Source organism: Micromys minutus (assembly GCF_963924665.1).
Source record: "Micromys minutus genome assembly, chromosome: 2".
NCBI classification, from domain to species: domain Eukaryota; kingdom Metazoa; phylum Chordata; class Mammalia; order Rodentia; family Muridae; genus Micromys; species Micromys minutus.
Window position 1 is genome coordinate 51,791,056 of NC_137971.1, and position 131,647 is coordinate 51,922,702.

Sequence of the window (131,647 nt, forward strand, 5' to 3'; positions counted from 1 at the left end):
TTTTATTTAGAGATTTGTCTGTATGGGTAGCTGCACAATTTTATATGCACTACATGTGCACAGGTGCCGTCAAAAGCCAGATGAACTGGAGTTGCAGGCAATCGTGAGTCACCTGTTGTGGACACTGGGGATCGAGCTGTCCTCTGTGAGAGTAATAATCACTCTTAACTGTTGAGTCACCTCTCCAGCGCCACACACAGAAAATGTTTGTGTTGTTCTTGTTTCTCAGCTGGCGAGAAGCTTCAACTAGAATCCAGGATAAAGTGTGCTTTTCTTTTTCATGTCCCCATAATTTTCTCTCTGTCCTGCCTTAGGAGGATAGTCCCATGTTTAAAGCCAGCCTGGGCTACATAGTAGGATCCTACCCTCCCTGCCTTTTCCAGGGTACAAGAATAGAAAGGGTATACATATTTAATGAAAAAGCCCACTAGGCTGTGACAGCATATGCCTTTAGTCCCAGCACTTGGGAGGCAGAAGCAGGCAGATCTTTATGAGTTTGAGGCCAGCCTGGTCTACAGAGTGAGTTCCATGACAGCCAGGGTTACACAGAGAAACTCTGTCTCAAAAACAAAAAAGGGGGAAGAAGAGAAGAAAGAGGAGCCCCACTCATATACACACTGTGGGCCTGGCTACATCCTCAAGCAGGGTTTCGGTAACAAGCTACCCATCTGCAGCAGCAACAGCTTAGCTGCCCTGAGAAGGGGGAGTCCTCCCACACTTTCCCAATAGGTACGGCTTCTCCCGAGGCCTTTCTCTCTTTGGTCTGACTTGAGTCTCATGTGCATTCTTGCTATCCATGAGATGGGCAAAGCCAAGGTCCCAGGCTTGCTCTTTGGCAGGAGCTGGAGTTAGTCTTCTCTAAATCGCAGGGACAAGAAGTGAGGAAGTGCTAAGTCCCACAGCCATCAGGATGCTGCCAGAAAGGCAAGTGGTGAGTGGGTCCTGGGAGGATCCTAGGCTCAGAGCAATCACACATGAGGATTCTAAGTAGCTTCACTCAGCAGGAAATCCCTTTTCTCCCAGGCACCTTGCCGGGGTGACACAGACTCTTTGTTGTTTGAAAACAAGGTCTCATACAGCTCAGACTTTATCTATACAGCCAAGAGTGACCTTGAATTCTTTTTTAAGATTTTTTTTTGTTTTCTATGCATGTGTGTTCAACAAATGCTGTTTTGCCTGCAAATATGTCTGTATGCCACTTCATGCCTGGCACCCAAGAAGGCCAGAAGTGGACCTTCTGGAATTAGAGTTACAGATGTTTGTGAGCCACCATGTGGGTGCTGGGAATTAAACCTGGGTCCTCTGAAGGGGCAGTCAGTGTCCTCAACTGTTGAGTCATCTCTCTAGCCCCAGCCCTTGAATTTTTGATCCTCCTCCCAAGTACTGAAGCAGTGTCGCTTGCCCCTGCAGGGACTTTTATCCTGACCCATTTCTTCCCATTCCTTGTAATCAGCTAGAATTAGGAAGCAAGGTGTTGAGTCATCTGTACAAAAGGAAGGCAAAGGTTGCCAAGGGGAACCATTCTAGGCAGAAGATTGCTGGTCAGGGAATGGGGAAACAACTCTTGGGGACATAACCTAGGAAGGACCACTTTCAGTTTCAGCACACTAGTCATGGATGGCTAATGAGAAGGCCTCCTAAGGGGTAGGTAACAGTTCGTGCAGCTTTATGAAGTCACCCCTGTCATCGGTCCTTTCCTGGTGGTGGGTGGTGCCAGTTGAGAGGAAGTGGGAGACTTCTAGAGGAAGTGGAGCCCTCTGCTGCCCCGGAAGCATTGCCTGTACTCTGCTGTGCTTTCCTTCAGTCACACAGATTTCCAGGAAGCTCACTGGAACCTCTGGAGGAGGGCAGGAAGTATAAATAGTAAACAACAGCTGTGGAGGTGGAGGCTGGGACCCCAGCTCCTAGATTCTTCCTCCCAAAGCTTGCTTGCCTTTGTGACCTTGGCTAAGGCCTCATTTCTCTGGGCTTCAGTTTTCTTGTCTATAAAATAGTGCCACACAGGAAAGACTCTTTGAGCATCTACTACATGGCAGGTCCTGTCCTGAAAGATCTATTTAAGACTAATCCAAGACTCCCAGACTACCTTCCAGCCAATCTCCTAGGCCTGACCAAGGACAACTGAAGGAGCCCAGGTTCTCTTGGCCCAACCACTGTCATTTCTGACAGGGGCCCTGGGGTAGTCATCACAGTATAAGAGCAACCCATCATCTTCTTCCTGACACCAGGAGGCCACTTACTAGGTGCTGATGGAGTTTTGGTGACCCACCTCTCCTTTTCATTTCCCTAACGTCAGGGTAGGGGACAGCCTTACTAACCTCACCAGACCCCACCCCTCTGTTGTGGTTTTAGGGGTGTTTCTTTCACTCATCCTTTCCTGGTGGTGCCAACTGTCCCATCTCATTGGGAAGGAATCCTCTAGCCAAAGTAGGAGCCTCCGTTTCTTTTACTCCCCCCTCCATCTGACCCAAAGCCTAAAAGCAGCCCCTTTTCTCCTTTTCCTAGTCACCCATGTACTGGTTCCAACACACTATTTCCTTCACCAGCCTCCCAGGTGGACCCCCACTTCTACTTTGCCCCACATCTTCCACTTTTAACACTCCTATACTTTCCGTCAAGAAGCCCAATGGAACCTACTACCATTTGGTCCAAGATCTCTGGCTCCTCAGTTCTGCAGTGGTTCCCCTCTACCCTGTCATGACTAACCCTTATACACTTTTTTCCACTGTCCCCTCAGGGACTTCCCATTTCTCAGTCCTAGATCTCACCAATGCCTTCTTTTCTATCTCCCTTGACACACAGTCACAAAACATTTTTGCTTTCATCTGGACTGACCCTGACACCTACTTCTCTACCCAACTCACTTGGACTGTCCTACCTCAGGGGTTCTGGAGGGGTTCAGCTCACACAAATTTGGTCAGGCCCTGGTCTCTAATCAATAACCAACACAGACCAAACTATGGTCATGCTAACAGTTTCCCATCTCCCCATGCCTATCGGAATTGTCCACTGCTGACCCCACCCCCAGACTGACAATTCCATCATGCCTAAGGGAAATAATCCAGCCAATGAGGCAGCTAGAGCTGTGGCCATTTGAGGGCCAGACCTGTGTCCCCACCACAGGACATTCTCACATTACAACCCACATCCCCATTGTCACCCCTGATACTCAACAAATTCTGTCCTATTTATACCAGCTCCTTTATCCTCATGGCCAAGCCTTGTCTCACTTTGTTAAGGCCCACCTGCACCCCACTCCTGAGGATTTGTATTTCGTAAGCACTATTGCTATTATATTACTTTCGTAAAATCTGTCAAATGTCAGACCCCCAACTCCAGATACTGCAGCCCCCTTTTCCTACCCACCAGGCCAGAGGCTCTCTCCTGGGACTGACTGGCAATCCACATGCCCACAGTCAAATGCATTAGGTACCTTCTGATCTTGATATATATCAGGATAGGTAGAGGCATTCCCCACCACCAACAAAAGGACTCAAGACAGTCTCTGATCTCCTCCAAGGGCATGAGAGATCATTTCTTGATTTGGAATCTCTGCCTCCCTCCAGCCAATGGTCCTGAATTCACATCCCATATTTCCCAAACCCTATCTAAAGCCCTCGACATCCCTTGGCATTTTCATATCCCATAACCACTTCCAGTTCTTGAGAAAGATGGAGCAAACTAACCGCTCCTTTAAAAATACCCTTGTCAAAATGTCACAAGAACTTCACCTCAATTGGGTGAAGCTCCTGCCATTGGCCCCCTTTAAGCTCCAGGCTCTCCCCAAGCACCACCTTTGCATCTTGCCATTTTAGCTCACGTACAGACAGACTCCCAGCCTTTTACCCCAGCCCTTACTACTCCATCACTCACTCACTCCGTTGTTTGTCATCTCTGCTCTCTCTTGTGGGACTTCACTACCCCAGCCACAAGCCAACTCCTATCTGTCCCCAGTCGACCTTGGAGATCAGGTGAGGTGCCTTCAAGGTAATTTTTTTTTGTTTCATTTTTATTGGATATATTTTATTTACATTTCAAATGTTATCTCTTTTCCCGGATTCCCCTCCATATCCCCTATCCCATCACTCCTCCCCTGTTTCCATGAGGGTAAGGTAATTCTTGTGACCCCCACAGCTGCTTAGCTTGAGGATCTTCCCCACTGGATTTTCTATCCCACCTCAAGCCCTTTCCTTTCCCACCTCAAGATAATTCCCCTTCTTACATATCAACCCCAACAGGACTCTGCTCCCCTAAGTTTCAGAGGTCAGCCACCTTGTCCCCAGTCCCCAAAGAATGAGTCTTACTCCATCAGCCATGCTCAACTCTACTGGAGTAGACATAAATTGTTCCTCCTTTCCCTCATGTTTACTTCTGTCCAGGGTAACTCTTACATATGGAGATTTGAGGGTCAAACTCTCACTTATAACAAACAATTTCTTCAAATAGGATCGGGAAACTGTTTCATAGCAGGGTGTCAGGAGCCAATTAATATTACTGTCACCCCTAAATCCATCCTCCTTTATTTAACAACTTTTGTCTGCTTCCTCTTTGACCAGACAGTTATTGTAGAGTTACCAGACGACAGTGTAGGCCATCTACACTGGTTTTGCCAATACCGTTAACATTTAAGCACCACCCTGATTCTATCTTTGAGATAAGACCCTCTGCCTCTATATCCAGGACCCATGAAGTCCGGATGGGAAACAAGAACTGCTGGTAAATTCTACAGTTGCTTCAACCCCAGATTCCCAGTAAGCACAATTAATATCCAGAGAAAATATAACCCAATCACCTGACCCTTGGGTATAGGGGAGTAGAACAGGTAACAAAACACTCCTCCAGGGTCATTGTCTCTTTGACATCCTGTCTCTTAAATAATACAAACCTGTCATTTCATCTCCTGCTTCAGACTTTGACCTCAGCCTACCTGCTTCTTAATGTCACCCAACCTGGCCACTTTGGAGATTGCTGGCTGTGTGTCCCAGGAGGAACTGCTACTTACAGCTTCTCCCATGACCCCGTCAAATAACATTACCTAGTCATTTACCAACTGCCCTGAACCCAGTGTTGCCATGACTCCCTCCCTACCTTTTTCATATCACCCTCTTTGGCAATGACAAATGGTTTTAAGGATTTGTGAGACATTCTGTAGGGGCATTAAAACCCTTAGATTGTAACAAAACTATAACCCTCAATACTTCCTTTCTGCCCCAGGGCCCTACTGCCTGTAGCACTTCCATTTTCTGTGTTACTCAAGTCTACCATCACCTACCTGCTAGCTGTTCAGGAGTTTGCATGTTAGTATTTCTCTTTCCCAAGTAGGGATGAGACACGGAGAAGAGCCCCTACCAATTTCAGTCAGAGACTCAATACCTGACTGACTTAAAAGAACAGTTCAAATCCTGCCCCACCTGGCTGTTACAGGAATAACCACGGGTGTCACCACAGGGACAATAGGATAGACCATGACCTTGTATCATCAGCTTTCTCCCACTTCATCCAGGAGGTGGCCCAAACCATACGATGGTACTCCAAATCTAACAGGGGATAGATCTTATAGCTGGAAAAGATGGCCTTTGCCTCTTCCTCCAAGATGAATGTTGTTTCTATGCCAAACCATTTGGTATAGTTAAAAAAAAGAAATCGAACAACTTCAAACAGACTTCCAGAAGGGTAAGGAACAACTCAATGCCTCCAACCAACCCCCTGGGCCTTTAAGAATCCCATATGGAAGTAGATATTGGCCTTCCTGGCCTCTCTCCCTCTTGTTTTTCTTTTACTAATCTAACCCTGCTTTAACAGTTTCTTCTCTGCATTTCTCCAATGACAAATTCAATAAAAATCTGTAATCAAACAATCAGTTATTGTTACATGCCTACCAACTGCTAGCCACAGAGCCTGAAGCTCCCAGCTATGAGTGCGCCCTGATGGTGCCAATCAACGGTGCCCCAAGAATGAGGATGCCCTCAGACAGCAGGAAGTAGCCTAAAGAGAAGAACACCTTCATTCCTGCCTCATCATCGCCCCTTTCTAGTTCCTCTTCTTTTATAACAAACAAAAGGGAAGAATGTTAGCAACCAGGCATCTCCACCACCATGGACCCCCGAAACAAGCATCTCCACCACCAGGGACCCCCGAAACAACAGAATGCATCCTCACTAACTGCCAAGATGCAACACATTCCTACTGATGCTACTAGTCATATATCCTCACCCTGTGCATGGGCCAGTCCCTCCTCTTCCCTCATTTTCCCTCCATCCTTGCCCAGTGGCAGCCTCTGTATACCCTCTTCCCAATAAATTTCCTATGTTAGATTGGTCACATGGTGTGACTTTATGACATCCATCACTTAGATCATAACAAAGAACATTTGCTGCCCTTCCAGAGGACCTGAGTTTAGTTCCTAGCATCCATGTAGGGCAGCTCACAACTGCCTTTAACTCCTGTTCTAGAGGACTAAATGCCCTCTTCTGGTTTCCATTGGCACTAAGCATACACATGGTGCTGAAGGACCCAAAAAGCTTTCACCAGCCTTACACCCACCTGTCTCAGATCAAGGCTAGACCAAGTTCCATTCTCTACCCACAGGAACATTCTTGAGTAGAAAATTCTCAGAATGTACTGACTGATGCTTGCTAGCCAATAGATCAATATGCTTAGCCAATAAGTTTGGACTGTGACCTTGCTAATGTAACCTGTGATCCTAAAAAGTATAAAAACTGCTTGTAATAGCTTTTCGAGGTCACCTTCTAGTCACTCACCTCAAAGGACTGATTGAGGGTCGACCCTGATGCACCAGAAAATAAGCCTCTTGCTTTTGCATTGATAGTGTCTCTGTGTCTTGGGGCATCTCGAAGTAAGTACCACTGACCAAGAGTCGAGTGGTCTTACAGTGCATAGACATATATATAGGCAAAAGACCCATACATACAAAGTAAAATTACAGTGCACAGACACACATACAGGCAAAAGACCCATACATACAAAATAAAAATAAGTGAAAAATTATTATTTACTTTGGGTTATTGAGACAGGGTCTTACTATGTGGCTCTGGCCATCCTGGAACTTGCTCTATAGACCAAGTTGGCCTCAAACTCACAGAGATCTGTCTGCCTCTGCCTCCCCAGTATTGGGATTGGAGGCATGTGCCACCACAGCCAACTTAAAAAAAATGTAACTGAGTCATGTTGGGTTTCAGGGTGGTACTCCTGTTTTTGGATGAGACTGGATCTCCTGCAGCCTAGATTGGCTTCTCCACTCCATGTGCTATGTAGATGACAATGACCTTGAGCTTTTCTTTTTCTAGAAAGTTTCTCTGAATAACCCTGACTGTCCCAGAATTCAGTTGACCTTGAACTCTTGATTCTCCTGACTGAATTTCCTGACTGCTAGGATTTCAGGTTCAGACCACCATTCCCAGCAACTTAATTAAGATACTGGCTGACTGTGGTGCTGGAGACTTACCCCTGGACCTTATACATGCCAGGCAAAGTCCCAACCAATGTCTGCACAAACACATATATTTTAAGACACTGGACAGGCAGGAGAGATGGCTCAGTGGTTAAGAGTTAAGGCTGTTCTCCCAAAGGTCCTGAGTTCAATTCCCAGCAGCCACATGGTGGCTCACAACCATGTGTAATGGGATCTGATGCCCTCTTCTGGTGTGTCTGAAGATAGCAACAGAGTACTCAAATAAATAAATAAACAAACAAATCTTTAAGACACTGGACATTTGAGCAAAGAAAGAAAGGAGAGGCACTGGGTGGCAATCAGAGGAGCGTAGGCCCAGGTCTGATCTAAGGGGCCAAACACACAAGCTCTAAGAGACATACATAGAAGCTCTGGAGACACAAACTGAGAAGGGCAACAGGACCCTGTAGAGCCACCTGGAATCCTGGCACTCAGGAGGCTGAGGCAAGAGGATGAGTGGCCGTAAGTTCAAGGATAGCCTAGGCTCCATGCAAGATCCTGTCTGGAAAAAGCAGAGCTGCTGCAGCTCTCCAGGCAAACAGTGGCTGTATGCATGGAGACCAAAGTTGCCTCCACCTTTCAGGTTGCCAAGTCAGGCCCAGCGAGGAGCGACACCTGGGAACACAGCCGTTCCTCCTCTCAGCCATCAGCTGGTCCTTAGGAATCATAAGCTACTGAGACACTGTGAAAGCTTTTTCTGGGAGAGGTCCTGTTGTTACTTGTTTCTTCTGTTGTTGGGTTTAGGATTTGTGATCTTTATTAAGACAGGGTCTATGTAGCTCTGACTGTCCTGGAACTCCCTATGTAGACCAGACTGCCTTAGAACTCACAGAGGCCTACCTCTGCCTCTTATGCACTAGATCTAAATGGTCACCGTGCCCAGCATGCTTTGTTTTGAAACAAGGTCTGACTCTTGAGCCTAAACTGGGCTGGGACTCACTGTGTAGCTCCAGCTGGTCTCAAACTAATGTCAATCTCTCTGTTTCTGCCTCCTGAGTTCTAGGATTAGAGATATGAGAGATAATGTCCCTCTACAGTCTTGTTCATCTACAGATGACGTAGGTACAGAGGCTGCTAGCAACGCTAAGTTTCAAGTACTTCCCAACTCCTAAGGCTCTGGTGAGGCCTGAGGCTAGCACACGCCTGCCAGTGCCTTGTGCTGCCCACAAGAGGCAGCTGGGCCAAGGCCTGGAATGACGATGCTTGACCTGTCTTCTGAGGTCCTTGACAGAGTCCTGAGTGGAATACACACCCACTCAATAAGTCAGGAACAAACCCTGGGGACTGGGTTCGCCCTGGGACACTGGAGACTCCTTGGGAGATGAAGGGTAGGAGTCTTCAAGTAGGCCAGGCCAGAACTGGTCTGTACATAGTAACTGTCTCAATATTCAGGTTGCATATTCTACCTTCTTTACTATTTAACAGGGCAAAGCCTTGATTTGAGTATGCTGCCACCGAGGTCAGCGCCTCTGTTATGGGCATGTGACATGAAAAATAGGACTAGCATCACCAGAGAAAAGATCAGGCTCTCTTCACACTCCTTTCTCTTCACACTCTTACTTAGTACTTATTCTGGTGCTGGTGGCTGAACAGAGGCCATAATCCAGGAACTCCAGCATTGTGCAAGCCTGTCCCCAGAGTTCTCCCATCCAAGTACTAACCAGACCCGACTCTGCTTAGCTTCCAAGGGTGGTATGACTGTAGACAGCATTACAATTCTGAGAAGAATGAAATAGAAAATTTATCTAGGGCTGTAGAGATGGCTCAGCAGTTAAGAGCACTGACTGTTCTTCCAGAGTTCCTGAGTTCAATTCCCAGCAACCACATGGCAGCTCACAATCATCTGTAATGGGATCTGATGCCCTCTTCTGGCATGTCTGAGGAAAGCTGCAGTGTACTCACATGCATAAAATAATAAGTAAATAATAAAAGATATATTTAAAGAAAACTTATCTAAAGTCACATTTAAATGCTTAGGTATAAAAATGAATGCAAATATTTTAATATACTTCTAATGCTTAATGATTAGCAATTTTCATTTAAACAAGGGTCCCTGAGTCCTAGTCATTTTCATTTCTGTTCCAGAATAAAAGGTTGGTTTTGTTTACTACTGCCTTCAAAGGTGACAGGGAAGAGGAGTGGCTCTCTGGAAGGTGACACTTGCTTTACTTATTTATAGTTTGGGGAGGAGTCTCACCTGTCTCCCTGTTAGTCCTACAGTCCTGGTTCAAGCCAGCTTCTAGCCTTAGCAAGCACCAGCCATGGGATCCAGCAAAAGTCAAGCTAAGTTGTTTCCTTCCTTGGGTCAACTGAGCCCTGCACAGAGCCTCAGGAACTCAGCTGTAGGTCACAGTCCACTTAAAGGGTCCTCCTCTCTTCAAAGATAGCTCTTACAACTGTGAAGATTTGGTGAGATTGTTTTGTTTTGTGTTTCGAGACTAAGTCTCAAATAGTCTGGTGCAGTTGTGGTGGTTTGAATACACTTAGCCCAGGCAGTTGCACTATTAGAATGTGTGACCTTATTGGAGGAAGTGTGTCACTGTGAGGGTGGGCTTTGAGACCCTCTTCCTAGCTGCCTGGAAGTCAGTCTTCTCTTTGCCACCTTTGGAACAAGATGTCAAACTCTCGGCTCCTCCATGCCTGAGTGGATGTGCCATGCCTCCTGTCATGATGATAATGGACTAAACCTCAATACTTGTAAGCCAGTGCCCTTTATGAGAGTTGTCTTAGTCATGGTGTCTCTTCATAGCAGTGAAACCCTAAGACAGTAGCTCTTCACTCTCTAAGTAGCTGAGGATGGGCCTGAAGTCCTGATCCTGAATCCCCTTCCAGAGTGTTGGGATTGGAAACATACATTGCCACATCCCACTTTTGGCTATGAGATTTTCAACATTTTAGCTGGGCAGTGATGATACTTTTAAAAAAATCGACATTTTATTTATTATTATTTTGTAGTGAACTTTGGTTACTTGTGGATTCTTTTTTCTTTCACCCTTCTTTTTTCTGCCCTTTCAATACCCTAACACTAGGTAGGAAATAAAAAGGGATAGGAGGGAAAGAAAGAGGAAAATATCCCTGAATACAGTCAGGGGTAGGAAAGAAGGGAACAATATAGATTACTTCCTGCCAATTAGGAGTATCAAGTTCCTTGAGGCAAGTTTGATCTTTGCCATCACAATATCTAATTTCTTTGTTGTTGTTGTCTCTTCCTGCATGACTAGCAACCCACACTCAGGCAGGTTACATACCCTCTGAAAAGTAACCAGAATTCCGAACATCACACACTTGTTAGAAACTATTTACAGCTGGCGAAACCACACCCTGCTAAAACATGAGACAAACCATAGCCAGCTGCTGTGAAGCAGTACCACGTCTCACACCTGGGATTAAATTGAAACTGTATCCCACAATATTTCTGTGTTTTTTTTTTTTTAATTAAAGAAACAAAAAGTGGGTTGGAGAGATGGCTTGGCAGTTAGGAGCACTGGCTGCTCTTGCAGAGGTCCTGAGTTCAAATCCCAGCAACTACATGGTGGCTCACAACCATCTGTAATGGAATCTGATGCCCTCTTCTGGTGTGTCTGAAGACAGCTACAGTGTACTCATATAAATAAAATAAATCTTAAAAATAAAAAAAAAAGAAATGAAAAATCTCACTACAATTTTTCTTGTGGAGAAACACACACACACACAAATATATGAACACACACACAAATACACATTTACATACATTAAGCAGTACATATATGGTCACAATTAAATAGAACCCCAGCTCTGCATAGCTTCTTCCTGGTTCTCTAAGATGTTTCCCAAGAGTTCTAAGAATACCCTTTTCTCCTTTCCATGAAACAAATGGAAAGGCAGCCTGGGCTAGACCTCAACCATGGTGGTTATAATTGTTATTGTTGTTATTATTATTATGTTCATGCATGTACACATACTGTATTGGATCCCTATCCAAACCCTACAAATACCCCTCCAGCTGCTCCCAGACACCTCTTCTCAGTCCTTAAAAGATAATCTAGGTCTACTCTAGTGTAGCTTAGTGGTTAGAGTGCTTGCCTAGCATTCATGAAGCCCTGAGTGGGATCCCCAGCACCCTATAAGCCTTAACTGGTAGTGATACACAATTGCAATCCCAGATTTGCAAGAGAATCAGGGAGTTCAAGGCCAGCCTGGGCTGCAGGAGACCCCATCTCACAAAACAACAACAAAGGGGGGGGGGTGAGAGATGGTGCATCAGTTAACATCCCTGCACAACAAGGGATCAATCATAACTACCATAACTTCAGGTCCAGGGGCTCCAATGCCACCTTCTGGCCTTTAGGGGCACTGAGCACTCACATAAGTCAAGCATTTTTATACATAATGTAGGGGTCAATGATTTGCCAAAGAATGATAACCTGGAGTCAAACAGTATGTAAACACAAAGAGTGTTTTATTCTGCAGAAGTCCAGCACACTGGGGCCTCCCATTACCAAGACAGATCATCAAGTAAGCTCACAGGCTCAATTTAAAGCACACTAGGGAATTCTGGGGTAGGTGACTTCTATGTTAATTTGCATAGAAGTTGGGTCCATCTCTACGGACATTCCATTACTGGGGAGTGGAGGGGGCTGGAAACTTGCTGGGGAGGTCTAGAAACTGTTGTTGAGGAAGTTCTGGAAACTGCTGCAGACCCATTGTCCTTGCCTCAGGGCAGCTTCTGAGGCCTAAACTTGCCTGGAATTGCCCAGTTCACAGAAACAGAGATTTAGGCCTAGTCTCCATAAACTGCCAATTTGAAACCTGTCACGGAATCAGCCTAGCCTTCTCAGTAAAACTGAAACAGTACATTAAAAAATCTCTTTTTCTTTTAAAGTAAACACCATTAAAAATGGACTGAGCATGGTAGACCAGCCTATAATCCCAGCACCTGGGAAGTGGGAGGAGAAGGAAGAGTTCCAAATAATCTTCAGCTACACAGTGAATTTGAGGCCAGCCTTGGCTGTCTGAGACCTTGTTACAATTCAGAAAGATAATGGAAGGGGAGGACTAAGAAGAGAAACTAACTCTTTGGCCAGTGAGAATTCTCACAGATAAAAAGCACTTGCTGAGAAAGTCTAATGCTCTGAGTTCACATAAAAGTGTGAATGGGCAGCACAAAGTTGTCCTCCAGTGGTGTGTACAGCCACACACACACACACACACACACACACACAATTTACACACCATAAAAATTGTTAATTAGATTTCTTGGCTCATGCCTGGACAAACCACACCAAACCAACACAGTTCCACGTGGAGAGGCTTAATAGAACAGGGAAGGGGCATGAGCCAGGGTCAAGAGAACAGAAGAAAAAAAGAGGAAGAGGAGGAGGGGTTTCAGTCTTTTATAGGGGTAGTGATGTCACTTGCTCCCAGGTGAAGGTGGGTTTTTGAACCAACATCTGGGAATGCTTTGGCTGTTTCCATGGCAATGGATGTGCCAGGTTCCTGTCATCTGTGGGTGGCACCATCGCTGGGGGTGGGTAGGAGCTGTCCTAATGCCAACAATAATGATGATTGTTTTGAGACAGGGTCTCAGTAAGTGTAGCTCTTGCTGTCCTGGAATTCAATATCTATAGAGACCAGGCTGCCCTCAAACTCAGAGATCCACCTGCCTTTGCCTCCCAGGTGTTGGGATTAAAAGTATGTACCACCATGACCAGCAAAGTAAGATATTTCTTTAAAAAGAACTCTTGGTCAAAATAATTTATTGAAGATATTCTGATTATACACCTACTACGTGCCAGCAGCCATGAGGCTAAGCACCAGTCGGGCTCCAGGTTTTTTTTTTTTTTTTTTAAGATTTATTTATTATATATAAGTACACTGTAACTGTCCCCAGACACATCAGAAGAGGGCATCAGATCCAGCCTGACCCTGTCTTAAAAAAACCTGAAGAGAGAGCTGGAGAGATGGCTCAGAGGTTAAGAGCACTGATTGGTCTTCCAGAGGTCCTGAGTTCAATTCTCAGCAACCACATGGTATGGCTCACAACCATTTGTACTGAGATCTGATGCCCTCTTCTGGTGTGTCTGAAGACAGCTAGTGTACCTACACACATGGAATAAACAAATAAATCTTAAAAAAAAAAAAGACAGTGTATCTTTACTGTCTGCTGTGGCTGGCCTTGAATGCAGAGATCTTCCTGTCTCTGCCTTCCTAGTGCTGGGATTGACCTCTGCACTACCACGCCCTGCCAATTTTATCCTAACATTTGGAATAGAGCTCCTCAACTGTCTAGGGTCCTAGACAATCAATGTACGGGGCTGATTCCCGCATTGCGGGGAGCTTAGAACTCTATAAACAACCCAAGGAGTCCATACTACCAGCACATTTAGAAATGGCTCTAGGGGCAGTCATCACCCTCAACTGAACCCACGGAGCCATTTCTGACAGAGTCCCGGACCAGGATCATCGGGTTCTCGGTCGTCACTGTCGCAAATGTGGATAATGGAAGTCACAAGATGGGGGCGGCGGGGTCCGAGCCATGTTACGGTCTCCGGATGATTCATCAGCTCGTTGTGAAACTAGGTTTGGACTCCTAGCTCAGAATCTCTTCGCGGGTATACTCCCTACCCAAACGAGATACAGCTCCAGAAAGTCAGCTTCTGGTACCGGACCTTGAAGGAGGAAGGCTTAGGGACTTCTCCCTTGTCAACCCTCAGCCTTCCCGAGAAGGGTTAACGCAGCAGGCCGCAAATTCACCGCTGCGCCGCTAGGGGGCGACGCCCTGCACTCCTGTGGTCACGTGACGACGAAGGCGGAACCAAACACCAGATTGGCCAATAGGAGGCGGGAGCGGGGTCCCGGGACTAGAAGAAACGGCGGCCGGGAGGGGGCTACGGGATCATGGGGCTTCTGACGATTCTGAAGAAGATGAAGCAGAAAGAGCGAGAGCTGCGGCTGCTCATGCTGTATCCTTCGAGTGTCAGAGTGGTCGCGAGGGTAGCGGGACCCGCCGGGTGGGCGGAGCCGGGCGCGGGGGCGCGGCCGCCGTGGGTACCCATTGCCGGTGGTGCGTCACGCACGCGGCGCTACCACTCTTCGGCGCGGGGTCGGGGCGGGCCGTACCACTCTCTGGAACGGGGGGTGGCGTCCAAAGGGCAGCCCGGTGGTCTCAAGACCGGGCTTAGACTGGGGACTCCAGTATTACTGCGAGGCGCGACGCAGTGGTGGTGACTCGGACGTCACGCTCGCTCGCGCTGGCCCGAGCGTGGGCCCTGCTCCTCCCCGGCGCAGACCCCCTCCCCTTTATCCACGGGTGTAGGCCTTGGTGGATCCCTTAGAGTCAGAATCTCAGGGTCCTGAGGACCCGCCCAGGCCTCTACGGGTAGGCGTGGACTCGTTGGCCACAGGTCCAACTGTCACTTAGGGTACCTGTCTTGCACTGTGCCAGGCCACAGAGTGGCAGAAGAGAAAAGGAAAATTAATGTGCACTTAGAACTTTACCACTCGCGTGTGTTTTGGACAATTCTGAGAAAGACACTTACTCATTAGATTCCCTACTTTGTTAGGGAATGCGGTAAAACGGGGAAACGAAAAAACCTTCGTGTCAGATATCCTGTGATGAAAGGGAAGAGAAAAGTGATAAAGCAAAAAATGTGTAGTGTGGGCAGAGAAGAATATAGTCCACAAATGGTCAGAGACCATGGCAAGATAGTAACTGTATCAGTAGAGAGCAATGGTCAAAGACTTAAGGGAAGTAGAATATCTGGGAAAACTTAAGCAGTGGACCTGCAAGTGCCAAGGCCTTGGGGGAGGATAAGACAGGCACAGTCAAGAAAAGTAGAGAAGAAAGGACTGGAGAGAGGGCGAGCCCATGGACTGGGACCATTTAGGCAGCTGTACTATGAAAGGCGCACAAACTAGTGGCTTAGACTGGGGTGGAAGTAGGAGGGTATTATGACAGTGGTGCTGGGTGGGAGAACAAGATGAGGGAGATAAAGCCAAGCATGAACTGGTTTCTGGCCAGAGTAATCAGAAGGATAAGGAGCCACTTGCATGTTCCTAGGAAGACACCATCCCTGACTGTTTGGGCAGATAGGTAGCAGCCATCAGCCTGGAAATGACACCTGAGTGAAGTCACATGAGGCGTACAGAGATGGGATCTGGGAGAGGACCAAGGAAAGGTAGTGTCAAGGTGGAGCAGAAGATGGGCCACCTGGCAGTAGAGAGCAGTGAGGAAGTCTTTGAGGCCTACCTGACAAGATGAGGCTCTGGGAGGCATGAGAGCAAGTAAAGATGGTGGTTAAGAGCCATAGAACCGGGGTTCAGTGCCCAGGGCCCACTTGGTGCCTCACAGCCTTGTGGAACTTCAGCCCTGGGATCCTGATGTCCTCATCTTGATTCAGTGGGCATGTAGGCAAAAATTCAAAATATTTTAAACAAGCAAAAAAACATGTATGGTATCATACACTTACCTCTAATCCCAGCATTCAGATGGCAGAGGCAGGTGAGTATATGGGCTTGAGTACAGCCTGGTCTACAGAGCAAGTTCCAGGCTAGCCAAGGCTATATGGACCTTGTCTCAAAAAACAAACAAAATGCAGGAAAGGTCTAACATGGTGTTAGGTGCCTGTAATTCTGGCACTCGGAAGGCAGAGTCTAGAGAACCTCCCCAGGTTTGAGGCCAGCATGCTTTACATGGAATTCCAGCAAAAACAAAATAGTAAAAGCAAAAAGATGGAGGTTGGTACAGCTGAGTGTAAACATCTGTTGCTAGGCTGCACTGTAGAGGAAGCTGGCTGACTCAGCAGATGATGGGGGAGTGGGTGGAAACAGGGTTCTGTCTGCAGCACGTGAGGTGGGAGTTTGATAATCAGAGGAGGAAGCATGGAAGAGAGGATGGTGTTGGACAGGAGAACAGGGTAATCAGCTGGCTTTCCAAGATGAGAGTTGGGCTGGGAAAGGTGAGAGGTACTGGATCATGCCTCTCAAAGGTGGGAGTCACTGGCCAGAGTCCTGTGAGCAGGAAGAGGTCCCTTCTCAGCTCAGCTCAGCCTTTGGCTGCCTCACATTCTCACCTGCTGTTGGTTTGTTCTCTGCAACAGAGGCTGCGGATCATTCCAGAAACACATGAAGGTAGTTGCCACCTCTAGATATTTACACTTTCCTTGGTCCTTCAAAAGACTGAGCCTGTTTTGGGCCCCAAGACCCCACAGAATCATATCTGGTACCTAAGCTGAAAGCCATTCCTCCAGGAATGGCCTTCACTGGTTTCAAGTACCCAACTTTCTCTTCTGCTTTATTTAGTCTTTACTATTTTTTTTAAATGATTTTTTAAAAGATTTATTTATTATATATAAGTACACTGTAGCTGTCTTCAGACACACCAGAAGAGAGCATCAGATTCCATTACAGATGGTTGTGAGCCACCATGTGGTTGCTGGGATTTGAACTCAGGACCTCTGGAAGAGCAGTCAGTGCTCTTAACCACTGAGCCATCTCTCTAGCCCCAGTCTTTACTATTTTTAATACTTACTTATGCATGTGAGAACTTTGCCTGTATGTATGTCTGTGCACCATGTGGGTGCTGTGAACTGAACCCAGGTCTTCTGTAAAAGCAGCAAGCACTCTTTACTGCTGAGCCCCATTATTTAGTCATTTTGCTAGTGTTTAGGTTTCATAAGGATGATGTCCTTGTCCACCAACAGCTGAGTGGGCCTGGCACCCAATATTTGATGGGTAAATGAAGTTACTTTGAGTTGGCTGATATGACAGAATTCTATTTTCATACTTTCACATTTATTTCAAGCCAATTATGGTTCAGGCATGTGCTCAACTTGCTTCAACATACAGTAGGAAAATACTAGTCCCTCGGAGGGAGGTAGTGTGATGACATGTCCTCCAGTAGAGCTCAGGGACATCTCCTTAACCTATATGCCCCAGTGGCTTGGACAATGCTGGCAAAACAACCATCCTCAAGAAGTTTAATGGAGAAGATGTGGACACCATCTCCCCAACCCTGGGCTTCAACATAAAGACCCTGGAACACCGGGGGTGAGTAGGGTCACTGAGGGCCATTGTAAGGCTGGGAGGAGGCTGGGCGGGCAGGACCAACCTGACCTTCATTGCCCTTTCCTTCCCAGATTCAAGCTGAACATCTGGGATGTGGGTGGCCAGAAGTCTCTGCGCTCCTACTGGAGGAACTACTTTGAGAGCACAGATGGCCTCATCTGGGTGGTGGACAGCGCTGACCGCCAGCGCATGCAGGACTGCCAGAGGGAGCTGCAGAGCCTACTGGTGGAGGAGGTGTGCCCTGGGCTTCCACCTGCAGCCAGGCCAGACACCTGCCACAAGTGCCATGATTTACTGGGACACTTGGGGAGGGAGGGCATTCATTCACTCACTGGGCCCTGGGCTGAGACCTGGATGCATATTTCTGCTTTCACTGATTCACCTCCCTGAGTTCTTCCATTGCTGATGGGGCTACCTCAAGGCTAGGGCACCAGCAAAGCTCAGGGAGGCAGTGACGCTTGCACAGGAATCTAACCTTGTGTTGCTTCAGGAAGACACATAACCTCCCTAAGCCTTAACTTACATATTCCTAAAGGAATAATGAGGCTAATCTTGCCAGTTGTTGTCTGGATCAAAAGACTTGTTGGCAACAGAGTTTTACTCTGTATCTCAATTTGGCCTTAACTGGCTGGCACTGTCCTTGAACTCCTGATCCACCTGCTTCTACTTCCCAAATTGATGTGGGTGCCACATATCATTATAGGTGTATGCCACCACATTCCTTCATTATTGGCTTTGCTACTCATTTGTTTGGGCAGGTTTTTGGTTTGTTTGTTGTTTTGTTTTTTTGTTTTGAATTTGTTTCTTTGTTTGGCAGCAGGGTTGGGGTAGGTGTTTGAGATCAAGTTTCCTTATGTAGTCCAGGCTGGCTCCTGAGTGCCAGGTTTACAGTTGGGCACCACTAAGCCATGCTGAGACATTACCACTTTCTTAAGCTGCTAGTTTTGTTTAGACACTGTCATTTCTCCCTTAGTGTGCTCTGTCTGTCCCGGAACTTGGATCATGTTGTCACATTTCAGTTAGTTGAAGGCCAGGGCATTTTTGAGAGGGTAAGAGGGAGTTGCTAATGGCTGTATGGGAACTACAGGGATGCATGGGACTGTAGGCTCACACAGACACAATCCACTGATATGACTTGAGCCCCTTCTAAAGTCTAGAGAAGTCTAGAGAAGTCACTGTTGTCAGAGGCTGAGTCAAGGCCCAGCAGGGATAGGGTCAGAAGGTAGATTTCTCTTTGCACAAGGCAAGGTTCCAAAGACAAGCACACCAAGGGGAATAAGTAGAGAGACACACCACCAGGGCAGTCTGCGGAAGTAAAACCTAAGGATTCTGTGAGCTGGGAGGGCGGGGCAGTTGGTTATATCCCAGAATCCCAGGGCAGCCACCAGCAAGCCTATGCTTTCTGCACATGGCCAGAGCTACAGAGGGCTTGGGGATCATGTGGGCAACACCTCTTCCTGAGGCTTAGAAGAGAGAGGTGCCCACTGTGCGGTAGCTAGCATCTGTAGCCCTGTCCTCTGCCTACCCCATGTGGGCCTCCCCCACGACCCAGAGCTCTGTTCCTGATCCCGTGTGCCTACCACTAACCTCATGGCTTGTGTAGAAAGGATCAAGCTGTAAGTTAAGCCCCCCCCAACCCCCAACCCATCTTCTCTTTCCCCAGCGCCTGGCTGGAGCAACCCTCCTCATCTTTGCCAACAAGCAGGACCTGCCTGGAGCACTGTCCTGTAATGCTATTCAGGAGGTGAGTCAGGCCCTGCTGCAGGCCCAGTGAGTGAAGCTGAAGGGTTTTTATTACATTATTATTTCTAATTTTACTGGGGTTTTGTTTTTTTTTTTTTTTTTTTTTTGGTTTTTTGAAACTGGGTTTTAGCAGCCCTAGCAGGCTTTAGACTTACTAGGAAGCTGAGGAAAATCCTTGAACTACTCATCCTCCTGCCTCCACCTCTCAAGTTCTTGGGCTCACAGGTGTGCACCACCAGGTCCATTTCTGCAGTGCTGGTGATCGCTCCCATAGCTGTGCATACTAGGCAAGCACTTCTACCTGAGCTACCCCCAAAGTCCAGTCTTATTGCTTAATTTATTTTTTGAGACAGCTTCTATAGCCTAGGCTGTCCTAGAATACACTGTGTAGCCCAGGCTGGTCTCAAACTGAACAGCAGTCCTCCTGCCTGGAAGTTCAAGCATGCACCTCCGTGCCTGGCTCATAGTTGGTATTAAAAGACATTATTAGCTCCTGCCTTGTGGCAAGGCCTGGGCGGGGCACTGAAGCTTGATGATTAATAACATAGAGTGCCCCACAATCTGAGAGGAGGCCAACCTGTCACTAGATCATTCACAGGATTCCAATGGCCAGAATGCAGGGAGTTTTCCTGTGTTCCCTGTGTGGGTTCACAGGTTTCATTCTTTACCCCGCCAAGGATTGTGTGTCATGCTAACCCAGCCTTAGAGCCATGGCACATCTTAACTGTCACTCTAGCAGGCTTAGAATCTTGACGTTTGTTTAAGACAGGTTTTATCCCCCCTCCCCCAGTGTACTACTGTATTGTAGATGTGACCAGCTGTATGGTCTGGAAGGTTGTAGAGTCTCTGAATGGGATTCCCTCCTTGGCAAAATGAACCACACCATCTCTGGATCAGGATGCCTTAGCAAGAGATGAAATTATTCCTGTGTTCCCTGCAAAATGCCTGGCTCCTATCACACACTCGGCAGCCCAAGCTGGTTTTATGTCACTGACAGTGGCATCAGTGTGTAGCTTCAGAGCCACCCACTGGGTGACTAGGAAAGGACAAGCTGAGGCCAGCTGGTTCCCTGGTCCTTTCTGTCCCCAGGCCCTGGAGCTGGACTCCATCCGCAGCCACCACTGGCGCATCCAGGGCTGCAGTGCCGTCACAGGGGAGGATCTGCTGCCTGGCATCGACTGGCTCCTTGATGACATTTCCAGTCGTGTTTTTACTGCCGACTGAGCTTCTTCAGTGTCCCCAGCTCACTGTCCAGGTCCCTGTCCTCATCAGACACCAGCCGATGGGATGAGCACCAGCTGGCCAGACTAACACTCCCAACCCCACCATGACCTGCTGCTACTGCTGCCCATTGCTGCTCCCCCTGGGTGAGGGCTGTCACCCTGTCTCCCAAAGTGGCCTGCAGCTGCCATGCCAAAAGGAAAGGCTGGGCTGGGAGGTACTTACCTGCTGCTGCCAGGGCCCTGGCTGTTGTCTCGCCTCTGTCCAGCAGTGAGAATAAAGCACTCCTCACCCAGTTCCTGGCTGAGCCATTTGTGAGTCACTGACTTTAGCGCTCACCTGGAATGCTGAGTCCAGAGGGGACAGACGAGAGCAGAAGACTAACTGGTTTAATCCTCCCTCGTCAGAGGTGTGGGTCCATCTGCAAGTAATGAGGCAGGCTTCCTCAAGGAGGGGACATTAAAAGAGGGAGTCAAGGAGGAAGAGAAAGGTTTCTGAGGGGCTGCCAATACCCTAGAGGAACATCTGCCTTCTTCAGTATGAATTACAAAAAAACAAGAACAAACAAACCAAAAACCCCATGGCTTCTCCCAGCTTCAGCCTGGACTAATGAATAGTTTAAATTCAGTTCCTAGCTTACCAGGAAAGCTCACACAGTGGGCAACCTGCACAGCTGTAGGAGGCTGGATCAGACAGACTGATAAGAGAGAGGGAAGGGTGTGCAGAGGGCGGAGGCCAGACAAGGATGACTACAACTAGCAGGCCATTCTAGGGCCCCAGCTTCCCAGTCAGGCTGTCTCCAGGGCCCAGTGTGGACCTACCTTGTTCCAAACTTGAGCATCCCTTCCACAGGGAAGCATGGCCCACCTGGGACCTGCATCCTGGCTCTTCCTGTGTGAGTCTAGACCTTGCCATCCTCTGTCACTGCTCATGCTTGAAGCTGAAATGCCCAGGGCAGAAATGGGTTGGCTGGGGGCCCTGCCAATCTTTCACAAGTCCCTGATGCCACCTAGCCCTGGGACACAGTTACCCAAAGGAATGTGTTATCACACTACACACTGGGCTTGAGTCTCACCCATGCCATCTCCATAGCAGCAGAGGCCTGAACAAAGCCTGGCTGTCCTCAGGAAGGAGGGAACACAAGCATCAGGACAGAAATAACCCTCTAGACTGTTCCATCCCCTGGAAGTGCTGAAGGATTATAGGTCCTTCCCTGTCCAGGTGTGTTAGTTTGTATATTCTTGGCCCAGGGGGTGGCACTATTAAGAGGTGTGGCCTTGTTGGAGAAGGTGTGTCACTGTGGGGATGGGCTTAAATACCCTCAACCTAGCAGCCTTTAGTTGTAGAACTCTCAGCTCCTCCTGCACCATGCCTGCCTGGATGCTGCCATGCTCCTGCCTTGATTGATAATTCTGGACTGAACCTTGTACCAGTAAGCCAGACCCAATTAAATGTTGTCCTTATAAGAGTTGTCTTGGTCATGGTGTCTGTTCACAGCAGTAAAACAGTAACTAAGACACCAGGCTCAGCTCTCCCAAGACACCCCTTTCCCCTCTGCCCGATTGTCCCCACCAAAAAATTGTTTTTTAAATGGAGCTCCCTGTATAATGCAGGTTGGCCTATAACTCATGATCTGTCTCAGTCTCTCCACCACTCCAAGCACAGCATTTTTTATGCTGATTAAATTGCATCAAAGGCCTCTAGGAACACACTGTTGTCTCAGGGTCCAGGGAAAGTCACTCAGTGATGGCAGCCAGAGCATGAAGAAGGAATTGGTCATAAGACAACCAGAAACCAGCAAACAGCCTTGTTTGGATCAGTGATGTTTTCTTTTAGATTAGCATGATGCTCACTGCCCTTAGAGCAACCTCTGGAAACTTCATTTGTTCCTGTCAAGAATCCCAGAAGAGGCTTAAGATGGAAGTAAGGGCAACGAGCCATACTGGCTACCTGAGGTCTGCATGCTCTAACCTCACCATGAATAAAACCCAGGCCCCAGAGACACCTGTGGTGCTGCTACGCCCTTGTTAATGCTGATAGAACTGCCTGATTCATCTGGGTTCTGTCTGTCTGGGAAAGATAATGTCAGCCCCTGCTACAGATAGGAATCAACTGGTGTCCGGGACATCATGAGCATTGAATGTCAACTATGATTGATTTGAAACAATGGGCGCTTATGCATTCAGACACTGGTACAATGGAGTCATCCCAGTGCCATTGCTTCTGGTAGTGTGTGTGTGTGTTATTAGCATCCAAATAATATTGTGCTTAGGCTCAACTCCAGGAACTTAGGCATACTAGACTCCTCCATCACCAAACCAATAAAAAGAATTAAAAGAGAGAGAGAAAGGGGCTGGAGAGATGGCTCAGTGGTTAAGAGCACTGACTGCTCTTCCAGAGGTTCTGGGTTCAATTCCAGCAACCACATGGTGGCTCACAACCATCTGTAATGGGATTGGATGCCCTCTTCTGGTGTGTCTGAAGACAGCTACAGTGTGATCATATAAATAAAATAAATCTAAGAGAAACAACAGGAAGATATCGGGCCCTGAGTTCTTGAGATCAAATTTGGGCTGTGAGGCTTGATAACAATAACCTTCACCTTCTGAGCCATCTCTCATTTCATTTTGTTGTTGTTGTTGGTGGTGTGTGTATGTATTTATGGTATTTCAGGGTTTTTGTTTGTTTTGAGACAAGGTTTCATCACCTCACGAGGTAATCTTGGCTGGCCTGGAACTCTGTGTAGACCAGGCTGGCCTCCTTGAATGCAGAGATCAGCCTGCCTCTGCCTCACAAGCGCTGAGATGAAAGGCTACCACAGCTTACCTCTTTCCAATTTTCTTTTCAGATTTTTATTTGTGTGCATGTGTATGATGTGGAGACCAGAAGAGGGTTTTGGTTACAGGCAGTGTGAGCTTCCAGACATAGGGGCTGGATTCTGAACTCTGTCCTCTAGAGGAGTAGCAAGCACTCTTTAACCACTGGGTCTTGTCTCCGGCCCCTTGACAATTCCTTCTGCTCCCAAGATGAGTGGCTTAGTGGAACTTATTCTGTTAACACCAGTTAGTTGTCTCCAATCAACTGCTAAGCCAAGAGGGACCATTCACACCCCCAATCCCTCCAAATTCCGATACCACCAGCCACAGGTCAGCCTGAGGTGGGTAGACTGGAGTGTTTGCCTCTGTGTGTGTTGGGGGTGGGGGGAACGGTGCTGGCACTGCACCGCCTAGGTATCCTGAGCACCAGAGATGGTCTTCACAGGGGACCTCAGCTTTGTGTTTAACCAAGTCCCTGGGCTTTCCTCACCTTCATTCCATAGCACTGTGGTGATTTGGATAAGAATGGCTCCTGTATTTGAATGCTTAGTCAGGAGTGAGTACCATTACTTAAAAAGGGATAGGAGGCGTGGCCTTGTTGGAGCAAGTATGTCTCTAGGGTTGGGCTTTAAGGTTTCAAAGGCTCCTGCCAGGCCCAGTGTCCCTCTCCTTGCTGCCTGTGGGTCCAGATGTAGAACTCTCATTTACCAGCACAGTGCCTGCCGTTGTATGTCTGCCATGGTGATAATAGACTAAACCTCTAAAACTGTATGAAGTTTCAGTTACATGATGTCTTAGGGTTTTACTGCTGTGAAGAGACACCATGACAACTCTTACAAGGACAGCATTTAGTTGGACCTGTCTTATAGGTTCAGAGGTTCAGTTCAGTATCATCAAGGCTGGAACATGGCAGCATCCAGGCAGGCATGGTGCGGGAGGAGCTGAGAATTCTACATCTTTATCTGAAGGCTGCTGGTGGAAGAATGACTTCCAGGCAGCTAGAATGAGGGTCTCAAAGCCCACACCCACAGTGACACACCCACTCCAACAGGGCCACACCTTCTAATAGTGCCACTCCCTCGGCCAAGCATACACAAACCATAACAAGTGGTTCGGGGTTTGTTTGTTTGTTTGTTTGTTTGTTTGTGTTTTCCCCTTCAATACAGAGATCCACCTGCTGGGACTAAAGCGTGAAGTAACACCACAGCCAACATCTCCTCAGGTTTTTTATTTTTATTTTTTAATCCACTCTTTCCTATTTGAAGATGGGATTTTTGGTAGTGGGAGACTGTGCTAGAATCTATGTTTAACTGTTGATACATCTTCCTCAGCAATTTGACCTAGTGTTAGGTTTTCACCATACCTGTGTTCTGCCAGCATGCCTCTCGATCTGATTTGTTACAGAAGATACAGTGACAAGTACCCCTTTGCATAGATGAAGAACTAGGTGCATGCAGTCATGGGAGAAAAATGTGATGTTTACCTGTGATCTCAGCATTTGGGAGGTGGAAAACGGAGCATCAGAAATTCAAGGCTAGCCTCAACCACATTGAGTCTGAGGCCAACCTGGGGTACATAAGATCATCTCAATGTCCCACCTCCTCAACTCTGAAGAAGTTAAGGGGAATTCAAATAGCTGTGAGTGTGATTTCAGAAACTGTCACTAGCCAGCTTTTTCAGCATCAGAAAATGTCAGTTCCCAGCTATCCTGGCACAGGGATTCAGGGACCTTCACTCGTCTCTGCCAGGCACAATAAAAATTGCATTTTGAACACAATGAAAGTTGCATGGGTTAGGCCCAATGCCAATCACCTTAAGTTCCAGATACTCAGGAGACTTAGGTAGGAGGATATTTTAAGCCCTGAAGTTGGTCAACACAGCAGAGACCATAGCTCAAAATAATTCATAAATAAGAGACTGGATGAATGTAAAGAAGAGAAATAAAAGAGAAGTTACGAGGTCTGTAAGGAGGGTATACATTGGGGTGAGCTGGGCTTAATCACATGCCAGGATACCAGCTGGTAAATCCTCTTCTAAACAACCAATCCTTAGTCTCTACCTAGAACTCCGCTTTACCAATGACCTAGAACTTGTCAGACACTCCCTTAGCCACGCCCCCAAGCCAAGAAGGGCTGTGTCACTTGCGACTAGGTCCCTGGGCTGAAGAAGGGCGAAGGCCGGATCCTGGCGGTGGCAGCAGGCTGAACACGCGGAGCGGGGGCGACGTGCAGTAGGAGAAGCAGGCGGCCAGCTCCGCTGTCATGTCTCGCCAGGCAAAGGATGACTTCCTACGACACTACACAGTCTCGGACCCTAGGACCCACCCCAAAGGTTACACCGAGTACAAAGTAACCGCTCAGGTGAGGTGGGACCCAGAAGGGAACATTACCCTTTTAAGCAGCTCGGGACCGTGCTGTACCTTAAAGGCAAAGAGCTTCAGGGAGGTCGCGCGGTTTGGCCTACACAAATGGATTTCCCCTTTAAGAGGAGTCCGAGGCGGAAGACTTACGGCGCCTTACCGCCTGGGGCGGGGCTAAGGGTCATTTTTAAAGTCTGGGGACTACTGCTCTGAGCCCGGCCAGGTACACCCCATCCTGTTGGTGGTGTTGTCTAGATGTGGTCTAGGAATTTCTCAAAGCAAGAGAACTCCGGATTAACCCAAATATCCCTTTTCTAATCGCTTAGAATAACTTTTGGTAATTTTCCCTGCTTGATACGTAAAAGCCCTCCTAAACCTTTTTATTTATTTATCTTTTCTTTCTATCCTTTTTTTTTTTTTTTTTGAGACAACCCTGGCTGTCGAGAACTATGTAAATTAGACTGTCCCGAAGTCACCGGAGACCCGCCTGCACCTGCCGCCCAAGTGCTGGAATTAAAGGCGTGCACCACCATGCCAGACTATAAAAAGCTCTTTTAAAAATTGTACATATATAATTTATTTTTATATGTTTATTTAATATATATATGTATACATGTATATATGATATTTGTGTGGTTTTAAAAACCCACACAATTAAAAAAGATTGGTCTTCACAGATAAGGAAGTCAATAAGCTGAAATTGATGTTTGTAACAATAAAACTTAAAATGAGCTCATAGAAATATCAACACAAAAGAATGCTTTTAGAATTTTACCCAAGGGCCGGTAACTATGGAGGCCTACAGAGGGAGAAATTGGGTTGCTGTCTAAAGATTGACTATATATTTTCTTATAATTTTTTTCAACTAGGCAGCTGTTTGATTAGTGAACTTGTTAGCTGTTAAAAGGAAGCAAACACATAAAAGTCGCTCCCAAAGCAAACTAAGTCAGAATCTTAGATACTTCAAGAACATGCTTATGCCCAATGGCTTGCTTTTTTCCATGCCAAAAAATATAATTGTCTCTAGGAAGATGGCCTGAGGGTAGAAAGGATGAAAAAACACTCATGACCCTTATGTCTTCCTGTTAGCTTCTTAGACCTAGTCACATGCCTTACACATGCTTTTTTTTTTTTTAGTGCTAGGGTTGAACTCAGGGCCTTTCACATACTAGAAGTGCTTCTCTCTCAATCTCTCTCTCTCTCTCTCTCTCTCTCTCTCTCTCTCTCTCTCTCTCACACGCACACACACACACACACACACACCACAAAACCCTACGAAATGGTCCTTTTATTTTATAGATGTATTTACTTAAAATTTTTTCTTTCTTTTTTTGAGACATGTTTTTTCTGTTGTAGCCCTGGTTGTCCTGTAACTCACAGAGCTCCATCTGCCTCCGCCTCCCCAGTGCAGCCTCCCTAGGTATTAAAGATGTGTGCCACCCCCACCTGGCTTATTTACTTAAAAATTTAAAACGTAGTTGGTTGAAAACAAAACAAAACCCAAAACAAAACAAACAAACAAACAAACAAACAAACAAAAACCAAAAAAACCCCGAAAAGAACGTGTGGGTGTTTTTTAATCTGCCCGAGTATGTGTACTATCCATGCAATACCCAAGGATGCCAGAAGAGGGTGGTAGAGCCCTATGGATTGGAATTATAGGTCATCCTGCCTTCCTGTTGGTTGCTGGGAGTAGACCTTCTGTTCTCCAGATGCTCTTAACCTCTGAGCCATCAATCCAGCTCCAGATTTATTTACTTTTATTTTATATGTATGAATGTTTTGCCTGTATTTATGTATATGCACCAAATACAAGCCTGGTGAGCTCAAAGGTCAGAAGAGGTATTGGATCACCTGGAACTGGACTTAGAAATTATTTCTCTGCCACCTGAGTGCTGAGAAGCAAACCCAAGTCCTTGGCTACAGCAGCGAGTACTTTAAACTGCTGAATCATCTCCCAAGTCCCCTTATTTCTTACTTATGTATATGTTTGTGTGAATGTGTATCACAACTGTGCTTGTTTGCCTGTGGAGGTCAGAGAAAGGAGCATCAGATCCGATCCCTACAGCTGAAGTTACAAAAGGTTGTGGGCCATACAATGTGGGTGCTGTTCTGGGCACTGAACTGTAGTCTTTGGAAGATTGGGACATGCTCTTAACTACTGAGCCACCTTTCCAGTCCCCATCCTTAGATTTAAATCTGACTTGCTGAGATCTAGAGGGAAAAAAGAGAAAGGGTGTTTTGAAGACTGTTAATGATTCCAAACGGCACAACCTTACTGTAAACCTTCTATAAACATAATAGTGAAACTAAGTATTACTTCTGTCTCAAGCCAATTCTGTTCTTCCAGAGTGCCCAACTCAGTGCTGACTGCTTCTGTTTTCTTGGGTATGAGACCTCATAGCTCCTCTCTTAAGGAAGAACTGAATCTTGGGACAGACTCTCATTTTTTTAAAAAGATTTATTTATTTATTATGTATAAGTACACTGTAGCTCTCTTCAGACACACCAGAAGAGAGCATCAGATCCCATTACAGATGATTGTAAGCCACCATGTGGTTGCTGGAAATTGAACTCAGGACCTCTGGAAGAGCAGTCAGGGCTCTTAACTGCTGAGCCATCTCTCCAGCCCCCAGATTCAATTTTTAAAACAATTTAAAAATTTTTTTGTACATTGGTGTTTTTCCTGCATTTATGTCAGTGTGAGGTTGTTGGATCCTCTGAACTATAGTTACAGCTGTAAGCAACTTTGTGGGTGCTGGGAATTGAACTCTGGTCTCTGGAAGAACAGCCAGTGCTCTTAACTGCTGAGCCATCGCTCCAGCCCCTAGACTCTCACTTCTTGAGAAGTGTAGTTTTTTGCTTTCTGAATACCAGGACTTGGCCCTAGGAAGGAATTGGGATAAAAGTTGAGAGCCGGGCCGGAGAGATGGCTCAGCTCACAAAACACAAAACATCTACTGGCATGTAGGTGTACATGCAGACAGCACTCCTAGATTTACACATATTAAAAAAATTAAAAGGTTTAAAATACTAATAACCATAGTAATGTTGTGTGCAGGGCTATCTAGACAGATACTCAGTATCTTCACATTGACCAGATTAAAATACGGGTGTGCAGGGAGCCGAGGATGTAGCTCAACAGGAGAATGCTAGCCAAACCTCAAGAAATCCTGAGTACAGTCCTTTGTAGCAAAAATAAACAAATAGTTTGGCTGTGCATACTGTTGCCCTAGCAGTTGGGAGGCAGAGGTGGAAGGATTTGGAGTACCAGGCCATCCTCTGCTACATAGTCAGTTTGAGGCCATCCTGGGCTACATGAAACCCTGTGTGGAGAAATCCAAAAGAAAACTTGCTCAAAACCTGAAATCCAGGACCCACTTACTCCAGCGTTCCTTCTGAGTGATAGTAGGAGGCCCAGGTGGAGCTGAGTGGGTGCCGCCTGTGGGGATTGAGGTGGAGGGAGCCAGTCCCGAGAAGGATTTCTAAGGGTGGAGTACAGCAATATTTACCGGAACCGTTAAGCAGTAACTTTCTGATTTCCCCTCGAACTGCATGTCAGGCTCTAGTCTCACCTGGCTCTTGCCTTTCCTTCCTCAGTTCATCTCAAAGAAGGACCCAGAGGATATCAAAGAGGTACGACTCCTGGGAAAGAGGGGGCTGTTCCCATAAACATATTCAGCATCAGTCAGGGAATAGCTGGTAACTTCAAGGACCTGCCTTTTGCCCTGGCCTGTGCTGGGGAGGGTGTGTGCAGTCCTTCTCAGACTCTGGGATGACTCTGAGCACGGGAAGGCCACGTTCCATCCGTGCTGCTCCAGGTCAGTTCTTGCCTGCCTCGTAGGTAGTAGTCTGGAAACGATACAGTGACTTCCGTAAGCTCCATGGCGACTTGGCCTACACTCACCGCAACCTCTTCCGTCGCCTAGAGGAGTTTCCAACGTTCCCTCGTGCCCAGGTGTTTGGTGAGTACTGACTCTGAACCTCTGCCCCGGTGTGCAGGTAGATTTAGGCAAAGGGGAACTGGTCTGGTGGGGGCTGTGGGGTGTGACCCTGTACCCTGAACAGACATCTTTGGAAAACTGGGTGGGAAATACGGGGAAACCGAGACTCAAAGCCACCTATCCCCTATTGTGTGTTGGGCTATGAACAGTCCCAGCAAGATGAGGCTCATCAAGTTGAAAGGCCTTTGTCTGAGCCTTAGTCTGTTCTCTCTTGCAATAATAAGGATGCATTTGTTACTATAGAAAAGACGCTTATTTTGTCATGGCTCCGGCCCAAGGTCCAGAGGCCATATCTGTTGATGGCTGTTACTGGCAGGGCCCCAAGGTGGCAAGGTTGAGAGAGTCAAGGAGGACATGAGTGACAGAACCAAGTTAGTTTTTCAGTACTTATAGGCAGAACCAGGAAATGTGGGCCCAAACCCCCCCCCCCCATGACACTGCTGCTTTCCTGCCTCCGGGTCTGTAGGTCGGTTTGAAGCCTCTGTGATTGAGGAACGGCGCAAGGGTGCGGAGGACTTGCTGCGCTTCACAGTGCCCATCCCTGCACTCAACAACAGCCCCCAACTCAAGGACTTTTTCCGGGTAAGTCTGTCTCCCCCTCCCCAGTACAGCTCCCCTAGACAGTTTCCCTCCCTACCAGCTACATTCCTGATCCCCCTCTCCTGCTGGACTCTGTCTCCTGCAGGGCGGTGAGGTGACACGACCTTCTGAAGTGTCCAGAGACCTGCGAACCCTGCCACCCCCTCTCATCCCCACGCCACCTCCTGATGAGGCCCGACTACTCCAGCCACTGCCTTCGGAAAGGAGGGGCCAGGAGGAGTTGGAGGTGCCAGGTATATCAGGGTCCGGGAAGGAGTGAGTTTGCCTCAGGAATCTGAGAGGAAAGCATCAGGGTGGGCGGATCTGGGGACACCCTGAACAGGTCATTTCCTTTTCTGAGCTTCACTTTGTTCATCTATCAGATAGAGGCTGGCAACCTAATAGTGGTCCTGTCAATACCATGGCTGCTTGCAAGAGTTAATCAGTGGAGATTGTTTTGAAAGCTGAGAAATGATAAGTGCAGGCATCAGTGTCCCTCTGCTCTCTCCCCAGTGGAGCCCCTCCCATCCAGCCCTGCCCAGGAGGCCTTGGATCTTCTCTTCAGCTGTGACAGCACAGAGGAACCTTCCAGCTCCCCAGCTCCAGGTCCCCTCTCTGAGGCTGAACTTGCCCTTTTTGACCCTTACTCCAAAGAGGGTAAGGAACAGGTATGGGGTAGAGGAAGTGAGGGGTATAAAGGGAGAAACTCCACGGCCGTGAGATCTCTGTGAGGTGCCCTGGAGGATGGAGCTGAGCCCTCCTCTCTGAGCAAACTCTGGGTAGCACATCACCATAGGGTCCTATTCATGGACCTGCTGCGGCTGGCCTTGGTGGCCCCACACCCTGAGTCCTAGCACTTGAGAGGCAGAAGCAGGAAGACTAGAAGTTCGAGGTCAGAGACCAGCAAGATGGCTCTGCCCTGTGAGCCTGACAACCTGTTTCCATCCCCGATTCTACCCATTGATGATTAAGCAAACCCAAATCCTGTCCTCCAGCCATGGCCCACTCGTGGCTGTTCCCATACATGCAACAATTCTAATCAACTAAGCCTTTACAAACCTGAGCCCAAGCCATGGAAACAGTTCCCAGCCGCTGCCTTCTACTCAAGTGAATTCGGGATTGTCCAGCCTCTGTTCCCTTCCAGTTGGGACGGTTTGGTGTTCTGGCGACACCTGGAGTGGGCAACAGGCCCTGGGAAAGAGAGTGCCAGTCTGCTCTGACTTCTCTGTTTCATTACAGAGAGTGCAGGCCCCAGCCCTACCCACACAAGTGAGCTGGCAGCCATGGAGGTGCAGTCCAAAAGGTTGGACCAGGAACCCTGGGAGCCAGGAGGACAGGGCGGGGAAGAGGGTGAAGATGGAGAGCCTGCCCCAGCTTACCTCGGCCAGGCCACAGAGCTCATCACTCAAGCCCTGAGAAATGAAAAGGCTGGCGCATATGCTGCTGCTCTCCAAGGCTACCAAGAAGGGGTGCACATCCTGCTTCAGGGCGTCTCAGGTGGGTAGGACAGGAAGGAGGAGGGAAAGTGAAAAGCAAAAGCCAGGGGAGGTGGAGGTGGCGCAGGCCCAGTCGGTAAAGGCGCGGCGTGTAAGCATCAAGAACTGAACTGGAGTGCCCAGAGCCCCCACATAATGTTGTGCAACAGCAGATTCAGGAAATCAAGTGTTCCAGTGACAAGATGGGAGGCAGGGACAGGAGAACCCCCAGAAACTCTGGTTGCTGAGCCTGGCATAGGTTACAGAGAACCTCATCTCAGACACAGTGAAGGGGAAGACCTACACCTAAGGCTGTCCACTGACCCTCACAGGCTCATTCACACACATACAAATTCTAAAGAAAGAGGGACCATGAGCCTGTTTCTCACAGGTCAACTGGAGATGTTGGGCAGAAATGCCCCTTAATTATTTTTAGTAGCCTCATAAAATGGGGCAAAGACACTAGGACCCAGGAAGGGAAAAAGACACATTGTGACCAGGGGTTCTGAGTGTAGTTGGGCCATCTGCGTTCTACAGGTGACCCATCCCCCGCCCGCAGGGAAGGTGTGAAGAAGAAGGCAGCTGAGTACCTGAAGCGGGCAGAGACCCTTCATGCACACTTGCCCTGAGGGGTTGGACCCTTCCTGGGATTTCAGCTCCAGCACTGCCAGCCTCCTCCACTCCTTGGGACTGGCCTTGTTTCCTGCTCTTGTAACGCTAGGGGCCATATCTGTGTTAACTGAATCCGAGTATGAGAAAAGCAAAGTCTCTGACCTGTCTGCCTCCTTGGAATCAGACTTAACTTCTGGTCCTGCCTGTCTGTTTTATGTGAGTGGCATCTGGGCCACTGACTGTCGGTTCCCCTATCTAGAGCCAGAGTCTATAGCCAGACCTGGTCCACTGCCTTTTTTTGTAAAGCCCTCAAGGGTCTTTCTTTTTTTATGGTTGGAAGGAAAAGGATTCTTTGACTAGTGAAAAATTTATAAAATTTAAATACATGTGAATAAAACACGTGTCTGAACACAACCAGGTCTGTTTGCTTGTTATTATCTGTGGTTGAGTTTACATTGTACTAACAATAAATAAGCTGTGTCTAACAAATCATACCTATGAGTATCCCCCCTCCCCCACCGCCTTTAATCCGGGTTCTGAAAAGCAGAGACAGGCGGATCTCTCTAGGTGAGTTCAAAGTCAGCCTAGTCTATAAAGTGACTTCCAGACCATCCAGAGCTTCATAGTGAGATCTTGTCTTAAAACAAAACGCATAAAGAGAGTACCTCCAGGGAAACAATGAAGAATGACAGACACGCAGCAATAGTGTGTTAAAGAAATGTTAGACACATAACGCAAAGTAGGGACTACCTACTTTGAGAGCCCTAGGAACAAAAAGCTAAACCAACAAATCCCAGACCTGGGGAGGTGTGACCTCATTACTGGACTACAAACCGGTGCATCATGGGACGATTTAAGGGAGGAAAACCGAAGCCAGGCGCAGTGGATTATGGGAGGCGTTTCTAAAGGCCGCGGGAGTGGCAAGTCAGGAAAACCGGGTGAAGGGGCCTGGGCCAGTCAGACTGGAACCCAAACCTGTGCCTCGAGCCTACGGCAGGATGCAGTGCCACGCTTCCGCTGGCCCAGCGATGCTGAATGTGCGTCCTCTACCCGCAGTCCTGCCATGTCCGGCTGCAAACTGCCCCGGGGCCTGTGCCCAGACATGTGCCCCGCTGCCGAGCGCGCCCGACGCGAGCGCGAGCGCCGCCTGCACCGACTGGAAGTGGAGCCGGGCTGCGGTGGGAACGCTCCCCGGGCCGACCCGAGGCGCACAGTGAAGGAGTACAGCCGGCCGGCAGCGGGCAAATCCCGGCCCGCGCCAAGCCTGCTGCGGCCGCCCCCAGTGCTCTTGGCCACCGTGCGCTACCTGGCTGGTGAGGTGGCCGACCGCGCCGACGTGTCGTGCGCGGAGGTGGCGAATTTCGTGGCCGACCGCCTGCGCGCAGTGCGGCTGGATCTGTCGCTGCAGGGCGTAGGCGACGCAGAAGCGGCGGCGGTGCTTGAGCCTGCGCTGGCCACGCTGCTGGCTGTAGTGGCGCGGGTGAGGCCACAAGAGACGCGCGGAGCAGCGGACCCTGTGCTGCTTCAGACTCAGGTGCAGGAAAGCTTCGGTTCGCTGCGGCGCTGCTACGCGCGGGGCGAGGCCCCGCACCCCCGTCAGGCTGCCTTTCAGGGCCTCTTTCTGCTCTACAACTTGGGTGAGTCGGACCCCAAAGAGCCGAGTGCGGGGACCTGAGGAGCTTGGCGTCAGGGAGAAGCAATTCTAGCTAGCAGCACCGGCGAACTGTAGCTTGGGAGTATGATAACTTCCATCCCTCAGCAATAGCTTCTCCTTGAAAAAGTCAGTTTTCAAGAAAAAAAGAGTCCGGACGTTGGACCTCAGGCTTGTCATTTTCAACTTGGCAGTTTTCTGCATAGTAGATGTGGAAGGAGGTAGGATAGTACCGGGAAAGTTGACCTAAAAGGCGCTTTCCAAACTTTTAAGAAATACTCCATGGGCTGGCCCTTAAATATATCTGACAGGAGTTGCTAAAAGGTTCCCTTCTGTAGGTGGTTTATTTAATTATAATAAAGTACAGTGGGCGTGGTGACAGGCGCCTCGTATTGGAACACTTTGGCCTTAGAGGCAGGCAGATTCTTTGGTGATTTTATTTGTGGATACAGTATACTTGGATCATACACGCATACATTGACTCTTAAATTCTCTAATTTACAAAAGTGACCCAGGGTTCTAGTGGCCAAGATTTCCTGGAAAGGAAACTAGGGCAGAGTCTTCCTCAAAAAAAAAAAAAAAAAAAAAAAAAAAAAAGATCTTTACAGATAGAGGGAAGTGTAGCTTATCGAAGCCAGCACCCAAAAATCCTTTTGCTACTGGACAGCAGTGGAAACCTAAGTCAGAAATCTTAAGTGTGGGTCTAGTATAACTTGTGCTCTAGGCAGCCTCAGGCAGGCCTTTAAGTAATTTTGCCCTGTGTCACTATATATATGTAAAGCTGTGCACTCCTGCCTTGTAAGGATTTAGATGGAAGGAAGTCTGGTCTTGTGGCACCTCAAAAAGACTGGAAAAAGATCTGATGGCTGGATCTTTCTTGGAAGAGGAGGGAAGAAAGTGGGTTAACCTCTCTGAAGGAACATGACGAGTTGGCAGGTAGGCAGAACCAAAGCTATGGAAATGAACTTGCCTGGGGTTAGAGGTATACATAGTATGGGGCTGAAAGGAGTAGGATGTGAGGTATGCCTGATCCAGAAAGCATCAAGCGTCCTTGTTTCTGCTTCTTGCCGTCATAGGTTCTGTGGAAGCCCTGCGGGAGGTTCTACAGCTGCCTGCCGCCCTGCGTGCCTGCCCACCCCTTCGGACTGCCTTGGCTGTTGATGCTGCCTTCCGTGAAGACAACTATGCCCGACTGTTTCGCCTGCTTCGCACCTTGCCCTACCTACAGAGCTGCGCAGTGCAGGAACACATTGGCTATGCCCGTCGAAAAGCCCTGTCCCGCCTGTCCCGTGCCCTGAGCACTCCCAAAGGTCAGACCTTGCCTCTGGACTTCATAGTACAACTTTTGGCCCTCGATGGACTCCAGGAAGCACAGGACCTGTGCCGGAGCCATGGACTGACCTTGGATAAAGACAGAGTTGTATTCCTGAGGGGACAGTACTCTGAGAAAGGACTCGCACCCCCTGGTACTTGCCACATATTAGTGGGAAACAAGCTGCAGGGACACACCCTGGAGGAGGTGGTCATGGCAGAGGAAGATAAGGACATTCACAGCCCTGGGTCTCCAGCTTGAGAGGCTTTCGTGTCTCACAAGGCCTGGATCCGAGCCAGCACCTAGGGTTCTTTTGCAGATTCCCAGACAATAAAGGGAATTCATTATGATTTCCAAACAAGGACAGGAACTTATAGACTTCATTTATTTGAGGGTTAAGAGGTGAGATAGAGCAGGTAAAGAGGAAAGTAGGTTCAACAAGGGCCTAGTCTCTACTACTTGGGCTCCAAGTTTCACCCACTACCATGAGCAGGTATCTTCACTGCAGGGACCCCCAGCTCTTGCTTTAGAAGCTTGAGAGTGTTTCCTGATTGTACCTACTCCTGGCCTCAGAAAAGACTGGGACATACCCCAGAGAAACAGGTGTGAGAGGTACAAGATAAAGGAAAAAGCCCAAGGGACAGGCTAGGGTCAGAGGTTAGCCACGGGTTCCAGAGTGGCTGCTGCACCCTCCAGGGCCATTACTACAATGCTAAGCTGCCTCTGTACTTCAGCCCAAGCTTCAGATCCGGAGTTGGTTTCCTGGGCCCTAGCATAAGCATTGGCCAGGCCTGGGAATGTGGCAGCAGAGCCTGTGTTGGGTGCCCAGAGCACGTGGCTGAGGAGAAATGGCAAGCTGAAGGTCAGTGAGAGGTTACCTGGAACTCAGCATTGTCCATAAGCAAGCATAAAACTCCTGTCTAGTCTCTGAAAGCAAGAGCTTACAGCATTGTTGGGTGGGTCTCACTCCCCAGCCATCAGCGAAGGCGATTGTGCAGTGACACAGGGAAGCTCTTTGGGTGGGAGATCATTGCTCCATCCCTCCTCCCCAGAGCTTTGGCATAGGCTCACCTGTAGTATCGATTCTCTGGGAAAGCCCTTGGGTTCAGGAATGCCCGTTCCAAGAGCATTAGCTGGTCATTGATGATCCGTACCTGCAGAGGACTAGAGACATGTGTGTCACTCTGCAAGCCAGCATTTCAGCTGCTAGCTTGGTGCCTGCCAAGTGCCCCGCCCAGACACCTGCCCAGTGCTGCTACTCACTTAGGGCTGCTCTTCTGCAGTGTCAAGATGTGCTGGCCCAAGGCTGCAGCTGCTGTCGTAAACTTATTCACTGCGGTCACCAAGGGCCCTAGTTGGGGAACACCTGGCTTAGCCCTGCCTGGGAATACAGGGCTCCCCAAGACTCCATGTCAGGGTGTGCATACCCAGGCTGATGTTATGATTCTCTAACTGGGTGCCAAGGCCCTCTTGAGCAGCCTGCAGGAAACTCTGTAATGTCTCACTGTAGTCACTAACATTGAGGGGCAGGAAGAGGCTGTCACTGAGCCTGAGAAGCACACTCCCAGCAGTCCGGGCCACAGCTTGGTGGCTGCTGAAGCCTGTGAAGGGAATGCAAGGCCAGGGCTGCATCTCCAGCTCATCCTTTTGTCAGCCACAGAATGCCCCTGTCCCCTTCCTCACCAGGGTCCAGAAATTTCTCCACATAATCAAATGTGTCAAAAGCTGTGTGGTAGGTTGGGTAGATCCTGGCTGAAGTCTTGCTCTAGAGGAATAAGGAAGGGGGGGGGTAGGCTTGGGGTGGGAAATCTGGGTACCCACAGTGGGCCGCAGTGTGAGCTGTGCGGGCTTCAGAATTTCCACCTCCAGCTGAAGGTGGAACTGAAGGTCAGAGACTAACCTGCCTGGTATCACCCAAATAGAAAGGAGGACGAGTGTGGGCCTTTGGAGTCAGATATGGGAATCCCAGCTCTAACACCCAAGGACAGCACAGCCAGGGAGCAAAGGATTTAGAGCATCCACTCAGTACAGTCTGGATGTACTGTACCTCCCACTGCAATCCTCACAACATATGAATCTTTCTGTAACATTTCTTGATTAGTGCTGACACCCACACAAGTATCTCCACACTCAATTCTGCTTAGTCACTGTCAGCCTACAACTGCAGAAACATGCTCAGAGGCCTAGAAAAGCCAGCCTGCATTGCCCAGTGCTAATAGCTAGTTTGTCTGTTTTGCTTTTTTAAAGATTTTTTTTATTATGTATAAGTACATTGTAGCTGTCTTCAGACACACCAGAAGAGGGCATCAGATCTCATTACAGATGGTTGTGAGCCACCATGTGGTTGCTGGGATTTGAACTCAGGACCTCTGGAAGAGCAGTCAGTGCTCTTAATCATTGAGCCATATCTCCAGCCTGCTAATAGCTAGTTTTAATTGTCAACTTGATACAATCTAGAAACGTCTGGGACAAGTCTCAATAAGGAAGTGTCTAATCTGGGTGGCCTATGGGCATGTCTGTGGAAGTCGATCTTGATTACATTTATTGAGGTAGGAGACTGAAAGGACTCTGGCCAGCTTGAGCAGGCCTTACCTTTCTCCTCATTCCCTCCCTTCCTAAAAACGGAGATTACATTCCTAAAGCCAGCCACCAAGGTTTATCCCCTTATCTGGTCCATCCCTCCTCCTGAGATTGTCCAGCTATCAAAACATTGAAATCCAGCAATTAAAAACGCCCCTTTGACCTACCTAGTTAACATGCCCAATTAAAATTCAACACCTCATCCTAACATGGGGTTTCCCCTTTTATGTTTATAAACCACCATTTGCCTATGGGCCATGGCTGTCTCTATTCAGAGATAGTTGTTTGTCCTCCAGAATAAATACCCCTTCCCCTTCTCCCTCCTCTTCTAATTCCTGTCTTTGTCTCTTATTCCCTGCCCTCTGTCCCTCTGGAACAAATAAATAAATCTCTGCTGGAAACTTGGTCTGGGGGTCCTGAGCTGATGCTTCTTTCAAGGACCACACTGGGCAGCACCATTCCTAGGTCAGGGATGGAGACTGAGCATTAGTAACCAAGCATCCACTCATTACTTTCTGCTCTTCACTGTGAGTGTAATGCACTCAGTTCTCTGGAGCCCCTGCTCTAATAGACTAGGACTTGTGCTAAAATAAACCCTTCCTCCTCAAAGTTACTTTTATCAGGGTATTTTCTCACAGCAACAGGAAACAAAACTGAGACACAGTTGACAGGTGCTTAGTGAATGAACCAGATCCGGTCTGGACTAGATCTTCCCTGAGATCTGATGCAGCGGTGCTGGGAAGGGAGTGGCATGGAAGACTACTCACCCGGTCATAGGTGTAAGCAAGGTCCATGGAAGTGATGCCCAGGAAATGAATGAATGAGGCATAGTCGCTGCCTGCACCCAGTGTGCCCAGGCTAGACGGGGGAAGAAGACAGGGTCTGAAGGGTGCCAGGTGGACACGCTGGGCCTATGGGCCCCCTACCTGTCTGGCTTCTGGGCTCACCTGGGAATCAGTCCATATACTGGACTACTGCGGTTAGTATATCGGATCCAGTTGTCATAGATACTGAGGCCACTGGAACCTGGTGCATTGATCTGGTATAGAGAGGAAATTCTGAAGGCTCAGGAAACCCAGCTTCAACAACCAGATAGGTCTCCAGCAGACCCCACTCTCCAGATCAACAATGATCCATGGGCTCCAGTCCTGCCCACCCTATACTACATAGTCCCACCATATTCCTTTGTACCTCTTTGGTGGCAGAGAAGATCACGCTTTGTACAGGGGGTGTCCCTTGTGCCCGGAGGGTAGCATTGGCTGTGGAAGCAAGCAAGGAGGCCTGTTCAGACCTAGTCCCTCCCTTTCCCAGCCCACTCCCCGCTGGCTGAGCCTCCCATACAGAACACAGAGATGTCCACATTGATGTAGGCCACTGTGCGCTCCTGCAGCTTGCTGAGGAACTCCTGTACCAAGGGAGGGTAGTAACATTAGTCAATTGCTGCACCATCCAAGGACTCCTACTACCCACTCCTTTTTGAGGCTCACTTACTTCTGTGAATTCTGTAGAGCCGATAAGCCCGAACTCCTCTGCTCCCCAGCTGGCAAATATGATGGATCTGCGGGGTCGCCAGGTGCCTGGAGAGAAGAAGCCATGAGGAGTTGAAGGGCAGGGTCTTCTGACTCAGGGAGACTTAGAGAGTAGGCTGGGGACTTGGAAGGGAGGAGCTAGAAAAGACGTCAGACCACATCACCTGGCACCCTTCTGCCAGCCCTTCCAGGAGACAGTCCTCTTTCTAGCCTCCCACCTTCAATACACTGCATCCTGGGAATCCTTGGGTCAGCAGGTCTCTTTTGACCTGAATCCCCACCTCCTCTCTGGCCCATGGTAGACCTATTGTAAAGAAATATGATCCTCTACCCCCAGTCTCTAAACATCCCAGGAAACATTTGTTGATAAAACATTAGTAGTTGCTGAATAGTTTTATCCCAGATCAACTCTTACAACAGTATCCTAGTGTGTGTATAGGTTGTTAAGAGCACTGGCTGCTCTTCCAGAGGACCCAGGTTCTATTCCACACACCCACATGGAGGCTTCCAACCTCCAGTTCCAGGGGATGCAATGCTGTCTTTTGGCCTCCAACAGTACTGCATGCACACGGTGCACAATCATAAAAGCAAAGCACCCATACACATAAAAAAGAAATAAAGGAAAATGAAAGTGTCTTTCCACTTCACAGTTGAAGAAACGGAAGCACCAAGAAGTTAAATGCCTTGCCCAAGGTTATAGCCACTAGGCAGCACAGCCAGGTTCAAATCCAGACATATAAGTTCCAGAGGCATATGATTTATTTACCTATGGCCCCACCCTGCCTCCTACAGCATTCTGCAGCCTGGTTTCCATCTCCAGCCTACCTGCCCACAGTCCCCAGCCGCACCCCTGAGACTCTGATGCTTGCCCCTTCATCAGCTCGGTGCTCCCTGTTTTGTTGCACTTCGGGCTGCAGCTAGATCATCTGATAATTACTGTTAGGTTCTTACTTTGTTGCTTTCTAAAACAGGGCTGTGCTGTATAGTTCTGGTTGGCCCACAACTACCTATGTAACACAGAATGGTCTTGAACTCACCATTCTCCTGCCTCAGCCTCCCCAGTATTGATATCACAGACAGGCACTACCGTTCGGGAACTGATCTTTTGTGTCGGAGTCTAGCTTCAAATTCACTGTGTAGCTGGGGATGAACTTGGATTCTCTTGCTCCCTCTGCCAAGTTCTGGGACCAAACCCAGGGCCTCCTATATGCTGGACCTAACAACTTCACCAACTGACCTACAATCCCAGACCCTGTTTGTTCACTCATGTATTCACTCATTAGGACAGGGTCTCACTCTGTGGCCCTGGCTGGCCTTGAACTGCTTTCACTCCTCTCACCACAGCCTCACGAGGAACAAGCTTGAAGACATAATAACACACCTAACACTCACCATGTGGCTGAAGAAAATAAAACTTTAGATACAGCATGATTACATGTTTGTAGCTACAAGTCCTCACACTTTTTCTTGCCAGCAGTATATGAACTGATGGCAGTCAGGCCATCAGACTGGCAAATGCAACAAATGCCAGCATCTTGAAGATGCAGGGCAGTAGCAAAGGGACACAGCAAGACACGGGCGTCCTAGGTTGGACTGCCACGGTTCTGTGTGTGTGCTGGGGCATTGTGTCTACAGTCCACAGGTTAGGGGATTTTGTTGGTTTTCATTCTCATTTCTAGAGGCCCATACTCAATACTATTTATTAGTAATTCCTGACGATCTACATGGAAAATCCATTATTTAGATTCTGCCTATACGTAAAAGATTAAATTATAATAAATGCATAAGAAAAAGATTGGCTACGTCCAAGTAACCCCTTGTTTGTTTGTTTGTTTGAGATGAGGGCTCTATGACCTGACACTCACCCAAGTAGGCTAGACTGGCTGGCCACAGTCCTCCAGGGATCTGGCTGCTGCTCCCAGCTGACCACCTGCCCTCCTCTGCTGGTTTCAGCCAACTCTGTTTAACCTTCCATCATTACTAACAGCCCTGCAGTTCATCTCACAAGTGTCTTTTCCAACCTCCTTCCTGCACTCTCCTCTCATTGCCTTGACTGTCCCTGGAAGCTCAGCTTCCTCCCTAGCTATAGCCTTTGGCTCTGAGGGTCTAACACTTCTTCCCTTGAGGGCCTCCAGTGCTGGAATGTCTCAGGCTTGGCTTAAAAAAGCAAGACACCCTATGGGCAGAGCCTAGACAGATCATGTTCACAGCTCGTGGGGCCTGACTCTCCCAGGACACATAGGAGGCTCCTGGAGATGAATGCATATATCAATAATCTGTCATTGTGCTCTGAGACTCCCAAGGCCAGGGGCTGGCACCCAGGTACTAATGCCTCTAGGGCTCATGCCTGGCTCGTGAGCCCTGGAAATGAAGGAAGCAGAAGAAGTGGACAGGAAATGACTCTGGGGCTTTTAGGGGAGTGACCAGAGGAGAGCATGCCCTCACCCTTCTTTAGCAAGGTCCCCAGGACTCGAGAGATCTCCAAGAGGACAGCAGTGCCACTGCTGGGGTCCACCGCCCCGTGGACCCAGCTGTCCCGGTGGTTTCCGTAGATCACGTATCGATCTGAAGGAAAAACTAGAGTCAGGGGCAGAGAAGGGACAGTAGAGGGTGGGCAGGCCAAGGTGGGCTGCAAGCAGGGCAGGACCCAGGAGGACTTGAGGAGTGGCGGGATTGGTACAAAGTGGCTCACCAGGCTCCACAGCCCCTTGGATGATGCCCAGGACATTGGAGGAGTTTCTCAGCTCTAGCCTGTTGTAGACACTCACTTTCACCTCACTAGGGGTGGGATGAAGGATATGATTAGAATTTAAGCCCTTTCCTGTCCTATCAGATTCAGAAGTGAGGCAAGAGAGAAAAAGGTGACACCACCAGTCACTTGCCCAATAGGACCAAGAAAGGCAGTAAGCAAAACTGCTCTCTTTGGGTTGGAAGCCTCCTTAGCTTGGGAAGAGGGATGCTCAGATGGGGAAGCTGACAGTGGCCAGGAGTGCACTGCCCAGGTCCTGGAGCATGTTCAAAGGAAGGACTAACTGAATTGATAAGTGGGGGGCAGAGTGGGGGACACGAAGACCCCATGGGGTCTGGTAGGTCACTTCCTTTCAGTGAGCTTCCCCCAAAGACTAAGCCATTTTGGAAAAGGTGGGAGACCACCTGGAGTATTAAGGGAAGTATCAAGTGGGTATAAAGGGAAGAAAGGAACTGAGGAAAGGAAGGGAAGAGAGACTCCCTGCCTCACCTGTCTTCTGGGAAGCTTCCATTCGGCTTGAAGCCTGGTCCCAGCTTGTAGTCACAACCCAGTGCTCCCTGCCAGGTGTCAGGGGCGGAGGGTCCATTGAGGTTACTGGGGAGGAGAGAGTGTCTGTGAGGATAAGTTTGACATCTGCAGGTGTCTAGGATCAGGTCAGACTGGGCCCAGGCTCACCAGAGCAGGTCTCTCGCATCCTCATAGCCGATAGGCTGGGTGGGAATTGGGGGAAATCCCGAGATGTTGTGAAGATCCAGACGGAAAGATGTGGGGTGGGCTGGAAGGTAGGGAGTCAAAGGGTCCCCAAAATACTCATAGTAGGAGCCTCGCTCCACACCAGAAGGAGGCAGCCTCCAGGAGCTGGGGAAGGTTTCGTTAGGTGAGCTCTTCCCGTCATTGATATCACCAGGGTCCGTGTACACGAGCACTCCCACAACGCCGTGTCTGGCAGCATTGATGGCCTGCAGAAGGCAGAACAAGCTATATGTAAGTGCCAGATGGGGACATGCCCTATGCCTCCTCCTCTTCCTCTCTTCTTTTCTACCTGGAAATCAGAATCACTGTCTTCCCATGTTGGCTCAAAACATTTATGGTAAAACTACATGGGCCACTAGGGGTCTGGATTAAAAAAAAAAAAAAAAAAAAAAAAAAGTAGGTGTCTGGTGGTGGAATACTATGCAGGTATATAAAAGAGTGAGATGTAAGTCACTTGTGGTGGCTAAAACCTGCAATCCCAACACTCAGGAAGCAGAAGCAAAAGGATTGTGCAGTTGAGGCTAGCCAGGATTACAGAGGGAGACTCAGTCTCAAACAGAAAAAAGACACACCCTTCATAGCAGCTTTAGTCTCTACATTCAAAAGTCAAACAGCCAAAATATCCATCAGTGTACAAATGAATAAATAAGAGGTGGTTTATGTATTTGGAGACCGGGCTTTATGTAATCCAGCTGGCCATAAACTCTCTAAGTATCCAAAAATGACCTTGAACTTCTGATCCTGAACTTCTGATCCTCCTGCCTCCACCTCCCCAGTGCTGAGATTACAGGCATGTACTACAACATCCTGTTTTATGGGCTGCTGGGAATAGAATTTAGCGCCTGGGTTGGAGAGATGGCTCGATGGTTAAGAGAACTGACTGTTCTTCTAGAGGTCCTGAGTTCAATTCCCAGCAACCACATAGTGGCTCACAACCATCTGTAATGAGATCTGATGCCCTCTTCTGGTGTGTCTGAAGACAGCTACAGTGTACTTATAATAAATGCATAAATATTTTTTTTAAATAATTTAGGGTCTTGTATATGCCAAGAAACCACTCCACCGACTGAGCACATCCCCAATCCAGCAATGGAATGCTAGTTTTCCTTGAAAAGGAATAAGGTCCTCAAACAACCTCAAGAAACCTTAAAATGTTAAGCTAGAAAAAGTAAGTTAAATACAAAAAAAAATACATATTGCTGGTACAGTTTGCATAATTCGTATCTCAGTACTCAGGGGGCAGAGGCAGACAGATCTCTATGAATTAGGGGAGAGCCTGGTCTACACAGAAAGTTTCAGTATAGTCAGTGCTGTATAGAGAGACTCTGTCTTAACAAACAAACAACAACAGAAACCCCACCAACAATCAAAAACATGAATGTTGTAACTTGTAACTCCATCTCAAAGGCATCAGGCACCCTATTCTGGTCACTAAAGGCATCCCCACAACATAAACATGCACAGAGAGACACATAGACAGACATGCACACAAAAACAAATGTCTGAAGTCCTTTTTCATCGGTGGGCCTGGAGAGATGGCTCTGTGCCTAAGAGCACTGGTTGCTCTTGCAGAGGTCCTGGGTGCAGTTTTTAGCACCCACACAGTAGCTCATTAACACCTACAACTGATAACAGCCCTCTCAGGTTTATGTGGGCACTACATTTACATGCTCATACACCTCAATTAAAAGTACAAAAAAAAATCAGAGTTGAGGTTATCAGAGGCCTGTGGTACAAATTGAAGAGAAATTGTAAAATGGAATTTCAGTTTCAATTATAAAAAAGAAAAAAAAAAAAAAAAAACAGGTGTGTTAGCCCACACCGTTAATCCCAGCACTCAGATCTCTGTAAATTCAAGGCCAGCCTGATCTACAAATAAGAGTTCTAGGACAGCTAGGGCAATTACACAGGAAAGCCCTGTCTCAAAATACAAGGTGGGGGTGAAGTGGGGGGAAGGGAATTTCCATTACAAGATTTATTTTATTATTTTTTAAATATTTATTTATTTATTATATTTAAGTACACTGTAGCTGTCTTAAGACACACCAGGGGAACTGGAGAGATGGCTCAGAGGTTGAGAGCACTGACTGCTTTTCCACAGGCCCTGAGTTCAATTCCCAGCAACCATCTGTAATGGAATCTGATGCCCTCTTCTTGTGCATCTGAAGATAGCTCATATTCATAAATAAATCTTTTAAAAAATTTAAGAAAAACTAAAAAAAGACATGCCAGCCCTATTTTATTTTTTTTTAACTTGTTTGTGTCTATGTGTCTGTCTGTATGTTGGCACATGTATCAGTGCCTGAGGAGGCCAGAGGTGCCAGATACTTTTGGCACTAAAGTTTTGGGTGGTTTCGAGCCCCCTGATGTGGGATCTGGAGCAGAACACAGGCCCTCAGCAAGAGCAGAATGTACTTTTAACAGCTGAGTTATCTCTACAGCCCCCAGGAATGTTGGCTTTAAACAATGCTAAGGTACTGAACATGGGCAGTCATGATGGTGCACATTGCCAATGTTCTTAATGCATTATAGACTTTAAAAAACCAGGCCTAGAAGCTCACAACTGTAATACTAGCACTCAGAAGGATGAGGCAGGGGATCACCTTAGTTTATGGGCTAACCAAGGATAGCCTAAATTAACGATACTCTGTCTATCTCTCTCTCTTGTGTGTGTTCTGTGCATGTGCATACAAGTGTCTGTCTTGATTTGGTTTTTCTCTGTGTGGCCTTGGTTGTCCTAGAACTCACAGAGATCCACCTGCCTCTGCCTTCCAAGTGCTGGGATCAAAGGCCACCACTGCCAGGTTAGAAATGCCAGGTCTTAGCTGGTTGTCAGCCTGCTGCTTTCACAGATCACCAAGTCTGAGTAAAACACAACTTAAAGATTTGTTCCCTGGGTTGGTAAGGTGGCACAGCAGGTACAATGTGCTTGTCACCAAGCCTGACGACCTGACCCTAGATCACAAATGGAGGAAGGAGAGAACTGACTGCTCAAAGTTGTCCTGTTTCCACACACAAGGAACATTCTTCCCCTCAAAAATTAACTAATTAATTAAATGAATAAATAAATAAAATAAAATGAATAAGTAAGTGTTTTTTAAAAAGGTTTAAGAAGAACTTTTAAAATGTTTTAAAATTTTCACCAGTGGTGGGGAGGTACCCAGCACTCAGGAGGCAGAGACAGGCAGACTTCTCTGAGTCTGGTCTACAGAGTCCCAGGACAGCCAGGGACACACAGAGAAACCCTGTCTTGAAGAAAACAACAACAACAAAAACCCAAAAGCAAAATACCAAAACCAAAAAAAAAAAAAAAAAAATCTAAAAAACTCCAATCATGGTGGTGCATGCCTTTAATCCCAGTGCTCTAGAGACAGAGGCAGGCAGATCTCTGTGAGTCTGGTCTACAGAGTCCCAGGACGGCAAGGGCTATAGAGAGTCACCTTGTCTTAAAAGAAAGAAAGAAAAAAAAAAGGGGGGGGGGGACAAAACCCAGAACTCAAGAGCTTCAAGTCTTGCCTCTCCTGCTGGCCCTTGTGGCACCAGGCACCATGAGCACAGGTGTTTAGTGACACTAATGCTCTGCCTCTTTCAATCCCAACTGCTTCCTCTCTGTCTTCCTCCTGTCCTCCAGTTCATTACTGGTCCCTCACCCAGATCCCTGCATGATGAATGCTACTCACCTTGGCCCCACGTCCCACGCCCCCGTATCGAGTCAGGGCGATGGTGCCTTTCAGGTTGATGCCCTGAGCCTCTAACTCCTTGAAGTCTTCTTCCGAGCCTCGGTTGGCATAGACAAGGAGACCCTGATACCGAAAGGAGAGATCTGTAGCCAGGTTTGTCCAAAGGGCAGGTACAAAGGTAGAGTAGCAGCAACAAGAATTTGGTTCTGTCTCCCCACCTTACCCAGAGCTGTAGAGACCTCAAAGATGGTTACCTTCTTCTCTGTCTAGTGTCCTACACAAGGCTTTGGGCAGGGACTATGACTGACGGAGGATAGGAATAACAACATGGTAAGATCAGTGGAGCGCGTTTGAGGCTCTACTTGAGGAACTTCTCAGATGTGTCTGCTTCCAAGTGAAGAGGACTAGAACCAAGGAGAGCTGTAATATAATGGGGGTTCCCAGCTCACCTTTGGGGTCCCAGGGGGAGCGTAGGCAGCATAAGGTTGCAACACATTGGTTCCTGCCTGCTCCCCAGTCAGATTCTTCTCGAAGGGTTGGAAGGAGTGGAAGACCGTTCCATTGGGGCCCACTGAGTAGAGTAAGACCGAGTCAGCACTGCGCCCAGCAGCAGCCCTCACCACCCCCGACATTCCTGGACTTGACCTCACCGACTTTCACACTGTTAGGCTGCTCTGTGCTGGGGAAGGAGAGCAGGACCTTATACTCATAGGTCTTGGCTGAGTCCAGCCCAGTCGCTGTGTCCTTCCAGCGCCCCAGCAGCAGCTGCACCAGGGCCTCATCACGGGGACTGGTGGCCACATGTGGTTCCTTGGAGAGTTCTCTGCAGGGTGGGCAGGGGAGAGGTATCAGGGGAAGCCTCTGGCTAACCGGAGTTTCTCTGAGCAGACCTACTTCTTCTCACCGAAGGTTCTCTCGGATCCTACTGGCATCCAGCTGTCCCATTACGGAGTCAAGGATGGCCAGGTCCAGGTCCTGGGAGTCTGAAGTACTAGAGGCCAGAGGATCCGTTGCTTTGGGGATAGCAAAATGCCCCAGGATGATCCCCAGTCCCAAGAGGGCGGCAGCGCCGATGCCCACTCCTAGTATTTTTGCCCAGTGCATCCTGTGGTTAATAGCCCTGCAGTCCTGGCTGGGCTTCCTTATTTATGAGGTGTCTGGCTGGTTAACCATTACTTATGGGTGGTGATGTTCTTTTGCCCCTATAGGTGAATAGCCAGGAGACATCCTGCAGGACCATCAGGGAGTTGACACCTGGACCACATTTTGCCCTTCTCTGAAGGAACCAGGACAATGCAGAAACACACTGTCAGCAAAGGGAATGGTCCTTTTTCTGGGACCCCTGTAAAACTGATACCATATCAGGCCTGGGAATCAGGATCCTGAGCGCATACAGGGCCCTGCCCCACTGTGAGCATGGTTACCCACTATGTCCTCACTGGGGTTGCTCAGTCCCTGACTCTGGTATCTTGCTAGCTTGAGCCATTTTTTTTTTTTTTTTTTTTTTTTAGTTCAAATGATGTCATTTTGTTAAACATGCTGTGTGATGTTAGACAGTTCATTAGCTTCTCTGAGCCCTTTTTTTTTTTTTTTTTGCTAGAAAATAGTGGTGATAAAGACCTTCTTTACAAAGCCATGTTGTTGTTTTCATGATGCAAGATGCCCTTGTAGCGATGTTTAGCTCAGTGTCAGAGCACAGCACAGAGGGAAAGCCCGGCAGGATTGTCTGTTTCTGTCCCTCAGACATTCCACTTTGTGGGAGGAGATGGGACTCTTAAAGGGGGGCCTGTTGTACAAACTAAATCAGGAAACCCTCATCACCCAGGTAAAGCAAGGTTCACCATCCCCAGACGTGGAATTTACCCATCATTCTTTTCTTTCTTTCTTTCTTTTTTTTTTTTTTCAAGGATAAAATATCAGTCTGTACTCCTGGCTGGCCTACAACTCTGTAGATCAGGCTAGTAACAAACTCACAGACATTTGCCACGCTCTCCCCTCTGTTGGGATTAGAGGCTGTTCCACTATACTCTGCCCTTATTTATCTCATCTGTCCCTCTCACCATCCTCCTCCACTTCCCCCGCCACCGTCCTCTCATCAGTCACCTCCCCCATTCTTCCACTTACCCACATAATCCCACCGACCCCCCACCCACTCGCTTACACTCCCTCCTATGCTCTTACCCCCACTTACTCATACACTCCCTCCTATGCTCTTACCCCCACTAACTCAGCTCTGGGCTGACTCCATGGCAGGCCCTGGGGAAGCAAAGTCCAGCCGGAGAGATACACAGGCTGATTATCAGGGCCCAGGTGACCAGGTGATGGCCTTGAGTCTTATCAGAAGATTGGCACAAACTTCCTTAAAGAGGAACTAGGGGACAGTTGCTAAGGTTAGCTGATAAGCTGAGCAACCAAGGTCCCAATGACACCCAGGCCATAGCCATACCCTGAATATTTGAAGCCACATAGACAAGAATGGGTATGCAGTTTTGCTTGAGTCTGGCTTGTGCCTCAGAGCACGGTGAACCACATCTGTATGTGCAACATTGGAGAAATCAGCTCACACCAGGCATGGTGGTGTCTACAATCATAGCCCTCTAGATGTGGAAGCAGGAGGATTGGAAGTTCAGGACCAGCCTAGGAAATAGTGAGTTTGAGGCCAGGCCCATGAGACCCTGCCAAAACCTAGAAGTGTGGGGAAGAAGGCTCAGTTAGCAGAGCGCTTCTGTGCAAGCATGAGGACCATCCCCCTGCCTCTGTACAAGCCTGGGTACGGTGGCTTCAGTCCACAACCCCAACACCAGGGTTGGGAAAGTGGAGAGAGAATCGTCAAGGTTTGCTGGCCAGCCAGTATCGCTAAATCAGGGAGTTCCAGGTTCAGTGAAAGACTCTATCTCAAAAACTAAGATGGAGGGATTGAAGGGATGACTCAGTTTGTACCCAGGTTCAGAACCAAAATGGTGGCTCTCAACCAGTTACACCTATCTTCGGTTCCAGAGGATCTGATTCTCTCTTCTGACTTCTGCACACACCCCACAGCCCACAGCTCACAGACACTCATGCAGACAAAATACACATACACAGAAATAAATCTTAAAAGTGAAGGATAAAGAAAGATACTGACCTCTGATCTACACAGACACATGCACACATGTACACATACATGCCAACACTCACTGATGCATATACAATACTCTATAAACAAGCAAATCAGCTCTAGCTGTTGGAATCACTTGGTGTCCACACTTGCGTAGACACTGAGCTACCCTAGCTGGACAGGCACTGAACATTCTAGACTGTGAACATTAGTAGAAATCAGTGCAGGGAGCTAGAGCATGTGAGCTCCCTCCATCCCTCCCTCTCTGTGGCAGGAGAGCCACTGCGCTCCTCTTCCTTCCTGACCCAGCCTGTGACCCTTCAACCTCTTGGATTCTGGCACCAACAGTGAGAAAAACACATGCTGGTTACACTGTGTCTGTGCAGTGGTATCACATGACCCTGGGGGCCTCAGGCACAATCGGAAAACCATCCTACGCTTCATCAAGTCCTAAAACAAGCCCTTCCACCACACTGCCCTAGCTGGGCCCACAAATAACAGTCTTAGGCCCTCTTCTCTCTGCTTTTAAAATACTAGTCATTTGGGTTAGGCAGTGGTGGTGCACATCCTTGATCTCAGCACTCAGGAGGCAGAGGCAGGTGAATCTCTGTGTGAGTTGGAGGCCAGCCTAATCTACAGAATCAGTTCAAGGACAGGTAGAGTTACACAGGAGAAACCCTGTCTCAAAAACCGACCAACTGGGCTGGAGAGATGGCTCAGTGTTAAGAGCACTGACTGCTCTTCCAGAGGTCCTGAGTTCAATTCTCAGCATCCACATGGTGGCTCATAGCCATCTGTAATGGAACCAATGCCCTCTTCTGGTGTGTCTGAAGAAACTTGGCAGGCATCCTCCAGGGACAGAAGTAAGCTCGAGGTGGGAATCTGACTTTGGCCTAGGACTCAGGAAATAGGCTCAGATTAAGAACATTTATATTTGAATTAATGCAAAGCTCAGAGCTGGCTCAGGTGAGGTGTGTGTGGCAGTCCTTTTGTCTTGGTCATCCTGACTAGCCCCTAGAAAGGTGTTTACAGAAATTTTGTTTACTGTCTTGCTTGTTCCTTGACCCAGAACTGATCTTTTTGCATGTGCTTAAAGTGGTTTAAAAGTAGACTGGAAAAATAAACCCACTTCCGCCTCAGAACCAGCTGGGGTCATTCTACAGTGTTGTCTAATTGTCTTTTTTCTTTTTAATCATTGCTCCTGCCCCGGAAAACCTGTTGACTGACTGAACTGGCTTATTCATACTCATGTATATATAAAATAAATAAACCTTTAAAAAACAACAAAAAAACCCAACCAATCAAAAACCAAATCAAAACAAATCTTCCCCCTCCCCCCACCAAAACCCCACTTATTTACTTATTTAGATGTATGTGTTCATATGAGAGCAAGCATATGGAAGTCAGAGTCAGGGGACAACCTTTGGTGGTCGGTTTATTCCTTCCTTTTGAGAATCAATCCCAGGCCACCAGGCCTGGCAAACATTCCATCACTCACTAAGCTATGCTGCCAGCTCCCTCTCCTCTCTTAAGCCCACAGCCTTCTCCCTGCCCAGCCCTCAGCTGACCACTGCTTCCCGGGTCACTGCTCTGATGCTCAGTCTCCTAGCCATGGCCCATCCCCTTGTCCTGCCCTTTCGGTATTGCAGAGCAAGCAGTCCATGACCCCATCTGAGGTCAGCCTCCACCCTGGGAGCCATCTAAATAACTCAAGGGTGTGACTCAGTAAGTCCTACTCCCTTCTACTTCTGTGCACAGGCACCCACACATATATGTGTGACACATGATATGCAAACACATATACACATCCTGCACACACACACACATACACACACACAAAACCAACACCAACACCACCAACAACTCCCCCCCTCAAAAAAAAAAAACCCAAACTTGTTTCTCCTGGGCCTTTCAAGCCAGGTGGAGGGCAGATAACCATAATTCACTAGGATACATCCCAGCGAACCCTCTGACCCAACAGAAGCCTCTGAGGTATGCACTATCACCAACTGTGCTACAGACTGTCCAGTCACGGTCCCATAGCTGCAGAAGCCTCAGCTGTGGTTAGAACAGCGGTGATGAGGCTGCAGCTCCATGCTCACTCAGCAGATGTCCAGCTGCAGGAAGGGTTGTCACTCAGCCCAGTGTCTGGGGGACAGAGGCATCTGGAGGACAGTACATAGTGTGTTAGCACATGCAAAACCTTCTTTTGACTATCAAATCTGGGGCGGCTGTGTGTGAACTGAGAGGCTTTGTAAAACCATCACAGCTTCCCCGTGGAACTTGGGTTTGAATGAGACTTTTAGGCTGGTACTGCCAGGCAGTGTCAACAGGACTGGCTGTAGGGGCTCTCCAATTCACTTGTAACTGAGCAGCCAAGCAGTCTTGGTAGTACCTAAGAGCCCACATTACTGGGTTAGGCCAGAGGCCATTCAAAGGAAACAAGGCAGTCAGGTTATAATGATGTCTGCTCTGGAGGGAAGTCCTTAAGGTGAGGTGTTCTTCCCCTGGAATCCCTCCACATTTCCAGAGTTTTCCTTAGTCTGTATTCACTCTGCTTTGAAAGAGAGAAAACAGGATACAGACCATTTCAGTTTAGTCTGTTCCTAAGTTCCATCTTGTCTCTTACTAGGCAAGGAAAGTAACTTACTTGCAATATAAGGCATTTGATGGTGAGTTTCTGGAGTTTGGGTTCCCACCCAATGTGAAACAGATAATCAAATAACAACAGCATAGAAAAGATGTCCTGGTCAGAGAGAGGTTTGCTTACAGAAAAGTGGGGTGGAACAATCTTTAGTTGCTGACCATAAAATCCTGAGAAGAGGGTGTTTTGTGGACTCCCCCGATTAAGCTTACAAGAGAGCTTAAAATCATCACTGGAGACAACATATTTCTTTTACATAAAAAATTGGTTGCAGGCCAGAGAGATAGTTCAGCTTGTTGCAAGCCTTGGGACCTAAGTTTGATTCCTGGAGCCCACATAAAGGTGAACAGAGAGAATTCACCACAGGGCTGTCCTCTGACCTCCACAAGCATTGTGGCATATGTCTCCTCTACATTTAAAAAATTTCCTTCCTTATTTTTTAAAAGAATTATCTATTTATTTTATATATTTGAGAACACTGTAGCTGTCCTCAGACACACCAGAAGAGGGCATCATATCCCATCACAGAAGGTTGTGAGTCACCATGTGGTTGCTGGGAATTAAACCCAGGCCTCTGAAAATTTTCTTCCTTATTAATATCAACCAATCTAAGGATATAAAAGGCTTATCATTACTTTATTATTTGCCCATAACCCTAAGTATTTAGTCTCCATTCCTATTGGATTATACTTCGAGACTGAGCCAATCTAAATTGAACATAATGTAGATGCAAAGGAGGTAGGAATAGGCTTAATACCATAATTGGGGATGGTTTGTATATATAGGGAAATAGTTTATATACAATAAATGATAGTCTCTAATAAATGTAGAAGGATGTCCTTAGTGATAAGTGGGTTCATCATTTAACTGTTGGCCAAAACATTCCTGGTCAGCTTTGTTAGTGCATGATTCCCTAAGGGAAAATGATAAGACTGTTGTATGGCTGGGCCACTGGTCAAGGGCTGGCAGGAAGTAGGTCACAGGGGATGCCTGGGATCCCCCTCTCCAACCATCAGATGAAGATGGGGTCTCTGAAGAGGGTACTGTTGAATTAAAGGTGTGAGTTCTGCTTAGTCTAAGCTGAAACAGGGTCAAATGTGCCCTCTCAAGTGTTCCCCCAGCTACTGTGCTTCAAACAGTCCCCTGGGTTCGTCAAAGTTAAACAGAGGCAAGAGGGTTTGGGGTTGTATTTCTGTGCCTAGCCTAGGGTGGCCTTGGGTTTGATTCACAACACTGTGGTGGTTGGAGACTCAAGTCTGGTTGGAGGAGGAACCACAAGCAGGGAGCTCCTTCTGGATGGTGTGTGCAGGTCCAAGAGCGAGCACCAAGGTGGTCTGACTCCCAGACTCATTCTTTCTAGGGTTTCCTTAGAGGATTGCAGAGGAATTCCAGCTCAGGCTCCATAAAATTAAGAAATTATTACCTAAAATGGATTAGGATGCAACTGACTTTAACCACAGGCTTCACTCCTTCAGCTTCTCACTCTCTTTATAACCCTGCTATTCTTGATAGGCTTGTTCTCCCTCTGTCTCTCTGTCTCTCTCCATCTCTCCCTCTGTCTCTCTCCACCCTCTTTCACTATGATTCCTCTCTTCTATGTCCCCTGCTAGTTCCCCTCTCTCCCAGACAACCCTGTCCAGTTTATTTCTTTCTCTCTCTTCTCTGGACTCTTTCAAATCCCTCTGGCTGTTCCCTCTCATCTCTACAATAAAAGCTTTCTCTTAAACATGGAGGTCATGTTGTCAGTTTAGACAGGTATCTGTAGCTGTCTTGGCTACTCTGTGGGTTCTTCTTTCTTTCATCCATCTTCATCTCTTTTCTTATAGGTTTTCAATCCCCTAACACTAGAGAGGAGAGAGAGGAAGAAAGACATCCCTAAATAAAGTCAGGGGTTAGGCCACTTCCTGCTGAATAGAGGAGTCAAGTTCCCTGGGGCAAGTATGATATTCACTTTCTGGCCATCTAATTTCTTCTTGTTTTTTCTATGTTCATGATTACTTAACAAATTGCAACCAACACCAACCAACCAACCAACCAACAACCCTCCCACCCACCCACACTACCTCTCAGGGACCTAGTATTTGTATATCCTCAGAAAAGTACCCAGAATTCCAAATGCCATCACACAATCACAGAAACTATCTGCAGCTGACAAAATCATGCTCCTGTTAGAGCTCGAGACAAATCACAGCCGCTATGGACAGTCTGAAGCAGCCTCACACCCCACACCTTGGGTTAAAATGAAAACATATTCTTATATTTGTTTTGTTTTTTTTTTTTTTTAAGAAACCAAATCCAAAAACTCACTACAGGTATCTTTGCCATTTTCCCACTGCATAGGTTAGGCAGGTTAGCTGGCCTGAGAGCTTCTGGGATTCGTCTGTCTCCACCTCCCCTCTCTCCTTGGGAGTGCTGGGATGGCCACTGTGTTATGCCTCCCACTGTTCTGTGGATTTTGGAGATTCCAACTCAGGTACTTCTGCTTGTGTGACAGGAGCTTCACTGCTTGAATCACCTCCCCAGGCTTTAGAAAGTAGGACTTCCCTTCATACACACATTTTATGTCTCTCACTTTAGGAATGTGGAAGCCTAGTGAGGCTTCCCAGTCTGGGCACACCAGAAAGGAAAAGCACTCAAGCAGTCACAGCCCAAACCTAAAAGCATCTCTAAGGCCTTGGGAATTCTCACTCTCTTCCTGCTCCCTACCCCATAACCTACAAAAGAGGTTCTTCCCAACCTTCTTAGTCTGTGCTCTGAAATTACAGCTTTCATCCTCAGGGATATGAGTACAATCCCTTCCTGTCCCACCCTGGAACTTATTTATCATAGATCCTTGAGTGAATCTGAAGGCAGCACTATAAGGTTAGGAAAGTCTAGAGACCTCTTGCCTCTCTTGCTCCTACCCCTTTGTCCCTCCTCTCCCCATTTCCTTCGCCCTTCTCTCTCCATGGCTGGCCTCTTCTCTACTCCTTTTTTCTCCTCTCCCCTCTTCTCCTTTTCCCCCCTCCCCTCTCTCCCTCTCCTTCTCCTCCCTTTCCCATACTACCCTCTTAACTCCCGTCCCCATGCCATGAATAAACTATTAAAAAAAAAAAAAAAAAAAAAAAAGTCCAGAGACCTAGCTCTCTTTGGATTGGCTGGATGTCCACCTCATCCAAGGCCCATGGATGCTTGGTTCTACAACTCAGTGGGGATCTTTATTGCTGGGGCTTAAACAAGGGCTGACTGGTGGAGCATTCCTGTGAGAATTTTCTGGGAATAAGGTGCCTGCTGGCAAAGGTATGGGAGCATCAAAGGAGTAGCGCAGGCCAGAAACCCTCCTCGGGTGCTTAAGAGGTTGGACTTCCTCCTGGGTATCCCCTGCTTCCTCCTGAGTGTCCTCTGCTTTCTCCTGGGTGTCTTCTGCTTCTTTCTGGGTGATTCTTGCTTCCTCTTGAATGTCCTCTGCTTCCTCCTGGATGTCCTCTGCTTTGCCTTGGGAATCTTTATCTGTCTCCGGGGAAACCCTAGATTCTTCTGAAATGACCACAATGTCCTCCAGGTTCTCGTACAAAAAGGTAGGCTAGAATAGAGGGTACAGGACCTGGGTGGCTATACCAGCGGGACTGAGTTCAGCCTCTGGAGCAAAGGGGCAAGGCTGGGAGCAGGGAGGAGCCAAGGCATAGCATGGCTCTGGGGCTGAGGGTCTCACCAGGTTTTCTAGCTTCTCTTCAAGGGCTTGGTTGTCCCTTTGGTTAGAGTACAGCTCTTCCTGAAGCCTAGGGGAAAGGAGAAGCTCCCTGAGCCCCAGGCTCTTTTCCCAGTCACCCCTACAGTACACACACCTCCTGAATTAGCTCTGTGGTTGGTGACTCTGTAGGACCCCTCCCCCCATCACCATCACAGAGGAAACTGATCCTCCCATTATAACCTGCATTAACAGCCCAGAAAAACCAATCCTGCTTGTTCTCTCTCTTTTTGTTTCTGAGACGATGTCTTATCATGTAGCCCTGGCTGGCCTGGAACTCACTATGTAGACAAGACTGGCCTCAAACACACAGAGAACTGCCTGCCTCGGCCTCCTGGTGCTGGGATTTAAAGTGTGGGCTACCATGGCCAGCATTTTCTTTAATGTTTAGTTATCTCAGTAGAGCAGTGGTGGTACACAGAGGCAGGTGAATATCTGTAAATTCCAGGATAGCCTACACAGTGAGTTCTAGGACAGGACCTTGTCTTGGAAAGCAAACAAACAAAAAAAGATTTACTTTGCTTATATTATTATCTGTTCCTGTGCCTGGTGCCCTCAGAGTCCAGATTCCCTGAAATTAGAGTTAGTTGATAGAGATGGTTGTGAGCCACCATGTGGTTGCTGGGAATTGAACTCAGGACCTTTGGAAGAGCGCCAGTGTTCTTAACCCCTGAGCCATCTCTCCAGCCCCCGACTCTGAACTCTTGATTCTTCTATTTTCTCCTCCCACTGCTGACTTTGGCACACACACTGTCACACCTGGTTTATACAGTACTGTGATTTGAACCATAGTTTCCTGAAAGGCATAATGTTCAACCAACGGAGCTACATGCTCAACCCACACTCATTTATTCACAAGATTTCATGTAACCCAGGCTGGCTCAGAATTCTCAAAGAGCAGATGATGTTGAATCCCTGATCTTCCTGCTTCCATCTCTAAATGCTGGGATTGCAGCCACTCACCCATACACAACTTTTATTAAGCAGACTTGCTTATCACCAAGGAGCAGGGCAGAAAGCTGGCCATCTCTCTTTGAGCTCTGTAAGGTCTGGTTCAGGACTCTGAAGGTTCCTAGTATGAATCAGCCCTGCCCGAGAGCTCAGTGCCAGTGCTCAGATTCAGGGTCAAAGACATGGAGCCCTGAAGGAGAGACATCACTTCCGTCCCTGGACCTCTGTTGCCAGGAGGAATTGAGTAGACCTCAGCCCCATTGGCTGACATCACAGAACAGAACCCCTCCACGACCAGCTACCCATCTAGTTCTTTGACAGTTCAATGTAAGAATCCTTAACACATTAGACTCCTGCCACTCAGCCATGGCTATGGTCACTAATGGGTAGGACAGATCCTGTAGGATACTTCTGCTCGAGAGTCGAGGGCCCTGACAGAATAAAGACATCAGAGAAGACAGGCAAGGAATTCAGGGCAAGTGGAGACCCAAAGCCACAGAAGCAGCCCAAGCCCTCAGCTAAGAACTAGATCTGGCTTCACTAACCTGTCCTGAATACTTTGCCCCACTAGTCTGTCCCTGAAACTCACCTGCTGCAGTCCCTCTGCAAAAGCTGTAGTTCTTCTGAGGTCCTCCTAGGGCCCCAGTCATCCTGACCCACGAACTGACTCTCCAATATCTCTCTGTCCCTGGGGAGGTAAGAGTTGGACCTCAGGGTCTAGAGGCCAGCTGTGTTCCCAGCCTGATACCTAGCCCCATCAGTCATGAGTGGACTGTTGAGCCCAAAGCTTAATTTTAGCACAGGTTTGGGTGGTCTTTGGTGGGAGTTGCCTTCCAGGTCTCTCAAGAAATACCCACTCAGACACACACCATTCAGGCAGTCTTACGTCTCATCATCTTTGGGCTCAGGAGCGTTCAGGAGTGTGAACAGGAATTTGACAGTGGGTTCCGGCTGTGTGTCCAACATTTGCTCTGAAGATGGCTTTGTAGAGAAGGTGCTTTGGTGACTGAAATGGCATAAAGTTTCCAACCCAAAAGCCCAACCCTCCTTCCCCTTCTTGCTCTGTCCACCTCTCCTCTCTACAGGGATTTGATCTCTGCACCTCTCAGCTTCTGGGGAAGAAGCGGTGGAAAGGACAGAGTGAATGAGTTATTTCCCAGAGGAGGCCCTCCAGCTGCTGCAGGACCCAAGATGCTCCACAGCCAGGAGTCTGAGGGTCAGGAATACAAGTCTTGGCCCAGACTAAGGAAAAATTTCTGCAGCCTGCCTATCTCTCTTGCCTTCTGTCTTAGGGTCAACAGTAGATGGGGAAGCCCCCAGGGCTTTGCTGTCACCTCAATATCGGGCGCCCCGGGGTCCTTAGGTTCTTCTAGCTGTGGCTCAGCAGGCTGCATGGCTGTTTTCAAGACCTGCTTGGAGCTGGCACTCTGCCTGCCTGTGGAAGACTAAGGGAGACACAGACCTGATTGGTTACCCATTTCCCTCATCCATTTGCTTGTCTTTTCTATTTTCTAACAAGGTTGGTTTCCTTGGGATGGTAATTGGTCTCAGTAGTAATTGTCTAGAGCCCATTACCAGCACTATTCAGCAAGCCAGAGCCTCCAGAGCTAGCTAGTGTTGCCAGACCAAAGCCCAGCCCAGATGGTAAAGGCCTCAGCAAATACAATGTGGGATGCCCAGTGTTGATGGTTAATATTGTCACCTTGACAATCTAGTCACCTAGGAGACAAATTTCCTGGCATGCCTGTGAAGAAGTTCCTAGAGTGGGTTAACTGAGGAAGACCCCCTCTCTTGGAGGACACACTGCTCTATGGGCTGGGGTCCCAGAAGGAATGAAAAGCAGAAAGAGAACTGAGCATCAGCACTCATCTCTCCCTGCATCTCAAATGCTATGCGAGCAGGCCTGCTGCCATTGTTCCCTGCAGACTGTGAGCCAAGACAAACCCTTTCTTACTGAGCTATTTTGTCATAAGAGGAAAAAAAAAAAAGGAATCGATCAATACACCCAGTTCTCAGTGTTTAAAAAATCTTTATTAGCGCTGAGTTAGTGCAGGTGTGTGTATGGCCCACTCGGGGAGATCAGAGGACGACTTTCAGGAGTCCGTTCTTCCACTATTGACTTCAAGGAACAAACTTGGGAAGTTAGGCTTGTTTGGTTGAGGTTTACACGTGAGTTACCTCCAGAGTCCACAACCATTACACCCCAAAAGTGAACATTTTAGGCACAGCTGTGGTCTTAGTACTTAGAAGTGGAAGCAGGGGAATAAAAAAATGTAAGGCTACCTTTCAGGTAAATAACAATGTAAAGGCCAGCCTGGGTTACACGAAACCCTATCTGGAGAAACAGACAACAAAATACGAAAGGAACTGTGCCAAAGGAAGGGCTCAAGTGCCGTCTTTGCCTTGCTTCTACAATAGTAGGGTTCCTTTAAATATTATCTCCTCCTCTTCTCTCCCTGCCAAGCCCTTGTGGGTTTTTGTTGTTGAGTTTTTGGTTTTGCTATTTTTTCTTTTTTTAAAGATTTATTTATTTTAGTTATATGAGTATTGTCACTGTCCTCAGACACACCAGAGGAGGGCATTAGATCCTATTACAGATGGTTGTGCCACCGTGTGGTTGCTGGGAACTGAACTCAATAACATCTGATTATACCTGGGCCACAGGCTCCTCCACTGGACGGAGCTTGAAGAGAAGGGGACTAGGGCTAGCTGTAGTTGATTCCATGTGCCTCCCCTGGGAAAGAGTGCTTAGCAGCCTTGCTCAGATCCAAGTTCCTCTGTCCTGAGAGAAGCCCTCCATTCCAGGAAGCCCTCCCTAGCTTGGAGGAAGAAACTGGGACCAGACAGAGTCACTGGAAGGAGGCCAGGCTGGTAGAGGTGACACAGCCCAAACACATGGCATGTAGGGCTTCAGCATGGGCTCTGTCTTGGACCAGGTAAAAAGCAGTCTACAGACAGGCAGACTTCTAAAGTTTATTTGAAATCAAGCCACCTTTCCCTTAGGCTGCACATTCGTTCCTCAAAGGTCTGTAGTGAAGGTAGCAAGCAATTCAGCATGATCCAGCCGAAGTCCACAGAACAGGTAAAGACAGGTCCTGCAGGAGTGTCCCACTGAAACCATCCTGGTATACCAGGTTCTCCCGTGGGTTCTCATTCCCATCAACTTGCAAATGTCAGAAGTCCAATGGCCTTTAAACCATAACTTTTACCATAATTGAGAGGAGGTGGTAGGCAGGAAGGAACCGCAGAAACCATGATATATCCACTTTTGTTCCCAACAACCCCCTGGGAATGGTCTCAGGTGAGAACAATAGTTAAGCTCACAGCAGAAGCTGCCATCAGGGCTCCAGCTGTTTAGCATGTGAGAGATGTGACAAGATGTCCTGAGCTGAGACCATGCAGCTATGTTTAAAGAAGCAGATGTGGGTGAGGAAAGAGCTCAAAGCAGAGACTATAAACCTTATGTTGGTGCATCTGAGGCCCACACTATCAAGTGTACCCATTTTGCTGAAAGCAGCAGTACCCCATTCACCAATGTCAACAGTAGACACAGACCAGTTGCTACATAATAGTCACTGTTCCCCCTCCTTTCATATCCCAGACTCCAGAGACTCAATGTCCAGACCCTCCCTCAAGCATTTAACTGTCCCCCGGCCTCTAAGTCCTCTCAACTCTACAGAAACAAAGCAGAACACAAACCCTCTTTACTGGCTGGTGGCTCGACGCAACAGCAGAGACAGCCCATGGCTAAACCAGTTTCTGATAGTTCTGGCCTCAGAGCAAAAGCGGCTTCTCATCCCCAACACGGCAGTCCAGGGTAACTAGACACAATATGGTAAGAGGCCAGGAACACCTTTCTGGGTAATAAGGCGAGCAAAGAGGACTCCATATATTCTGTTCTACTCAAAGGGCACAGTATGTACATGAAGAGCCAGCCAGTTCACCCTACTCAATGATTGGCATCCCAGTTCATCTCATTCAATCAGAAGATCAAACTGCTCAGCAGCTTCAAATTCAGCATTCATGGCCATAGCCCACTTATCCAGCTCTGATTTCTGGTGGAAAGAAATGAAGGCACATGAGTGGGAAGAGCAGCCATGTTGGCCAGAGCACGTCACCCATACCTTTAGGCACTGACTTCCCTCCAGAGGCAGAGCTGTCTGGCCCTGCACACCCCCTGCTTGTTCACTCACCGGGATCTCAGGGACCTTCTTCTTTCGTTTCTCTTTCACAACTGGGGGAGAGATTCCAGGGAGTGTTCTATCTGGAACCAAGTGCTTCAAAGAAACCTTTGGGGTCTCAATTAACTTTGAACCCACAACAGGTGAGACTCCAGGCAAGTCTTCAGGTTCCTCAAAGCCAAAGGATCGGCGGCCAGGGGTGGAGGTTGAGGCATGACCGAGGGTCTGTAGCCGACTATACGACCGCCTGACTTTCTGAGACATTTCCAAATCTCTGGTGTCCAGCTCCTCTTCTCCAGAACCAGACTCAACCTTCTGAGTGTACAGCACAGGGGTGCTGGAGGGAGTGCCAGGGACACTACAAGTCTTGAAGAGGTCCTCTTTAGTGGGTTCCTTGAGCGGAGGGTTGTTTTCTTTTTCCAAGATAAAAGAGATCTGTATCAGGACAGGAGAAAAGTCTTATCAGCTAGGGGATTCATGATAGAAAGACTGCCTATGCCTGCAAGACACATCGGATTTCTGCTGTTTTTTTCTTTTTTTTATACTTCATGGCGTAAGGATGGTGCACAGGACCTTGTCCAAGTTCAGCAAATACTGTGTTGTGAAGTTCTATCCCCACTCCATGATAGACTTTAAGCAACAAACACAGCCATAGATAACACATGCCCACAATGTGCAAGCCCTGGTTCCATGCCCACTGTTAGGAAGAGAGAATCATATTGTTCCTGAGGAGTTGCACTTGTAAATAACCACCACTTGTTAGCTGACATAAAGTCTCAGCATAGCTAAACTGCCTTGGTGGCCTCCTAAGTACTTACTTTGCCTACATCCAGGCTCACCTGCTACATAACTGCTAAAGATTTCCCAAAAATGTTCCTCTGGCCAATTACCTACTGGTAACCATGGACTGTTTTTGGTACTATGAATACATCAAAGAAAACAAGAAGCCACTGGCACTTCAGTGCTTCTGTTGTAGCAATAAGAACACAATGAGGAAAGCTGGGCGGTAGCAGTAGGCACATGCCTTTAGCCCAGCAACTGGGAGGCAGAGGCAGGCAGATCTGAGTTGCAGGCCAACCAGAGATACAGAACAAAACTCCGGGGCAGGCTGGGATTGTAGTCTAAGAAGAGGGCACGAGCTATGGTTTGAAGGTGTGCTGCAGAGTTGTGTGGACATCTGGAGTAACTGTGTTCTAGGTAGTGGGTGGGAAGAGGAGATATAAAAGCCCCGAGGACAAGGTCTTTCAGTCAATGAATGAAAAAAGCCTGTGTGACTAGGTCAGTGTACTGGCTGGTTTTGTGTCAACTTGACACAAGCTGGAGTTATCACAGAGAAAGGAGCCTCAGTTGAGGAAATGCCTCCATGAGATCCAGCTGTAAGGCATTTTCTCAACTAGTGATCAAGGGGGGGAGGGCCAGCCAATTGTGGTTGGTGCCATCCCTGGGCTGGTAGACCTGGGTTCTATAAGAAAGAAGGCTGACCAAGCCATGGGAAGCAAGTCAGTAAGTGACATCTCTCCATGGCCTCTGCATCAGTTCCTCCTTCCTGACCTGCTTGAATTCCAGTCCTGACTTCTTCTGGTGATGAACAGTGATATGGAAGTGTAAGCTGAATAAACCTCTTCCTCCCCAACTTGCTTCTTGGTCATGTTTGTGCAGGAATAGAAACCCTGACTAAGACAGTCGGGAAATAATGATCTAGACCCTGAAGATGAAGAATAGAACAGAAGTCCTCTATGTATGTGGCCATCACAGGGCTTTGGCCCAATGCTAGTAGAGCCATGGCAAAAGCTGTTAACAGCAAAACCTTAGTCTGACGTGTACTTGAGGCTACTGGACTGGTTACTCATACCTCCACTCTCAGTTCAGATAGTTCCTCCTCAGGGAGGCTGTTCATACCGGAGACTCAGCCCAGTCCAGTCCAGCCCAGCCTTCCATCTGCAACTATGCTATCATGGCACAGCTATCTGAGGCTGGTCTGTTGGCTGGTTAATTCAGTCATGCCATCCAGACAGGGAAACTCCTTGAGGACCAGGTGCCACCAGCTGTCTAGCTAACTCTGCCGGTGCGCAGCATGAATAGCAGAATCCTGCACACTGGAGGCTCCCTGAATTGATAGACACGAAACCTGGCACCTAGTTTTCTGGAGGCCAAGACCTAGTAAAATAATAAAAGGACAAACTCAAGGACACTTGTGCTCTAATACAAGGAAGTCAGCAATATATTTCCTGGCCATAACCTCTGGAGAACCTTAATAAACGGATGTTAATCAGAAGAGGAATGACCCCGACCACTATTCATCATCTGCAGTCAGATTTTTTTTTTTTTTTTTTTTTTTTGAGACTCAGTCTCTCTATGTAGAGCAGGCTGGCCTTGAATGCAGAAGTTCCTGCTCTGAAGGTTATGGTTAGAGGGAAAAGACATCAAACATGTAAATAGGTACCTTACTAGATGTTGACAAACACTCCAGAGAAATGTCAATGATGGCAATGGAGAGATCAGAAGACCTCTGGGAGATGATGTGATAGGACACTCACCCCTACTATGATCTCAGTTGGACCCTCACCATCTTTACTGTCCCCCCTACCCCCTTGGTCCTAGGACTCCAGTGAAATCATTCACAGAAAAATCCTTCTATAATACTTCAATTTTATTGTCAGTACTTTGGTTAAAAGCTAGTTGGGAAGCCAGGCATGGTAATACATGTCTTGAATCCTAGCATTGTGGTGGGGGTTGAGAGGGAGTTTGAGGCCTGCCCGATCTACAAAGTTCTAGGACAGGGCTGTTATATAGAAAAGCAGTCTTGAACACTCCCCCCCACCCCAGCCGCACACATACAAAAAGATGGTTGAGACCATCTCACCAGCAGGGCGCCTGCTTAGTATGAACCTGGGATTGTGTCCTGAGATTGATCTCCAGCACCATACACATCAGAATAACAAGTCAAACCTGGCACTCTGCCTCAAGTCTGTAATCCCCAGCACACTGAGACCAAGAAAGGAAGGAAGGAAGGTAACCAAAGAGTGCCAAAGCTAGCCAGAGCAACATAACCTTGTTCAAAGAACAAAACATCACTGGGTGCACACCTGTAATTTTGGCACTTAGGAGATTTGAGAATCAGAAAATTCAAAACCAGCTTTAAGCACGTACTAAATAAATTCAGGGCCAGGCTTGGCCACATGTAACCCTGGAACTCACTCTGTAGATCAGGCTAGCCAATAAGTCAGCAGTCTGCCTGCCTCTGCCTGAGTGCTGGGATTAAAAGTGTGTACCACCACCCAGCAACTATTTCTAATATTTGAATCTATCTTTAGAGACTGATACAGCTGGATCTCTGAATGTGAAGCCAGTCTGGTCTATGTTAACTGCCAGTTCAGGAAACAGTGTTATACAGTGAGACAGACCTAAGCTAACCAGCCATGAAGTTGTTGCCTGGGCAAAAGTGAGTTTTTAATATGCCTATCCTTTAAGGCGAATGAGTTAAATCCTACACAAATAAACAGATAGAACTGAAACTCACCCTTGGACTCCTTCGAAGTGGTGTGTGGACATCTGGGACCTGTAGGGATAACAAAGGATCCGTCAAGAGCTAAGCCCAGTTTTGACATCTCACTCCCAAATCCCTCTGTCAGCCCCTCACCTCTACTGCATGAGCTACAATCTTCTTCAAGACGATGGCCTTTCTGACTGGGGCAGCTGGAGTTGTCTGAAAAAAAAATTATCCACGAGCTTTACATTAGTTCAAAACTCTCTAGTTCAGTGGAAAAGTAATTTGGGGTAGGGGGTGCTAAGAAAAGTTTTTTTTCACCTTCTACCCAAGAAGTTTCAGCATTGTTCTAAGTTTGTTATTTTGTTTAAGTTCTTGCCCTATGTTGGGCACCAACTATGGAAGCATTGGGGTTCTTTTACCACTTTGCTCCCAAATAACTGCAGGGCATTTCTTCCTTCCTCACCCCCCTTCTATCTCCTGAATAAATGACAGAGGTATTATTAGATGGCTGCTGGCACTATGCTGTGCAGGTTCTGAGCTACTGTAACCCTCGAAGGCTGCCTATCTTCCAGCCATACAGTCCTTTACCTGCATCTGAGCCTTGCCCTGACTCACTCTGGTCCAAGTGTGTCCTCATAACTGCTCATTCCTTTTGACTTCATGATGAAACCACCTGGTCCCTCCATGCTACCCCCCTCTCCTACTTGTCTCTGTGGTCTCTTTGGGACTTCTCACTGGGTTCGGATCTCCCCGCCTCCTCTGTCCTTCCTTGCACAGCCATAGGCTGATGAGCTCTTTATCAACCAATCAGAGATAGAAAACAGTGAGACAGGAAATACTTGACCTTGCTAGTCAGACTAGAAACCATAGAAATTAGCATCTGAATACACAGTGCACAAGAAACCCCAACACCTGAGGAACTAGGAACTCACCTTCGGCCAGATTTCAGGGAGCGTGTTCGGAATATCTGAGCCAGATTTCCGCTTGGACGACTTTGAAGATTTAGTAAGTAAAGTCCTGGGCCCTGGAAAGAAAAACATGTTTAATGATGAGCAAAACTTTGCTCGAAGAAAAGACAACCAAACGAAACAAGATGCTTGACGAGTTCAGAAAAGCAAAAGTCGTTTTCCAACTACCCCTTTTGGGGCGTCTCCCACCGGGAGCCAAGCTTTATTCTCCAAACAACCCGGCCCCACTGCTCCCGTGCCCCCTTCGCTCACCAGACCGCTGGGCGGCCCCTCCGGATCGTGTTCGCCGCTCCGACATGTTTGTGGTCGGGCCCCGTCTCCGCGGTCGCCGACGCCAGCTCGCGCCAAACGGGAAGTTTGTGTCTTCAAACGTTCAAATTACCCGCCTGGGCAGGGAGAAAGCGGAAGTGACACAAAGCAAGAGGCCGATCCCTTTGTCGTCACAGGTTTTACGTCTATCGTAAAGCAAAGGAGTGGCCTAGCGGCGATGTGGTGTCATCAACGTGCGCCGCACCCGGAAGAGACGTGGCAGCGGAGGGATAATCAGAGAGGCCCGGATCCGAACGGAGCGGAGCTGCCTCTACTGGAGTTGGTGAGCGCAGTTCCCGGCCTTCCGCGCTTTCCATTACCGTACGCACCCGTCGCGACCGGCATCGCAGAGGTTCGCTGACATCCAGAATGTGGTCTGACGGCTGGGGGCGGGTCAAGAGGGGGGTGGGGTCTTGGGGGCGGGGCTGGTGTTATTGGAGTTGCTGTGGGGAAGATTGGGCTAGGGCGTGGGTCTTGATGGGATGAGGGATCGGTCGTTTGTGGTACGATGTGTACAGGGGACGTGGCTTTACCCTTGGTGAGGCAGTATGCTAGAATTTGGTGTTGGGACTTTGTGTGGGACAGGACTGGGGGACTTAGAGGAAGAAACGAACTGGGTTGGTGAGAACAAAGTGGCAGCCACCAGAACCTGGGCTTCCTGCTAAGTGATTGCCTCTCCCTAGGATCGGTCATGGGACTTTGCAAGTGCCCCAAGAGGAAGGTGACGAACCTGTTCTGCTTCGAACACCGAGTTAATGTCTGCGAGCACTGCCTGGTAGCCAATCACGCCAAGGTGGGGCGTTTAGACCAGTATCAGTGTCTGAGCAGGGTGGGTGGACAGACAAGCTTGGCTACTTCCAAGTCCATGAGGGGCCCTATGCTAGACTGTAAGCTCCATAATGCAAGGACTTGGTGTATGATGTTCTCTGCTATGCCTTCAGTAGCTACTCAATAAGTGTGCATTGACTGAACAGATGAAATGAGTCTGTTGAGAGAAACAAGGCAGTTGGGTCTTGGAGTGGTATGCTCACCGTGGACCTGGGGCACCAGTTGTGACACCTCTCTCCCACTCCAGTGCATCGTGCAGTCCTACTTGCAGTGGCTACAAGATAGTGACTACAACCCCAATTGTCGCCTGTGCAACACACCCCTGGCCAGTCGGGAGACCACCCGTCTTGTCTGCTATGGTGAGACCTGGGAAAGGGTCGGGGCAGCTCCAGGATCCAGCTTGGAGTCTGGTTTGATAGCACCCTTCAAGCAGCAAGACAATGAGTCCCCCAAGCCTGGAGGGCAGAGCCTCAGATCCTGATTCTTTTAGGTACTGCTGTGTTTTATGAGCCCAGGCAAGCCTTTTCCCTTCCTAGGCATAGAATCTTCCCTAAAAGTTAAAGCTCCGACTTGCTGCTCTGCTAGGCTTGGGGAGCTAGAGATGACTGTGAGCTGTGGCTGTGGGCGAGATCCATCCATTTTAGAGGATGTTCCTGACTCTAAGACTGGACTGAGAGGAAGCTACCCACATTATAGTTAGCTAGGAGTAGTAGTCACAGCCTAATACAAAAGCCTCAGCTTAAGTTTTTCAAGGGGCTGGCCCAAAGGGGACAGCTTCACCTGTATTTCTCTATGGGAAATTATGTGTCCATTCATACAAATGTTTACCTTGGTTAGTACTTGTGGGCGAGTAGATGGGTAATGAGTGTATGTGAGCATGCTTTGCATGGAATGCATGATGACATGAAGGTAGGGGGTGAGTATCGGGACATAAGTGTACAGATGTGTACATCTTCCATGTATGACTCCTAGTGTACAATGAGGGGATGGCTCTTGAGTTTGCTTGTGTATTTATAAGCACACGTGTATTTGTGCCTCTACATACCTGCATATATCTGTTTCTGGGAAGTTTTTCTGAAAGTTTTTTTTTTTTTTTTTTTTTTTTTTTTTTGAGATTGGGATTTCATGGGGCTGATCTTGAAATCTTAATACTCCTGTCTTCACTTCCCAAGTGCTAGGATTATAGGCACTGCAACCACACCCAGCCTGAAACTATGGTTGTGTAGTCATTAGCCCAAGGAGTATAATGATGTTAGGCCAGAGAAGACTCTTGAAAAGGTAGAAGGCATTTTCTTCCCAGTCACACCTTCTCATGGGCTGGCCAAATTGGTAGACTCTACCTTGATTTGGTTCAGTGGTGCTAGCAAGAAGCCTTAGGGACCTGAAATGGGGAGAAAAGGACCAGTCCTGGGCATCCACACATATGTCCAAAATTCATTCCTGCAGTAAGCTGGGCCTCAGGGGTATGGGATTGCTAAGCCAAGGAGAAGAGCTCAAAGAATTGCCTCTCTTATGTCTGTCCTTTCTTATTTCATGGGTCCTAAGATCTCTTTCACTGGGCCTGTATCAATGAACGAGCTGCCCAGCTTCCACGAAACACAGCGCCTGCAGGCTACCAGTGCCCCAGCTGTAACGGCCCCATCTTCCCCCCAGCCAACCTAGCTGGCCCAGTGGCTTCAGCACTGAGAGAAAAGCTAGCCACAGTCAACTGGGCCCGGGCAGGACTGGGCCTCCCTCTGGTGAGAGTCTCTCTGTCTGTCTGACCATCTGTTTGTGCCGGCCTCTCCTGAGGCAGACTGGATGGGTTAGCAGCAGGAGTAGACAGGCTACTGACTTAGATTCCTTCCTGCAGATCGATGAGATGATCAGCCCAGAGCCCGAGCCCCTCAATTCTTCAGACTTCTCTGACTGGTCCAGCTTTAATGGTAAGTGGTGGTCTCCATCTGCTGTCTGAACCTTGCCCCCCTGCTCAACTGAGAGTTCCTCTCTTTCCACAGCCACTACAACCCCTATGCAAGAGGAGAGAGAGAGCACTGCTGTTGCCCCTGCTTTCTACAGCCAGGTTGCCCGCCCTCCTTCCCCAAGCCATCCTGAGCAGCACACAGTCATACACATGGGCAGCACTGAGGCCCCGACACATGGTGAGCCGGGCAGAACAGAAGACAGTGGGTGATTTGGGTGGGGTGAGCTCCATGTTCAGATGTTGCCTCCCCACAGTTCCTAAAGTACTCTGTTAGATTGGAGAGGGCCGGAGAACCTTCATACTGCCTCCACCCATGCCACAGGGTCAGTTTGTCTGAGCCTGTTGATGCTGGTGTCTCCATCTCTACAGCCCCAAGGAAAGTGTATGACACACGGGATGATGACCGGACAGCAGGTGTTCATGGAGATTGTGATGATGACAAATACCGCCGCCGGCCTGCTCTGGGCTGGCTGGCCCAACTGCTCAGGTACACAGAGACACAAGGGTTCCCATTTTTCTGTGTCAGAAAGGAGAGACCCCACAATGGAAAATTTGATGACAGTGGAACTTGTTCTGGGGACTAACAACACTCGGTACTGGGGCCACAGTGAGGCCCTGGCTTGACAGGCAGCTTTAGTGTGTTGTGTTCTCCCCAGGGACTCTGCCTTTTCCTCCTATAGGAGGTTTGGACTTAGGCTTCCAGGCCCCTTCTTGCTGGGTTGCCACCTGATTTTTTTCTGTCCCTCATGTTTAACATATTCAGGCTTCCAGGACGATTTGTATTCCACTAATTGAAGCTTCATAATAATCCTATGTGATGCTGAATACAGGAGCACAGGGTAATCAGTCCTAGTCCACAAAGGTAGTGACTAAGGCTTCTTTCTCTCTGTGCCATGGCATGGACCCAGGACCTGACTTGACTTTTCTTTCATTCCTCTTAGGAGCCGGGCTGGGTCCCGGAAGCGGCCACTGACTCTGCTCCAGCGGGCAGGGCTGCTGCTCCTGTTGGGGCTGCTAGGCTTCCTGGCACTCCTCGCCCTTATGTCTCGACTTGGCCGGGCTGCAGCAGACAGTGATCCTAATCTGGACCCGCTTATGAACCCTCACATCCGTGTAGGTCCTTCCTGAGCCCTTACTTATGTTTGAGCCAGCTTAGGACCTTGAGTCCTAGGGAGAAAAGGTGGGAAGTCTTGAGGGCTTTACTCTTCTCCCTCAGTCCTGAGACACTAAGACCCCCTGGGCCAAGTCAATTGGAGGCTGAAGCTGCAAGGCTAGGTCTGAAGCCCTTTTGATCAAATTGGTGTTTACCTGCTTGCCTCTGGGTCTCCATCCTCCTACTTCAGCCCTCAAAGGAGCAGACAGGTGCAAATAAACAGCAGACTTTATTAAAACATCTGAAGCAGCTTTTTCCATCTCCCTTCTTAGTTCTGCCCCCAGTCCCCAGGCCTCAGTGTCTCTCCTCTCGGTAATTGATGGCCAGAAACTCCAGGGACAGGCGGTTGAAGAACATGGCTCCATTGAGGACTGGGTAGAGGAAAGAGCCCATCAGCTCAACATTTTTGTGCCCTCCTTGCCATGTCTCAGGGTTTCAAAACTCCCCCTCCTTGTAGGACACCTCTCCACTCACTCAGGATGATCAAAGAAAAGCATCTAAGAAACTTGTCACCGGTCATCTCTGCGTAGAGTGACCCCATGGCAGCCCAGCCGATGCTGATCACCTGGGAGAACTGGGAGACCAATCTAATGGGAAGGTGGCCCCCTGACATAACAAACACTCCCATCAGTCCCTTGATTTTCCCAGCCAGCCCTTGAGCCCCACTCCAGACCTACTATCAGTACAACCGTGTAACGGAAGCTCATGCGGTCATAGTGGTGGATGACACAGAAGTTGTGAACATCACTAGCAAAGACACCCATGTGTATGAAGAAGAGGATGAGCGCGGCTACAGTGAGCATCAGGCCTGGAGGGAAGCACAGCACAGCGATACGGTCCCGCCACCGCATCCTGGTCAAACCTGTTCAAGTCAGACCCAGGAACTGGAGCAAGTGGTCACTGTCCAGGGCCAGCAAAATCCTGCCATGCTAGGGTGTTCTGTCAGAAACAGCAGTATATTCCAGAGTGAGGAAGGCATTGGAGAGGGCAAGGTTCTAGAATGTAGCCTGATTCCAACAAATAGAATGTGTCTGGGTATTGAGGATGTTCCATTGTGGAGGGGTGGGCAAAATGTGCTGAGTGGCAGGAGCCTATGATATAAAAAGGGGGACAGCAGCCCACACAATTCCATCCTTTGCACTTTGTGGGTAACTCAGTATTCCCACAGGACACTGTACAGGGAACAGGTCAGGCTCAGGTGGAGGGGCATGTCCCAGCTCCACAAAGTCCAGCAGTTGTTTAGGGCCTAAATGAATAGCTGAAGGCTTTTCCAAGCAAAGGAAGTCTTTGGTCACATCCTAGGCTCTAGTTGAAACACCGGAGTTAACACAGCTTGTTACCACAAACTTCATTGAGCAGAGCAGGAAATGAGTCTAAATTGTCCTTTTCTTTAGAGAGTATTCTGGGATGACTACATACTAATTCTCCCAACCCCAGCAAATCTATCTTCCTCTACTCAGTTCTGGCCACCAGACTTCACAGAAAATGAGAAACAGCAAAATGTAGTCTTCCCTCTGGCCAGCCTTGTCTAAGTTCTTTCGTGTTCCAGGTGCTTCTTGTCACCTGGATCCTGTGCTTTCCCTCCCTTGTCTGCGTGCAGTGCCGGGGCCTTCGTATCTTCCAAGGCCCATGTATTTTTATACCTGTGTTTGTTTGTTTTTGAGACAATGCCTCACTAGGCAGCCCTGTTTATCTTGGGACTCATTTTTGTAGACCAGGATGGCCTCGAACTCACAGAGATTTACTGCCTAGATCAAAGGATTGTGCCACCATGCCCAGCCTCGTTTATTTTAGTGTGGGTGAAGTAAGAGTGTTCAAATTGCCACATGCATATGTAATAGAGGACAACTTTCAGGAATCCACTCTTGACTGCTGAGTCATCTCTCCAGCCCTTTTGTTTATTCAGCCTTTGGGACAATTTTCATGTAGCCAGGCTGTTTCAAACTTAGAAGGATGACCTTGACCTTCTGATCTTCTCCCCCCAATGTTCTAGGCAGGTGCACATAATTGTGCCTGGTCTTTTTATTTTTCTGTATGAGTATTTTGCCTGCATGTACATTCCTTACATTCCTGCTTCCCCAGGGTGTTACAGTGTAACAGACATTGGGAACTGAACCTGGATCATCAGGAAGAGCAGCAGTTACTTTTAACTGTGAAAACATCTCTAGCTCATATTCACTTTCTTAAAGCTTCGTGGGCTGAAATCCTCACATGTACAGTTTCTAAACAGCCCACTGAAAAAGAAGTCAAACTTAAAGTCCAAGACCAAGGGAGTAAATGCTTTGGGTTTTATGAGCCATTTAGTCTGTGACAAAAACAGCCATAAATGATAGGTCAAGAAGTAGGCTCTGGGCATGGTGGCACATACCTTTAGTCCCAGCACTCAGGAGGCAGAGACGGCCAAATCTCTGAGTTTGAGGCCAGCCTGGTTTACTATAGTAAGTTTCAGGTCATCCAAGGTTACACAGTGAGACCCTGTCTCAAAGAAAAAGAAAAAGACAGAAAGGGGCTTGATTTGGAAAGATGGCTCATGATGCAGTTTGTGTAGTGCTCTGGCACTTTACTCCCCAACATCCTGGTGGGCAGCTCACACAACTAACTACAGCTCAGGTATCCAACACTTTTCTGACCTCTGCACACAAATATAATTAAAAACAATAAATACTGGGGACTGGACAGATGGCAAGTTAATTTTAGTACCATGCAGAACTGTTTTTTGCTGGGCAGTGGAGCTGGTGACTGGTGTCATAGGCCTATAGTCCCAACACTTGAGAGGCAGAGACAGGCAGATGTACACACTAGCTGGTCTACAGGGCCAGCTCTAGGACAGTGCTAAGCACAGAAACCTTGTCTTGAAAAAATTATGTCATTTAGGTTTGTTTTTTTTTTAATCCTGGTTTTCAGATAAAAACAGATTGTAGTCAGTGTTTGGTCTGCTGAAACTCCTGGCAGCCCAGCAGCACCCTATCAGCCTATCCTTGGTAACGTTTATAGTACATTAGTAAAAGTTTCATTTTCTTCTATTTAACTCAGCATGTACCAGTCTGACCTCATTCCCTCCTCTCTTAAGAGCTTCGTCTCTATGCCTACATCTTTAAACCTTGTAAATCATTCTCAATCCCAACTGTTCATGTATTACATTCCACCAAACACTTAAGATTAACAGGATCTGTTCTCTAAGCAGAATAGAGTTTCTTATATTGAATGATTCCTCGGAGACAGGACCTTGGGAAACACTGCGTTAAAGCCATATTGCAGGTTACTGAATGGACACTTGAACCTTGCAGACCCCTGTGACGCATATTCGATTTTCCGGGAGTCTCTTTCCTGTGTGGAAGCAGGATTGGAGGCGCCACGATTCGCCCACATAGCATAGCAAAATCACAGAAGCTCAAGGAGCCGGAAGCTAAGCGAAACCTCTGCACTCCAGAAGGAGAAACGCAAGACGGAACTTTAGTCTCACACACCCTATAGCTGCAGAGGAACGTTTCACCTGAAGGACCGTCTGGTTTTAACAAGTCCCCGGAAGTGCTTTTCTTTCCCTCCTCTGCCTCACCCCCTCCTGTTGAGGCTTGAGCTATGGCGGCAGCGGCAGCTGTGGGGCCTGGCCTAGGGTCCGGGCCTGAGGACTCCCCAGAAGGTTCCGAGGCGGATGCTCCGGAGCGTCGGCGGAAGGCTCACGGCATGCTGAAGCTTTACTACGGCCTCTCGGAGGGGGAGGCGACGGGCCACTCCGCAGGGCCTGACCCCCTAGACCCAACAGATCTCAATGGGGCGCACTTCGACCCGGAAGTTTATCTGGACAAGGTGTGTGTGCGAAGTGGGGCGGGTCCAGACTCCAAATATACTGGACCCTAGATCATGTCCCCGATTTTGTTGATGTGGTGACAGAGCAAGAGTTCATAAGAGGCAGATCTGGAGGATAAGGAAGCCTGGGCCAGTTAGGACTGACCTGCGGTGATATTGGGTCTGAGGTCTTCATGCTGTTTAGATAGGTCTGGGGTAGTGGGCGTTTCCATGCTCTGACAGGCGCTAGACTCAGCCTAGGTCGATTTTAAACTGAACCTAAAGACTTTGAAATTGGGTCTATTGTAGTAACCTGTGAAGTATGCCACTTAAAGGTTCCACATATTCCTGGTGAGGGTGGAATCAGGGTTGTCTTACTCGGAAAGCCAACTAATCTAAAGCAAGGCAGGGGGCCATGAGTGAGCACTAACACTGAATGTTACTACCTGCTTCTCCAGCTGCGTAGAGAGTGCCCTCTGGCCCAGCTGATGGACAGTGAGACGGACATGGTGCGGCAGATCCGGGCTCTAGACAGCGACATGCAGACCCTGGTCTATGAGAACTACAACAAGTTCATCTCAGCTACAGGTGATCCCATTGGGACACACTGATCACAGTCTTATACCCCACCCACACCCCACACCCCATGCTGAGAAAAACAGGGATCAAAGGAAAGAGACCCAGAGTATAATTGGGCCCCAACCATAACCCACTGACTTTGAAGTGATGACTTCTATGGGAGGGTGGTCCTAAGGCCCAGAGCTGGGAAAAAAGAATGGATGAGTTTCTCTGCAGCACTGAGGAAGCACCGAGACTTTCCGTTCCAGTAAGCCTTAGCTTTTGTGTATGTGCATGTGTGTGGGCCACATTTGTGTGGAGGTCAGAGGGTAACTTTCTGGAGTCTGTTTTCTCCTTCCACCATGAGGATCCCAGGGATTGAACTCAGCCTATCAGGCTTGAGGACAAACACATTTACCTGCTGCTAAGCCATCTCACAGTCAGTTAACATTTAGAAAAAATTATTAGTGACTAAATCCTCACTCCTTAAGATTTAGTGAAAGCAGTTGTTAGGGTCCAGGAGTCGCCCCCAAAACCACGTGAACACCCTCAGTCTAATTGGGATGGTCATTGAGTGCACACCTCAGAACTGATTAAGGCAATAGCTCACAGATTCAGGAGCTGAAAGCTCTGTACCTGTACAGTGTAGGGTCACTTTATATAAGGAAAATACCATAATGAGCTCATAAGCAGATACAGGGTGGGCTGCAGGGTGATCATCCTTTTTCCAAATTTGTGAATTGTCTAGACATAATGGTCATACTAACCCCTTATCTAGCTTGGCTTTGCCTGAAGGCCACGACTGAGGAATTTCCAAGAAGAGTAATAAGCCTCATAATTTGCTATATGGTCAGCCTGACCTCTGTCTGAGCTAAACTACTGCTATGTCTGCTGCTTTTTATGTTGGCAGTATGGCATGGCTGGCAGGCCGGAAGCAAAATGGCTATAGTAATACCAGGGATCAGGGCAGGGAAGCAGGCTGCAGTAGCAGCGTTTAATTATGTGTGTGTGGGGGGCGGGGGGCTATGTACCTGTGAAGGCAGGTGTTCACATATCCCCTGGAGCTGGAGTTAAGAGTCACTTGTGAGCCTACTGGCACCGATGCTAGGTATTAAACTCATGTCTTCTAAAGAGCAGTATGCACTCTCAGCTGTTGAGCCATGTCTTCAGCCCTACTACAAGATAGTTCAGCGCCCCCCCCCCACCATCTGTCTGTCTTTCAGGAGATGCACTTAACGTTGTGTAGTGACATCAAACCACGTGTCTAGGAGGCAGACCATAGAGAATGTGCACATCTGTGTGGTTGCATCCACACAGGGCACACAGTTCTGCCAGTACCACAGTGGTAGCTATGGTAACACATCCTCGTAGTTCTTTTATCTCATTTGAACCTGATTCATTGAGTAAGTGCTCGTCTATTACCAACCTCAAGAGGAAAAGAGATAGGGGAATTTTCCCAGTGTTAAACATTCTCATTTGTTAGAATATATATAGTGTTGGACGTTTATTTGTTACTTAATAGAGATGGCTTGGATTTTTTTTTTTTTTTTTTTTGAACTTTTTCTAAGGAAGGAGAAAATCATAAAGTGAATGTTAGGAGAGCTGAGATTGTTAATCTTCAAACAGCACAAAGTGTTACAATTACTCAAGAAATATGCTGGCACTGGCTACAGCCACCTATAATCCCAGTACTTCAGAGGCTGAGCAAGGAAGGTTGTCATGATCTTGAGGCTAGCCTGGGCTACATAGCAGTAAACTTGAAATAGCAGAAGATCTGGGTGTGGTTGCACATGCTTTTAATCCCAGCACTCAGAGTGAGTTCTAGACTGCCCAGTATACAAAGGGAGGGCAGCTGGGACTACACAGAGAAATTTTGTCTCAAAAACACAAACAAACAACTCTCTTCCTAAAAGAGAGAAAGAAAGGAATAAAGAAAGAAAGAGCTTTTTTTCCTCTGGCGGCAGCTATCAGGTGAGCCAAGATGGGCGCATACAAGTACATCCAGGAGCTATGGAGGAAGAAGCAGTCCGACGTGATGCGCTTTCTTCTGAGGGTCCGCTGCTGGCACTACCGCCAGCTCTCCACGCTGCACCGGGCTCCCCGCCCCACCTGGCCTGATACGGCTCGAAGGCTGGGGTACAAGGCTAAGCAAGGTTGTGTTATCTACAGGATTCGTGTCCGACGTGGTCGCAAACGCCCAGTTCCTAAGGGTGCAATTTACGGCAAGCCTGTCCACCATGGTGTTAACCAGCTGAAATTTGCCGGAAGCCTTCAGTCTGTTGCTGAGGAGAGAGCTGGGCACCATTGTGGGGCTTTGAGAGTCCTGAATTCCTACTGGGTTGGTGAAGATTCCACATATAAATTTTTTGAGGTCATCCTCATTGATCCATTCCATAAAGCTATCAGAAGAAATCCTGACGCCTAGTGGATCACCAAACCAGTCCACAAGCACAGAGAGATGCGTGGGCTGACATCTGCTGGCCGCAAGAGCCGTGGCCTTGGAAAGGGTCACAAGTTCCACCACACTATTGGTGGATCTCGCCGTGCAGCCTGGAGAAGGCGCGACACTCTCCAGCTCCACCGTTACCGCTAACACACGTATTTGTAAAATTCATATCCAATAAACAATTTAGGACAGTCAAAAAAAAAAAAAAAGAAAGAAAGAAAGAAAAAGAGGGAGCAGAGAAAGAGCAGAATGAGCAAACTTGAAGATAGGTCAGTTGAGATCATCCAGTGTTAAGGATAGAAAGTTAAAAAGGAAAGTTGAACCAAGTGGGCATAATGTAACACACATAATTGCTACACTGGAAGGGTAGAGATAGGACACTTGAGGACAGTCTGGGCTTCAAGAGACTGTGTCTCCGAACTTTCAATTAATAGGTAATCTGTGGATAAGTGCCAGAATATGCACTGGGGGTATACTTCAACAGCAAAATGTTTATCCGACATGCTGAAAGCTCTGTGTTTGGACCCTGCTTTTGCTGTTTCAGATTTTCAGCTGTGATTGCTCAGCAGGTAAATGTGCGTGTTGCTGTGAGTGCAGTCCTTGGGACCCATGTAGTAGAGTGAGAAAACCAACTCCCTTAGGTTGCCCTCTGACCTCCAAATGAATAATATGGCATGCATAGCTGCTCACATGCACATAGCAACCCCCATAAGTAATCATGCAAAGGAGAAATGAGTGCATGTAAAGATGTTTTGCCTCATCGATTAAGGAAGTATGACTTTTCTGTACACCTAGTAGTGTGGCCATACTACATAGTGTGTTGGTTGGGGCGTGGAGGATACATAACCTGATAAAGTAGCAGTGGGAACACAGAGCTGTATCTCTCATGCAGAAAAGCTTCGCCAGCCTTCAAAAGGCTAAACAGAATTATCCCAAGATCAGCAATTCCACTCCCAGTAATATATTACAATTATATAATATGATATATATATATATATATATGTATGTATGTATGTATATAAACAAGCAGCTCCTGTAATCTCTGCATTTTGGAAACAAAGGCAGGGGGATTGCTGTATTTTCAAGACTTGCCTAGTATTCATATCAAATCCTAAACAAACAAAAAAGTAAGGGTACTGGGAGTGGCTCAGTGGGTCAAGTGCTTGCTGTGCAGGCTTGAGGACCTGAGTTCAAATCCTTGGCACCTGTGTAAAAAAGAAAAGCTTACCTTTAACCATTGCACCCCAGCGGCAGAAGGTCTTTCTCACTTTGAGGCCAGCAAGGTCTACATAATGAGTTCTGAGCCAGCCAGGGATATATAGTGAGACCCTGTCTTAAACAGAAAAGTGTGTCAGTGCACATCTGAAACTTCAGTCTGTGAGGTGGGACAGGTGTGTCTCTGAGTTTCCTGGATGACCAGCCAGCTGAGGTGAAATGGCAGGGTCCAGGTCATTGAGAAACCCTGTCTGTAAAAAGGCTGGGGGAAGACTGGGGAGATGGCACAGTAGTTTGCTCTATCAGTAGACTGCATTTCAGATCTTAGGCAGCTCACAGATGCCTGTACCTCTGGCTTACAGGGATCCGTCTCTCCATCTGGCGTCTGTGGCCACCTGCACACATATGTGCACACAGACACACACACACACGCAAAAGAGGAAAACACCTAGCATTAGCCTCTGACCTCTATGTGTGTATGTGTGGTGAGTACATCCTACACTGATGTGCATAGATCCATGTACTATGAGTGCCTCTGTATATGCTCACATGTGTACACAAACAAATTTTTAAAAACCCAGAAAAACTGAAACGTGTTCACACAGAATTTTTGTAGCCCAAAAGTAGAAGCAATTCAAATAGCTGTCAGTTGTGTACATGGATAAATAAGTGATGTGGCCCAACAACAGTGTTGCTCAACCCTAAAAGGCAGGACAGACTGAGCGATGTTATGCAAAAGATGTCAGATAGGACTGAGTGTGGTGGTGCACAACTTTAATCCTAGCACTCAGGAAACAGAGGCAGGTGGAGTTTTGAGCTAGTCAGAGCTACATAGTGAGATGCTATTTCAAAAAGAAAAAAAGTCAGAGGAGAAAAATGAATGTGTTGTATTGATTTTTCTTCTTTTCTTTTCCTGGAACTCACTCTGTAGACCAGGCTGGCCCTCAAACTCATGGAGATACTTTTGCCTCTCCCTGTTTAGTGCTGAGATTAATGGCATGTCTACCACTGCTCAGACCCTTTTTTGTGTATGTGTACGTTTGTGTTTGGCCTAAGTGTGTGTCTGTGTGAGGGTGTCAGATCCTGGAGTTACAGTCATACGGAGCCAGTTCTCCAACCTTGAAGTCTGCCTTTTTAAAAAGTATTTAGTTAATGTACAAAGAGATGCGTCTCATTATGGCAGTGTTGAGACAGGATTTCTCCATGTGGCCCTGGTTGTTCTGGAACTCACTCTGTAGACCAGGCTGGCCTCAGACTCAGAGATCTGCCTGCTTCTGCCTCCCTGGTGCTCTGGGATTAAAGGTGTTCACCTCTGCTGCCACCACCACAACTGTACACCTTAGTGTGTTGCTTTTTAAGACAGTGCCATCTGTGTAATCCTGACTGGCCTGGGACTTTACATGGGACCCATGTTTACAAGAACTTGACAGGCTGGTCCTCGGGCTGGGCTGTCTCAGGACAACCCTTTTCCCAGCTCTGCTGCTCATGTAACTCATATCTGGCGCTTTTATTTTACAATAATCGTCCTTGCTTTCAGACCATAACTCAATAAGAATGGTGAGGGTTAACGCATGGCACAGTGGTAGAGCACTAACCTAGCATGTTCAGGCTCTGTGTGTATGTGAAGGAGACAGTGCGAATGTTTTTGCTTCATGTGTTGTGTGGCTGATGCAAAGAGTTCTCTTCACTATTGGTAACCAACTTCTTTGTGGGAAAAAAAAATCAAAGTCAAGGTCTGTAGGTTTTGTTTTTGTTCTTTAAAAAAATGCTGTGTTGCACGGTGTGTGTGTGTGTGTGTGTGTGTGTGTGTGTATGCGCACTCATGCGCACCTGTGTAAAGCTTATGTTTTAATGAATCAAAAGAAGTTCTGGCCAATACAAAGTGTCTGGTTGTTGTTGGGATCTGGATACTGTCTGATGGGAAAGATTGGTACCAGAAGCCTGTTCCTGGGTTCACTTTTCAGGGTTCTCAAAGAGTAGCTCTGTGTTCATCATCCTGAGAGAATCAAGACAGAGAGGAAGGTGAAATGAGTTTACTCACCAATTGTCTGTGCTGGGGTGAGAGCTGGTCTTCCATGTTTGCGTCCTAGTCAGCCCCAGAAACAACTCACAGACTGTGTGAGGTTCACGAAAAAAAGAAAAGAAAAAAACATTATGCTCAATCCCTATACACCAAGAAAACTTTGACTAACCCTAGAAAGCTCTGAACACCCTAGAAACAACTCACAGATTGTGTGAGGTTCAAGAAAAAAGAAAAAAAAGAAAAGAGTCCTAGTCAGTAACTGCAGGATTATAAACAAGAAGACAAAAGCAGGGAGCTAAGATGTACATGTAGCAACCTCTGTCGGGCTAAGGGTCCTGGAGCTCTGACTCTGTACACAGAGGTTCAGGTCTGGTGCTGATGGGGCCAGGGAGCAGTTTCCTACAAAACAAAATGAACTGAAAAGAAAAAATGGAGAGCATGTTTGGACAAAATGGAGTCAGGGCAGTGAGTAGGTGCTTTTAAAAAATAAAAGATTTTCCCTCCAATTTTAAGTAGTCTCATCCTCTTCCCTCCACACCAAGGACAGGGGTAAGCAGGGTGGGTTTGTTGAACCAACATGATAACCTTCTTGCCCATGTGTGCCGATAGCAATGCCAAGGCCCCGTCGTCCACTTCAGTATCAGTGAGATCTGCACCTCCCTGCCGTAGTCATTTCCGTTTCCTTCTCTCGGCTCTTGCCCTTCTAGACACTATTCGAAAGATGAAGAATGACTTCCGGAAGATGGAAGACGAGATGGACCGGCTGGCCACCAACATGGCAGTGATCACCAACTTCAGTGCACGTATCAGCGCCACACTACAGGACCGACATGAGCGCATCACCAAGTTAGCAGGTAGGCTCTGTACTGGCCAGGCCCTGAAGTGGGCCACTCTGAGCGCTGCAGCTCACATGCCCTCCCTGTCCCCTAGGGGTCCATGCACTACTGCGGAAGCTGCAGTTCCTTTTTGAGCTGCCTTCGCGCCTCACCAAGTGTGTGGAGCTGGGTGCCTACGGGCAGGCTGTGCGCTACCAGGGTCGTGCCAGGGCCGTGCTGCAGCAGTACCAGCACCTGCCCTCCTTCCGCGCCATCCAGGATGACTGCCAGGTCATCACAGCCCGCTTGGCCCAGCAGCTGCGTCAGCGTTTCAGGTGTGGTTTCCGGCCTGGTCATTGCTTTCCAATCACATCGAGTGCCCCCTCAGATTTTCTCCCCTACAGCCCACAAACTGTCCTCACTGCATCTCTGTCACCACAGGGAAGGCTGCTCAGGTGCCCCGGAACAGGCTGAGTGCGTGGAGCTGCTGCTGGCTCTAGGCGAGCCGGCTGAGGAGCTGTGTGAGGAGTTCCTGGCGCATGCTCGGGGACGCCTGGAGGAAGAACTGAGCAGCCTGGAGACCGAGCTGGGGCCCTCCCCTCCCGCCCCTGATGTGTTAGAGTTCACTGACCGTGGTGGCAGTGGTTTTGTGGGTGGCCTCTGCCAGGTGGCAGCGGCCTACCAGGAGCTGTTTGCCGCTCAGGGCCCTGCTGGTTCAGAGAAGCTGGCAGCCTTTGCGCAGGAGTTGGGTGGCCGCTACTTTGCACTGGTTGAGCGGCGGTTGGCACAGGAGCAGGGTGGTAGTGACAACTCACTGCTGGTGCGGGCACTAGATCGCTTCCATAGGCGCCTGCGAGCACCTGGGGCCCTGTTGGCTGCCGCTGGGCTTTCAGAGTCGGCAACAGAGATTGTGGAGCGAGTGGCCCGGGAGCGCCTGAGCCACCATCTGCAGGGTCTGAAGGCTGCTTTCGTGAGCTGCCTGACAGATGTTCGCCAGGCCCTGGCAGCACCTCGCCTAGCTGGGAAGGAGGGCCCCAGCCTGGCTGAGTTGCTGGCCAATGTGGCTAGCTCCATCTTGAGTCACATCAAGGCCTCACTGGCTTCTGTGCATCTCTTCACTGCCAAGGAGGTCTCCTTCTCCAATAAGCCCTACTTCAGGGTATGTCTGTCCTTGGGCTTTGATCATTTGTTCTGTTGACTGGCCCTCCAGCGCCCTTTTACTAGTGTTTGGGGAACTGGGGACATGCCACCAGCCCCATAGAGTACTGTCCCAAGTACTCTGCATGTGGATTTACATTTTCAGAAGGCAAGCTGGAGAAGAAAATGCTATGTATCTGGGCTAAAGATAGAAGGGTACCAGGGATCTCACTGCTGCCAACCTTACCACCTACTAGGCTGGGAAGCGGGGGGCTCTCCTTTAGATTAGGGTTAGGGCAGAGAGCAAGGAACGGCCCTGTGCTCTGTCTTTGTTGAACCTCTTCAGCTTATGAGAAAGGACTGGTAATGAATCTGGGCTTCCCTTCACAGGGTGAATTCTGCAGCCAGGGAGTCCGTGAGGGCCTCATCGTGGGTTTTATCCGTTCCATGTGCCAGACGGCCCAGAGCTTCTGTGACAGCCCCGGAGAAAAGGGAGGCGCCACACCACCTGCCCTGCTCCTGCTGCTCTCTCGCCTCTGCCTGGATTATGAGACAGCCACCATCTCCTACATCCTCACACTCACTGATGAACAGTTTCTGGTGCAGGTGAAATGGCTCAGGAGGGAAAGGGCACTAATGCTGGGAACACAAGAGGCTGATATTCTCCTGTTGCCAGAACCAGGCTGGGGGTCTGCACCCCTCTCCGCCTCCATTTCCTAAGAGTTGCTCATCTTCTCATTGGCAGTGGCTTCTAATCTGTCTCTAGTACCTCCAGCCTTTGTCCTCTGCTTTCCTGGTTTAGGATCAGTCTCCCGTTACACCTGTGAGTACACTGTGTGCAGAGGCCAGAGAGACAGCACGGCGGCTGCTGACTCACTATGTGAAGGTGCAAGGCCTGGTCATATCACAGATGCTACGCAAGAGTGTGGAGACCCGGGACTGGCTGAGTACTCTGGAGCCCCGGAACGTGCGTGCTGTCATGAAGCGTGTGGTGGAGGACACTACAGCTATTGATGTACAGGTGCTGCCTCGGGCTGGCTGGTGGGGCCCCAGTGCATGTAGGTTCCTGGATGACCGCTCTCCAAGGACCAAGAGAACTGTGCCTGTGTGGTGCCACTAGAACCCCCATTTCATACTCAAGGGAGTGTGCAGGCCAAGAGTCACCCAAAAAGCTGAAGCAGGGATGAGCTGAAAAATTGGGTTTCAGACTAGTTTTTGCCCTGCCTTTGTTCTACTCCTAAGTGTAAGTGGTGACCATACCTATGATGCTTCAACTAGCAGATGGGGAAGTTTCTGTCAGTAACCCATGCTCTAGCCTTGCAGTGCCTCCTTTCTCCGCCAGGTGGGACTCCTGTATGAAGAGGGTGTCCGAAAGGCCCAGAGCAGTGACTCCAGCAAAAGGACCTTCTCTGTATACAGCAGCTCCAGGCAACAGGGCCGCTATGCACCCAGCTACACACCCAGGTCGGGCTAGGAGGGAGCCTCTCTAAGATACACAAAAGAGAGAGGGTGGGCAAAGTGGTCTCTGACTCCTTTCTTCCCACTTCCAGTGCTCCAATGGACACAAACCTCTTGAGCAATATTCAGAAGCTGTTCTCTGAACGAATCGACGTGTTCAGCCCTGTGGAATTCAATAAGGTCTGAAGTACCTTCTCATCTAGATCCCAGGGGGAAGGTTGGCTCCCACGTCAGTCCAGGGAGCCCTAGGACCCCCATCTGAGCTTAACTAATGGTCACTCTATCTAGTCTCTTTCTCTAGGTGGACCAGAGCAAAACCACCTTGTCCATCTGGATGCCAGATTTCAAGGCTTCTTTGCTCTCATTCTATTCTCCAAATTGGTCCTGAGTCTTCAGGGGTTCCCAGTCATATCTTTTTTTTTTTTTTTAAAGATTTATTTATTTATATGAGTACACTGTAGCTGTCTTCAGACACACCAGAAGAGGGCATCAGATCCCATTACAGATGGTTGTGAGCCACCATGTAGTTTCTGGGAATTGAACTCAGGACCTCTGGAAGAGCAGTCAGTGCTCTTAACCACTGAGCCATCTCTCCAACGCCCCCCCCCCCCAAGTCACACCTTGATCTCTACCCCACTCCAGCCCAAGCTCAGGGATTTCTTTCCTCCATTTCTACTCTGTAGTCAGTGGTGACTTCTGCTGGTCATATTCATGCTGCCCCCATCTCTGATCTGACCACTGGGGCTTACCTGCTCCTTTCCTTCATGGTGGCAACATTGAATTGTTCCCTCCTTACCTGAGCCCTAGAAATTTATTTTTCTCCCTTGCCTTTGCTCAGAATTTGGATGTATGCTCCTTCCTAAAAGCCTGCAGTCACTGAGCTGCTTCCATATGTGTTCCCCTGCAGGTGTCTGTGCTGACTGGCATCATTAAGATCAGCTTGAAGACGCTACTGGAGTGTGTGCGCCTGCGCACCTTTGGGCGCTTCGGGCTGCAGCAGGTGCAGGTGGACTGCCACTTCCTGCAGCTCTACTTGTGGCGCTTTGTGGCTGATGAGGAGCTAGTGCACCTGCTGCTGGACGAAGTAGTAGCCTCAGCAGCCCTGCGCTGTCCTGACCCAGTGCCCATGGAACCCAGTGTTGTCGAGGTCATCTGCGAGCGCGGCTAGAATCTGTCGACGAGTCCCGGAGCAGCCCTATCGCCCTGTCCTCCCCGTGCCCTGTTCTCACCCTGGAGGCCCTTCCCCGCTGGCGGGTTTATGGACCATTCTAATAAACTTATGTGTCCTCCTTCCTCTTGCCTGCAGGGGCGGAACATGCCAGGGGTTGGGTTTCAATGCTAAGCTTCTGAGGCTCTAGCACGGGGCCCGCCTCCCAGTGCTGATTGGCTGCTGTGCTGGGCCCAGGGTGGGCAGAGGGCGCGTTCATTTGATCACTGAACAAGAGCAGCAGCTTTCCCATCTCCGTGTCGAGACTGATGCAGAGGCGTAGTCAGGCTATCGGGATGGGGTGGGCTGTTCTTCCTTGATCGACTTTTGTGAATCATTGTTTCCTGGCAAAGCAGAGATCATGACTTCTCGTGAGGCCTCCAAGGCCCCAATGGAATTCGGGGGGCCGCTGGGTAAATGGGAAAGTTCGGGGTGGAGGCTGAACCGATGCTATTTAACGGGAGCAGGGTAGGATAAGAGCTCTCTAGAAGGTTTTTGGGAAGTCCAGCAGAATGCTGCGTTGCGCTGCGCGGGTGGAGGTGTGTCTGCAGGAGAGGAGGGGCCTGTGCTGACAGCTGCGCAGCACGGAGTTTGTATGACAAGACAGGCAGGACAGGATGGTCTTTGGGAAGGGCAGAAAACAAAAGATGAAAATCAAGGTAGGAGTATGGCGCTGGGAGCCCGCTAAGCGGGCAGGTGACTCAAGGCGCCTGTGGACTTGACAGAGCTTTGGGGAGTAGTCACGCGACACAGTGGCCCTCTTCCTAGGCGTCACAGCGATGCTGGTCCTACTGCCTGCCACCATGTTCCACCTGCTTCTGGCGGCCCGCTCGGGCCCGGCGCGCCTCCTGGCACTACCCACCTATCTGCCTGCGCTGGAGGAGCTGTGGAGCCCACGGGCTCTGCTGCTATTGTTCATCTGGCTCGGCCTGCAGGTGGCGCTCTATTTGCTGCCGGCACGCAAGGTGTGCGCTCTGTTTTAACACACCAGTGAGAAGGGTACAGGGTGGGCTGGCAGGGAGAAGGTCTCCCAAGCCCTTATAAAACCTGCCCTTTACCCGCAGGTGGCTGAGGGGCTGGAACTGAAGGACAAGAGTCGCCTGCGCTACCCTATTAATGGTGCCTGGGGTTTTCCCTTCTTTATGAATTGGAGTTACACGGGTTGGGGTGGGTTCCAAAGGTAGTGGGAGGTTTATGGATTAGCTCTGACGACATGTTCCCCTATGGGAATCTCGCTGTGTTTTTACCTCTTTGCTACTCAGCTCCAGGCCAGTGTCCTCTCAGAACTAGTCTGTGTGTGTGTGTGTGTGTGTCTGTGGAAGTATGCCACCCCAGGGCTCACTCTGTGCTGTGGTTCAGGTTTCCAGGCTCTGGTGCTAACAGCTCTGTTGGTGGGGCTGGGAGTGTCAGTTGGGCTGCCTCTGGGGGCACTGCCTGGAATGCTCCTGCCCTTGGCCTTTGCGACCACTCTCACCAGCTTCATCTTCAGCCTCCTTCTCTATGCGAAGGCGTTGGTAGCTCCTGCCTCGGCCCTGGCTCCTGGAGGAAACTCAGGTGAGAAGGGTCCCAGTGAGGTAGGGATGAGGTAGGTGGGATGCCTGTCCACCTGTTGTGCCTTCACTCTCTGTTGCTCCTCAGGAAATTCTGTGTATGACTTCTTTCTTGGACGGGAGCTGAACCCTCGACTCGGTTCCTTTGACTTCAAATATTTCTGTGAGCTGAGACCTGGCCTCATCGGCTGGGTATGCTGGGCATGTTGGGCTTAACTCTGCTGGTCTTGGGCCAGGAGAAGAGCAGAGAAGGGCAAGCATTGCTGAGTGGACAGTAATTGTCACTCACTCGTCAATATGTCGCTGTGCTATGAACCCATGGTTTTATTTTAATATTAAGACAAAGAGGGGTTTTAATACCAAATCTTTAAAGGGGAAAGAAGCATTTGTCTAGCACACATAAAGCCCTAGTTTTCAACCCTAGCTCCACAAAACAATCTATAAAGCATGGCAATGATGACAGGTTGTGTGGGGGAAGCAGGCAGGAAGCTGGGACAGCACAGGCAGCTTTGAATGCAGTGGCCAAGTACAAAACCGACTTCAAAGGCAGCTAAGGAGAGATTTGGGGGACAAGACAGCAGCCCCCAGGGAGTCTGGGATTTAACACGTTGGTCATTGGTGGCCTTGACAACGCACCAGCTCTTCCTTCTTGTTTTAAGATCATACATATATGGGTGGTGGCAGACTCAGGGAAGGTCCTGGATCACTGTAGAGGAGATTCTACTGAGGCAGGAGTGCCATGTCCTCCGAATCTGAGTTAGGGTTTGGTTTAGTTTTGAAACAGGTCTCATTAGGACAGTCCAGACTAGTCTCAAAGTCCTCTCCACTTCTCTCAGCCAATCTAGTAACTAGGATCACAGTTACTGTAACACACCAGACCCAGTCCCACTATGATCTGGAGACTGGCCTGCTCACGTATGTACCAGATTATGTGGTTATTTTCTCACACATAAAATTTGAATTTTTCTTCTAAGATTGCCTGTAAGGGCTGGGTATAGTAGGGAGCACCTTTAATCCCAGCACTCCAGAGGCCATGGCAGGCAGAGCTTTGTGAATTCAAGGCCAGCCTGGTCTGTGTGGTTCCAGGTCAACCAAGGCTACTTAGACTTTTTTTTTTTTTTTTAAGAAAATACCACATCAGTATTACTAAAGCTACACTATTCAGGCTACTGGAGCTATGAAAATGAGGGTGCAAAGCCAGGCAGTGGTGGTGCACACCTTTAATTCAGCACTTTGGCAGAGATAGGTGGATTTCTGTGAGTTCAAGGCTAAAGTGGTCTACTGAAGAAGTTCCAGGACAGCCAGGAATACACAAAGAAACCCTGTCTTATAATGAAGATGACGATGAAGAAAGGGAGGAGAAGAAGAAAAAGAGGGTGCAAAGTTTAGGTTCATAACAAGCCAATCCTTAGCTCTGCAAACATTAGTTTTCAAACAAGAACTCAAGGCAAGGCCCTGATTATTCCTATTTTTCACATGGCAGTAGAAAGGTGACTTTTAGCAAAGATACATATTATGCCCAAGTGACAAACTCAGGTTCAAAAGTAGGAGTTTTAAGGCAGAGTTGCAATCTAGTGTCTTGTAAGTACATGTCAGTGGACAACTGAATGGACGGGAGAGGTTGGCATTGTTCTACTCTGATGCACCCATCCAGACAATGACCCTGTCCCTCTTCCCTTAGGTCTTTATTAACCTGGCTCTGCTGATGCAGGAGGCGGAGCTTCAGGGGAGTCCTTCACTGGCTATGTGGCTGGTCAATGGCTTCCAGTTGCTGTATGTGGGTGATGCCCTCTGGTATGAGGTGAGGCTGGATTGGACAGTGGGAGGCAAGCAGGGGATCCTGAGGATGTCATGTGGATTAAGCCAGTGTCTGGGTCATGTTTCTGCAGGAGTCTGTCCTCACCACCATGGACATAATACATGATGGTTTTGGCTTCATGCTGGTCTTTGGAGACCTAGCCTGGGTACCTTTCACCTACAGCCTGCAGGCCCAGTTCCTGTTGTACCATCCACAGTCTCTGGGATTGCCCATGGCCTTGCTCATCTGCCTCATTAAGGGTCAGTAGGAGAGCCCTTCATTTCCCCTTCCATTCATACTTTCTTCAGTATTGGAGCTAGGTCCCAGGTAATCAGAGCACAACCTAGGATCTGGACAGGCTTTGGTCAGGGTTAGGCAAAAGGCTTGGACTCCTGCCTCACCTCCTGCTCATACTTTCCCTCAGCTATCGGTTACTACATCTTCCGAGGAGCCAACTCCCAGAAAAATACATTCAGAAAGAATCCTTCTGATCCCAGTGTGTCTGGTAAGTTGGGTCTCTTAGAGGTTATGAATGAGATAAAACAGCAAGGCTCTGTGGTTCCGTTTCATTAGCTGTCTTCCTCTAGGTCTTGAAACCATTCCTACTGCCACAGGAAGGCAGCTGCTGGTGTCTGGGTGGTGGGGTATGGTTCGACACCCCAACTACCTGGGAGACCTCATCATGGCTCTGGCCTGGTCGTTGCCGTGTGGTGAGTGGGTTCTGGAGTATGTGGGTGTGCCTGGTGTGAGGACTGATCAGCGATTGGAGTGGACCCAGGGCCTATGAGCTCTGTGTGCCATCAGCTGTGAAAGCCCTTATGAACTGAGTGCTCATCATTAAGTCTGACCACGCGGCTCCTTCCCCACAGGCCTATCCCATCTGCTGCCCTACTTCTACCTGCTCTACTTCACTGCATTGCTGGTGCACCGCGAGGCCAGAGATGAGCAGCAGTGCCTGCGAAAATATGGCCGTGCCTGGCAGGAATACTGCAAGCGCGTGCCGTACCGAATCATACCGTACGTCTACTGAAGCAGATCCATCGAGCCAGCGCCACTCAGCAGGGATGCTCAGCCTCAGAGGTTTAAAGCAAGAGGGAGCCACTGCTCCCAGAAGGAAATTATTTTTCCCTGTTGAATAAATGTTTTCAACCTTTGCTGGTGTTTTTCTATCCTGGTCAGTGACTTGAGGCTTGGGTATGACTAGATGACTAAGGAAAGCTTAAAAAGTGGTTTGTGGGTCCAAAAGCCTGACTGGGTGAGACAACTGGTTACTCTCGGAAATGGGCACTTCAGGCCTGGGGATGTCGCTCAAAGTGCTTGTGTAGCACAAAGGAAGCCTGTGCTATTCAGCCCTGCATGTATTAGCAAGAAGGCTAACACCTGTCACCTCCCACTGTCAAGGCAGAAGGCAGATCAGAAATTCAAGACCATCTTCAACTACACAGTGACTTCAAAAGGAGCTAGGAAAGGGCACATTTTTAAAGTAAAGAAAGGCACTGCCAACATTTGAGCAGACCAGACACATCTTTATTAATGACATGGATACCCAGCTCAGCCAGGGAGCTCTTCAATGAGAGTCCTTGGAGCAGGTGGTACTGGGCCTCCCCAAAGCCGTTCTAGCTCCCCAGTAAGGGTTGCCATCTCCTCAGCTGTCACAGCATGGGCTCGGTAGGCTCTGGCACAGTCTAGAGCCAGGGGTGTGAGGGCAGCTTCGTTTTCATTGGTCCAAGCCAGCAGGAACTGGCACTTCTTCCGAGCCCGGTAAAGGCGATCTCGCTCTTCACCAACCACAGCTTGTTTCCGGGCTCGTCCCAGGGTCTGAGCCAGGTGCCCCAGTGCTGTCAGCGTGTAGCCTTTCTGACTGACAGGACCCTCACCCAGCAGGATGCGGGCAACTTCTTGCATAGCACCCCGTGTACCCAGGGGCCCAGGTGGGTGCTCGCCGGCTTCCAGAACGTGGGCTGCGGCCTGCAGGGCTTCCTCTGTAGAGTCAAAGACTTGCTGGGCTCCGAGGGCCCCAGAAACATCAAGCAGAGTGGCACAAAAGTCAGAGAGTAGTGCGTCGTCATCTCCTCCATGGTACAGGGCCAGAGTGTGGGCGTAGGCGAACAGCACATTGGGCAGCTGGAAACGCACCAGTGGCGAGGCCGGGCTGCGGCTCAAACTGGCCAGTGCTGGGATGCGGGCAGGCAATGCGGGCGGTCGGGCGGCACTGCAGTCTTCAGCAAGAGGCTCCGCAGCGGCGGCATCATCCACGGATTCCAGTGCCGTCCTCGTAGGGGCGAGCTCCGGCCCCGCAAGATCTCTGCTCGCGGCATGATCCAGCTCCTCCAGAAAACGTGGGCCGGTACCGCGGCCCCACCACCAGGGCCGCCACGGAGGAAGAAGGCGTCCGGCTTCGCCACGGCTCAAAAGCCGCTCGAACGCTGCCTTCTCAGCCGGCGCTAAACCTTCCCAAAGTCCAGAAAGGCCGCCGGGCCGCGTGCCGGGCCCGAGGCCTGCTTCCTCGGGCTCATCCTCGGCCTCGCGTTGTTCACGCAGCCGTCGTAATGCGCCCGCCAGACGACTGGGCGAAGCATTTCGGCCACGGAGCTCTCGCAGCACTTGGTCGCGGTAAAAGTCTTCGGCGCAGGCGCCATGCGCCCGGTAGCAGCGCAGCGAGCAGTAGGGAGCGTTGCAGCGCGGGCAGGTGTAGCGCGCCGATAGCGCTTCCCCGGCCGGGCAGAAGGCGCAGAGGCCTGCGGGCTCCATGGAAACTGGTGCCGCTTGTCCGGTACCAGCTCCGCCACTTCCGGCGCTTCTTTGGTTATTTCCGCCTTTGTGTACGGGGGGGGGGGGGGGGGGGGTGCATAGCCTTCTTTCGGCACTTTCCCGAGTCTTCTCGGTAATTTTCGTCTCTTGAGTAGCTCTTTGGATAAGTGCAGAAGTCCAAACTCTTCCCACAAGTCGGCTCGCCGAATTTTGAAAAACCGTGTTGTTAATCCCATTTTGTTTTTTGTGGTTGTACCAGATTGTGCAAAAATAAACGTTTGCACACCCTTTAAATAACAAAGCCAACCACCAGCAAACAAAAAAGATCAAGGTCTTAGCAGGGCGTAGCACTGAGTTGGCAAAAATAGGAACCAGGCATGTTTAACAGATCTGGAGCTCAAAATACGTAACAGGTAAACATATCAGATTGAGGCCAGCCTGGGCCTACGAGACCTGTCTCAAACATAACAAAAATACAACAAAACGATACATGAGCAAATCGGCAAAACAACCTTCCTCAAGTTGTGTTGAAATTCAGTTTGTATTAAGTATTATGAGTCGTATTGAGAGGTAGATAGGTCAAGTGCTCTGCCTTAGTGGAATAAATTCACTAGTAAACTAATGGAATATTTGTAGGGAATGCCTAGGACAGAAACACTATGTTAGTGTCAAGTCATAATGGAAAATGGACCAACACAAACCCAAAAGCCATCTGGTAAAGCCTGTAAGATCTGTACCTTCCCAATACCACTTATCATCTTAGCTCTCCTTTCCAGCCTCAATAATTACACCCTGTGACCTTCTAAGTTTCTTTGTTTTTTTTTGAGACAAGGTCTCAAACTTAAGACCTCAAACTATGTAGCAGGAGAGATGATCTTGAATTCATCTTTCTGCCTCCACCTCTCCAGTATTGGGATTACAGGCATACCTACTAACCTTTTTCTAGGGACATTCTTATGAAAACAAATGTCAATTCCCCACTCCTGTACAGCACTTGGAATTTTATGGCTACTACACTTAACTATTTTAAGTTAGGGTTTCTGTCTAGCCTTTGCCCTCCTAGAACTCACTCTGTAGACCGGGCTGTCCTCAAACTCAGATCTATCTGCCTCACCTGTGCTAGGATTAAAGGTGTGTATGTGCCACTATTCCTGGTTCAATCTCTAGTTTTATACTTTTCTCTACAGTCTGGGTTGGGTAGATGTTCCTTCATTTGAGCATTGAGTACCCAAGCCTGGTGTTTTTATTTATACCAGTAATACCAGTACTTTGGAGGTTCAAAATCAGTCTGGCCTGAAGTTTGAGACCTCGAGTCTCAAAAAGAAAAAAAAAAACCAAGAAAAACAAAACAACAAAAAAACGGATTAGTCAGATATTTGCCTCTAATTCTTAACATCTGCACATTAATTTGGGACATACACAGGAATTAGAACAAAACCAATTGGTCACATCTAGTGTGGGCCAGACACTGACCTCAAAGTTGGAATAATTGAGTGTCCAAACCTAGCTTTACTAGTTGGGCCCAGGAGTGGAACCATCAATCAGTTCTGTCAATGGTGATTAAATTAGGTCAGATAAGACTTAGATGCCCAGGTAGTGAGGCAATACCAGTTTCTAAAGCTGGGGGATACCCATGTTCCTTTGAAACTATACTGGTCCCAAATTCAGAAAATTCTCTTCTATCCAAAACCCTTCCCTCTTCCACTGCTGCCTCTACAGCACAAAAACCTTGTCACTAAACTCACTATGTAGATTAGGGTGGCCTCAAATTCAGATCTACTTGTCTCAGCCTCCCAAGTGCTGGGACTAAAAGGGATGTTCTGTGTAATCTGTAGGTAGCCTTTGTGCTCACTACGGATTTACCCTTCCTGATGACCAGGGCACTTCATTAGACTCAAATTGGCCACAGCCTTACAAAAATGAAGAAAGCACAATGAGTCTGGGCAAAATGGCTTTATTAGTGTGGCAGGGTCACAACAGACTTAGGAATTAGCATTGGGGCCCTTCTTCTTGCCAAAAGTGGGTACAACATTGACAAAACGTCGGTTGTACTGCATTCGCCTCTTGGCCCGACCTGTCTTCTTCTTCTTCTTTTCCTGTTTGGCCACCTAGAAGGAAGGAAGGATCAGACCCTAATTGACCTCTCCCATGCCTGGCATCTTTCCCACCAGCTCCTCTCCATAAAAGAGAACAGACAGGAAATCCAAAGGTCTTCACTTTGCTGTGATAGACAGAAACAAAGTCCAAACACCAATCTTGTCACTCACCTTGGGAGTCTGACCTCTCACTTTTCCAGCACGTGCCAGGGAACCATGAACTTTACCTGTGTTGGGGGTGAGAGAAACGTAGGAGATAAGTAGCAAGGTCATGCCAAGCACCAACTCTTCCTCCCTCAACTCTTGGGCGTTTCAATGGCAAGTTGGGCCCAACAAAGGATGAAACAAAGTTTAGAGACAGGGTCACAAGACACAACCAGTTTATGCAGTGCTGAGGGTTGATATATGCAAAGCAATCCACACTCTCAGCTAACATTCTACATACAGAAAAGACAGGAACATACTGAGATCCTAATAAACCAGACATCACTTTTGCTTTTTTTCTAGACAGAACTCCTCTGTGTAGCCCTGATTGGCCTAGAACTCACAGTGATCCACCCGCCTCTCTTCTGCCTCCCAAGTAGTAAGATTAAAGGTAGGCTACCACCAGGTTTTGTAATTTTCACGGGGACACTGAGGACCACATTCTGATAAAGACTTAAGTATCAATAAGTTCGAAAGTCCTTAGAATGCCCAAGTGTACTATCAGAGAAATGAGCTGTCATATGGTTTAGCTACAAACATTCCATTAACTCAGTGAAAAAGTACTCACCTCCCAGCATGCGGCCAGCTACTTCCAGAGTGGTAAGGGCCTCTACACCACACTGGCCTAGGGTGGCCTCATCCTCGAGCGGGGAGCCTGCCAGAAGCACGACTTGATCTTCGGGGGCAATGCCTTCCAGTGAGGCCACATGAGCCTAAAGGCAAAGAAGGCGATGTTATAAGTAGACAAAGTTTCCCCGTGGGACTGGGGAAAAAGGAACAGAGTTAGGTGCAAAAAGGGATCATTACATACTTACCTTGATCTGGGCGACCGTCTCCTGGCCGGTCACCTCGAGGGTGTGTAGTTTCTGGGCGCGGACAAAGAGCTGCATGTTGGCTGCTGAAGAAGAAAAGGCTTGTGAGAGAAAATAGGGATCATCCCAGGAGGAAAAAAGGTCGGGGCATTGGATTGCGCGGCCTCACACGCGGATGGCCTGGCTCGCCAGGGTCCCGGATAGAGACGGAGAAAAGGCCACAGAATCGCCCTTGTCCTTTGCCTTCCCCACACCCTTTGAACTTCAGGATGGCTTGCTACCGCACACTTCAGGCCCAGCCGTCCCCCGCGTTTTACCTAACCCGCGGACGCCGATGCCGCTACCGCGAAGATGGAGTCAAGAAAGAGGAAGAAGCGGGGGCGCGCACGTTCTCACCGCCTGCTGCGTGTTACGTCACTGCAGCGCGACCGCGCGGCTCGCTGGTTGTTTGTACCGCCCACCGTCGTCCTAGCCCGCCTCTTACGCTTTACGCAGGCGTTCGGGCCTTATGGGCTGCGTGCGCAGGAGAAGGCGGGGCGAATTCAGCTGCGTGCGCAGATGACACTCAGTTGAGGAGCCAAGATGGCCGCGACTGTGTTCCGAGTCGCTCTGCAGGACTGGAGGACCTGTGCCCGGTGGAGCTACGGGCGACGGCAGCTGGTGAGAACCCGGAGAACAAAAGGCTGTGAAGCTCACTGTTACTCATGACCACCCTGAACTTTGTATTCCCTCACAAGGCTTTAGTTTTCCTGTATACTCCAGGTGATACTTGTCTAGGTAGATGCAGGGTGGACAGAGCAGGTGCAGAGACTGGACTGCACTTAGAGAGTCTGGGTTTTTGGAATGTGGCTGCCGCATCCCTCGAGTTGGTTAAGACAGGGAGCAGCTGTATGTCCCCGCTCGATCAAGCATGTCATTCGGAGTTAAGTGTTTCAACACCATGTTAAGGAAAAAAATGCTGAAGGATACTGTATTGGTCAATTGTATGATTAATCGGCTGTTCAGGAATATGCCCATTTGAATCCTGGTGAAGTCTTGGGATTCTGTCTGAAAGTTGTTTTTTCAATCACCACCAACACCCCCCACCCCCAGCATGCACACTGGAAAGTCGAAGTCTTGTGCTTTTCCAGGTTCAAGTTTTACTTATTCTATTCTGTCTGGTTTTGTTTTTTTTAACTAAAGGAAAGATGGTTTATTTGTTTTGTCTTAGAGCCAGACCCAGGGGCCTCCTGATAACCCCGGCTTTGTGGAGTCTGTGGATGAGTACCAGTTTGTGGAGCGCCTGCTCCCACCTACCAAAATCCCAGAGCCACCAAAACATAAAAATTATCCCACTCCTAGTGGTTGGCAGCCTCCCAGAGGTGAGTTGAATGATAGAGGTTTTGGACTTCCCAGTGGGCTTAGACGTTCTGAGGTGTTAGGAGGGTTAATGTTGTCTTAACCCTGGGAAGGGACCAATATAGTAGCACCCTATGTTATTGTCTTCCCTTGTGAAAAAGAAGTTGGGAATTCTCTTCTAGTCCACCTGACCATGTGTAACAGAGTATGCAGCTTAGCAAACTGGCAAGTTTCTGGAGCACCTGTTTTGAATTTGGCTCTGTCCTTCATTGTTGGTGTGACTTTTTTTTAGTCATTTAGCTTCTCCTAACCTCAAATTCCGCAAAATGGGTATGTAAAACCTTAAGTGGTTGTATTTGTAAAGTCTCATTGCCATTATAAGGTTTAGGACAGTTCTAGCCACAGAGAAACTTTGTCTCAAACAAAGAAACCCACAAATGGGGGACTAAAGAGATTGCTTATCGATTAAGAGCACTAGCTCCTCTCCCAGCAAACTTGGGTTCAACTCCCAGCCCCCGCCCTCCTGGCAGCTCACAACCCTGTAACTCCAATTCCAGGTGATCTGACAGTCTCACACAGACATGGGTATGCAGACAAACCACTAACTCACATAAAAAATGAAAAGAGTCCCTTTAACTTTCATTTTTTTGTTCAGAAGTTCTCAGCCTTCCTGGGTCAATAGGAAAGGAGAGTGTAGTCCTGGGGGGTGGGGGTCCCGAAGATGCAGAGAGATATACACTCTACTAAACTATTTCACTTGTGTTACTAAAGCATCTGTGTAACCTGGCTAGCCTGGACTTAATCTGTAGATCAGACTGACTCCAAACTCAGAAATGTCTCTGCTGAGATTAAAGAAATGTGCTACCATGCCTGCTTCTTTTTTTTTTTTTTTTTGGCTTGTTTGTAGATAAGGTTTCTGTTTCTGGCTGTCCTGGAACTCACTTTGTAGACCAGGCTGGGCTCAAACAGAGATACACCTGCCTCTGTCTCTAGAGTGCTGGGACTAATGGTATAAACCAAGATGCCCAGCTTCTGACTTCTAGGCATGAATATTTGTGCCTAGTTTTTTTTCTTCATGAGCACTCAGATGGTACAGGCCTGTGTGGTGAACATCAGCCTTGACTTTTACGAGCTGAAGAACAGGAGATGCTCTGATCTGAAGTCTGAGGTAGTTTTGTCCAGTAGGATTTAATAGCAGGTGCAGCAGGTCTATAATTCTAGAATTTGGGAGGTAGAAACAGGATTACATGTTCAAGGTCTTAGCTACATAAAGTTTGAGACCAACAAGCGCTGACAGAGCCCTTTGCAGATTTTGTGAAGGGAAAGGCCTTGGTTGAGGTGGATGAGACTATGTTAAGCTGGCTTTTTATACTGTATCTCTTTATAGATCCCCTTCCCAACTTGCCCTACTTTGTTCGTCGCTCTCGGATGCACAACATCCCTGTCTATAAGGAAATCACACATGGAAACCGACAGATGACCTTGATTCGGAAGGTGGAAGGTGACATCTGGGTAAGTGGCTCTGGTGTGTACCTGATTCTTCCAGGGATGAAGGGTGGGGTCCTGTAATTAGAAACGGGTAACTGGAGTTTTTCTTTCCCCAGGCTCTACAGAAGGATGTGGAAGAATTCTTGAGCCCACTGCTGGGAAAGACACCTGTCACCCAGGTTAATGAGGTGACAGGTACTCTTCGAATCAAGGGTTACTTTGATGAGCAGCTTAAAGCCTGGCTCCTTGAGAAAGGTTTCTGAGGCTTTATGGTTAGCCCATGTGGCAGTGCTCGCCACAGACTGGCATCCAGAAAGGAAGTGGATTTGGAGTCTCTGGAATGGGATACAAAGAACAGAGTTTAGAACTTAGGATGAAAGGGCTTGGAGAAAGGCCTTGCTTTCATAAAGGGGAAGTAGACCTGCATGTACAAGTATCCACTTGAGAGCTGTTCAACATGGGAGGCCAGAGCAACAATCAAGCTAACAAAGGCAGACATTAACTGCTGTACAGATACTCTTGTGGATTCTGTGGAAGTATCACCTAATGGCAAGTGAGCTGAGGCAGGATTAGAATGTGAGAAATCTGACAGGAAGATTCGCCCTGGACTCTGAGGAAGGCAGGATGTATGAAACTGAGGAGAGATAACTAACCAGCCATGTACTTTAAATGGGTTAAATGAGTTATGGACTAATGGGAACAATTTGGGAACTGGGGCACTAATGGAAAAGCCTGAGATTACAAACTGCTGTCCCTTTATAAACTGTGGTATATTTGTTTATGTTAGCTTTGTCAGCCATTCTGGAAGCAACCATCCAACCCTGTTTTGGGGGCTTCACAGGGTAGGCTCATCAGGGAATCCTTCCTTGGCTTGGAGCTTTTGATATTGATGGTGCGCGGTGGAAGCTATGGGAAACAGATGACACAATACAGGACAGTGACATGGACTGGAATGGATGAGACAAAATAGTCTTAGGAACTGAGCGCTGTAATAGATAGGGTTGGAGAATCCCTGTGACCTGGAATCAACTATACAGGGGTTTGAAGACAAAGTGTATTTTATTTCTGGTGTCCACCCCACAAGCCACCCACCATTAAACTGGCTAAACAATGTGAGACAGTGTTCAGAACCTGGTTACCTTGTTTGACCTCAGACCTAAGGTAGAGAGGTGCCAACCTCCCAATGCTCTCTAGTTGTTGAATGATCTCAGCATCCTAACCCCAGAAACCACAGGCTATTCCTAAATCTACAGACTAAGCAAGCAAAAGGAACCCAGCCCTGATCCTAGGTGACAAGTTCCACCAGTCATTAATGCAAGTTTTTATTTAGCTGTATATACAATTTAAGCTATTAAAATTTATACAATATTTACAAATTAAATAATCATCTGAAACTCTCCAGAAACTCCTGTAACACAAAACCAAAAGAAAGAAGCAACTAGGCCTAGGCTCCATGGTCCCTGCCTGGCCCAGAGCTTGTTCTACACCGAAAGTCCCAAGTACCTAGCCCCACACCTGCTGCTCCTTCCTGGGGTCAAGCATTCAAATTCAAAAGACAAAATTTAAGCCCAGAGCCTCTAGGTGCAGAAATAGTTCCCATCCTGAACTCGAGTCCCACAGGTTGGAGGTGGCCTGCCTTGGGTTCTGGGGAACAGTGGTTTAAGGAGCAGCACACACCCTTAGCCAGACCCACCAGGCAGTGGCTGCTGGGTGAGATGGGGAAAGAGGCTGGGGAGGGGCAGGGCAGGGTCCCTCAGTGCTGCCCGCCTGTGCCCCACCCCCAGGCACTCCTTTCCCTGAGTTGTGTGGTTGCCAGTAAGACATGGAAATGCCACAGGGCTTAGGGGGCACAGCCACCATCACAAAGGGGGTTCTGGGAAGACTGGGGTAGAGGAAAGAGACTAGTTTCAGTCTTGGCAGGAGAGGGGCCAAGGTCCTGGTCTGTCTTCAGCCCCTTTGGGTTTCCACACTTAGGAACAGAAGTTAATACTGTTCGGCACTGCAGCATGGTCCCGTACTCACAAGCAGGGCTTGGAGGGGCTTCACCTTCTCCCAAAAAGCATGGGAGAGAAGGCTTACCAGAGATTCAGCTTCTACTTTCAAGGCCCCAGTAGAACATGGCAGAAGTAGAGGAGGAAGGTTAGAGCTGAACAACATCCCCATGGCTGTCAGGGGCACTGGGAATGGATCGACTGGAAGCCCAGACACTTCTCGATCCTCAGAGATCCTGCCACGTCTTTCTCAACTGGGGTTATTACTCCCTGGTGCAAGCAGAGAGGGAGCTGGCACTTGGTGGCAGGACATGTTCCAGTGAGGGCCACTCGAGAGCAGGGCCAGATATGGGCAGTGTCAGTGGGCAACAGGAGACTCCAGCTTTTGCAGGCGACGCCGGCGGAGTTCTGCAGCATCAGGCTCTCCATCCTCGGGGAGCTCCTCTGCAACGCTCACTGACTCAGGAGCTAGGAAGAGACGTCACAAGTGAAGCCCAGTGTACCCTTCATCCCACCCCTAAAGGTTACTCACTTACCAGGAGGCTTTTCAGCTTCTACAATTGGTGGGGAAGCTCCAGGGGATGGGGTAAGAGCCTCAGAGCTGGGGACGCTAGTAGAAGGGGCAGCAGATACCACTGTAGAGGCAGTCTCTTCAGTAGGGTTCACTGAAGTAGCTGGCCTGGGAGGCCTGGCAAGAGAAGGAACAAGAGGCCTGACCATGGCATTCTCCTACCACCCACCACCATGAGCCCTGCAGGGTAAGCTCTGGTGAGGAGTAGGCATAAGTGAATAGGTGATTAGATTGTCAGGTGAGGCAACCAAAGGGTCAAGTTCAAGTGATTCAGCCCCGTGGATTCTAAGTCACTTGCAGCAGACAGCTGACAATTTCCTGTTATTCTTCCATCTTTAAGAGGTGGATAATGTAGAAGGTGTTTATTTCACTGAGTAGGTCAGAATGCTCAAGCCTTGGACTCTAGCTTCCGGCCAGCCCTCTGCACGAGTCACCTGACTGGGAGTTTGCTTTTTATTCTAATGTACAGGAAGTCTTCAAGCGATGACACTAGCACCTGAACATGGGTGGGCTGGCTTCAGGTGACTTTCTGGTATCTGCTCCCTCAGTGTTGGAAGCTGCCGGTGTCAGGACTGGCAGACATGTGAGGTGATGCTATAGCAGGGAATGCCAGCAACAATTTGAGCTTAGAAAAAACAAATTTCACAATCAGCTTACTAATAAATTGATCCTACATAGCTATGGATGCACTTCCTGGAATGAAGGATGAAAGCAGTAGGCGTGGCCAAGAGCTCTTGTACATGCCTATAGACAAGTGTCAAAAACTACAAAGGCAGGCTGGAGAGAAGGCTCAATGATTAAGAGGTCCTGAGTTCAATTCCCAGCAACCACATGGTGGCTCACAACCATGTGGAATGGGACCTGATGCCCTCTTCTGGTGTGTCTGAAAACAGTGACAGTGTACTCACATACTTGAAAGAAATAAATCTTAAAAAAAAAAAAAAAAAATACAAAGGACCTTTTTTGAGCTCTAGGAGAATCTGGCATGCATACCCCAGGGAGGCCAGCACAGTGAGGTACTGGTTGATTTGCAGCATGGCAGCATCCAGTAGTGTGTGTATGTTGCGCAGACTCTGTAGCCGGGCCTCCAGGTGTTGTCGCTCATGGCCCTCCAGCGCCCTCAGCTCCTCTGGGGTTAGGCCAGCAAAGCCCGCAGGAGGCACAGGCATTGGGGGGAAGGCTGACAGGAGATACAGAGGTCAGTCTGAGCTGCCTGGGTGTCACCTCTTTAACCCAAATATCCCATAGAGTGACCAACTTACCAAAAGGCGGAGGCAGAGGCATACCCATCCAAGGAGGAGGGAATGGGAAGCCAGGGGCAGGACCAGCCTCTGGGCCAGGTACAGAGCCAGATGGTGGGGCAGAAGTACTAGTGCCAGCAGCTGTGGTGGTGGCTGTTCCACTGGGCCGAGAAACAGCTGGCAAAATACAGAATAGAAGTCAGTCTCCAGGTCTCTAGATCTGACTTGCCACCCTCAGTTGCCTTGGCATGCAAAAGGCTCACCTGCACTTGTGGATGGAGGGGCCCCAGCCTCTCCTGAGCTTGGGGGAGGTGGGACAGGTGGAAAGGGACCCATTGGGGGCCACAGTGGAAACATGCCTGGAGGGAAAGGAGGCAGGAGGCCCTGGGGAACTGCAGAGAAAAAAACAGTAGTGAGAAGAGGGATGGGCTGACAGTTCCCACTCCAGGCAGAGCCCATGGCTACTGAGAGCTGTCCTCCACTCTGGCAGGCCCTGCTTACGACTCATCATTGTCTAGTTCTCATCTTCTCACCCCTTCCTGCCCAGAATGAGCTTCTGGAGGGCAGACATTTAGGATTTCTCAGCATTGTTGGTACCCAGCTCAGGGCAAGTACCCAAGGACAAGGAAGGTCCTCTGTGGGCAAATGAAGGACCACTTACAATTAGGGGGCTGTGGCAGCAGTGGTGGTGGATGAGGGGCTGGAGGTGGTCCTTGGTCAGCAGGCTCAGGGGGTGGTGGTGACTGGGCTGGCAACGATGCCCGCAGGACATCCATACGGCATGTCGGGCAGGTCTGCTGTCTCTGGAACCAGGAACGCAGGCAGCTGGGAGTAAGATCAGGTGGTGGTCAGCAGGTTCCCATGAGCCTGTGCCCAAGTTGCAGGTCCCCCAGAACTCCTCCCACCTCGTATGAAAGATGTGGTTGCATGGCAATCTCTTAGCACCAGTCACCATTTCTTCTCTGCAGATGATACAGACATTATCCATTGCCTGGAGCTCCTCAGGGGTGGCATCCGGGTACCTAGTTAAAATGGCAGAATGCATGTCAAGACCAGAACTAGGAGCAAAGGATCTAGGGGTTTGGGAGAGCAGCCAGAGTAAGCCCACTTACAGTGTGTTCATGTTGCGGATGGCTCTGCGAGACATGATGGCGTCTGTCACAGCTTTCTTGAACTGCCTGAAGGGACAAGTCAGTGAGTGCGAGAAGACACAGGAGAGATCAGTCTGAGAAAGTAAAGGGACAAGGCTGGACTCACCTCATGGCCAGGTACATGGGCCTAATGGCGAAGAGCGGAAATGTGTGCACCTTGATCATGATGGTCATGAAGGCCATGTACAGCAGGACCTTGATAAAGCCTGAGGAGGAAAGGGAGACCACAGTTGGCCACAGGGCTGACAGACATTGCATGCGTGGGATGCTGGAGTGGACCAGGAGAGGCCCAGGATCCTGTTACCTGTAAACAGCTCCGTGTAGAGCATGTATACGGCCTTGTTGTCCCAGGGGTTCTCGCTCTGGAGGTCCACAGAGTGCAGCACATACTTGATGAAGATGGTAAGCACCATGGTCATCAGAATAGCATACTGGAGGGAGGGAGGGAGGGAGAGAGGGAGGGGAGACAGATGTAAGCACCAGCTTCCCCTCGCCCTAGCTTCAGTACAGTGGGTGCAATGATACAAACACAGACTTTAGACACAAGTAGGGTCCTCCCAGCCTGGGAACAACTGGCTCAACCTCCAAAGCATTAACTGTCATCTCTAACAACATAGTTGGTTGTAACTCATGAACACAGCACAAGGCCTGGCACGTGGTAAGCACTCTGCAAATGTGAGCTGGGACATGTCTCCTGGGTGATCTACCCAGCAATTTTCTCTTTTCCATTCATAGCCAGCTGTGGCATCAGCTTCTAGGAAGGCATACTAAGATGCCCAGGTCAAGAACTCTTCTATATTATACCAGCCTTTCTTCATGCCCTTCTGCAATAGCCTAGCAATGTATGAGGGTGGCCAGGACCAAATGACAGAGGCTGCATGGTGGCCAGCTAGGGGGTGGACATAGCAGGTCCTCAGAAAGCACTTGTAGGATTGCTCACAGCACATGCAGTACCATCTCAGCGTTGTCCCCCAAACCAGTTTTACCTCAAAGCCAAACACCAGTTGCACAGAAGCCCCACGGGTCAGGATACTGTGATAAGCATGGCTGACAAAGAGGAAGTCCAGGATCCCCAGGAGGAACATAAGAGCTGTGGAGACCCCCAAAGGGAGGAAAGTAAGGTGAGCGGAGGCCTGACAATCACTTCCCGCTCTAGGACAGTCTGACCCTCATGTCCATAGACCTAGCCATCTGCTTAGATGTGTACACCCAAGAGGAATCAGCCCTCTGGGAACTACTTTTGCCCAGGCAGGGTGTTGGGGCAACCCAGGCCCAGGGGAGAAGGCAGAGAGCTGAATGCCCAGGCAGTTAAGAAGCCCTGGAGTGGAACAGAGTAGAGACTATGCAAATTAACTTCTTAAATTATCTTTCCTGTGCAGCTGTGGACTGAGGGGCAGCCAGGACTCTGGGTACTGGCTCATAGGTTTTGACTTTTCACATTCTACTCCTCAGTGGTCCCCTTTCCCTCAAGTAACACCCGCCTCTTCGTGAGTCTCACTTACAGACGATTCGGCAATGGAAGAGCCAGGAGATGTTGGGGCTGCGTTCCATCTGAGGCAGAGCAGAGAGGAACATCATCAAGATGGTTGGGGTTGTCCCATACCCCAATCCACTGGAATTCTCACCAGCCACTCCCAACTCACAAAGTCCACACGGTCCTCAGCCAACCAATGGAAACATTTGAGGAAGAGAAGGAGTGTAAAGAGTGCCACAAATCGAGGGCTGAAGTCATCCCGAAAAACGGTGAAGGCCAAACACGTCTCAGTGACAGCGTACCAGGACCGTTCCAGAAGGTGCTGTGGGGAGAGCAGGGCATGATATGGAACCCAGTCATTGTGTGCCAGGCTCTGGACCCTGTCCTTTGGGGCCACCAACATATTACCTCCATCTCTGCTGCCCTCAGCTGCCCAAAGAACACTTTGCCCATCACCTTGCCCAAGAGGAAGACAAGGACAAAGGCCTGGATGTACAGGACCTAGGGGTGAGGAAAGGTCATGGTTTGAGGTCATTTTCTGCTTTCCTCTGACTGGGACTCATCATTCTGACAGGTCCCCATGATTGTCACACATTATTCCAAGTTAGGTAGCCAGAGGCTATTTCTCCCCTGCTTCTATGACATGTGGCCCCGCCTCTGCCCCAGGTAGACTCCTCCTTCCCTCCCTGGGCATTCTTCCTTCCCTGAGCCCTGAACTCACTGCCATGCTGGGACTGGACTTGGTCAAATACACAACAGTGGGGTAGAACTGGTGTTTGAGGTAGTAGGCATGAGCCACCACTGCCCCGGTCAGCGCCAGGCTGGCCGCCATCATCACTGCGGTGCGGAACATTGCCCTGGCCCAGAGACCTGCACAAGGAAAATGACATGTGTGATATCCATACTGGGCAAACCTTGCACATTCCCTGGCAGAGTAAGGGAATACACTCATTTCACTTTGACAGCCATTAGGTTCAAAACAGCATATACTCCCTGTTTCACAAATGGGAAACTGGGACTCAAAGGGATTAGAAGCTCACAGTGATGCAAGGCCTGAAACTTGGGTCAGTCTCGTTTCAAATCTAGGGCTCTTTTCATTCTGCCTGCTAAGATGCCTCCTCTAGGGAGTCAGTGAGGAAAAGCAGCAATGTTGGGAGGAGGGGGGCTGCTACTGCTGACACTCCAAAGAACTGGGATGATAGGTTTTAGAGGCGGGAACCTGGACACGCCAGGGGTGGAGGAGGCAAGGTGCAGAGGGCACAGCTTGAGAAGGCCGCACCACCAGTGACAGCTGTGCCAGGGTGGTCAGCGCAGACGCGCGCCCAGCGGGGTACGTCAGTCTGGAACCCTGGCGCCCCCCTCCCCTAGCAGGGTCCACTCCGAGAACCGGAGAAACGGCCGGCCGCCAGGGTGCAGCGGCGGGACTGAGAACCACTCAGGTCGCCTCACATTCGCGCACCTGTGAACGCTAGGAGTTGCCAACCTCGCAGGCGGGGCCCGGCCTCTGGAACGGTGGCCGCGCCGCCGCCTGAGGTCTCCAGCCATCTGACAGGCCGAAAGCTGGCGGCGGAACGCAGGGGGGCGGGCTGATCTCAGTGACCCCAAAGGGCAAGGTCCTAGACGCCGACCTCCCATCCCCAACCGCAATCTGGACCAGACTTCGGTTCACTCACCAGGAGCCCAGTGCCGCGAGCACGCTCAATCACCGCGACTGCGGCAGCCGCTCCGGTTAACAACACTCCCCACCCCCTGCGAACCGGAACTTCGGGGGTAAGACACCTCACTTCCGGCGGCGCGGGGCGCGGCGGAGTGGACCGTACCAAGTACGCTTTGCACGCATCAATTTCGCCAGCGCTTCTGGGGCCCGCGCTCAGGCAGCCGGAACGAGCGAGAGATGTGACGCGTGGCCACGACAAAGAGAGCAGTGGGAGAGGGCTTAAGTCCCACACTTGCTAGTCACCGTTGTAGAATCACCACCCTAAACTCCTCCAAGATTCCGGCTCTCAAAGTGCCTGAAAGATGGGGCATTCCGCGGGCCGAGCCATTTGGAGGGGGGACAGGAGCGAGCAAGGGCCAGACTTTAGGTCAGGCATGAAAGAAATAAAATGTGTAAGCGCCTCATTCCAGGGATAGCTACGACGCAGTAAGAAGTAAAGCGCTTCTCGAAAAACAGACGCAGAAAACAGATATACGTCTTCTCAGGTCAACTCCCCCTAACGCAGGTTGTGTAGGAGTGAGTTTGTTCCCGTGGCTACCGCTGATTGGTTGCAATAAAGTTACGCGGACCAATGAAAAAAGAAATAAAATATTTTTCTGGCCTATAGAGAAAGAAGAGCAGGTGAGTGGTTGCTAGGGTCAGTAGGCAGAGTTGCGTTGGTCTGGGTCCTACCGCAACTGGCTGCCAGCAGAGAAAGCGCAGTCGGTAGGCCAGGGATCCCTGTCCCCGCCAGGGAACGCTTACTGCGCCCCGTAAAAGGAGCAGCGCTTGGGTGTGTCTGGACTGACACGAAGCAGAGCGCCAGTTATTGCTAGGTTTGCGTGGAAAGTTCTGTGAGAAGACGTTGACTTTTCAACACCCCAAAAGCTCAAGTCAGCATGTGTGTTTATCCCTGGGAGATAGCCAGACCCTCTATTCAGTTTGTCTGTTAGGACTCAGGCAATATCAGTGTAGTCGCAAACAGAATGGAGAGTTAAAGCGTCCACATCATCACCCAAGTTTACCAGCTAGAGGGTACTCCTTCTATTGTTAACTCGGACTCACTGCGAATACAGAAGTCTAAGAAAAATGGTCCTAAGGAGTCTTTAAGGCAGTGGTTCTCAACCTGTGACTCGTAAGCCTTTGGGAATCAAAGCCTTTCACAGGGGGTCGCATATGAGATATCTGCATATCAGATATTTATATTCAATTCATAACAGTAACAGAAATTACAGTTATGAAGTAGCAACGAAATAATCTTATGGATGGGGGTAACCACAGCATGAGGAGCTGTATTAAAGGGTCCCGGCGTTAATGTCCATCTGCCCCTCAGTCCTTGTGCTCTTGGTCTCTGCCATCTTCTCCACCACCTGTTGACTTTAATGGTTCAGGTTCCTCCCCACTCCTTCCCCCAAAAGGCTAGACATGACCTTCTACTGGTTAATTTAATCCCACAGTCTCAGTCTCCCCCATTCTTGAAAACCTCCTAAATTTTGTGGCAATCTCCCCCTCCCGCAGGTCTCACCTCCTATGTTCGTAGTTTTATTTAAATTCTGTGTCCATGTTGGCCTCTTTTCTTGCAACATTTCCTCTGCTCCTATGGATTCAGTTTCTCAGGCCCCTGAGGTGAGGCTCCCTCCTCAGATCTGCTCAGCCTTTGAGGAGCAGAGCACAGGGGCCCACTCCTATTATCCCAGAAAATTGAGAGGCCAAGGCAGGAAGATTACTATAAATCTGAGGCCACTCTAGGGCTATAGAGTAAGATCCTATCCAAAAAAAAAAAAAAAAAAGTGGGGGCAGGGACATCCCCATGTCTTGAGGATTAAAGCATTTGCTCCTAGTCTAACAAGAGTCTAATCACCAGGACCTATATGGTGGTAGCAGGCAACTCTTGACCAGTTCTCTGAGCTCTACAACCTATTTAACTATCTGCTACTCAAGTTCAACAGCTAGAGGGTGCTCTTCCCATTTATATGAGCTGACTCAGCCTCAATGTAATTTTAAAAACAATGCCAGGCATGACAGTACAGCCTGTAATTCCAGCTCCCCATAAACGATGAACCAGGACCTCCCTAGGTACCTTAATATTAGTGAATTACCTAAAAATTAGGAGGTAATGCTACCGGTTAGGTACAGCACATGCCTTTAATCCCAGAAATTTGGGGGTAGAAGCAAGCAGATCTCCGAGTTCAAGGCCAACCTGGCAGTCTATAGAATGGATTCTGGGAAAGAAAGGGTTACACAGAGAAACCCTGCCCCACCCCTATCCACCCCCAAAGAAAAGAAGAAAAAGGAAAGAAAGTCTACTGGAGAGTAGGAAGTAGGTGTGTATATAGTACACACACACACACACACACACACACACACACACACACACAGAGCCAAAACACAAACAGGTAAACTGTGTATGTATATTTTCAAGATAGGGTCTTAGATATAGTTTTGGCTGTCCTTGAACTCACTCTGTAGACTAGGCTGGCCTCAAACTCAGGTCTGCCTGCTTCTGCCTCCCAAGTGCTTGAATTAAAAGCATGTGGCACTATACCAGAAAAAAATAAGTATATTCTTTGAAAGGTAAAATGTGTTAGGCAGTGGTGGCGCACACCTTTAATCCCAGCACTCAGGATGCAGAGGCAGGCAGATCTCTGTGCATTCAAGGCCAACCTGGTCTAAAGAGCAAGTTCCAGGATAACCGGGGTTACACAGAGAAACCCTATCTCTAGAAACCTATCTAATTATTATTATTATAATTATTATTATAAATGGTAATCACACAAATATAGCAATATTAAATATTTATTCGCTGAAAACAATCTTCAAACTATAAAAAAGTTAAATGTGACTGAACTGAAAGGGAAAACAGGCCAGTCTACAATAGTCAAAGCTTTCTACAGTTCTTTCCCAACGGTTAGGAAAACATGATCAACCTGATATGCTGACATTATACTCTCTCCACAGGACAACGGCAGACTTCATGATTCCTTGTCTTTATATATTTATTTACTTATTTATTTTATATATGTGAATATATAAAATTATTAACCACTGAGCCACCTCTCCAGCACTATGATTTCTTTAAATGTCTTCATTGTTCTAGTTGGTTGGTTATAAAAGTAACTTTATTCTCCTGAAGTAATTGTCATCTCTGGAAGTCCTGGAAGCTTACAGCTCTGTACAATCTAATCTAGGCCTAGAATGTTTCCAGCTTCTGTGACTTACTGCTGAAGAAGCTCACCCGTTTTGTAGTTCTTTCTGAACTCTGCCTGCCTGATTTGACTCAGCTGTGCTGGTCCAAACTCTCCTCTTCAAGCTGACTGATTCACTCTGGCTTCTTTCTAAGCTTTGGACTGATAATTCTGCTTGGCAAACTAACTCTGGCAATCTGTTCTGATCTGGGTCCTCCTCATTCTCTTGGCTCACTCTGTCTTCACCTGAGTGTCACTGCTTTTCCCTCTGCAGCCTGCCTCTGTCCAGCTGGTCTGGGTAAACTGCCACTCACCCTGCAGCTCTTAAGTAGCTTCCCTTTTTTCTCTTTTCATGAGAGGTGGCCATACCCTATTCTGTCAAACCTTTCTCTGATTTGTCACTTTGTTTGCCATTCAATTAGAAATCATTTTCAAGCTCAGGTGCTTCCTTCTACAAACTAACTTTACCTTCTTGCTTGGGATTAAGTGTGTGCTAAAAGCTTGTTTGTATTCCAACCAGAGGGATTACAGGTGTGAGCTAAGGCTGAGCCACACCACAACTAGAAACAGAGTCTTTCAGTGAACACAATTGCCGGGTTCACAGTGTGATTAAATATCTTGCAACAGGTGACTGTGTCGTTGGTTTAAAACAAGGTTTCACTTGGAAGCCATGTGTAGCCTGGAACCCATTCTGTGGTTCAGTGTGACCTTGAGCTTGCAGAATCCTGTTGACTTCAGGCCCTGTGTGGCCTGGAAACCATCTTGTGGTTCAGCTACGTGGAAGCCAGAATACAGGTGTGCACCTCCCAGGGCCCTTTTTTTGCTTAAGTGCATGTGGAACTTTTGCCAAGCTAAACCATATTCTGTACTGAAAACGACTTAATACATTACACTTATAAGGCAGGCAGATCTCTGTGAGTTAAAGGCCAGTCTGGTCTTTGGTCTACTTAGATCCAGAATAGCCAGTGAAACCATGTTGAAAAAGAAGAAGAAAAAGAGAAGAGAAAAAGAAAAACAATAAAGGAAATAGGGCTGGAAAAATGGCTCAGTGATTAAGAGCACTGACTGCTCTTCCAGAGGTCCTGAGTTCAATTCCCAGCATCCACATAGTGGCTCACAACCATCTGTAATGAAATCTGGTGCCTTTTTCTGGCATGCAGGCAGAACACTGTATACATAATAATTCTATAGATGTATCTGCTTTTAAATAAGCTTATACATTTAAATTTTTATTTACATAAGTAATTCAGAGTTATTTAAAATAGTTTAATAAAGATTTCAAATGGAAATCTTTAAATTTTTAAATATATCTTTTAATAAATAGATAATTAAATCTTTAAAAAAATTATCAAGCCAGCTCAGTCAACCAGGTTTCATAGGAGGGAGGAAGGATTAAAGAAAAAAACCCAATTAGGCAACATTATAGTTATGGCCCCAGCAAGTGCTGAAGTGGGTTTAATTTCTTTCCAGTCTGATTTTATATCATCATAGGTGTATGCGAAGAAGAATATGGTCAGTCCTAAGGCATAAATAAACAAAGTGGTCAAGGAACAAACAAGGTACAAACAAAGATCCCGAGGTCAGTGTTTCTAGTGACAACATGATGAAGATAAAAGGAATATATTCCTCGACTGTATTACTCTTGTGTCCTAGCCCAATGTCAAATATTTCTGCCAATTTCCTAGAACTGGAACCAAGAGCTCTCCATATCTCCCTCTTCTATTTCATAAACAAGACTGTGTCTTGTCTTATCTGACAATAATTTCTTCCTTACATATCATTGAAAATGTATTATCCAAGACAATACACTTCTGTCTTAGGTTGGTAAGGCTCTGTGCAGAATCTTACCCATCATTGACTGCCAGCCTCTTCAGTGAATGGCTGTGTCTGGGGATCCATTTTAAGTTTCAAGCCATGTATTTTGGCCGCTAACATGTTGATGTTTTTAAAGGCAAGTTTTATCAAAATGGGCAGGAATATAAAAGTATTCCCAGGACAAGAAGGGCCAAGATAATCAAGCTATATAAGCCAAGATGGAAATACTGACCTTAAGCCATGAATAATTTTATCAGCAATATCTGCAGCATCAAAACTCAGTGGAGCAGCATTCTTTAGGTTCATAATCGCAGAATGCAAAGTTAAAACATCTGAAGAGGTGTTAGAACTATGCCAAATACCCTGTAAGTATCTTTGAATTTTTCAATAAATTATAGAGACTGTTATTGTAAATTTTAGAAGTGATACAGGTTCACTGGTACTTAGTGTGATACTCCAGCTGGCTTCTTACTCTTTTTTTTAAGCTTTATTTATTTATTTTATGAGTACACTATAACTCTCTTCAGACACACCAGAAGAAGGTATCTGATCCCATTACAGATGGTTGTGAGCCACCATGTGGTTGCTGAGAATTGAACTCAGGATCTCTGGAAGAACAGTCAGTGCTTTTAACCACTGAGCCATCTCTTCAGTCCCATTTCTTACTCTTAAACTCTGAACCTCCTCTCCAATAATTTGAATAGTATTATAAAGAGCATCAATTCCTTGTTCCAAACACCTACCCAAATCCTCATGAATACTAAGAACATTAGTAACATTTTTTGCCAAATAATTAACAAAAGTGGCTGTTTTAACTTCTTGCATCAAAGGAAATGCAGAAACAGTGGCATCAAAACTGCTATACAAGCAATAATCAGATCCACAGCCCTCTTGCTTCTATGTAAAGCCTGACTTGTTTCTTCCAATATTTGTAAGCTTTTTTCAGAATGCTAAGGTCCTGTTATACTCACAGGCAATAAAACAAAAGCTAATAGGTAGATTACCATAACAAACATACCAGATTTCAATTCGCTAACACAATTAGAAAGTGTGCAATCAACACAACTTACAATAAATACCATAATTTTAGCCTGACCAAGTAATAAAAGAATAGGAGCCTTAACACATGCACAACACTTGTTTGAAATCCAGATCATGCCCCAGTTTTGTCTATTTCTAATGTAACTTCATAGAGAGCTGCAGCTAACTTCCAAATATGCCATTGAAAATGACTTTAATCTGATAGCCAAAGACATGGACATCTTCTTTTGTCCAATGTTTGCCTGATTCCTTGCTCAATCAATAATTTGATTATTAATGGAAACATTAAACCACGTTGGGGGCTGGTTTTAACATCCTTTCCTTCTGATAGTTTGTTAAATGCCAGATCCACGTTCTCTGTGGGTCCAGATCTACAAGGTCCTATCTCATGAGGACCAGGAGAGAATCTCTTATAAAGTTTAGGCATGTCCATCTCTATGCTCTGGGTTACAGTTTGTAAAACATTTTCTTCAAAATATGAGTGAACACAGAAATACACTTACCATTTGTACTATTCTTTACAAAGCAAACAGGAATCCCATCACCAAATGCATTGAAAGTCATGGTCTTATTGTAAGTTGACTCCGTTGTCCAAGGAGATCCTAGAAGTTGAGAATTATTACTGGCCAAAAGAATCTCCAGGCTGAACCACACTGCTGTGTATCAGTGGTGGGTCAGGATCGTGTGCCCAGTAGAGTTCATTGCATATAGGCACCATCATCATCCTCATCAGTAAGGGAATGAACAGGAACATGGAATTGTTCTATTTGTCACACCAGCCTTTCTGCCATCCATTGCCCCCCATTTTCTTCCTGTGAAAAAAACAAATGTGACCTTGTCCCCATATGAGTACAGGGCCAGGTCCATGTCATTTGCCTGTCACAGAATCCTTCCTTCCCACCGAAGCATGCGTAGTGGTAGGGAGAGGATGCCAAAAATGCTCAGCAGTTGAACATCCATGAACATCCGATTTTTTAAAAATTTAAATGAAAAGAGCATGATTTAAATAGTTTTGTGTTGTATAGGGATATAAGTTCCCCTTTTTTATTTTATGAAGACATTGTTTTAAAGTTCTATGAGCCCATTTCACAGTACCTTATCCATGAGGATTATAAGAAATCTCAATAATGTGGGTAATATTAAATTGTCAACAAAACATCTCAAATGCACGACTACAATCGCCAGTTCCATTACTTGTTTTGATCTGATTTGGAACACCCAGCATAGAGAAGCAACCTAGGCAATGAGTAATTACATTTTTTGTTGCTTCTCCTGTTAAAACAGTTTTAACAAGAAAGCCTGAGAAGGAGTCAGTAGTCACATGTAAATTCTCTTAAATCCAGTTGTAGTTACATAAATAATTGCAAATTTTGAGAATTTGCAGTGTCTAAACAGGGAACAGTTTCAAGCAATTATAAACCATGAGCTACATATTGACTATCAGTATACAAATTAAAAGCTGGGTTTTTTCAGCATTTCAAAAACAGTGGCTATAGCACATAATTCACTTATTGTGCTGAAGCAGGGGAAACACAAGAGAATAAACATGTGACCCAATTATGTATGCTGCCTTCCCATTAGATGAGCTGTCTGTAAATACAGTAAGTGCATTCTCTATGGGCTGTGTGTGTAAATTTACAGGAAATACAAAAGCATGTTTAGAGGAAAATTGTAACAATGTGTCTATTAGATAATGATTATTTATTTTGCCTGAAAACATGCACATGCAATAGGCCAAATATCAGTATTCTGCAATAACCAATTTAATTGTTGTTTGGAATAAGGAATAAATATTTCATCAGGCTTTTTTTCCCCAAAATACTTTCATGATTCTATCTTACAGTTATGTATTAACAACAGCTTCATAATAGGGTGTTAAAACTTGGAGATGAAGATGAATCCATATTAATGGTCTCTTCTGCCAAAGAACTGCTGTTGATGCATGAGAAGTAGCAAGAATGCAAACAGCTAACATTTGATCATAGTTTATATAATGTATCTGTTGTTGGCTAATAGCTTCCTCTACCTTCTGCAAAACTATTTGTCCCTTATCAGTAAATTGTTGAGGAGAATTAGGATTTGTGTTCCCCTTGAGAATATCAAACAGAGGCAAGCTTAAGATGAGTTCTTAGCCAATTGACATCTCTTAACAGCTTTTGAAAATCATTTAAAGTAAGTAAATTATCTTATTTGAATTTTCTGAGCCATAATTTGTTTAGGTTATAACTGATGTCCCAAATATTGAAAAGGATATTGTCTTGGAATCTTTTCTGAATCCACAACTAATCCCCAAGATTTAAAAGCTGCTTGTATAAGAGCAAAGGCTTGCAGTAAAACTCTTTCAGAGGGATCAGCTAATAAATTATCATCCATATGATGAATAACATATACGGAAAGATTCAAAGTCCTAATTTCTTGTATTGAAGCAGTAACAAAATTTTGACATAATGTCATGCTATTAGCCAATCCTTGAAGTAAAGCTTTCTAATGATAAACTTTCATGAGTTCTTTAAAGTTACAAGCAGGCACACTAAATACGAACCTTTTACAATCATCTTTGTATAAGGCCTTACAGGCTGTGCTTGAATTCTCATAAACCAATTGCTTTACTAAAAGCATCAGCATCACCAAACACTCCCCCTGCCACTTTCATCAACCTGCCAACAAATTCCTGAAAAGGCTCATCAGCTCCCTGCCTCATTTTTGAACTGTCTTGTGGCAAACCCATTTAGCAGGTAAGGCATTCCAGGCCCTGCAGCAGCACCACCAACTTGAGCATAAGTATCAGGATTAAATTGTAACTGATCCTATATATCCTGATACTGACCTTCTCCCGCTAACATCTCATACAGAACAGGATTGTCAGCTCCAACATTAAACTCCACTGTCCGCTGGCATCTTTCAAAAACTTCCATTTCCCATAACAAATAATCTCCTCCCCCACAACGCTAATGAGCTGTTTCCAATCTGCAGGCAGAAGAGCTCAGCGGACAGGCCGTCTACCACAGCCATGGTGAATGGATGGAGCAGTAGGTCCATACTGAGTACAAGCGGTTTTTTAACTCCTTTAGCTGTTTAAGGGGAATTGGAGTGTGGTATCTCACAGGGTTCCCTTGTTGATCCTGTGCTTCAAACATGAAAAACATATCTTTGTAATCTTCCCCTTGTTCTACAGCCTGTTTTAGTCCTGCTTGAAGAAGTGGTAACAGTAACACTAGGTTTTAAAGTAAGAGGTTTCCTTTCATCTGTTGATCTTTAAAGTCACCAGAAGAGGTAAAATGTGTTCTCTGAGAACTTCCTCAAATCTTTTAACAAGCCCAGCTCATTCTTTTTGTTTCATTTTCTATTTTCTTTTGTCTCTTGGATATTCTTGCCAGTTCCTTTGTTAAAAAAAAAAAAAAAAAAAAAAAAAACCTAAGAGAGGAAAAGGAGGTCAATCCTCATTTTGATACTTAGCAGCCTCTTCCTCTGTACTGGCTTGTTTGTGTCAACTTGACCGGAGCTAGAGCTATCACAGAGAAAGGAGACTCCCTTGAGGAAATGCCTCCATGAGATCCAGCTGTAGGCATTTTCTTAATTAGCACTCAAGGGTGGGGAAGGCCAGTTGTGGATGGTGCCATCCCTGGGCTGGTAGTGGATTCTATAAGAAAGCAGGCTGAGTAAGCCGGGGAAGCAAGCCAGTAAGTAGCATCCCTCCATGGCCTCTGCATCAGCTCCTGCTTCCTGACCTGCTTGAGTTCCAGTCCTGACTTCCTTTGGTGATAAACAGCAATGTGGACAGTGTAAGCTGAATAAACCCTTTTCTCCCCAACTTGCTTCTTGTTTGTGCAGGAATAGAAACTCTAAGACATCTTCCAATTCAGTTTTGTCTCTGGAATCAAGAAGCTCATCATTTTTTTTCCTCTCTTGTCCAAAACCTCATAAATAAGAGGTGCAGATGAAACAGTTTTGTCTTTCCCCTTGCTTTCACTCTCTGTGTCTTCTAATTTCCTTCCTAATTTTACACTTTTATGTCTAGGACCTAAAGTATCTCTAACTAAAGTCCAAAGGCTAAAAGCATGTATGGAAATTTTTTAGGACTATGTGCTGGATAGTAAGTACCTTTTAATCCTCTTTCCCACCATCTCCCATGTTTGTACCTTCCTCAGGGAACCAGGGACAAATTCTTGTATAAAAATCAGAAACTGTTTTTGACTTATCTTTGCTTCTCTAGACTTTAGCATATCTCTAAGTATATGTACAAAAGCATTCTACCATTACCCTGTCCAATCTTTACAGGGTTTACTCACCACTGGCCCACATTTTCTATGTTTTCCTTTGCTTGGGATTCCTTTTCCCACAGTATCCTTGGTCTCGAGGGAGGGAGCAAGGATTAGAGAGAGAGAAAAAAAGACAATTAGACAACATTATAGTATGATCCCAGCAAATGCTGAAACTGAAGCAGGTTTAATTTCTTCCAGTCTGCTTTTATATCATTCTAAGTTCACACAAAGAATGTGGCCACTTCTGAGGCATAAACAAAGTAGTCAAGGAACAAGCAAGGCATAAACAAAGTCCTAAGGTCACTGTTTCTAGGGACTCATCAAGATGATTAAAATACAAGGAACACATTCCTCGGCTGTATTTGAGCTTACTTCCTAGTCCTAGCCCAATGTCGAATATTCTTGCCAGTTTCCTAGAAGCTACACTGAAAAATCTGCATGAAATAAAAAAGAAAGAAAAAGGAAAAAAAATATATCAGTATGGCCAACAAACCCTATACAGGATTGATCAAGAAAAAGACAAAATACAACTTACCAGTATCAAAAGTTGTATCACTAGATTCTACAGATGTTTGGGAACTATTGTGTTGTTTTGTTTTTGTTTGAAATAGGTGCTTACTTTATAGCCAAGGATAATTTAATATGTAGCTCAGGATGGCATCAAATTAGCATAGCTCTGCCTGTAATTCCTGCACTAGGGAGGCTAAGGCAGAAGTCTAGTGGGGGCTATATATAGACTTCCTAGCCAGCCTGAAACATGGTGTGAAGCCCTGTCTCAACTGCCCCAACAAAAGCCATAAAAATTGACAAATAATAAGAATTAAACCCATTTTGCCATTCAAAAAAGGTTATGGGGGCTTGGGAGATGGCCCAGTGACAAAAGTGCTTTTCACAGAAACGTTCAGATATGAACTAAGATCCCCAGCACATACATAAAAGGCTGTGTGTACCTGGAACCAAAGCTCTGTGTAGGAAGAGACAGGAAGGTGAGCATTCTGGGCCATCCTGAGCTACCTGAGCTCCCGACTCAACCAAACAAAGGCTAGGAGCGACTGTGGTTTAGTAGAGCACTTACCAAGCATGCATGCTGCCCTGAGTTATTTCCTAGCACTGCATGAACCAGGTGTGGTGTGTAATAATAGTCCCTTATTAGGGTGGTGGAGGCAGGAGAATTGGACCTCCAGGGCCATGCTCAGCTAAATTAAAGACCTTACCCTTTCATTTCTTTTGTAATAAAACATAACAAAAAGCGACTTGGGGAGGAAAGGCGTGTGTTCTTATCACTGTCTGGAGTGAGGAGAGTCGAGGAAGCCTGAGAAGAGGCTGTACTGAGGCTCTGGTGAGGGTGGAGGGAAAAGATCCCAGAGAGGATGGACTGGCTTTTATAAGGGGATGTAGTGCATTTGCAGGGCAGGATGTGCAACGCTTGGTGACAGTGGGAGTGTGTTATATCTTGGTAGCTAGTAATGATGTGTCCCATTGTCACTGGGTCTTGGGAGCAGGCTGTGGTTGCTAACAACATGCCCTAAGGTGGCACAGTCCACAATGGGCTGTGTTCTCTCACATCACTTAAGAAAATGCTCCTGACTAGGAACACATCTTCAAATCCAGCACTTGAGGTCAGTCTGATCTACATAGTGAGTTCCAGGCCAGCTATAGGTATGTGGTGAGACCTTGTCTCAAAACAAAAAGCAAAAGAGAAAAAAAAAATTCCATGGGCCAACTGATGGAGGCATTTTCCCCCCAAATTCTCTGTCTGTCTGTCTGTCTGTCTGTCTTCCTGCCTCCCCCCCCTGCGTTTGTGTGTGTGTGTGTGTGTGTGTGTGTGTGTGTACCACAGAGAACTGCAGACAACTGCTGGCAGCTATCTGTCTCCCCTATCACCTGGGTCTCAGGATTTTGCTTAGGGCTTCAGACTTGGCAGCTTGCTCCATTGCCTGATGAGCCACCTCACTGCAAAACTGCCCTTCAGATCTAGATAAGACTGAATTGCTGAAGAAACCATGCATCTTGGTTGCATAATATGGACAAATCAAGCGAGAACTGACCTAGAAGTTTCTTCCTACTGGCTAACTTTTATATCTTAGAATGTGTGTGCTCCATGAATTGCCTAGGAAGAAAAGGCATATCCAGTCTTACCTGGTTCTGAATCCTGTGAATTCCAAGACCAGTCAGCCAGGCAGTGTGTGCCCAATTGTACATTAGTGGCCTTACTGGTATGAGGGTAACCAATCACTCTGATTGGATTTGAAACTCACTCAACAGGAAACAATCCATGCCCAGTATTGTAAACATGGCCAAAAACCTGTAGCGGGGGAAGTCATAGGTCCTGGGAGAACAGAACACTGTTTTTGTTTTTTTAAAATAATTTTGTTTATTATTATATATATATATGGACATCAGATCTCATTACATATGGTTGTGAGCCATTATGTGGTTGCTGGGATTTGAACTCAGGACCTCTGGAAGAACAGTCAGTGCTCTTAACCACTGAGCCATCTCTCCAGCCCCAGAACACTGTTTTGATATATCAAAGGGCAGACATGATACAGCAACTCACACCTGTAGTCCCAGCACACCTACAGTGAGATGGGAGGCAGAGATAGGAAAGTCATCTTAAAGATGGTGAGCCAGAATACTTAATTAGCATGGCAGTAATTGAAAGAGAGACTGTGCCTTAAAGAGAACTGACATCCTAGTTACCCACTCATTTTTACACATTTGTTGTGGGCCAAGAGCATTTGTGTGTGTGTGTGTGTGTGTGTGTGTAGTTAGATGGGTAGAAAGTGGTTAATATAATTAATTGCTTAGAGTCTGACAGGTCTGTCCTGGTGAGTCTGGAGCAGTCAGGAACCAGACGTTGGTAACTTCCCGAAGGATAAGGAGAATGTCTTCCAGGATTGCTAGAATTTCATGGGTAGAGGACCTTCCTGCTGTATCTACTAGAGCTACTTGGGTGGCATGTCACAGGGAGAACATACCCAGTTCCTTAAGGGAAGAGAAGAACTAAGCCAGGTGTGGGATAATCTCCACATTCTTGAGGCTGAGACAGAATGATCTTCGGCCAGCCTGGGCTACATAGCAAGCACCTGTTTCAAATAAACCACAAAACTACACATTCAGACATACATACCCCTGAAATACAAGAATCTGGAGCCTCCACAGTATATATTCAGAGAAGGCCACACTGGATCTGCTACAACTGAACTGTGTCCACAGCAGTTTGAAAGTGTAAGTCTCACCTGACTGAAACTCTGGATATAGAAGATATAGTTTTTACCTCTCCAGCTTTCCAAGACAGAAGCTAGGAGGGGCTGGGACAGAATGCACAGAAGGCAATCAACTTCCCTGATGCTCTAACCGAGGTCTCTGTGACTGGCCACATGCAGTTCTGTGTGGCCTGCTTTGTTTCCCTTATCTCTGATAATGCTCTTTGTATTATGGTCAAACTCTAGTTTGTCCTCATCCCCAGATTCCACTTCCCCTCGACCCTTGTTGTCTTCCCTGGGCCCCTCTCAATCCAGAGTACAGTAGCTTGTCTTCCTGCTCCCTCTAGCCTGGGAACCCTTTCCTGTGCAGCCACAGGAATTTCCAACATCAGGCTTGAACTCAACTGAATGAGTCCATGTGCTTGGCATTTGACCTAGTGTAAACACAAGCCTGCATGACCAGATGTTTTAATCACTTCTATCTGTGACCGCCAAAGATCAGAGCTCAGAACTATAAAGAATACCTTCCATTTGCTATAAGCAGAAGGATCACATAGACCAGTGTGTTGTACTCAGGCTGTGCCAAGCCCAGTTTTAATTCTCATGACAATCTCATGAGCCAGGTGCCATTAGTCCCCCTGTTACATAGTTGAGGAAACTGAGGGACAGGGATTAAGCAGTTTGCCCAGGTTTGCCCAGCTAGTAGGGAAAGGGATGGGGCTCAACGGCACAGCACTGGCCTAGCAGGTGCAAGGCTCTGCTTCCGTTTCCAGCACCACAAAGGGAATAAGGACAGTAAAGCTGGGAGTGGGGACTAGAGAGATAGCTCCTTGGTTAAGGGCAGTTGGCTACTCTTCCAGAGGACTGGGGTTTGGCTTCCTGCACACATGGAATGGCTCACAACCATTCATAACTCCAGTTCCAGGAGCTCAAATGCCTCCAAAGTTATCAAGCGTCTCTACAATGTACAAATAGACACACAGGCAAGACATTGAAACACGAGATAATTCTAAAAAAATTCTTAAAGCACCAAGTAAAATATAAAAATAAGGGTTATGGAGGAAGCTGAGTTGATGGAGTGCTTGCCTAGCATTCACAGAGCTCTGAGTTCTGTTCCCAGCGTAGCATAAGCCAGGTGCATTGTGATGCCAGGAATCACAGCGCTCAGAAGTGCAGTCAAGAGGATCAGAAGTCCAAGGTCATCCTCGGATGCACATAAAGTTCAATGCCAATCTGTACTGAGACCCCGCCTCAAACAAAAAATAAGAAAAAAAAAAAAAAAAAAAAAAGAAAGAAAGAAAGAAAGAAAGGTCAGTGCCACCAAGGCTGACACCTCTTGTCATTCTGGGACCTACATGGCTACCCTCTGATCTCCACATGAGGCACACACACACACACACACACACACATTAAATTAGTGTAATAGATGTTTTAAAACAAAAATAACCAGAAAGCAAAGAAAAGTGTAGGAGCAGTGAGATGTCTCAGCAGGCTCGGTGCTTGCTGCCAGGGCTGACTCGTGGTGGAAGGAGAGAACCAACTCCTGCAAGTTGTCCTGTGTCGGGGCCTCCCTGCCTGGAGAGGGTAGAGATGGGGCACACAGTAAGTCTCTGGTGTGGCTTTTAAGGTCTGAGGGTCTCAGGACTTTCTAGCTCCCTAACTATACTGAAATGCTGATGATAACTTTTAAAAGGTCCTTAAAACTTTGTTGCTCTTTCTGAGGGTTTAAAGCCCCTGGCTTGGGGGATTGACACCTGTAGCCTAACAGCCAGGGATTAAATAATGTGGTCTTTGTTCTATCTCCACAGAAATTGTGTGGCTCTAACTTTCATCCTGCTAGTCCAAAGTCACAGGACAAAAAGGTACAATTTGAAAAGAGATTATAGCTTTTAAAGTGATAAAGTTTATTACTAGGTTGTAAAAAGTTTCCTATGAAGGCTATCCAAGAAAAGGGAGAAAAGCAGAAAGATCCTAAATGGGGCAAGGGAAAGTTTTTTCTCATCTCTTTATTCTCTGTACTTATACACCTTTCAGAACACATGATCACATGGTAAAAAATTCATCACAAGTTTATATATAAAACTATATCATAAATCAAATAAAAAATTTACAACAGAATGTTTACATGCATATTTATTAGGAGTAATTATCTAGGGCTGGAGAGATGGCTTAGTGGTTAAGAGCACCGACTGCTCTCCCAAAGGTCCTGAGTTCAACTCCCAGCAACCACATGGTGGCTTACAACCATCTGTAATGGGATCTGATGCCCTCTTCTGGTGTGTCTGAAAACAGCTACAGTGTGCTCACATAAAATAAAAAAATAAATCTTAAAAACAAACAAACAAAAAAAAAGAATTTGGGTGTTTTTTTTTTTTTAAAAAAAAAGGAGTAATTATCTAGCTAAAGATTCATCACCTGTCACAGCTCCACTGAAAATTAAAAACCATAACTAAGTTATTAGTGAAGTTTTGTATAGATAAACTCCATCAATATTTTATCTTCTGTCCTAGCACCTATAATAAATTGTTAGTTCCCTTTTTATGACCTTTGGTTAATTGTTTTATACCTCTTGGAATGTGCTCTGAGTAGAAGAAAGTCTGGTTACTTTCTAGGAGTAATTAACTAACTGGTGACACTTGGGAGACTGGCAGAGTTCTCTTTGCAGTTCTGACTATCAGAAAAGAATCTACCTAATAGCAGTTCCACTATAAAAGAGCTTAATAAATACTGATATAATTTTAGAAATTATTATAGGATTATCATTAAGAATTAAGAAATTATCTATTTGTCTATATAACATCACTACAAGACAGTGTATCTTTCTAGATCTGCAGAGATCTGCTCAAAAGTGGTGAGCTAATACCTAGTGATTGTTATATATGTTTAATAATAACAAAAAAAGCATATTTGGCTCCTGACACTCCTCTGCTGTCCGTGTGTGCTAGGACAGCCCAGGTCTACCACACACACACACACACGCACACGCACACGTAGATGAAAATATAATAGAAACAAAGAAAATAAACATATAATAAGCTCAGTGTGGTATCATGCACCTGTAATCTGAACACTCAAGATATGGATGTGAGGAGTCAGTTCTAGGTCATGCTTAGCTACGTAGTGAGTTTGAACCCAACCTTGGCTATATGAAGCCTACCAAAAAATAAAAAATTAAAGCAGGCTGGTTTGTATGTAGTTCAGTGGGAAAGCATTTGCCTAGCACACAGCAGGATCTGGATTCAATCCCCAGTACAGCATACATGGCCCCACTCTTACCTCTGCCCTTTGCAAGGTCTATTTCCTCTATTCAAAGACAGACCGTCATTTTATTAATGAGAAAACAGATATGCAGAGACACTAAGAAACTTAGCTTTGTAGCCACATGCTTGAGAGTGGTGGAGCTGAAATGATGTCCAGTTCTCTGCTGCTGCGGGACCACAGTGAGGGCCTCCTGCAAACTTTTCTCAGGTTTATGGTAGTATCTTGGGGCCAAATTATCCTGGCAGTTTCTGGGCAAACCTAGGCAACAGCCACTCAGGCACTGCAGCATGCTGCCTATGCTAGAGGTCATTGGGTCTGAGTGTCTTTGGATGGCAGAGCAGGGACAGGAAACATGTATTTTCCCCCTGTGTAGCAGACAGGTACGCTAGCTGGCCAAGCAGGTTTGTGTAACAGTTTGGGCTTTTCTATGCCTGCCTTTGGTCCAAATACTGACACAGAGACTTGTTTTTATTAATAAAGGCTTTAAGCTAGGCTTGTTCCCATCTAATCTGAAAGTCAACTATTTTGTTCCTACAGATTTACATTCTGCCACATGGCTGGTTACCTCTCCTTGTTTTCACATGTCCTCCTGGTCTCACTGGTGAATATTCCCAAGCCTCACTCTTTCCCAGAGTTCCCCTCTCTGTCCGGAAGTCCCACCTTACTATCCTGACTTCTGCTATAGGCCACAGGCTTTTAATTTTAACCAGTCAGAAGGTGCCTGAGGCAGGCAAGGAAGGACAGAGACAGAGGCAGGAGGATCTCTGTGGGTTTGTTTTAGGTCAGCCAGATCTACATATGGAGTTCCAGGACAGCCAAAGTTACATAATGAAACCCTGTCTCAAAAATAAGAAAAAAATGAATGATTAATTTTGATTGGCATCAAATTAATAACACCATGGTCACAGTCATCAGGATAAAGACCTAAACAGGACTTCCAGAGGATACTATTTAGCCCACAATGGACAGCATACAGAAACATGCTTACAAAGTGGTTGGTCTGAATTATGCTTGTAATCCCAGCATTTAGGAGGCCAGGACAGGTGGATTGTTGTTTTGACTTATGTATTTATTTTTATATGAGGGTTAGCCTTAGTTACACATTGAGTTCCAGGACAGCCCTTGTCTAAAAATAAATACATAAGTCAAAACAACACAAGGAAAACACATGTCCAACATCATTACTCAATAGAAAAAAGTCTTGTACCATGCGAGTCTACTGACTGATGTCAGTTGTAGGTGCTGAAGTAGAGAGAGAGAAACTCGCCAAGATGCTAAGCCTTCATTTTCCGAGCAGAGGGGTTTAGCTTTCTTAGGAAAGACTGACACCCAGCTAACTCACTCCAGTTACATTATTCAAATATTATACAAGTTTAATTGGGTCTGGAAAAGGTTCCAGCTACCAAAGTTATCTTGTCCTTGCTGCCCAAGAGAACAGACAACCCACACAAATCTCAGTTCCTTTTGACCATGGCTACCCATAATCAAAAGTAAGAACTCCAGGTTTGTCAGGAGTGTCTTAGGACCAAGGCTGGTGCAGCTGCAAGCTCTCATGTAGCACTGAGTACAGATTCTCTAAACAGACAACATTTCTTTAAAGTTCAAACAGTCTCAAAACCAACTGACCCAACATGGCAAAGGCTTTGCTGAAGCCTTTCACTCAAAGCCAGACACAAAGGCTTACTAAACGCACCACTATGGTGCCCAGAGACCAAGCTCTAGTCTTGAGGCTTGATGGCAAATGCCTTCACCTGCTAAGCACCTTGCTGGTCCTAGTTATTTTATTACTTAGACGATGTCTAAATCAAATAAAATCAAAATCATCTTGCCTCAGTCTCCCAAATGCCGGATCACAGGTTGTAGGCACTGCCACGGTTCACTGACAGGACTGAGAAGATCAGTGGTTTGAGGCAGGAGTAGACGCTCTTGTGTCTCTCAAGGGCAATGTAAGGAAGTTTCTCTGGGACAATAATTGTCTTGATCAAAATGGTGGTTACAGGGATCTATAAAGTAATTAAAAATCACAAGAGGCACACACCTGTAATCATAGCACTAGAGAGGAAGAATCAAGAGGAAGGACTAGGAGGCTAGCCTGAGCTACACAGTGAGACCGTCTGTCTCAAAAACAAAGCCAAGTTGGGACTGATGGCATACCTTTATTCCAGATCTGAGGAAGCAGAGGCAGGCAGATCTCTGAGTTCCAGGTCTGCCTCTGTCTCCTGAGTGCTGTGTTTGAAGGCTGCACCACGATGTCAGGCTGACCAGTTGGGTTTGTTTTAATTATTTTTATTTTTTGTGCATTGATGTTTTACCTGCATAAATGTCTGCGTGAGGGTGTCGGATGCCTGAAACTGGAATTACAGACAAGATAGTTGTGAGCTGCCATATGAGTGGTGGGAATTGAACCCAGGACTTCTAGAAGAACAGCCAATGCCCTTAGCCATTGAGCCAACCCTCCAGTCTCAAGCTAACACTGACTTTAAAAAAAAAGTCTGGGAAGAGGACACACAGGTAATGAGAACCTGAGTTCGAATCCCTCACACCATGCAGAAAGCTGGCACGGCCATGCTCTCCCTGTAAGCCCAGCACTGAGGGAAGCAGATCCGAGAGGGCTCCCATGGACTCCTGGCCTTGTTCCAGATTCAGGGAGGGCCTTTTCTCAAGGGACTAAAGCAGAGAGTGATAAAATGGGACAGTACACACCACACACACATACACCACACACACACCACACACACACACACACACACACACACACACACACACACCACAGCACACACACACACACATACCACACACACAACACACCACACACCCACACACTCACACCACACACACCACACACACACACACACACACACACACACACGTAAATATAAATATAAAATAAGAAAAAAGTACATTAAGAACCCAAAAGGATTATAGGCTATAGAAGACACCAGACACAAAAACAAAATAAAAACGAATACACATTAACTCAGAGTCTGAGCAAGGTCTAGGGCTCCATTTTACACAACAGCTTCCTGCTGCCACAGGACCATGGTTGTAAGAGATTTCACCTGAGGAAGCCAGGAGAAGAGGATTTCCTTTACGTTTTTGAGTTAACATTTGTTTGAGTCTCAGTTCTCTCCAACACACTTAGCGGGAAAGGCTGCTTGCTGGCAAGCCTGACCACCTGAGTTCAACTCCTCAGGCTCAGGGTGGAGAGAAACAACTCTCCACCAAACAAATAAAGGCAATTAACAATTATTTTAAGCCGGGAAGTGGTGGCACATGCCTTTAGTCCCAGCACTTGGGAGGCAGAGGCAGGCAGATCTCTGTGAGTTACAGGCCAGCCTGGTCTACAGAGTGAGTTCCAGGACAGTGAGGACTACAGAGAGAAATCATGTGTCAGAAAAAAAATTATTTTAGGCAGTGGTTGGCACCAACAGAAAGTGGCTGTCATGTGTGTTCCAGGCCTATGGGGAGTCCTACTGATTCACACCCACATTTATGCTGAGCAAGATACAAAATGAACAGATAGTCTGGGGCTCACTCTGGGGTTTTACTCAGCATCTTCCCTGTGTCAAGCCCTTCTGCTTACTTTTAAACATATTTATTATTAAGTGTGTGTGTGTGTGTGTGTGTTATGCGTGTGTGTTATGCGTGTGTGAGTGTGTGTGTGTGGTGTGTGTGTGTGTGTGTGTGTGTGTGTGTGTGTGTACCATTTTGTCCCATGAAACAGTCACTTCATATTGTTACTGACACAGGAAGATAACTTGACTCAGAGCAGGGTCGTGGTGACCACACACCTTATTATGATCTGTATGGTCTGAGATTTGTTAATCTTAAGAAATTCCACAATCATAAGCTTCATTTAGAACCAATCAAATTAAAGGTCAGCTTGAACCGTTACATCTAAACTTCCAAAAGAGCTTGAGTCAGGGCTGACCACCTGCACACTTTCTGCACCTTTGTGTGCGCTCCTTGTGGGTTTTGCCTTCATGAACTGGCCCTGGGAACCACTGGGGGAGGTCTGGTTTTAGCTCCCAAGTCTAGGTCTTGGGATGTGTGGTCAATAAACCAGCCCTGTTTAACAGAAATTGATGGTTTGTATGGCGATGCCCTGACCTCAACACATGCCTGCATGTGGGGTCAGAGGATGACTTGCAGAAGTCAGTTCTCTCCTACCGTGTGGGTCCTGGGGATTGAACTCAGATCCGTAGACAGGCAGCAAGTGCATTTACCTGCTGAAATATAATCCATAGGCCCCATACTGTCTAGAAGCAGCCTTGGATTAGACAACCAGTCCCCAGCAATCACCAGTTGGTCCTTTTTTGGAGGCTTGGCCTGACAGCGAGGTAGGTATTTGGTTCTCTACTGGCTGTGTGGTCAGCATGCAAGGATCTGAAAATTGATGAAGGAAGACCCCAACTCAGACAGTATGCAAAAACAAAGAGCATTTATTTTTCGAAAACATCTAGCATGAGGGGGGGTCAACCGTTCTCTAGAATGGCAACCCCAGACAAAGGCACGTAGGCCTTCTTATAGGGAATGGTGTGGGGGACTCTCTAGAAGGATTGGGTTATGTAAAATTTCATCGGTGGGTGCTAAGGAGTCACAGGTGATCAGCAGTCTGCATTTCTGTCATGAGAGTTCAACCATGTAATAAAACAGGGCTGCCCAGCACGGATGGCTCACTTTGAGATAAACTATTTCCCCATTTCTGCGGCTGTTCTTTGGGAGGGAGTTTTATGATCTGTTCCTAGAGCTGGCGTCTTATGACTTAGTGTCTAGGACTTATGGTCCATTCCTGAAGCTGGTGCCTTACAGCCTCTTTTGAAATCTGGTCTGGTCCTCACCATGGAGACAAATGGGTTTATATTATTCTCTCAAGCAAAGAGCTACTTAACCTCTCTGGTAATAAAAGCTACCGAGAATAAGTCGTTTTTAAGTACTCACAGTAAAGGAGACACCTACATAACCCACTCTAAAACTCAGGGGTCATGGAGGAAGAGAAGGTTGAAAGAATCTCAAGCACCAGAGGGAGTGTGGTAAAACACTATTTTGGACATGACAGTTGCACACAGGAACCCAAGGCAGTGGTGGTTGCTTGTGCAAGACTGGACCCATCCACATTTCATCACGGTGCCTAGCGAGATGCCTCAACAACAGTTTAAACACTAGCTGCTCTTGGGAAGATCCAGGTTCCATTCTCAGCACCCACGTGGGGCTCACAACCATCCAAAACTCCAGTTCTGTGGGACTCAACCCCTCTCTTCCGACTCCTGCTGCTTCCAGACGACCACGTGGCACACATACATGCAGGCACATCACATACACAACGACAAAATAAAAGCCTCAGGAAAGTGCTTTTAGTTTCACTGTGGGTGGGGAGAACTTCCCGAGGCCCTGCCCCTCAGTCTAGCTGCAGATACTTATGATTGCCAGGGAAGAGGGAGTCAGAGCCCTCAGTGGTGTTGCCTCTGGTACGTTGCCTTTACTCAAGTAAATAATTATAATTAAGCAAAATGGAGCACACATGAGAGACATAAAGGGAGTGTTGGGCGTTTCTGTGAATAAGGGGGCTTGTGGGATAGGGATGGGGTAAGGGAGGGAATTGGGGGTATGACTAAGGTGCATTATATATGTATGAAATTGTGAATGGATAAAGAAAACGAGAATATTATGGGGCTTTGGGGGACCCTGCTTAGGGTTTAATAATGAAGATATGGAGACATTGACATATAGGGGCAGAGTTCAGCTTCAAGAGTTGGTTCTCTCTTCCCACCATATGGCTCCTTCGAACTAGGATCATCAGGCTTGTGAGGCATAAACCTTCAGCTGCTGAGCCATTTCAGCCTTCCTGGGCCTGGATAACAACATCCTGATGTGAGCTGGAAGCAGTGATGGAAGAGAATACGTCATCCATTGTCCCACCTTCCAGGCTGAAATGCTAAGTCAGAAGGACTGACAAACTAGTCTCACCACCAGCATGATTCAGCCTTACATTTGACATTTTATGTCCCTTGCATGATAAAGTTAATTTCATGGTTTTTCCAAAACTGCATTAATACTATGCAACCTGCAATTTTTGAGAACAAGGACAATACTAAAGATAATAGGTAGAAGACATAATGTCAAAGATTTGACTCAGGTCCATAAAGGCAGAGGTCGGGAATAGGTAAGTATTCCAAATACTACCGTTTTGTTTTCAGACTCCATTTAATCACAGGGAGAAGCTGAAGTTCAGGTCCCAGGCCCCAAAGGAGTTGGGGACTTCTCTATAGCTGAACTGCTTCTGTTGTAAACAGTTGTCTGAGTCCACACATCTCTGGGACAACTTGTAAGGAGACAGCTGTCTGAATCCAGCCTTCTCAAAGACAACTTCTCCATCTTGCTGGCAGGGTCAAACAAGTTCATGTTCCCAGGCCTAGGAATGAACATCTATCCCATTTCTCCAAATATTTTCTTAATTGTCTGTTAACTAGTGAAGAATATAGACATTGGACTGGAGAGATGGCTCAGTGGTTAAGAGCACCGACTGCTCTCCCAGAAGTCCTGAGTTCAATTCCCAGCAACTACATGGTGGTTAACAACCATCTGTAATGGGATCTGTTGTACTCTTCTGATGTGTCTGAAGATAGTGACAGTGTATTCACATATATAACATAAATAAATATTTTTAAAAATAGAAATTGCTGTAATCTAAATCAAGGTGCATTAAGTTATTAAAAAAAAAAAGTTCACCCAATTGCCTGTTTTCCCCTAACTGACTCCATGCAACTTGCTTATTTCTTTGTTCCTTTATCATTCTAAAGTTCTGGGGGGAGGGGAGGAGGGGAGGACAAGGCATTGGGGATTTAGCTCAGTGGTAGAGCGTTTGCCTAGCAAGCACAAGGCCCTCAAGGTTGGGTCCGCAGCTCTGAGAGAGAGAGAGAGAGAGAGAAAGAGAGAGAGAGAGAGAGAGAGAGAGAGAGAGAGAGAATACCAGAGGGGATCTGGCTACAAAAGCTGAGGTAAGCACCTTGAGGTCAGGTGCCATGGCCATAGCTCAGTCTCCAGTGAATACTCCCTTGCCTAAACCATAATATCAAAATACGATTCTATAACCCTGCAGCCCGCCCCCTTGTGTTCCCATCCTTTAGATATGTTGTACAATCTCCCTTTAGGGACATGGTTCAGATCCTGAACTGGCTCAGCAAGTAAAACTTTCACTTTAAGCTTCTGTCCCTGAAGTGAGTTTCCTTGGCTTCCACCCCAAACCCAACACACCACATGTAGGTCCGGTGCCCAGGTAGTCCAGAAGAGGGCAGTGGATCCTCTAGAACTGGAGTTATGGATGATTTTGAACTCCCATGTGGATGCTAGGAATTGAACCCAGATTCTCTGCAAGAGCAACGAATGGTCTTAACCCCTGAGCCATCTCTCCAGCCCACAAGAGACCCTGTTTTAAAAGAAAGAAACTGGGCATGCGTTTTATTCCTTTAATGCCAGCACTAAGGAGGCAGAATTAGGTGAGCATCTGTGAGTTCAAGACCAGCTTGGTCTACTGATCTACATAGTGAGACCCCACTGAGAGAGAAAAGGGGCAGGTGACTAGAGAGAAGTCAACTGCTTGAGCTTTTGGAATCCTGTGGGCCCACCTTCACTTTGCTGAGGCCTCAGTTTTCTGTAAAATGGGTCCTTCTGTTCCACTACGTCCCAGCAGGAATAACAGAAAAACTCTTCCAGCGTTTGGTACAGCTCCATTGAGGCCGACCCTGCCTTGCTGCAGCCCTGGCCTGGGAAACTGGTATGAAATGAGCTGGGGCCGGGGGAGCAGCCCTGACTGGAGGATGTCTGAGGCTTCGTCCTTCTCCCTCTTGGTTGGTGTGTGGTGGGGCTTTAAAGGTGGTTTAGACGTCAGTGCTTCTCAGATCACTGTGTCTATAAGGGAGTGGCCCGAGTCCCATGTTCCCCTTCTTTACTGCAGAGACCCCCCAAATGCACTAAATTTCTCTAAGAGTCCCTGCTTTCAGACTTCAGATAAAGTGAGTCACACAGGAATAAAGGCTCAGAGTTGCTTGCAGGGATGGCTAAATTGGTGGGGTTTGAGCTGGGTTGCTGGTCCCCTGGTCTCTTGGGATAGACTTGCTTTTAATCCTTAATCCTCACCGTTCATGTCTTCCCACCTGCCTCATTATGTCTTCCTGTATAGTCACTGTGTGTGCGTGTACACATGTGTGTGGTGTTTTATAAAAGTTTATTTTCTGTGTATGGGTATTTTGCCTGCATGGATGTCTGTGCACCATATGCATGCCTCCTGCTGCTGGAGGCCAGAAAAGGTCACCTGATCCTCTGCACCTGAACTTACAGACAGTTGTGAGCCACCATGTGGGACTTGAACCCAGGTGCTCTAGAAAATTAAGTGCTCTTAAGTGCTGAGCCAATCTTTAACCCTGGTGTGTGTGTGTGTGTGTGTGTGTGTGTGTGTAAGGCAGATTCTCATGTCTTGAATACTAGGCTAGCCTCCAACCTGATACATACCCTTGAGTGGCCTTGAATTTCTGACACCTCTGCCTCCACTTCCCCAGTGTGGGATTATACAAGTGCAGTCCCACCCCGGGCTATTGGTGCATTTATTATTGTTTATTTTGAGACAGGGTCTTACTATGTAGCTCAAACTCAGGCTGGCTTCAAACCCAAACAATCTCTTGAACCACCTTTCTGCGTGCTGGGGTTTATTTATTTATTCTTTTCTTTTCTCACTTATTTGGGTTCTGAGAGACAAAGTCCATGTAGCTCGGGCTGGCGTCTAATTGTCAATACAGTTTTGCATAACCTCAAATTTCCATCCCTCCTGCCTCCATGCCTAGCTTCTACCTTACCTTTTGTTCCCTGCACCAAAATGTCTTGTGAGTGAATAAGCTAGCCCTTCCTCCCCCTGGCTCATCCGAGCCTCTTCACAGCTACTACCTCCTGCCCGCTGTTCTGGACGACGTGCCAAGTACAAAGCAGAAGGTCAGCGAGGGTACACACATTTCTGGCGCTGTGGCGGTCTGCCTGGCAGGGCAAGGCCACACACAGCCTTCACCCCTTGATCTCATTCCCCTCCAGGTAAGTTCCTTGCAAATGACATGGAGGATGCAGAGGAGCCTACATTTGAAATCTCCCCCATGGGTCCCTGAGGAAGCTTGGTGTTCCCTAGAAGGAGAGTTCTTGAGCAATAGGGATTCTCTGTGGCTTTGTGTGGGCTTCTGAGCTGCAATGAACTGTGAGGAGGTGAAGTCTGGCTGGTTACCCAGGGTGTGGAAGCTGTGCTTCCCCTGTTGTTCACTCTACTCTGCCCTTCTCAGATCACGGCCAAGAAGCCGGGGCCACTGGCCTCTGCACCACAGAGGGCTTGGGGGTGCCTTCTCTGCCATCTGAGGGCCATTGTTCTAACTATGAAAATGATCTCTCAGTGGATCAGAAATCTCCCAGGTGATGCTCTTGTACCCGCAGATGGGACTAGAGCCAGGCACCTACATCTCTGAGTTAGAAGCCAGAAGCTGTTCGAGTGAATACTGGATCGAGGGAGGGAAGGGTATATGGGCTGGGTCTTGCTCTGCTTCTTCCTAGCTTTGTGGATTCGGTAGGTTTTCCAGTGCAGCCCCATCATATCCCCTATCTGCATCCCCCCAGCCCTCACTTAGCCCTAGCTGATGACCTCCACAGGATCAAGAGCTGACTGCTTGCTTTTTGGTTGAGTCATGATCTGCCACGGACGGTCTGCCCTCCCGCCCTCCCGCCTGTGGGCCTGAAGCTGTCAGTGTTGACTCTACCCCTCACTTTCCTCTTAACCCGAAACTCACCCCACTCAGTGCCACTCCAAGAACAATTGAGCGTCTGATGAACCTGATGCTGCTCAGGTCCTGGCTTGGTTTCTTGGCCTCAGGTGGTGGGGAAGGTCCAGGAGGCATCAGGCAGTAAAACAGAGTACCAGTTCTGCCTCCCACCCCACCCCCCGCTTCGGCCAGCTGCTGTCATCCCGAGGCTCAGTTTCCTTTCCGTGACATTTTTCTCCTATGGGTGTATGAACGAACAGAGGGGGTTGAATGAACAGAGGCGTCTGGAGCCTACCGAACAGCTCAGGCGGAGAGCAGCCCTAGAGCCCAGCTAGAAATAGCTTTAGGGTTAGGACTGTTTGTAAGTGAGGCATGGTGGCCAGACAAAGTG

General features: G+C 47.6%; 13 protein-coding genes and 2 pseudogenes across 17 annotated transcripts; 8 read left to right on the forward strand and 7 right to left on the reverse strand.

The window, feature by feature from the left end:
* Nucleotides 1-14,279: 14,279 nt before the first annotated feature.
* Nucleotides 14,280-21,673, forward strand: ARL2 (ARF like GTPase 2). The gene is made up of 5 exons (XM_080913523.1): nt 14,280-14,412; nt 17,387-17,497; nt 17,587-17,749; nt 19,179-19,259; nt 20,348-21,673. Exons 1-5 carry the CDS (start codon nt 14,348-14,350, stop codon nt 20,480-20,482), a joined length of 555 nt encoding a protein of 184 aa, XP_080769649.1. The 5' UTR covers nt 14,280-14,347; the 3' UTR covers nt 20,483-21,673.
* Nucleotides 21,674-24,501: 2,828 nt separating this feature from the next.
* SNX15 (sorting nexin 15) lies at nt 24,502-32,738 on the forward strand. The gene is made up of 9 exons (XM_080913512.1): nt 24,502-24,517; nt 25,447-25,655; nt 29,255-29,290; nt 29,499-29,619; nt 30,125-30,240; nt 30,344-30,491; nt 30,751-30,894; nt 31,477-31,734; nt 32,250-32,738. Exons 2-9 carry the CDS (start codon nt 25,557-25,559, stop codon nt 32,339-32,341), a joined length of 1,014 nt encoding a protein of 337 aa, XP_080769638.1. The 5' UTR covers nt 24,502-24,517; nt 25,447-25,556; the 3' UTR covers nt 32,342-32,738.
* A 429-nt stretch (nt 32,739-33,167) lies between these two features.
* On the forward strand, nt 33,168-35,651 carry SAC3D1 (SAC3 domain containing 1; the record flags this gene model as incomplete). Its single annotated transcript, XM_080913507.1, is given in 3 exon segments — nt 33,168-33,185; nt 33,187-33,961; nt 35,052-35,651. Coding segments are annotated over 3 exon segments (1,290 nt in total). The 3' UTR covers nt 35,549-35,651.
* A 280-nt stretch (nt 35,652-35,931) lies between these two features.
* NAALADL1 (N-acetylated alpha-linked acidic dipeptidase like 1) lies at nt 35,932-47,682 on the reverse strand (the record flags this gene model as incomplete). Its single annotated transcript, XM_080913492.1, has 18 exons — nt 35,932-36,125; nt 36,359-36,451; nt 36,551-36,638; nt 36,715-36,888; nt 36,971-37,052; nt 38,635-38,725; nt 38,815-38,906; nt 39,059-39,126; nt 39,209-39,272; nt 39,359-39,444; nt 41,842-41,961; nt 42,089-42,174; nt 42,635-42,739; nt 42,821-43,104; nt 46,579-46,701; nt 47,028-47,149; nt 47,229-47,401; nt 47,483-47,682. The coding sequence occupies 18 exons, from the start codon at nt 47,680-47,682 to the stop codon at nt 35,939-35,941; spliced, it is 2,238 nt and encodes a 745-aa protein (XP_080769618.1). The 3' UTR covers nt 35,932-35,938.
* A 7,966-nt stretch (nt 47,683-55,648) lies between these two features.
* On the reverse strand, nt 55,649-58,391 carry LOC308417595 (annotated as a pseudogene). The gene is made up of 5 exons: nt 58,332-58,391; nt 57,884-57,978; nt 57,587-57,685; nt 56,011-56,077; nt 55,649-55,881 (listed from the first exon to the last, which is right to left on the reverse strand). The product of its transcript is annotated as an uncharacterized misc_RNA (transcript).
* A 2,532-nt stretch (nt 58,392-60,923) lies between these two features.
* Nucleotides 60,924-65,934, reverse strand: LOC308418158 (sororin-like; the record flags this gene model as incomplete). The annotated part of the gene is made up of 6 exons (XM_080913520.1): nt 60,924-61,052; nt 61,191-61,613; nt 64,699-64,737; nt 64,819-64,884; nt 65,601-65,692; nt 65,889-65,934. The coding sequence occupies 6 exons, from the start codon at nt 65,932-65,934 to the stop codon at nt 60,972-60,974; spliced, it is 747 nt and encodes a 248-aa protein (XP_080769646.1). The 3' UTR covers nt 60,924-60,971.
* A 224-nt stretch (nt 65,935-66,158) lies between these two features.
* Nucleotides 66,159-70,104, forward strand: ZFPL1 (zinc finger protein like 1). The gene is made up of 8 exons (XM_080913513.1): nt 66,159-66,297; nt 66,629-66,738; nt 67,021-67,132; nt 68,319-68,512; nt 68,626-68,698; nt 68,771-68,914; nt 69,106-69,223; nt 69,678-70,104. The coding sequence occupies exons 2-8, from the start codon at nt 66,637-66,639 to the stop codon at nt 69,862-69,864; spliced, it is 930 nt and encodes a 309-aa protein (XP_080769639.1). The 5' UTR covers nt 66,159-66,297; nt 66,629-66,636; the 3' UTR covers nt 69,865-70,104.
* Nucleotides 70,105-70,183: 79 nt separating this feature from the next.
* Nucleotides 70,184-70,740, reverse strand: TMEM262 (transmembrane protein 262; the record flags this gene model as incomplete). The annotated part of the gene is made up of 3 exons (XM_080913530.1): nt 70,184-70,260; nt 70,364-70,463; nt 70,567-70,740. The coding sequence occupies 3 exons, from the start codon at nt 70,738-70,740 to the stop codon at nt 70,184-70,186; spliced, it is 351 nt and encodes a 116-aa protein (XP_080769656.1).
* Nucleotides 70,741-73,452: 2,712 nt separating this feature from the next.
* On the forward strand, nt 73,453-84,620 carry VPS51 (VPS51 subunit of GARP complex). The gene is made up of 10 exons (XM_080913475.1): nt 73,453-73,696; nt 74,134-74,263; nt 80,625-80,771; nt 80,848-81,067; nt 81,174-81,891; nt 82,260-82,475; nt 82,672-82,890; nt 83,212-83,333; nt 83,420-83,507; nt 84,235-84,620. Exons 1-10 carry the CDS (start codon nt 73,469-73,471, stop codon nt 84,493-84,495), a joined length of 2,349 nt encoding a protein of 782 aa, XP_080769601.1. The 5' UTR covers nt 73,453-73,468; the 3' UTR covers nt 84,496-84,620.
* LOC308418160 (large ribosomal subunit protein eL15-like) lies at nt 76,215-76,826 on the forward strand (annotated as a pseudogene). Its single transcript has one exon. The product of its transcript is annotated as a large ribosomal subunit protein eL15-like (transcript).
* Nucleotides 84,621-84,810: 190 nt separating the features above from the next.
* Nucleotides 84,811-89,029, forward strand: TM7SF2 (transmembrane 7 superfamily member 2). 2 transcript variants are annotated; one of them, XM_080913508.1, is made up of 10 exons: nt 84,811-84,947; nt 85,303-85,499; nt 85,599-85,653; nt 85,894-86,088; nt 86,173-86,276; nt 87,766-87,885; nt 87,974-88,142; nt 88,307-88,387; nt 88,470-88,592; nt 88,752-89,029. In XM_080913508.1, exons 1-10 carry the CDS (start codon nt 84,896-84,898, stop codon nt 88,910-88,912), a joined length of 1,257 nt encoding a protein of 418 aa, XP_080769634.1. In that variant the 5' UTR covers nt 84,811-84,895; the 3' UTR covers nt 88,913-89,029. The 2 variants fall into 2 exon arrangements, with proteins under 2 accessions (XP_080769634.1, XP_080769635.1); XM_080913509.1 differs by lacking the exon at nt 84,811-84,947 and adding an exon at nt 85,135-85,193.
* A 377-nt stretch (nt 89,030-89,406) lies between these two features.
* On the reverse strand, nt 89,407-90,642 carry ZNHIT2 (zinc finger HIT-type containing 2). The gene has a single exon (XM_080913522.1). The coding sequence runs from the start codon at nt 90,631-90,633 to the stop codon at nt 89,434-89,436; it is 1,200 nt and encodes a 399-aa protein (XP_080769648.1). The 5' UTR covers nt 90,634-90,642; the 3' UTR covers nt 89,407-89,433.
* Nucleotides 90,643-92,571: 1,929 nt separating this feature from the next.
* Nucleotides 92,572-94,141, reverse strand: FAU (FAU ubiquitin like and ribosomal protein S30 fusion). Of its 2 annotated transcripts, none has more exons than XM_080913526.1 (5): nt 94,063-94,141; nt 93,749-93,831; nt 93,502-93,646; nt 92,901-92,956; nt 92,572-92,741 (listed from the first exon to the last, which is right to left on the reverse strand). In XM_080913526.1, exons 2-5 carry the CDS (start codon nt 93,821-93,823, stop codon nt 92,616-92,618), a joined length of 402 nt encoding a protein of 133 aa, XP_080769652.1. In that variant the 5' UTR covers nt 93,824-93,831; nt 94,063-94,141; the 3' UTR covers nt 92,572-92,615. The 2 variants fall into 2 exon arrangements, with proteins under 2 accessions (XP_080769652.1, XP_080769653.1); XM_080913527.1 differs by having other exon boundaries at nt 93,749-93,828; nt 94,063-94,137.
* A 144-nt stretch (nt 94,142-94,285) lies between these two features.
* Nucleotides 94,286-97,352, forward strand: MRPL49 (mitochondrial ribosomal protein L49). Its single transcript, XM_080913524.1, has 4 exons — nt 94,286-94,405; nt 94,956-95,106; nt 96,471-96,595; nt 96,688-97,352. The coding sequence occupies exons 1-4, from the start codon at nt 94,328-94,330 to the stop codon at nt 96,832-96,834; spliced, it is 501 nt and encodes a 166-aa protein (XP_080769650.1). The 5' UTR covers nt 94,286-94,327; the 3' UTR covers nt 96,835-97,352.
* A 1,435-nt stretch (nt 97,353-98,787) lies between these two features.
* On the reverse strand, nt 98,788-105,075 carry SYVN1 (synoviolin 1). The gene is made up of 16 exons (XM_080913493.1): nt 104,673-105,075; nt 103,721-103,869; nt 103,408-103,500; nt 103,169-103,321; nt 103,028-103,076; nt 102,512-102,615; nt 101,830-101,956; nt 101,632-101,731; nt 101,487-101,552; nt 101,280-101,396; nt 101,036-101,199; nt 100,638-100,766; nt 100,396-100,551; nt 100,127-100,313; nt 99,099-99,250; nt 98,788-99,030 (listed from the first exon to the last, which is right to left on the reverse strand). Exons 2-16 carry the CDS (start codon nt 103,850-103,852, stop codon nt 98,921-98,923), a joined length of 1,839 nt encoding a protein of 612 aa, XP_080769619.1. The 5' UTR covers nt 103,853-103,869; nt 104,673-105,075; the 3' UTR covers nt 98,788-98,920.
* Between the last annotated feature and the right edge of the window lie 26,572 nt (nt 105,076-131,647).

What these genes read in the sequence shown, in the direction of transcription:
- ARL2 (XM_080913523.1), top strand. Translation starts at nt 14,348, where the DNA reads ATGGGGCTTCTGACGATTCTGAAGAAGATGAAGCAGAAAGAGCGAGAG. An exon ending in GAGCTGCGGCTGCTCATGCT is followed by an intron (nt 14,413 to 17,386) that starts GTATCCTTCGAG and finishes TATATGCCCCAG; the next exon opens with TGGCTTGGACAATGCTGGCA. An exon ending in AAGACCCTGGAACACCGGGG is followed by an intron (nt 17,498 to 17,586) that starts GTGAGTAGGGTC and finishes TTTCCTTCCCAG; the next exon opens with ATTCAAGCTGAACATCTGGG.
- SNX15 (XM_080913512.1), top strand. Translation starts at nt 25,557, where the DNA reads ATGTCTCGCCAGGCAAAGGATGACTTCCTACGACACTACACAGTCTCG. An exon ending in AGTACAAAGTAACCGCTCAG is followed by an intron (nt 25,656 to 29,254) that starts GTGAGGTGGGAC and finishes TTCCTTCCTCAG; the next exon opens with TTCATCTCAAAGAAGGACCC. An exon ending in ACCCAGAGGATATCAAAGAG is followed by an intron (nt 29,291 to 29,498) that starts GTACGACTCCTG and finishes CCTGCCTCGTAG; the next exon opens with GTAGTAGTCTGGAAACGATA.
- ZFPL1 (XM_080913513.1), top strand. Translation starts at nt 66,637, where the DNA reads ATGGGACTTTGCAAGTGCCCCAAGAGGAAGGTGACGAACCTGTTCTGC. An exon ending in TGGTAGCCAATCACGCCAAG is followed by an intron (nt 66,739 to 67,020) that starts GTGGGGCGTTTA and finishes CTCCCACTCCAG; the next exon opens with TGCATCGTGCAGTCCTACTT. An exon ending in CACCCGTCTTGTCTGCTATG is followed by an intron (nt 67,133 to 68,318) that starts GTGAGACCTGGG and finishes ATGGGTCCTAAG; the next exon opens with ATCTCTTTCACTGGGCCTGT.
- VPS51 (XM_080913475.1), top strand. Translation starts at nt 73,469, where the DNA reads ATGGCGGCAGCGGCAGCTGTGGGGCCTGGCCTAGGGTCCGGGCCTGAG. An exon ending in CAAGTTCATCTCAGCTACAG is followed by an intron (nt 74,264 to 80,624) that starts GTGATCCCATTG and finishes TTGCCCTTCTAG; the next exon opens with ACACTATTCGAAAGATGAAG. An exon ending in ATGAACAGTTTCTGGTGCAG is followed by an intron (nt 82,476 to 82,671) that starts GTGAAATGGCTC and finishes TTCCTGGTTTAG; the next exon opens with GATCAGTCTCCCGTTACACC.
- TM7SF2 (XM_080913508.1), top strand. Translation starts at nt 84,896, where the DNA reads ATGACTTCTCGTGAGGCCTCCAAGGCCCCAATGGAATTCGGGGGGCCG. An exon ending in CCTGCGCTACCCTATTAATG is followed by an intron (nt 85,654 to 85,893) that starts GTGCCTGGGGTT and finishes GCTGTGGTTCAG; the next exon opens with GTTTCCAGGCTCTGGTGCTA. An exon ending in TTCTGATCCCAGTGTGTCTG is followed by an intron (nt 88,388 to 88,469) that starts GTAAGTTGGGTC and finishes GTCTTCCTCTAG; the next exon opens with GTCTTGAAACCATTCCTACT.
- ZNHIT2 (XM_080913522.1), bottom strand. Translation starts at nt 90,633, where the DNA reads ATGGAGCCCGCAGGCCTCTGCGCCTTCTGCCCGGCCGGGGAAGCGCTA.
- FAU (XM_080913526.1), bottom strand. Translation starts at nt 93,823, where the DNA reads ATGCAGCTCTTTGTCCGCGCCCAGAAACTACACACCCTCGAGGTGACC. An exon ending in AGCTGGCCGCATGCTGGGAG is followed by an intron (nt 92,957 to 93,501) that starts GTGAGTACTTTT and finishes CCCCCAACACAG; the next exon opens with GTAAAGTTCATGGTTCCCTG. An exon ending in TGAGAGGTCAGACTCCCAAG is followed by an intron (nt 92,742 to 92,900) that starts GTGAGTGACAAG and finishes CCTTCCTTCTAG; the next exon opens with GTGGCCAAACAGGAAAAGAA.
- MRPL49 (XM_080913524.1), top strand. Translation starts at nt 94,328, where the DNA reads ATGGCCGCGACTGTGTTCCGAGTCGCTCTGCAGGACTGGAGGACCTGT. An exon ending in GCTACGGGCGACGGCAGCTG is followed by an intron (nt 94,406 to 94,955) that starts GTGAGAACCCGG and finishes GTTTTGTCTTAG; the next exon opens with AGCCAGACCCAGGGGCCTCC. An exon ending in AGGTGGAAGGTGACATCTGG is followed by an intron (nt 96,596 to 96,687) that starts GTAAGTGGCTCT and finishes TTCTTTCCCCAG; the next exon opens with GCTCTACAGAAGGATGTGGA.
- SYVN1 (XM_080913493.1), bottom strand. Translation starts at nt 103,852, where the DNA reads ATGTTCCGCACCGCAGTGATGATGGCGGCCAGCCTGGCGCTGACCGGG. An exon ending in CTTCCATTGCCGAATCGTCT is followed by an intron (nt 102,616 to 103,027) that starts GTAAGTGAGACT and finishes GGGTCTCCACAG; the next exon opens with CTCTTATGTTCCTCCTGGGG. An exon ending in ATCCGCAACATGAACACACT is followed by an intron (nt 101,397 to 101,486) that starts GTAAGTGGGCTT and finishes CATTTTAACTAG; the next exon opens with GTACCCGGATGCCACCCCTG.